We start from the raw sequence: 134,969 nt of genomic DNA on the forward strand, positions 1-134,969 counted from the left end.
AAAGTTCTCAACTTGATAAAGAACATCTACAACAAATCTACAGCTAACAATGTACTTAATGATAAGAAAGTATTTAGAAGCTTTCCTACTAAAATCAGGCACAGGCAAGGCTATCCCCCCTCACCACTCCCTCTCAGTATTATAGTGGAAGTCCTAGCTAACACAATAAGACAAGAACAGAAAATAAAAGATATACTGATTGTCAAGGAAGAAATAAAGCTGTCTTTGTTCACAGATGACACGACTGTCTAAGAATCCACAAAAAACTTGTGGAACTGATAAGCGACTATAGCAAGGTTGAAGGATACAAGGTGGTATGCAAAAGTCAGTTGCTTTCCTATATACCAGCAATGAACAAGTGGAACTTGAAATTAAAAACAATACAATTTACATTAGCATGGGAAAAATGAAATACTTAGATATAAATTTAACAAAATATGTACCAGATCTATGAAGAAAAACTGCAAAACTGGTGAAAGAAACCAAACAGGAACAAAATAAATGGAGAGATAGTCCAGATCATGGATAGGAAGACTTATTTATTTATTTGGATGTGCCGGGTCTTCAGTAGCTTCACACAGGATCTTTGTTGTGGTGTGCAGGATCTAGTTCCCTAACCAGGGATTGAACCTAGGTCCCCTGCGTTGGGAGCACGGAGTCTTAACCACTGGACTGCCAGGGAAGTCCGTGGTTAGGAAGACTTGATATTGTCAAGATGTCATTTCTCCCCATCTTGATCTGTAGATTCAACCCAATTCCAATCAAAATCCCAGCAAGATATTTTTGTGGTTATTGACAAACTGACTCTAAAGTTTGTACGGAGAGGCAAAAGACCCAGATTAGTCAACTCAATATTGAAGGAAAAGAGGAAAGTTGGAGGACTGCCACCCCCCAACCCCAAGACTTACTATAAAGCTATAATAATCAAGACAGTGTGGTATTGGCAAAAGAATAGACACATCAGTGAAACAGAATAGAGAGCCCAGGCATAGACCCACATAAATAAAGTCAATGATCTTTGACAACATAGCAAAGAAAATACAATGGAGAAAATACAGTCTTTTCAAAAATGGTACTGCAACAACCGGACATTCACATGCAGAAAAATGAATCTAGACACAGACCTCACAAAAATTAAGTCATAATGGATCATAGACCTGAATGTAAAATGCAAAACTATAAAACTCCTAGAAGATAACATAGGAGAAAATCTAGATGACCTTTGGTATGGTGATGACTCTTAAAATACAATACCAAAGGCATGATCCATAAAAGGAATAATTGATAAGCTGGACTTCATTAATATAAAACAACATTTCTAGTCTGTGAAAGACACTGTCAAGAGAATAGGGGAAGCCACAGATTTGGATAAAATATTAACAAAGCATATCTGATCAAGGGCCATTTTCAAAATATACAAATAACAATAAGAAAACAAAAAACCCAATTAAAAATGGGGTGAAAGATCTGAACATATTGCTCATTAAAGAAGCATATGGCAGCTAAGCATATGAAAAGGTATTCAACATCATGTGTCATTTGGGAATTGCAAATTAAAACAATAAGGTACTACTACACACCTGTTAGAATGGCCAAAATCCAAAACACTGACATCACCAAATGCAACAGGTATTCTTATTCATTGTTGGCGGGAATGCGTAATGATACAGCCACTGTGGAAGACAGTTTGGTGATTTCCTACAAAACTAAACATATTCTTACCATGTGATCTAGCAATCCTGTTCCGTGGTATTTACCCAAAAGTTGAAAACTCATGTCCACACAAGTTTTATAGCAGCTTTACTCATAATTGCCAAAACTTGGAAGCAACTAAGATATCCTTCAGTAGGTGAATGGATAAACTGTGGTTCAGCTAGACCATGTAATATTATCGAGCACTAATAAGGAATGAGCTATTAAACCCTGAAAAGACATGGAGGAATCTTAGATGCATATTACTAAGTGAAAGAAGCCAATCCGAAAAGGCTACATACTGTGTGATTCCAACTATACATTTAACATTCTGGAAAAGAAACGTATGGAGACAGTAGAAAAATCAGTGATTGCCAGGGGTTAGTGGGGAGGGAGGGCTGAATAGGTGGAACAGAGAACATTTTTAAGGCAATGAAACTATTCTGTTATGATACTACATGGTAGATATATATCATTATACATTTGCCGAAACCTGTGGAATGAACAACACCAAGAGTGAACCTTAACATAGGAGTTTGGGTGATAATGGTGTGTCAAAGTAGTTCATCAGTGTAGCAAATGTACCAGTATTGTGGGGAACGTTGATAGTGGGAGAGGTTGTGTGTGTGCGGTAGGGAGGAGGAGGTACTCTGTATCTGTGGGAACTCTGTATTTCTACTCAGTTTTGTTGTGAACCTAAAACTGTTCTAAAAAATAAAGTGTATTAAAAAATAACAGGGCTTCCCTGGTGGCGCAGTGGTTGAGAGTCCACCTGCCGATGGAGGGGACACAGGTTCGTGCCCCGGTCTGGGAAGATCCCACATGCTGCGGAGCGGCTGGGCCCGTGAGCCATGGCTGCTGAGCCTGTGTGTCTGGAGCCTGTGCTCCGCAACGGGAGAGGCCACAGCAGTGTGAGGCCCGTGTACCGCAAAAAAAAAAAAACAACAAAAATAATAGACAGGAATTACAAGTAGATGTTTAAGTCTCATCTACTTTCTGTGAGAAGACAAAATTGATACAAGGTGAAATCAGAGGCCCTCAGTCTCATTAGAGAATTTGCTAGTGTGGACTAAATTAGAAATAGCCTGAGCAGGTAGGAGATACAGGTGATCTTTCCAGATACAGATCACAAAATGGGTATAGCAGCAAAATATAGAAGTATTGAGGAATCTCAACCTCCTGGCAGCATTTGGAAGCAGGCCCTTTGTTAAATTCTTGACCTACTGTGCTCTCCATTTCATTGAATAGAAGAGAGGAAACAATGAATGATACTGTTAACTTGTACTTAATTCTCTTAAGATAATTCAGCTTATTTTTAAATTTTATTTTATTTTTATTTCTGAGATATGCATTTTAAAGTAATAACTAGAATTATGACTTATACTATTATACCAGAACATGTAAGATTTTTAGGAATTTCATCTAATGTCTGAAACATTTATATTTAAATTTATTTTTAATTCAGCTCATTTTGAACTGAAGGGCTTATTAGGTGAAAATGACCTGTCATTTTAGACTTTGTAACATGCAAGTAAGTGTACACTAGACATAGTCAAACAGACTTCAAAAAGTTGAAGCATATTTCATAGAGCTCACAAGAAATAAAGATAAGTATTGAATGAATTGAAGGAAGAGTTCATGAAGCCATAAATGTCTGCTACATTTTGAGGGGAACTTTTTCTGTTTTTTGTTTTACCAGCTTCAGTTGACATTGCTTGGGTACATCTTCCATTAGAGAGGTAGAGATAGCCCTTGCTATGGCCCCTCTGAATTGGAACAGGAAACTGAATTGCCACAGATGGGTTAAACACAGGGGAGCCAGAAGTGGTTGGTACTAATTCTATTAAATACTGAGGCTCGAAATCTACCCATCAAATCCTTTCTCTTGGGAAAGCACACATACACATAGCATACAAAGTAGATGGACACCTAGTTTGCAGCTGCAAATCTGAATTATGTTGTGCAGTTTTTCCTGTTATTTTTCAAGACGAACACATATCACAGAATTAGGAGGTCAGAGACTCCTTGGGTGGTGCAACGATCCCAAAGAAGTAAATTTTCCTTATGTTTTTTTGTAGGTAATGTATTATAAGTTATCCATTAGTGTAAGTAACCTGAACATATCTTTTCCTGATTGGAACTGTGGAGACTCTGGAAAACCTGACAGGCTGGAGTACAGGCGGACCTCATTTTATTGTGCTTCACTTTATTGCATTTCACAGATATTGAATTTTTAAAAATTGAAGGTTTGTGGCAACCTTCTGTTATCAGTTGATGGTTAGCATTTTTTAGTGATAAAGTTAGGTATGTACTTTTTTTAAGACATAATGCTATTGTACACTTAATAGACTACAGTGTAGTATAAACATAACTTTTATATGCACTGGGAAACCAAAAAAAAAAAAAAAAAACCTCATGTGACTCACTTTATTGCCACATTCACTTTATTGCAGTGGTCTGGAACCAAACCTGCAATATCTCTGAGGTATGCCTGTACAAGGGATAGTTTCATGATTAAATGTAACAGGAAGTTAAAATGGAACTTTTCATTTTGTCTCAGTTTTGGCTAAAAACTCCAAGGCCAAGCAATATAGGTGCCAAAATTACCCTCACGTTCTAAAGCAAGGTACTAGAGTACCTTATGTAGGACATGCTAAGAGACATCTTCTGTAAGCATTAGCTCATCTCCTATCTCTCAGCTATATAAGGGAGGGCAAAGAATCCATGTGGAAGGGCAGAAATGGTTTGGAGGGAGAATTTCTTTGGAGAGAGTTGTCAGTGTGCTGTATATGCCCCTCCTACTTCCTGGTAAGTATGTTGGGAGCACTTCCCCCTCATCTGAAGCCAAGAGAAGAAAAACACTCAAAAAGCTTGAAGTATTTTCTCTGAAACGTGGAAGATGCAAGGTCTGTTACCTGAAATAAATTTAAGGCTGGTGGCAGAATGAAGTAGAGCAGAGTTTAGTGGGGACAAGGACACAAGTGTGTTTCCCACGGACCAAAGGTGGAAACTGCAAAGGGATACAATTGTAGATTATTTTAAAAGGAGCTTCATCACAGAAATCCATCTGGAGAGGTAAGGTGACCCTTGTGGAAGCAAAGGGTTGAAGGCAGCGTCTTAGTTGTCCAGTTGTAGAAAGAATCATCCCTATAAAGGAGTTGCAGGTAGGAGATCCCTACTGGGTCAGAGGATTCTTTGTGAAACCCACAGAAATTCCCCACTCAAGAAGGAATTCTGTATCTAAAAGATGCTGCACCCAAAGGACACCAATATCAGATTGCAACAGTATTGGTTGTATAAAATGTAGTCTTTTCCTCTAAATTTCTCCTCTTTTCCAGGCTGGACAATTGAGGGGGCTTGAAGCAGTAGCTAGCAAGAAGTGGGAGGAGATGGAACACAGAAGGGAGAAGAAGTAAGTCCCTCACTCCTTCTCTACTGTGGACTTAATTTCCTGTAGCAGTAATGGCAGTCAAGCCAGTGGCGGTGTCCTCTGTCCAGGGGTGGAAGTGATGGTTCAGTCTGTGGCATCTTGAACCTGAGGTCAAGAAAAATGGTGATCAGATCAGTTCTGCTGCCTGGGTTTGGACATAATTTCAAGCTATAAATCTCTGAAAGTGTTTTCTAGTCCTCTTGATAGTTCTAGGACTTGCCCAATAATAAATTCCTTATCATTATAAATTAGCCAGAATTGATTCCTGTGACTGGCAATGAAGTCAGTCAAAAGCAGTATCAGGAATTTTGCAAGAAAACAGACCATCAGGGAAATGGGTCAGTCTGGGATTAATTATCTGACCTGTTGAGGCTGAAAGTAGTGAAAATCCAGTTGATTTTAAGGAGTAGATTATCTCTAGGTATGCAGGGGTGGAACAGTTAATAGAAAATCAACTCTGATTTACTGGAAATAAGTAAGAAAGTATTAAAGGCAAAGCCTTAGGGACCACAAGATTTTTGCTGTAGAAGCGTGTTAAAGTACATGAGTCATTCAAAGCCTGTGGCGGGTAGATGGTTGCTTCTGAAAGTGCTGGACATTTTAATGAAAGAGAATGGTAAATTCTGCTGCTCAGTGATGTCAAGGCTCTAGTTCAACTTCTCTGCCAGTCTCGTCTTTCCCATCATGGTTGCAAGATGGCTCCTGCAGCTCCAGACTGTCATGTCCTTACATGACAGTATCCAAAGGCAGGAAGGAAAGGGTCTTTTCTCCGCTCCCCACTTTTTTTCTTTTAAAAAAATTGAAGTATAGGGAATTCCCTGGCGGTCCAGTGGTTAGGACTCTGTGCTTCCACTTCAGGAGACAAGGGTTCCATCCCTGGTTGGGGAACTAAGATCCTGCAAGCTGCGTGGCATGGCCTAAATAAATAAATAAATAAAAATAAAAATTGAAGTATAGTTGATTTACAATGTTGTGTTAGCTTCTGGTATACAGCAAAGTGATTCAGTTATACATATATATACATATTATTTTTTTGTATTCTTTTCCATTATGGTTTATTACAGGATATTGAATATAGTTCCCTGTGCTATACAGTAGGTCCTTGTTGATTATTTTACATATAGTAGTTTGTATCTGCTATTTCAAACTGCTACTTTATCTCTTCCCCACACCCTTTCTCCTTTGGTAACCGTAAGTTTGTTTTCTATGTCTGTGGTTCTGTTTCATAAATAAGTTCATTTGTGTCATATTTTAGATTCCACACATAAGTGATATCATATGGTATTTGTCTTTCTCTTTCTGACTTACTTCACTTAATATGATAATCTCTAAGTCCATCCATGTTGCTGCAATTGGCATTATTTCATTCTTTTTTATGGCTAAGTAGTACTCCATTGTATATATGTAGTGGAATATATATATATATATATATATATATATGTGTAGTAGAATTGCTGGGTCATATGGTAGTTCTATTTTTAGTTTTTTAAGAAACCTCTATACTGTTCTCCATAGTGGCTGTATCAATTTACATTCCCACCAACAGTGCAGGAGGGTTCCCTTTTCTCCACATTCTCTCCAGCATTTATTGTTTGTATATATATATATATATATATATATATATACATTTTTTTTTTTTGGTGGTATGCGGGCCTCTCAGTATTGTGGCCTCTCCCGTTGCAGAGCACAGGCTCCGGACACGCAGGCTCAGTGGCCATAGCTCACGGGCCCAGCTGTTCCGCGGCATGTGGGAACTTCCCGGACTGGGGCATGAACCCGTGTCCCCTGCATCAGCAGGTGGACTCTCAACCACTGCGCCACCAGGGAAGCCCGTCTGTAGATTTTTTGATGGCCATTCTGACTGGTGTGAGGTGATACCTCATTGTAGTTTTGATTTGCATTTCTCTAATGATTAGTGATGTTGAGCATTCTTTCATGTGTTTGTTGGCAATCTGTATATCTTCTTTGGAGAAATGTCTATTTAGGTCTTCTGGACCTAAATTTTTGGATTGGGTTGTTTGGTTTTTTTTTGATATTGAGCTGCATGAGCTGCTTGTAAATTTTGGAGATTAATCCTTTGTCAGTTGCTTCATTTGCAAATATTTTCTCCCATTCTGAGGGTTGTCTTTTCGTCTTGTTTATGGTTTCCTTTGCTGTGAAAAAGCTTTTAAGTTTCATTAGGTCCCATTTGTTTATTTTTGGGTTTATTTCCATTACTCTAGGAGGTGGGTCAAAAAGGACCTTGCTGTGATTTATGTCATAGAGTGTTCTGCCTATGTTTTCCTCTAAGAGTTTTATAGTGTCTGGCCTTACATTTAGGTCTTTAATCCATTTTGAGTTTATATTTGTGTATGGTGTTAGGGAGTGTTCTAATTTCATTCTTTTACATGTAGCTGTCCAGTTGTCCCAGCACCACTTATGGAAGAGGCTATCTTTTCTCCATTGTATGTTCTTGCCTACCTTGTCATAAATTAGGTGACCATATGTGTGTGGGTTTATCTCTGGGCTTTCTATCCTGTTCCATTGATCTATATTTCTGTTTTTGTGTCAGTACCATACTGTCTTGATTACTATAGCTTTGTAGTATAGTCTGAAGTCAGGGAGCCTGCTTTCTCCAGCTCCATTTTTCCTTCTAAAGATTGCTTTGTCTATTCCTGGTCTTTTGTGTTTCCATACAAACTTTGAAATTTTTTGTTCTAGTTCTGTGAAAAATGCCATTGGTAGTTTGATAGGGATTGCATGGAATCTATAGATTGCTTTGGGTAGTATAGTCATTTTCACAAGGTTGATTCTTCCAATCCAAGAACATGGTATATCTCTCCATCTGTTTGTATCATCTTTAATTTCTTTCATCAGTGTCTTATAGTTTTCTGCATACAGGTCTTTTGTCTCCTTAGGTAGGTTTATTCCTAGGTATTTTATTCTTTTTGTTGCAGTGGTGCATGGGAGTGTTTCCTTAATTTCTCTTTCAGATATTTCATCATTAGTGTATAGGAATGCAAGAGATTTCTGTGCGTTAATATTGTATCCTGCTCCTTTACCAAATTCATTGATTAGCTCTAGTAGTTTTCTGGTAGCATCTTCAGGATTCTCTATGTATAGTATCATGTTATCTTCAAACAGTGACAGCTTTACTTCTTCTTTTCCGATTTGGATTCCTTTTCTTTTTCTTCTCTGATTGCTGTGGCTAAAACTTCCAAAACTGTGTTCAGTAATAGTGGTGAGAGTGGACAACCTTGTCTTGTTCCTGATCTTAGTGGAAATGGTTTCAGTTTTTCACCATTGAGAATGATGTTGGCTGTGGGTTTGTCATATATGACCTTTATTATGTTGAGGTAAGTTCCCTCTATGCCTACTTTCTGGAGGGTTTTTATCATAAATGGGTGTTGAATTTTGTCAAAAACTTTTTCTGAATCCATTGAGGCGATCATATGGTTTTTTTCCTTCCATTTGTTAATATGGTGTATAACATTGATTGATTTGCGTATATTGAAGAATCCTTGCATTCCTGGGATAAACCCCACTTGATCATGGTGCATGATCCTCTTAATGTGCTGTTGGATTCTGTTTGCTAGTATTTTGTTGAGGATTTTTGCCTCTATGTTCATCAGTGATACTGGTCTGTAGTTTTCTTCTTTTGTGACATCTTTGTCTGGTTTTGGTATCAGAGTGATGGTGGGCTCGTAGAATGAGTTTGGCAGTGTTCCTCCCTCTGCTGTATTTTGGAAGAGTTTGAGAAGGATAGGTCTTAGCTCTTCTCTAAATGTTTGTTGGAATTCGCCTGTGAAGCCATCTCTTCCTGGGCTTTTGTTTGTTGGAAGATTTTTAATTACAGTCTCAATTTCAGTGCTTGTGAATGGTCTGTTCATATTTTCTATTTCTTCCTGGTTCAGTCTCGGAAGGTTGTGCTTTTCTAAAAATTTGTCCATTTCTTCCAGGTTGTCCATTTTATTGGCATATAGTTGCTTGTAGTAATCTCTCACGATCCTTTGCATTTCTGCAGTGTCAGTTGTTACTTCTCCTTTTTCATTTCTAATTCTATTGTTTTGAGTCTTTTCCTTTTTTTCTTGATGAGTCTGGCTAATGGTTTATCAATTTTGTTTATCTTCTCAAAGAACCAGCTTTTACTTTTATTGACCTTTGCAATCGTTTCCTGCATTTCTTTTTCATTTACTTCTGATCTGATCTTTATGATTTCTTTCCTTCTGCCAACTTGGGGTTTTTTTGTTCTTCTTTCTCTGATTGCTTTAGGTGTAAGGTTAGGTTGTTTATTTGAGATGTTTCTTGTTTCTTGAGGTAGGATTGTATTGCTATAAACTTGCCTGTTAGAACTGCTTTTGTTGCATCCCATAGGTTTTGGGTCATTGTGTTTTCATTGTCATTTGTTTCTCGGTATTTTTTGATTTTCTGTTTGATTTCTTCAGTGACCTCTTGGTTATTAAATAGTGTATTGTTTAGCCTCCATGTGTTTGTATTTTTTACAGATTTTTTTCTTGTAATTGATATCTAGTCTCATAGCGTTGTGGTCTGAAAAGATACTTGATACGATTTCAATTTTCTTAAATTTACCAAGGCTTGATGTGTGACCCAAGATATGATCTATCCTGGAGACTGTTCCCTGAGCCCTTGAGGAGAAAGTGTATTCTGTTTTTTTTTTTGGATGGAATGTCCTATAAATATTAATTAAGTCCATCTTGTTTAATGTATCATTTAAAGCTTGTGTTTCCTTATTTATTTTCATTTTCATGATTTGTCCATTGGTGAAAGTGGGGTGTTAAAGTCCCCTACTATGATTGTGTTACTGTCAATTTCCCCTTTAATGGCTGTTAGAATTTGCCTTACATATTGAGGTGCTCATATGTTGGGTACATAAATATTTAGGATTGTTATATCTTCTTCTTGGATTGATCCCTTGATCATTATGTAGTGTCCTTCTTTGTCTCTTGTAATAGTCATTATTTTAAAGTCTATTTTGTCTGATATGAGAATTGCTACTCCACCTTTCTTTTGATTCCCATTTGCATGGAATATCTTTTTCCATCCCCTCACTTTCAGTCTGTATGTGTCCCTAGGTCTGAAGTGGGTCTCTTGTAGACAGCATATTTATGGGTCTTGTTTTTGTATCTATTCAGCCATTTTATGTCTTTTGGTGGGAGCATTTAATCCATTTACACTTAAGGTAATTATCAATATGTATGTTCCTATTACCATTTTCTTAAGTGTTCTTTTCTTTTTATTGAACGTCTTTTTTTTTTTTTTTTTTTTTGCTGTACACGGGCCTCTCACTGTTGTGGCCTCTCCCGTTGCGGAGCACAGGCTCTGGACGCGCAGGCTCAGCGGCCATGGCTCACGGGCCCAGCCGCTCTGCGGCATGTGGGATCTTCCCGGACCGGGGCATGAACCCGTGTCCCCTGCATCGGCAGGCGGACTCTCAACCACTGCGCTGCCAGGGAAGCCCTGAACGTCTTTTTTTTACATTGCAGTTAACACTTTTGCAAATTAGGGAGTTCATATGAGTAGAGATATTTTCTCAGATTTCTTACCCAGGAAGTATCCTTGGTCCTCACACCATGGACCTATTTTCTTCTTTTGCAACATTTGTTCTCTGCTTCAAAGTCCTGTCATTTAACTATGTACTTTCCCCCTTTCACTTCTTTTTGTTGCCTTTTTGCATCTCTTCTGTGTAACACTGTTCCTGGTGTTTTGGCCTTTGCTTCTATTGATCAACACTGTGGTTGATTATTTTAACCAAAATCATTGATCCTAGTCTTACCCACTCCCCAATTACCAGGGATCCCCTGATTGGGACATTTTTATAAATCATTTCTCAGGGTCTATGCCAAGAAAGCACAATGTAGCTAAAATTGTAGACTTGAATCACTTGTAAGACAACCATGACAAAGCAAGAGCATGAGGCAGTTGGGGAACCCTTTAAGTATCTGTTACCTGCCACTCACTACTCACATCTTCATGGTTTTCACCTGAGTCTGATAATGAAGGGCCTGGAGTGGGCATTCTGTGTCAGTCGCAGACCACAGTGATTCCAGACTCAGGGCCATATTGTACTATATTGAACCTGACATTATACTCTAGAAACCTCTCTTGCTATGGAGCAGCCCCAACTGAGTTAACAATTTGTGAAGGGGAAAATATGTGTCAGTTTATATCACCACTCTATGTTGGAACAGTGTATGTCCATGTACATTATGGAAATAGAGTAGGAAGTTTTCTTTTTTGCAAATGGCCACTGTTTAATCTTTTAAGGACATTGAGTACTTCTGATGATGTGGAAAGTGTCAGAAAAGACACACTGGTTAGTTTTCAACATCAAATGAAAATAGAATCATCATAAAGGTTTTTCAAACTGCTCACTCATCTCTTTGGTAATTTACCTTTTTCTTTGGTACATTACGTCAAATGCCTCATTAACTTTGTCAAAAGCAAGGGTATGGGACGCCAGTGCATCCATATCGAATTTCTTATTCTTGTAGTCAGCAGCCAGCTTTGGGACAGAATTGATACCTTTCCAATCTGTAATTGGCCAAAATACCAAATAAAGACATGGTGCTTGACATGAAAAGGTAGTTTAACCAGTGTTTGTCGAATGAATGAAATTATCAGGTCAGATTTGGGTTGCTTCAAATAGCTTATCCCCCTTGCCATCTCTAATTTTTTGTACTTCTATCTATTAAATTTTTTTTCTTCAAAAGAAAAATTCAAGATTATTTTCTATTTCTAGATAAGGAAGTATCTCAATTTGATCGCTGTCTACCTTTTGTTCCCCTATGTTGGTCCATTTTAATGCAAACTGAATTTCAATTTGCAAATTATAGTTATCCTTCTATAAAGAAACTGTTTACTTTCAAGTAACTAATAGAATAAATAGCTTTCAGGTAGTCTTCAGATATGTTCTAGGCACTCAATATTTAAAAAATAAATTATTTTCCTTTCCTTTCAATAATCCTAATTATGATAATTTCAGTACTACTATGAAGAAAATTAAAAGAAAAAAAAAAACTGACCACCAAATCTTGTTCCATTTAGAGTACGGCCCATTATTAGCTCCACTGCAGAAACACTCAATCCGTTGTCACCAACGTTTACTCCAATGATGTACATACTCCCCAACCTACTGTTATGCTGTCAAGGGCTGCTCTCTGGAAGGTCAAACAAAAAGATTAGCTGAGTAAGTAGAAAAGTAGAACATGAATTCCAATGTGGGTTTGTACAATAGTTTAGGGAAATTTTACACAACTCTGCATAAAAGATAATGGCTAATGAGGTTGTAATATTGTAGATTGAGACTTGAGGCACCAGTGTTCTGTTTCAGATAGAATATCCAATAAAATTTTGAATGTCATCAAAAAAGATATTGAAAAGAAACCAAACATATTTTACTCTGTTTAATACCACACTTATGCTAAACCCAGAATGCATCTCATTGTATATCAAGAAAAATATACATACATGAAGGTAAAGAAAGATCTATAGAAGATATTATAAACTCTAGTCAACAAGTTTTTGACCAGGTACAATGGTATATATGAAGATATTTGCAATTCCATGGACAAAGGATCAAAATTAAGTCACGAACAGAGGGTGAATAAGTATTCACTAGAGTCTAAAAATGAGGCATATACTGTAAACTTAGCAGATCTCAATGTAGGATAATTTAAAAGAAATGCTATTTAAAACAGAAGGCAAGACGGTTAAACAGAAAATAACAGTGGCTGCTACTCGTCAAACATTTCGTCTGCTTCCCTATATTTTTTAGCTCTCTTGCAGTTAAGTAGAGTCATATGACTAGTTCTGGGCTATGGGCAGGAGTGACGTGTGCCGTTTCCTAGCCAAAATAGAAAAGCCAGTGTACATCCCGCCAGCTGTCCCTTCTACTCTAACAACCAAGAGGACCTCTTGTTGAGATTGTAAAGCCACAAATTTGAACTTCCTTGATTGCTGAATCACTACATGGAAGACAGGGGCCCAGGGGATTTGCATTGATCTTTGCATGAGAGAAAGACAAAATATTATCTTAACCTACTGCAGGTTTGGAGTTAATATAAAAATGCCAAGATTGAAAATGTAAATAAGTTTAAGAAAGATATAAACTTGTGGATGACCATTCCACATAGAAGCCCTATGTTATAGTTGAACATTTAAAATCTTTTGAGACTAATATTATACAAGAAAAATATAAACTTATCCCATATTGTTTGCCATAGCCAGTGGTTAACTTTGTTCTCACCTGTTGAGGCAACTTTTACTTCTACAGAAGTCCCAATAGGAATACCATTCCTGTTCATCACTGATCATTATATGAAAGAAGCAGTCTGAAGTACAGTAAATTCTTTCCCTCTTCTGTCTGTCTTACTAGGGATGGGCAATGCAATGACCTAGAACTTTTAGAATGTGTTTTGAAATCTTTATTTGAATATGTATTTATAGTTTTGAGAATTTCTAACATTTCTAAATAGCAACTCTTCTAGTTTCTATACTTCTTATATGGCAGAAATATTTTTGTTTAATGTATATTGTACAGAGAGATCCACAGAGAGAGGTAAAGAGCACAGGCACTGCTTGCAACCTTAAGGTAGCTGCCTACATTACTCCTGGTTTTTTTTTTTTTTTTAATTTAATGTTTTTCCTATTGCCCTTCTCTACATTTCTGAGCTTTGCTCCAAGCAGGGAATTAACCTCCATAATTATAACTTAGTTAAATGGGTATTATATGCAAATACAGGGTTTTATTTGGTAGCCTCTGATAACTTTTGATGAGAATTTTTAATTCTCAAAATCTTATAAAATTGTCCATTACTGTAAATTTCGAATTGTTCTGTTGGGTTCTTTAGACTGCTTTAGAGCATTAGTGGTCATTGAAATTAAGTTCATTCCCATTACTGGAATCTCCTCCACGACGTAGAAATTAAGCTTTCCCTAGTTATGGAAGCTTTTGGTGGAAGGGTAGTTAGCCCATCTTTTTGTGATTAAACCCATCTCTTTTTATTTGGGTTCTCTAGTGTAATTCTATTCCATAATTTAAAATACGTTTCTTGGTGTAATAAATAAGTTAATAATAGAACCTGCCAAGTTTTGGATCAGTGGTTCTCAGCTTGAGAACCAATGCGTGAGAATATCCTGGGTATGGGTCAATTCACTGATACTGGAAAACAACAACTCCCCAGGTACTTCTGAAGTATAGGCAGTTTTGAGAATCTCTATACTAGAAAAATAAGTGGGCTGAATTTCAGTGTTTGTGAAACATATGAGCTGTGGGAAGTGGAGGGAGGGATGTGGCACATTGAAGGCCACAGGTGCCAAGGACAATTGAAAAAGCAAGGCCTGAAGCTTTGGATGCAGGGAAGCGGTGCAGTACAAGGGGTCCTCACTGCACGAATGTCAGTAATAGCTACCATTTATCGAGTGCTTATTACCTGCCAGATCCTCTTTTAAGCAGTTGCACTATTATAATGAAGCCATTCCAAGAGGAAAGACCCAGGAAGGGCAGCCTTCCCAGTCTCCATTCTCTTTTGTCATATCATGCTGTGTCAGGTAAGAACCGAGGGGAAAATTGCCAAAGCCTGCTCCTGGGAGGTTGAAGTACAGAATTTCATTCTGTGTACCCTCTCTAGAGGAGAGTTTTAGGAGCCAGGCTGAGTGAAGGGGTAAATAAAAGGGAATAGTGTCATAACTACTTCACAGCTCTCACTAATGAACTAAGAAGCCTCCATAGGCAGAAACGTTAGTTGATGAATTCTTTGGTCATCTTGTTAAAACAAAACAAAACAAAACTCTACTTAGTGGCTTTGAGCAAAGATGCATTAGGTGAATATTTGCTGGAGACTAAGGCTGCGTGCTCTGGAGGCTAACTTCTCCCTATGTTGCCTGTGCAGTTGGCTCTTTACCCCATTTTCTGGAGCAGAACAGACAGGACTGGCTATGTGGGCCTGCAACCAGTGCAGTTGCCTAGGGCCCTGCACTCAGAAGGGCCCTCCTTTCCTGTCCTGAGAGGGAAGAAATCTGAATGATACAAAATTGTAGTGTTTAGGAAAAAAAGATTGAGTTTTTAATTTTGCAGCTTGTTGACTTTTTTAATTGAAAATTTCACATATGTAATTTGGACCTAATTCTGCAGCCTGATTATTGAGATCTGATGGACAGAACTGGCGTGTTTGTAGGTTGCTAACATCTCCTTGCTCTGCTTTAAGATGAGAGTGGATACCTCTGGCTGTTAGGGGTGACTCCATTCACCCTGTCTATTCCCTCCTCTAAATCTGCCTTTTCTATTTTTTTTCCTCACTTCTCATAGGCACAATTCTTTGAAAGTTTTTATTTCTAAGTTTTCTCTTAATTTTTTGCTGACTTTCATGTGAAAGAATAAACAAATATTAATAACACATTAATATTAAATAGTAATTATTAATATTTATTAATAAGTAAAAATTAATTATATGTATGTAACATATAATGATATCTAATATAGTATTAATAACTATTCTTAAACATAACTTATACATGTATATAAATATTAAAATTTAATAAGTATATTAAGATGCACATATTATAAATGTTAATAAGCAATATTTATTATATCCTACTATAAAAAATATACACACCATGATTTTAGCTCCACCTACACACTCAAAGGCAAAATCCACACCTCCATTGGTCATTTCAACAATGACCTCCTGAATGGGTTTATCTAGGTCTCTAGGATTGAGGCAGTTGGTGGCTCCAAGGGCTCTGGCCTTTGTAAACTTCTCACTTTTGATGTCAATAACTATGATTCTGGAAGCTTATGCTGCTTTATAACCGATTACAGCTGAAAGACCGACACCTCCTAGGCCAAAGGTGGCACATGTAGAACCAGGTGTGACCTGCAGGCAAGAAAATTATACATTAACTTCTCAAGCAGCTGGTCCCACTTTTGTTGTTTTTTTTTTTTCTTAACCACTTCGTGCTGCATGTGGGATCTTAGTTCCCTGATCAGGGATAGAATGCGTGCCCCCTGCATGGGAAGCACAGAGTCTTAACCACTGGACCACCAGGAGTCCCTGGTCCCACTTTGTAAAATAGGGACCGAGTGAGGTGGGGGCAGGACCATATAAATAAAGACTGCCTGTCATAAAACTAAATGATATAGCTAAATGGGGGCAATTTGCCAACATGAAAATGGATGAATCACTGGCTAAATCTGCAGAAACACTTGAAGGCCATTAGATATTCAGCTCATAACGAACAAACCCAAGTGAAAATCATTCTCTTGTCTTCCTTTTCCCTTTGGTGTTATGAGAACAAAAACTGAGGCCCACACATTTTAATGGGTTTATTGGTTTCTTTTTAAAATAGATCAAAGTGAGAGAGTAGCACTGACATATATACACTACCGAATAATGTAAAACAGATAGCTAGTGGGAAGCAGCCGCATGGCACAGGGAGATCAGCTCCGTGCTTTGTGACCACCTAGAGAGGTGGGATGGGGAAGGTGGGAGGGAGATGCAAGAGGGAGGGGATATGGGGATATATGTATACGTATAGCTGATTCACTTTGCAATACAGGAGAAACTAACACACCATTGTAAAGCAATTATACTCCAATAAAGATGTTAAAAAAAAAATAGATCACAAGCCCCAGTGTTCATTGCAGCACTATTTACAATACCCAAGACATGGAAGCAACCTAAATGTCCATTGACAAATGAATGGATAAAGAAGATGTGGTACATATATACAATGGAATAATTATTCAGCAATAAAAAAGAATGAAATAATGCCATTTGCAGCAACATGGATAGACCTAAAGATGATCATACTAAGTGAAGTAAGTCAAAGACAAATATCATATGATATCACTTATATGTGGAATCTAAAAAAAAATGATAAAAATGAACTTATTTACAAAATAGAAATAGACTCACAGACTTCAAAAACAAACTTATGGTTACCAAAGGGGAGGGGGGGAGGGATAAATTAGGAGTTTGGGATTAACATACATACACTACTAGATATAAAATAAATATATTTCCTTCAATTAAAATATAACCAATACCTCTAGGCCCAACTTAAATCACACTCTCCCCATGAAATGTTTCTTGATTCTTCAATTAGAAATTAGTGCCCACCTCTTTGCTTTTTTTATATCATATAATTTTTAATTATTCTTGATTGATTTTGTTTGCATACACGTGTTTCTTTAAAAGACTGCAAAATCTTTGAAGGCATATAATCTCTCACATTGCTATCAAGGAGTGTTCTTATCTTTTGTCTTTGATAAATGTTTGTTACATTGAATTAAAAAGAAACATAATATATAAGATGATAAGGAAAGCTGCTGTAGCTGGAATATGTTATTTTGTAGAGTGGTATAGTGGCAAAAAAATTACTATACAGAGAGATGCTCAATTAATATTTTCTAATGGTGATGAGAAACTGTTAGAATTAAAGCATAAACAAAAGGGAAAGAGAAAATGTGTCCAAGGGAAGTACTGATATATTCTAAACTGGAAACAAAACTATTAAGGAACAGAGAGAATGCATGTATTTTACTTTAACTTATGTGTGATATTAGGCATGCATATGCTGACTTTTGCTACTCAGGGAAAATAGAATATCTATTTTGCAAATATTCAGAATAATGTTCTATATATACTATGTTCTATTGACTATGATACTGTGGCATATTTAATATATTTCCAAATATATTTCTATGGAGACTGTATTATAAAGTTTGCCGTAAGTCTCATTGAAAGTAACATGCATTTTTCTCATTGAAGCAATGTTGTACACAGTAGTTGTACATAGCTCACAACAGTGTATAAATTGAATACACTGCACCAGTTATGTTATACAACTGGACATCTGTGTGTAAAAGTGCATTTAATTGCACTTCTGAGTGGAGGTTATTATAAAGTACCCCCCACTTAAAAATAGGGCTATAAATAGTTGATGATTATCTATCTGCAGACAACACTGTTACAGGACATTTTTATGCTTCCAAAGATCTCTATGAAATGTGATTAATTTGGCAGTAAAGGATACAAATAGGTTAAAAAGAACCCGGAGTTCTGGTGATACTGGGGGAGTGGTCCTCAATAATTAATCAGAGTTTTTGCATCACTTTTCTTCCCAGAAGTAAATTAAACATTATTAAAGCTCTTGCCTTTTGACTAGAATTACTGACGCTTCACTTCTCTTAACTTGTTCCTATCAGATTTATTTCTCTTCTTTGAGCGTGAGGTGGTTTAGCTATTCCTCAGTAGCAGGAAGAGCAGATTCTGGGAGTTTAGGTAAGTTCTGACTAGATTTAAAAGAAAACTGTGGCTGAATCTCTAGTGTTAATACCCCTGAAGAAAGACTAGAACAGTAGAAGGTGACAGTCAGCATGGAGTCCAGAAAAGGGCGGGGTGGGGTGTGGTGGCAAAGAGCAGTAATTTTTCCCTGTGTCTCCAGTGTTATCTCGAGGAAACTAGCCTTGACTGGAGGGTCACATCAGCTCTGAACTCCACCCAACTAGCAACACCCTTCCTCCAGGAGCCTTCCGATTGTAGTTTGACCTCCCATATAGTTTTACATTTTTGTTAATGAATAAATGAATGAATGAACTTTTAGAGGGAGATAATACACTAGGAGCCAAGAGTAGCATTCCTATGGCTGATGTAATTCTCAACGAAAAGTCATATCTCGATATTCTGGCTACTAGATCAGCCTCTTATTTTGGTTAGTTTGACTTTGTTTCCTTGGCACTGAACAACTCTAAGCAATCTGATAAAAAAGAATATTTGGATTGCAAGGCTGAGGACCAAGCCTCACCAAGGCGTTTTAGGTGTTTCACATGAACCTGGCTTTATTCATTCATTTGCTGACAAATTATCAAGCTCATATTATGTGCCAGGCACAGGGCTAGGCTCTGGAGCTATCACAATGAACAAGAGAGAATTCTTGCCCTTACAGAGCAAATCATCTAATAGGAAGGAGAAATAAATGGGAAATTTCTTCATAGTGTGATAAGAAGGAAGACAGGGTTAAATACAGAAACTTTAGGGGAAAGTGGGAGGGAGGGATACCTCATGCATGCCTGGGAGGGTGGAGTAGGCTTCCAACAGGAAGGGATAAATAAATGGAGTCAGCCAGAAGAAGTGGGGGAGCTTTCCAGGCAGTGTTGGTGGGAGCCAGGTGTGAAAAGTCCAGAGGCGCAGTCCAGAGCCCAGAGACTGAGGGTCAGGCCCAGGGGAACAGTGAGCCACAAAAGGAAGAAGGAGAAAGAATGACTATAGCATATTGAAGGAAAAGGGGAATAATTAAAGGGGAATAAAAACTTCAGATTTTTTGTTTAGGAAGATCACTCTGGTTGCATTTTGCAGTTTAGAGTCAAGGGGAAAAGATTGATGTCAAGGAGGTTCAAATAAGGAGGTTGTTTAAAGCGTCCAAGTGATATTGACATCTCTCTAATCTCTCAGTTGAAGAGCTTTGTAAAAGCTAAATTCTAACATGGAATTCCAGGGACGCATCTTACCATCATCAGGGCTGCCATCTGAGACCTTCCCCTGAAGCCACAAAGGCACAGGGTGAGAAGCAGAGATGAATTACTACAGTTTGAGAGAGAGGAATCTGCTGTGTCAGGGAGAAAGTAGGGTAGCTCTATGGAGATGGGTGGAGGTTTCTGTTGTCTCTTGACTGGGTCTGCTGTCCCAGGACGAGCATTCGCATTTAGGGGACATATTTATCAGGCTGTGTTTAAATCAGGGACAGTCTATAATCTAACATACGAGTAAAGGAATAGAAATGAACATGAACTGGGTGCCAGCTATATGCTAGCCTCTGGGCCAGATGTCTTACATATGTAATATGATTTAATTATCCCCACAACTATTTGTAGTAGATATTATGGTAGAGAGATAGGAATAGAGAGGTTAAATAACTTGCCTAAAATCACAGAGGTAATAAACGGCAGAGCCAGGTTTTGAAGATAAATCTGGTTGCTTTATCATGCTACCTCCTAGTAATGTCTATTTTACACAACCTGGTGATTAAGTATTTTACCTTGGCAATGTTGACTACAGCACCATAGCCAGTTGAAAATGCACATCCAAGCAGACAAACTCTCTCTAAACTGGCATCATCATCAACTTTGGCAAGGTTAACATCTGACACTACAGTGTACTGACTGAAGGTACTGGTTCCCATGAAATGGTAAATTGGTCTTCCTCTGCAGGTAAACCTGCTAGTTTTGTCTTCCATTAATTTTTGATCACCCATAGGAGTTTTGAAATGCCTGGGGGAAAAAGATAACAAAAAAAGAGAAAGTAGATGGACCACTGATTACTTTCCTGAAGAAAAAAATTAGGCGTTATGTATTCGTTATGATAATTTTATTAGATGGAAAAATTGAAAAAAAATGGCTTGAGAATTTTCACCTAAATATATAGTCAGAAGTGGTCTAAAGGTAATAATGATAATAATAGTACACTTTTGACTGTATACTTCTTATGTGCCAGAAACTCTTTTAAGGGCTTTACATGTATTTCTTTAAAAAATTGTATTATGGACAACTCAAGCACATATAAAAGTAGAAAGAATAGCAAAATGAATCCTCATGTAACCATCTCCAAGCTTTGGCAATTATCAATCCATGACTGATCTAGTTTCATCTATTACCTACCTGCTTCCCCAACACCAGCACCTATCCTCCCCACTTTGGACTATTTTGAAGTAAATCCTAGACATCGCTATTTCATCTGTAAATATTTCAGTATGTGTCTCTAAAAGATAGAGATTCTTTTAGTTCCACACATTGCATTTGGTTGATATGTCTCTTAAGTCTCTTTTAATTTATAGGTTCTCACCCCACCCCTTGTTTTTTCCCTGCCATTTATTTGTTGAAGAAACAGTCATTTGGCCTCCAGAATTTTCTTCACTCTAGATTTTTCTGATTACACTCTTGTAACCTGGTTTAACATGTTTCTCCATCACTGTATTTCCTCTAAACTAGTATTTTTGATCTAAATGCTTGATGTGATTCAGGTTTTATGTTTTTGTAGGAATATTGCTAAAATAGTGTTGTGTATTTTCATCTGGAGGCATATAATACCTTATCTCTATTTTTGTGACGTTAGAGAGAATTGATGGTCATTGTCAAAATCTATTATTAAAGGTTTGCAAAAGGGTGTGTTCATTCTTTGAATATCTGCAAAACCCTGTGAAGTAGGCATTATTATAGTCCCCATTTTATAGATGAGGAAATTGAGGCACAGTAATCTATGTAAGAGTAGTAAAATTTTAGCTTCTAAAATAACTAGTTTCAATTAGAATTAAGCATAAACAGATCTTTCTATAGTCTCAGTAGAGAATAAGGCAATTAAAAATTTTGACTCTGGAGCCACACTGCCTAGGTTCAAAATCTAGCTCCAGGACTTACATCTATGTGGTCTTGGAATAAATTACTGTGACTCATTGCATTCCTCTCTCATCCTCTGTAGAAGTAGCTATTATTCTGAATGTGGCATTTATCATTTCCTTTACTACATACACATGAACCATAAACAATATATGGTATTGTTATTGTATATGACTAAATTTATCTGTGAGAAACTTGCTTCTTTCCCTTAACATTATATGTGTGAGATTATTCTATGTTGATACATTTAGAGCAAGTTTAGCCATTCTCATTGTTATATAGTATATTTAGAGCAAGTTTAGCCATTCTCATTGTTATATAGTAATTCCATTGTGTTACTACATAGCAATTTGTTAATCTATTTCTTACTGAAGGACATTTACCCGATTTTCAATTGCTTGTTATTACAGTGTTGCAATGATCATTATGGTGCATGTCTGTTTGGGTGATTTTACAAGTTTCTTGTACACATCTAGAATTGGTGGGTACAAAGTATCCACCTCTTCAACTCCATTTAGGTATGCCAATGTACTGCCCAAAATATTTGTAACAATTTATACTCTTACTAATAGTTTATAGAGCTTACTTGATTTTTCCACAAAAATTTGTGTGTAAACTCAGACAGAACTTGTATTTTCCACATTGAGGTGTGTAGAGTGGAATTACTTTGTCACCTAGAAAAGAAGGCCATGTGTTAGATGATGCCTAAGATGTTACTTATAGTTTCTACCAGGTGAATTGGTGGAAAACACCATTCTTTATGGTATACATTTTATGTTCAGTAGGAAGTATAGGTGGCTACAGTATTTTATTAACCTGCAAGATTGCTGATTCTCCCAAGTATTGTATATACTGTCTTTTTTCTTTTTCGTTTTCTCTCTGCTGGGCAGTCAAGCAACACATCTGTATTATACCATCAGGTGCAGAGTCCTTTGTGAGACTCTGCTGTCATTGCAACACTCTGCATTATGACTATTATTTATTACATAAGGACTTTATTTATTACATTTCTAAACATCCTGCATGGAACAGAACATCCTTATATAATAGGGGAGGTGGGCAATAGGCTAGATATGGAGAGTAAACTATATATCATCTTCATGTTTCATTTAGTTCACTCTCAAATTCTACATTTTCTACTTTTTATTCAATTTCAATAATGATTTCTATCCTCTGATGACCAAGGTCCAATAATGATTATTAACATTTGTTCAACATTTAGTATGTGTCAGTCACCATTCTAACGGCTTGCATGTATTATCTCATTTAATTCTCAGGACAACCCTTTGAGATGGGTACTGTTATTGTCCCCGTTAGAAAATGGAAATCTGAGCTGAGTCACAGAAAAGTGACTTAACTGGTTAAGGTCACACAGCCAGTAAGTGGTAGAGCTGGGAGTACATTGGCCAGACTTGTTTGTGGATGCCAAATTTTGGAGAGCAGTTTGTTTCTATAATCTTGTTTTGCATGGAAAGATACTAATATACTTCTCAGTTTGGAGCATCCTCATTAAAGGAAGAAAGAATGATACGGTTCATCCTGTCTGATAAGTGACAATTGCATAGCTCATATTGCAGTATTTGATGGATCTGTTACAAAATGTAAAGTAAATAATTCGACTATTGGCATGCTTCATACACATGTTTATCTTACAAACTTCCAAGAAGACATTTAAGCTAACATTGACATATGCATAATATTTCTCGCTTAAGCTACCTATAAGTCATCATTCTTTAAATTCTTTATAATATTAAAATAGTTTTCTGTTTTATTTAGAGGAGGTTGTTTTAAATTGTCATCTGTTCCCCCTTGGAAGCTCAGTGTAAGCTCACCTTGTAGCTTTGCATCATAGGACAGTTTCGCAGTGCTATATGTAAATAAAGTGACTGTATTTCGCAGATTTTATTAGACAGTTCTTTTTTTTTTCATTTCCCAGACCAGGGATCGAACTTGCACCCCCTGCAGTGGAAGTGTGGAGTCTTAACCACTGGACTGCCAGGGAAGTCCCTAGGCAGCTCTGATTGGAAATATTGTGTCTCATTGCTAAACTCTGATAGACTGTGTGCTTCAGTTTTGCTTTGGAAAAGAAGGTCCCCTTATGTAAACAGAGATCAATTATAGCATGCAAAGCCAGGACTGTATCAGGAATTATCCCTGAAATATCCTGACATTTCCATTTAATTGGAATCAGAAATTTAAATACCTGGTTTGAAGTTGGTCACTCTTGGCCCAACACTTTCCACGATTCCTGCAGCCTCATGGCCAAGGATCACTGGGAAAAAAGCCCCTCAAATTGAGGATGGATGACATGGGCATCAGTATGGCACAAGGTGGTGGCGATTATCTACAAAGCAACCGCAGACTTGAGTCCTGTTTCTGTAATTATATCATTGGGGTTGTTAGGAGGATAATTTTAGGCCCAATGACACCTTGAAACTTAACAACACTCATTGAGCTCAATAAAAGAATTGCATTTTGAAAAAAAAAAGAACAATTAAAAATATGTTGCGATATAGTCTTTCCTCTTAATGCATCTTTATTTTCTTCCTTTCACTGTCACTGAAAAAATCACACAAAGAGAGAGAATTGGCAGTCACTGTCTCTAGGAGAGGAGAAATCAAAGGTAACAGAAAAGTTAAACTCTGTTAGAGGGAGTGGAGGGGGAACACAGGTTTCGAGGGCTTGTTCAAATTTTGTTGAAACGACATGAAATACAATAGAGGTAATAAAACTTCTATAGTTAAAAGAGAGATATCAAATAAGGAATTGTCTTAATTAATTACGAAGTGTCCCAGTATTATTTTTCAGGATTCTGTTCATGAGGATAACTCATTCATTCTCATGCGTAAACTCTTACTGTGGTTGGTGATCCTGAGGAAAAATATAAGCCAGGTCAGCTGCGGAGAAAATGGAGAAATTGACTCAACTTGTCGCCTGTGATCCCTCTCTGCTCAGTGCCATGTCTTCTCCCTGCTGTCTCACTTCTGTCCCCTCCTCTGGGCACCCAGGACCCTTAGCATCAGATCTTTCCTTGTTTTGAACCAAACTCTCAATCTTTCTTTTAATAACACTTTTCAATAACTGGCAACTGGAAAACAAAAAGAAAACCTACCTAATTCTAATCTAAAATGAATTCCTTGGTCTGATGCTTACAATTTACCACTCCTGGGGATAATACCTGTTTTTAATGTGAACCTAAATATGTAATTCCCCCATAGTGAAAACTCCTGGGACTCCCAGTTATACTACATAGGCTTGACCTGACCGAAGCCAAGTCTGCATTTGGTGTCTTGCCTGTCCCGCCCTGGGAAAGTTCACACACACCTGAATTCGAACTTCATGAGCGTTGAGGGGAGCTCCCTCAACCTCTTCAACGCTGAGGGGCTTGTTTGCTTTCCAGGTGATAGCTGCTTTGCATTTAATAACCTGAGAAAGAGGGAGAGGGGGAAAGGATAGGAGGGAGGAAGAGAGAAGGAGAGAGAAAGAAAGAATATCATGGAAAAAAAATGAACGAACATGTTGATACTATTATTTTATGAAAGAGGGTTTTGGAGTTTGTGGCTGGATGTTATATATAATTATATTATTCTAAAGACAAGGGACCTTAATTGAAAATAAGAAGTCAAATTCTACATTGTAGTCATTGCACTTTTAATTTTCAAAAAGAACAGGTGTATTAAAGTTTACCCTATTATAAAGCCTTGATTTTTTTCTCTCCAGAATAAAGAGGATAAATTTATAGGATTTGGGCATGGTAGATGACCAATATGTGTTTGTTGATCGAACCATTTGTTATCAGCTCTGCATTACCTGAATCCTTATTGCTAGAGCAGATGTGTTTTACATCTTCGCTGCTCAAAATGTGGACCTCCCTGCCACCAGCAGTTATTGACATCACCTTAGAATTTGCTAGAGCTATAAGCCCTAGTAGTTTGTATCCCTTAATTTCCCTCACTTATTTCTCTCATCTTCCCAACTCCCCACCCCCACACCCTGGGCAATCACCTGTTCTCTGTATCTATGATTTTGTTTCTGTTTTGTTATGTTTGTTCATCTGTTTTTGCTTTTTAGAGTCCACATATAAGTGAAATCATACGATATTTGTCTTTCTCTGTATGACTTACTTCACTTAGCTTAATACCCTCTAGGTCTACCGATCTTGTCACAAATGGCAAGATTTTATTCTTTTTTATGACTGAGTAATATTTCATTGTGAGTGTGTATGTACGTGTGTGTGTGTATATATATATATATTTTTTTTATTTATTTATTTTTGGCTGCGTTGGGTCTTCGTTGCTGTGTGCAGGCTTTCTCTAGTTGCGGCAAGCGGGAGCTACTCTTTGTTGCGGTGCGGGGACTTCTCATTGCGGTGGCTTCTCTTGTTGTGGAGCACGGCCTCTAGGTACGCGGGCTTCAGTAGTTGTGGCTCACGGGCTCTAGCGCACAGGCTCAGTAGTTGTGGCTCACGGGCTTAGTTGCTCCGAGGCATGTGGGATCTTCCCAGACCAGGGCTCGAACCCATGTCCCCTGCATTGGCAGGTGGATTCTCAACCACTGCACCACCAGGAAAGTACCTATATGAGTATATATATACCACATCTTCTTCATCCGTACATCTGTTGATGAGGACTTAGCTTTTGATCAACTTTAAACTGCTGCTTTCTGAGAGTAATTCCCAAGGACGCTTCTTTTAGCAACTGTATAAAGACACACACACAAAACAAGAATTGAACAAAGAAACAGTATATTTGCTTACTTTGCCCTTGGTGCCCATTTTCTTTGGGAAACTTGCCTTGGAAGTTTCTTTCTGATTTAAGTTCTTCTTCTTCTATCCAGGGTGCTCTGTGTCCTGTGTAGAATTGTCTTTGAATAAATACCATTTCTGCTCTTCTATTCTCCAATTATTTTCTCTCCTTTTTTGTTGCTGTAATCTGCAACTTTGCCCATCTCTCTCCACATCATCATTTGTGGTGTCATATTTCAGCTGCAAACCCTCATTGCTTCCAACTATTTGGGGATTTCTGTTTACTTGTTTTTTTCTTTTTTTATTGCAAAATATAAGATAACAGAGTAAAGGTCATTAAACCTATTAGATAAGTTAACAAATAATTATAAAGTGAAGGACATTTCCACTCACCCAGAATCCCTCCTATATCCATCCTTCTCTTTCACAATCCTAATAATAATTTCCTTGCATTTCTTTTATGATTTATGCTTCTCTACACAATATAGTTTAGTTTTACTGATTAAAAGCTTTATACAAATGGAGTCATAGTGTATGTGTTCTTTCATGTCTTTTTTTCCCTCTCAACTCTATTTTTGTGAGATGCATCCACATTGCCTGTGGCTATACTTTGCTTATTTTCATTACCGTAGAGTATTCCATTGTATGAATTGACCACATTTTTTTTCATCCATTTTCTGTTTTGTGATGAATCAGAATTGCATAACAAGTCTTTTCCTGTATATCCTGTTGTACTTGTGCTTTTCCTTAGGGAAAATTCAGGGCTTATATGCAGCTAACATACCCTATTAAGGTGATGCCAATTGTTAAAATATTGAAATACTTCTGATCCTGTTGGTAAAAAGCCATAGTATTCTATTATCTCCTCCAGACTTTAACTAATATTTTATTATTGAATATTTAAGTTGCTCTGTTACACTTTTCTTTTTTTTTTTTTTTTGCGGTACACGGACCTCTCACTGTTGTGGCCTCTCCCGTTGCGTAGCACAGGCTCCGGACGCGCAGTTATTTCAGTTATTGTATTCAGTTATGACTGGTTCCTTTTATATTTTCTAGTTCCTTGTTAAAATTCTCATTATGTTCATTGATTCTTTTCCTGAATTCAGTTAGCATTCTTATTACAAATGCTTTGAACTCTTTATCTGGTAAATTATTTCTGTTTCATTAATTGCTTTTTCAGGGGTTTTCTCTTGTTCTTTCATTTGAAATAAATTCCTCTGTCTTTTCATTTTGCTTAACTTTCTTTCTTTTCATTTTGCTTAACTTTCTTGTCTCTATGATATTGTGTGAAACAGTTACCTATTCTGGTGTGCTTGTGTGGAAACATCCCTATACAGTCTGTGTGTGCCCAGTGGCTTTGCAGGGAGAGCTGTATCTGACATGAGCATGAGTCATATCTTCCCCCAGGGTGTGCTGGCAGCTATCACCTTGGTAGGAGGTGGGGCTGGAGATAGAGGGGCTAGTGCCAGAGCCAGGTGTGAGCTGGGGCTTCTCTACTGCTCAGTGGCCAACAGGACTTTTTTGGGAGTGGGGGTCAGGTCCTTAGTTGCTGGAGCAAAAGCTGTAAGGGTCGGATCTGAGCTGGTTCCAATCCCTCTAATTGTGTGCTTTGCCCCCTCCCAGCGCCTGCACCCTCGCCCCAGAGGGGAGCAGTGCTTGAGCAAGAGAGGCTGGTGTGGACGTTCAGCATGGGTCAGGGAATGGGCTGTGGCAGTCCTGGACCCAGTCAGAGTTCTAGATCTGCTGCTTCCATGGGCGCCAGCAACGGCCACCCTCACCCAGTTATGATGCCATGTTGGGTCCGAGTCGGCTCCATCCTGCACAACTGTGCACTCCCCCGGTTCTATCAGCCCTTGCACTAGTGTGGAGCTGTGCTGTGGAACAAGAGGGCCTGGAGCGGACACTTGGCTCGGGCTGGGGCTCAGGCTGGGGCGCGTGCTGGGGCAGTTGTAGGGAACTTGTCAGAGTCCCAGACAATCTCATTTTGCTTCCTCTGCCTTGTTTCAGGAGTGAGCAAGTGTGTGCACACATTCTTCATGAGCATAGTCTAGGTTTCTTACAGCTCCACTGTCAGTCTCACTGGTTTTCAAACCAGCCAAGGGGACTTACCCCCCCAAGCTGGGGTGCCCGATATGTGGCTCGCACGGCTGAATCCCCAGGGAGGATCTCTGAACCCATGTAATCCTCCCCGTCTTCTGTGTCCCCTCCTAGATGTGCAGGTCCTGACCTGACCACTTCTCTTCCCTTCCTACCTGATTCTGTGTGGGTCTTTCGTACAGCCTTGGCTGTACAAGAGTCTGTTCGCCAGTCTCCAGTTTTCAATGAGAATTGCTCCACGTGTAGATGTATTTTTGATGTGTTTTTCTGGGACAGTGAGCTCCGTGTCCTCCTACTCTGCCATGTTGATTCCTCTCCTGAAAAAGTGTTATTTTAGAATCTGGCTACAGTTTGTGACAATTGGCCAAGGGAAAACGAAAGTTTCAGATTGGTATGGGGAAAATGCCTTAATGGTGTGGGTGGTAACGTAGGGCAAGGGTTATGGTTAGAGCTTAGGTGGAAGACGTATAGACAAATAAGAATTATATTAGTGTAAGTAATAAAATAGGAGGAATTTTGGGTCTTTCGCTTGTGGGTGGGTACAACAGAAGTACCAGTTCTTGGAGAAAGAGTGTAGAGAAGGGCAAGAATCGGCTTGTATGAGATATGAGTGAGAAAAGAGACAGCTCATGTAAAATTCCATGAGTGGGAGTGGCCAGAGGACATGAGGGCAGCAGAGCCTAACATTAAACTTAATGTTGTCAGTTCATGTCACACTGTACTATAATCTATCTTTCCTAAATCATCAGCAAAGTCTGCTACCCACTAGGGCTTTGTGTTGGTAGTGCTTTGGGAACTACAGGAAGAGGGAAAGTGCAGCATATAGTGAAGTAGCCCAGATAACAGTAGCTCCGGGAAAACAACTGACCAGTGGGATGATTCAAAAACGATTCAGCAGGAGCAGGAATTCAGACCACATGAATGTTAGCTCCTGGGGACGCTCAGAAAACATGGAGGGAGTATGTACTTCAGTAATTGTCATGGGGACCCCAGCCATTTTTTTGGAGGGGGGATAGTGAATGAAAGGTGGGGACACACATGCACAACAAATATCTGGATTACACAGGTAGAATCCGAGGTTTCTTTTTCTACCAGAGAAGTCTTTTGTTTTTATTTTAAGTTAAATCTTGTCATGATTTTAAGCAATATAAACGAGGCAGTGCTCCATGGGTTCTGCTGTTTGCTAGAGTTCTCTCTCTGTTTTGTTAATACAGTTTCATTTATTATCAAAATATTTTCAGAGGGGTTAAGAAAATGTGAAGAAATGGAAAATATTTCTAAAGAGACAAAGGGAAAGCTCTTTATGAAAGTTTCTTTAGAGAGGCCCTTTAACTCCCGTCCTCACTTCCTGCAATCCCAGGTCTGCATCTGTCTCCTTTTGTGTCCTCCTCAAATATTTACAATATACAAGTACCTTTGAAAAACCCCACTCCAGAGGTCTTACTCCTGGTTCTATTCTTCTTTTAAAAAATCATCAGGGAGAAAGGATTGTCTCCATGCTGTCTTCTGTGTTTTACACCAGCCCATTCTCTTTGGCCATGGAAACCAATGGTAGGCAGTTTTCTCTAGTAATGTTTTTCTCTAGTAATGTTCAAAGTATAAGGAGAACATTAGAATAACTTGCCTGTGATGGACTTAGTGACTGTCCCATTGTCTACTGCTGTAAACCAGAGCAATTTTCAGTTAAAAGCATTTGTAGGATTCAGACTCTTCTGTTTCACTTATTTTCATTTTTTAAAAAGTAACACATACATACGGTAAAAATTTAAACTGCACAAGTGAAAACCGACATCGTAGTCTCCAGTCTTCCTTACCCCACCCTAGAGACAGTTACTCTTGTCAATATCTTTCAGAGATATCTTTCAGAGATATAACCCCTTTAAAAATACAAAGACTGCATATTATTTACCCTGTCGTAGGCCTTGCTTTTTTACTTAACAATAGATTCTGGAGATTTCTCATTTTAGTACATGTAGCATTCTATCATTTTGTTTAATAGTTACATAGTATTCTGTTGTATAAATATATCATAATTTGTTTAACCAGTCCCCTGGACACCGATAGACATTTAACCAGTCCCCTGGACACCGATAGACATTTATTTATTTAAAATTTGAGGGTTTGAGGTTGGGCATCTGCTCACATGCTTAAAAGCATTTGTGTGTGTGTGTATATGTCTGTATCTATCTCTCTATATATTTCCCTCCAAACTAGATATGTATTTTCTTTGCCAATTTTTGTAAATTGCTTTTAAATTGCTTTTAAAGAATTCTTTATATAGTGAGGAAATTTGCCTATTGTCATATTGTTTTGTTGATTTTTGGGGGGGATTTTTTTATATATGGAATTTTAAAAAACTTTTCAAATGTATCTATGTTATTTTATATCTTATGGATTTTTGTATTGGTTAAAATTTCCTTTCCTTCTCCTTTCCTTCCTTTCCTTCCATTCCTACAGTGTTCTCTTATGGTACTTTATAGCGCTTGTGTGATTTCACTTTTCACATTTAATTCTTGGATTCATATAGCATTTTTTTTTTGTATAAAGAATGCAATAGCAACTCAACTTACCTTTTTTCCCCAGATAACTATCCAGCTGTTTCAACATCATATATTGAATAATCAATGTTTCCCTCTCAAATTTGAAAGGTAAACCTAATCCTATAGTACATTCCTGTATATATTTGGTCCAGTTCTGGACTCCTTCCCTATTTGGTTCCACTAATGTGTTCAACTATTTATCATATGCTTCATTTAAATAATTGTTCAACAGTTTCCCTTGGTTGACCTTTTTTTGGGAAATTTTTGTCTCGTTTGCACTTTCAGGTTCAGTTTCATTGCATTCTATTTTTTGTTCACAGGGAGATCTGCTCTGTGCTTTGTGACCGTCTGGAGGGGTGGGATGGGGAGGGTGGGAGGGAGGGAGACGCAAGAGGGAAGTGATATGGGAACATATGTATATGTATAACTGATTCACTTTGTTATAAAGCAGAAACTAACACACCATGGTAAAGCAATTATACTCCAATAAAGATGTAAAAAAAACAAAACAAAAAAAAGACTACTGAAGAGGGCAGGATGGGTTCAGAAGAGACGGTTGTAAAACCACAGTGTGACTGATCAAAGGTCTCACTTTGTGCTTCATTGGAGCTTGTGGGTGGGGGTGTGGAGGAGAAGGACCAATTATAGAAATGAAGGAATTGGAACACCAGAAGGAAAAGGATGATGTCTCCTATTATGATTGAGACCTTAATTTATTTCACATTAGGGCTTTAGAGTTGTGTTATTGGTACAAGTCATAGTCCCATTTTTTGTTGTAAATCAGCCAGATAAAGTGGAGACTCTCAAAGCAGTGGATAAGAAAGAGCTCAAAGCTGGAATCCTGGCTCTGTCCCCACCCCTCCTTCTTAGCTGTGTGACCTGGGGGTAAATTATCCTTCCAAGTCTCAGTTTCTTCATCTCTAAAATGGGCACGCGTTCGGCACACATGTGCACACACACGCACACATACAGAATTAAGTCAAGAATTGAAATCTATTGAATTTGCCCATGTAAAAGGGGGATTATTGGAAGAATACCATAAAATTGCTTGTAACGTTATTGTAGGAAGTGCAGTCAGATCTAATGGATCTAGAAATCCATCAAGCAGACTTTGTCTTCATCTCTCTACTTTGATTCATTGTGTGCATAGCTGCATTTTCCTGTTACTCTTTGCAGACAGGCTTTCTCTTATTCGTCATGATCACATGGTTAAAATGGCCACCAGCCCTGAGCCCCTCCAGCCTTTCCGGTTTCCACCATCCCCTGCCTTGCTCAGTCTCTCTGTATCTTGTTCAAACGCACGGATGAGAGATTCAGATTTGTAGCTTATCAGATAATGGGTGGAGATGCCTTTGAGTTAGTGTCCAAATCTCATTGTATGAGTTGTGAGTCTGTGGGTAGAGCGTGGATGGGGTTAGCCAAATGGACTTCTGTGCACTCAGCAGGGGGTATAGACCAGAGAAGACTCTCTGAAAAGAGGGCATGGATTGCACAGGCAAGGTAACTGTGCAAGAAAATGACTCTCTGTAATCCATTAATAAGCAGTACTTATTCATCATTGTTAAAATTGAATAATGGCAATTTAAAAAACCTGAACGAGAAGTCAGGGGAACTACCTTCTGGGCTGGTAGCCTCTTATTAGAATCACCTGGGGGAGATTTAAAAACTCTCATGACCAGACTGCACTCCACACCAATTAAATCACAAATTCAAAATGTCTGAGGATGGGACTCAGTTATCAGCATTTTTCAAAGCTCCCGGGTGATTCCAAATATATAAGCAAGGTTGAGAAAAACTGTTGAAGTCTGTGTTCTTAGCCGTTTGAACAGTCGCTGCACCTTATTGGATTTCAATCTTCTCATCTGTAAAATAACAGGTATCCCTAAGTCCCTTCCAGCTCTAACCTGAATTACAAGGATTCAGACTTGATTTATCTATAATCAAACAAATTTCATACAACATACAGTCAGCCTTCCTTATCTGTGGGTTCTGCATGCACGGATACAACCAGCAAGGGATTGAAATTATTTTTAAAAATTCCAGAAAGTCCCCAAAAGCAAAACTTGAATTTGCTGCATGCTGGCAACTATGTACATGTCATTTACATTGTATTTACAACAATTTACATAGCATTTATCTTGTATTAGCTATTTTAAGTAACCTAGAGATGATTTAAAGTATACGGGAGAGGGCTTCCCTGGTGGCGCAGTGGTTGAGAGTCCACCTGCCGATGCAGGGAACGCGGGTTCGTGCCCCGGTCCGGGAAGATCCCACATGCCGCGGAGCGGCTGGGCCCATGAGCCATGGCCGCTGAGCCTGCGCTCCGCAATGGGAGAGGCCACAACAGCGAGAGGCCCGCGTACCGGAAAAAAAAAAAAAAAAAGTATACGGGAGAATGTGTGTAGGTTACATGCAAAGACCACAGCATTTTATATAAGGGACTTGAGCATCCTAGGATCTTGATATGGAGTGGGCGTGGTCTTAGTACCAATCCCCTGCAGATATAGAGGGAGGACTGTATTTCAAGATAACTTAAATATCATGAAGAATATCATAAAGAAAGTTGAAAGTACAGTTTAAAATATGGTTTGTGGGTAGAAACTGCTTTTAATTAGTAAATAGTAATAGTTATAAATAGGTATCCTTTGGGTACGTAGCCTATGCCATACCTCCCTAAACTTTTCTCTGGCTAGATTTAAAGATGGATGGAAATTTTTAATAAAAAAGGAATAGGAGAGTGTATAGTTTTCTTTTTGAATTGAACATTGTGAAAATGATGTATAACTTATAGTGAACAGCTCTGAATTTTGGTGTGGAAATGTTGTGGATTTTTTTTTTTTTTTACCTTTATGCGAACTTTATGTGAACTTCCTTTGCCTTTGGTGGAGCCACTTCTACCTTCTCAATGGAAAATGGGCCGCCAGGCTTCCAGAGTATGGCTGCTCTCACCTGATAACCTGGGAAAAAGAATATGGGGGCAGAAAAGGAAACTCCTTAGGCTTGGGAGTTGGAGAAATCCTGTATTCATGATTATTTGAAGGTTGAATCCAATTCTTCTGCACTCAAGCCAAAAAAAAAAAAAAAAAAAGAAACCATCGCTTAAATACACGCTGAATGTAGCCTCTTGAACCTCAATTCAACTTTTCTTGTACTATCAGTCTCTGTATTCAAATTAGTCTTGCAATTCTAACTATATTTACATAATGCTACACAACCAAGAGGATAGATGTCATACTTTTGATCTTACCATGAATGAAGTTGTCCAGTGTCAGGGTAGAAATGACTTTGCAGTGTAGGAGTTTTTTTGTGATCTTAGGTATGGGAGAGAATCAATTTTGGGGTGGAGGCAGGGATGGAGACCATCTAGTTGTGGCAATTCATCAAATGGTGGTGGTCCCTGGCAGACTGAGATTGACGAGGTTGTTGGTGGTAAGGTAGTTCTTAGGGGTTCTGATTTCAGCCCACCACTGTTCTCATTATAAATTCTCTTCTTATGTGGTCTCACCTGTTTTTATAGATTCAGCTACTACCTTTATGTAGATGACGTTCACAATCTGTATCTATGGATAGACTTGTCCCTAAGCTTTAGATTCTATTCATCAGCTACTTGAATGTCCTACAGGTACCTCAAATTCCACATGGTAAAACATGTACACACCATTATTTCTTTCTTCTGCCACCACCCTCCCCCTGCCCAGTGGTGGACCTAACACGCAATCTGTTCTTTACTCTTTACTTTATTCTCTGTTTCAGTGAGTGGCCATGTAACCTACTCACTCATCCAAGAAAGAAACCTGGGAAGTAGCCTTAATTTTTCTCTTTCCCTCAGTCTCCACAATCTAAAAGTTTCTGTTATCTGTCCCTTCTTCTCCATTCCTGCTGCTACTGTGTGGTCCAGTCCTCATTACCTTTCATCTGGCTTGGGTTCATCACCTTCAAGTCCATCTTCTATAGAATTGCTATCTCAACTATAATTCTGATCATGCTCTTTCCCTACCTAAAAATGATATTGCCACCAATTGTTTATCAGAATCTGTCGACATGGTCTACGAGGCTCTCCATGATCTTCTTCCTGTTATTCTCTCCAACCTTATTTCTGGTCACTTCCAGGCACAAAAAATATTCTGGAGATTCTCCTCATGTTGTTTCATCTGCCTGTACAATTGTCTCCTCCTTTACCTGGTGAATTCTTACATCTGTAAGTTTCCTCTTAGATGTCACCTTCTCTGTGAAGCCAGGCTAAGTTAGGAGCACTTTCTCTCTCTTTTTTTATTATTGCACACTCTTATAATTACTATGTCTCTCTGTGAGATCCTTGAAGGAGGGGGTATATCTTTGACTCTGGAAAGTTTGATATAGGAGGGTTTGATATATTGCCTATTAAAGGACTGAAAAAACTGAGGAAAGGCAAAGCACATTAAGGGAATAAAAAGGGGAAGGAGAAGGAGAGGTATTAAGATTAAGACTCTCTCCCACTTTAGGAGTATAGAAACTACTTGGGCAATGAGGTGTTGGTAAATAGACAAGCGCACAGATTGACACAATTATGATATGACATAAAGAAGACTATACTTACTTTCTCTGTAGTACTCATGCTGATTTTCTCCGTGTTCTTCTGGCCACAGATGAATATATTGAGAAAGGGAGATTCTGCTTACAACTTTCAAAGTCCAAGAGAGTAAACATCACTGTTTGATCAAGAGACTGGGTCCTGAGCTTTGTGTATAATCAGGAAATTAACACACCCGATGCTTGGAAGCTCAGATTTTCCTGTTCCTTAAGGGAGGTTCCTAAGTATGATATGAAATAGACTTAGCTCAGTGAAAATGCACAAAAGGTGAATTTGTGTAAACTTTTTTTTCTTCTCTCAATCATGAAGTTCTTTTGGTCTTTTAAATGTCCAAGTTTAAAATTTCTCATAGCGTGTATAGAATTGTGTCTATGTTGTTTTTCAAATGCAGATATGATCTCTGTAACTCTAAACTTGAGTAATCCATTTGATTTTCCAAGCATGTGTCGCATTTTCGAGGAATTAGCATGTTACTAGACAGTTTTATCTAGTAGTTTAGCATAAGCTCCTCACCTCTTGGTATTCTGAGCTGGTCACTCAGAGAAATTGAAACCGGTTTCTGTAAGAAGTCTAACAATCAGGATTTGGATTTGACCAAATCTCTGTATGTGGATTAAGAGAGTCTTGACCAGGACCCTGATGAACATGGGGACAAGGAAATACATTCCCAATGAAAGGCAACACCAGTGGGAAAGTTTTAGCTAGAGGGGAAGAGAAGAAGATTAAATGCTCTTTCTGTGTCATGATATGAGCATATGATTTTTCTTCCTTAGCCTGTTGAATTATGGTGGATTATATCGACTAATTTTCAAATGTTGAACCAGCTTTACATACCTGGAACACATTCTACTTGGTGTACTAGTTTTCTTTCTTTGCACTGTCTCTGCCTGATTTTGTTTTCATAGTAATACTAATTTCATAAAATTATTTCCTCTTCTATTTTCTGTGAGGGATTGTGTAGAATGGGTGTTAATTCTTTAAATGTTTGGGTGAATTCTTCAGTGAAACCCTCTGGGTCTACAGATTTCTAATTTGGGATGTTTAAAATTTTACATTGTGAGTTCAGTTACCTTCATATTTGAGGGGCTGTGTAAGTGATCTGTTTCGTATTTGGTGAGGTGTGGTAGTTTGTGGTTTTTGAGCAATTACTCCATTTTATCTCAGTTGTCAAATTTATGTGTGTAGAGTTGTTAATAGTATTCTCGTATTACTCTTTTGATGTTTGCAGTGTCAGTAGTTATATACTCTGTATTATTCCTGCTTATTGGTAATTTGTACGTTCTTCCTGTTTTTCTTTGTCAGTGTTGCCAGAGGTTTGTTAATTTTATTGATCTTTTCAAAGAACAAGCTCTGTTTCATTGATGTTTCTCTATTCGTTTCTTTTCAATTTTGCCGATTTTTGCTATTAACTTACTTTGTTCTGTTTGTTTTTAGTTTATTGTGCTCTTTTATTTCTGGGGTCATGAAGCGTGAATGTGCATTATTGATTTGCAGTTTTTCCTCTTTTTTAATGTAAGCATTTGGTACCATAGATCAGATTCAGTGCAGCCTTAGCTGTGTCACACAAATTTTGGTATGTTTTTCATTTTCATTCAGGTATATGTATTTTTTAAACTTTCCCTTGAATCTTCTTCTTTGACCTCCAGATGATTTAGAAGTGTGTTGTTTAGCTTCCAGGTGCTTAGAGATTTTCCTTTTATTTCTGTCATTGATGTTTATGATTCCTGTTATTGATTTCTAGTTCAGTTCCATTGTGATCAGATAACAAACTGTATGATTTCAATTCTTTTTCCTTTGCTGAGATTTGTTTAATGGCCCAGGATATGATCTATCTTGGAATATGTTTCATGGGCACTTGAAATGAATGTGTATTCTGCTGCTTTTGGGTGGGATGTTCAATAAATGTCTCTTAGGTTCGATTAATTGGTGGTGTTATAAGTTCTTCTATACCTTTGCCTTCTTTCTAATTTGTCTATCAGTTTTTCAGACAGGGATTTTGAAGTCTTTAGCTAAAATTGTTCATTTGTCTACTTTTCCTTCCAGTTCTACCAGCTTTTGCCTCACGAACCTGTAGCCCTGGGTGCATGCACATTTAGGGTTGCTGGTTCCTCTTGGTGGATTTTGCCCTTTTATCATTATATCATATTCTGCTCTGCCTCTGACAATTTTATTTTCTCTGAAGTCCACTTTATCTGATATTAATATAGTCCCTCTTTATTTTGATTAATGTTTGCATGATATATATTCTTTACCTCTTTCCTTTCAACCTGCCTATATATAAAGTGACTTTCTTATAGACAGCGTACATTTGAGTCATGATTTTAAATCTACTCTACCAATTTCTGTCTTTTTAAAAAACAACTTTATTGAGATATAATTGACTTAATATACAATTCACCCGTTTAAATCGTACAATTCAGTTTTTTTGTAGATTCACAGATATGTGCAACTATCACCACAATCAATTTTAAAATACTTTCATCACCTCAGAAAGAAACCCATACCTCTCTATTCCTTTCTCATCAACGTCCCCCACCCCAAACCACCACCCTGGCCCAATGCCACCATTCATCTACCTTTTGTCTGTATAGATTTACCTATTCTGGATGTTTTTACTGAATAGAATCATATGATATGTGGTCTTTTATGACTGACTTCTTTCACTTAGCAGTATGTCCTCAAGGTCCATCCATGTTGTGGCATGTATCAATAATTCATTCCTTTTTATGGCCAAAACATATTCCATTGTATTAATATAGTACATTGTCTATTCATCAGTTAATGCTTATTTGGGTTGTTTCCCATTTTTGACTATTACGAATAATGCTGCTATAGTCATTCATGCACGTTTTTGTGTGGACATATGTTTTTATTTCTCTTGGGTGTATACTTAGAAAATAAATTGCTGGGTTATATGGTAGAACTCTATGTTTAATTCTTTGAGGAACTGCCAGACCGTTTTCCAGAGTGGTTGCACCCTTTTACATTTCCACCAGCAGTGTATGATGATTATGGTTTCTCCACATCCTTGTCAACATCTGATATTATCCTATTTTTAAAATTATAGCCGTCCTAGTAGGTACAAAGTGGTATCTCACTGTGATTTTGATTTGAATTTCTCTGACGTCTAATGATGTCGACCATCTTTTCATGTGCTTATTGGCCATCTGTATATCTTCTTTGGAAAAATGTCTATTCAGATTATTTGCCTGTTTTCAATTAAGCTCTTTGTCTTTTTTACTAAGTCATAAGAATTCTTTATTCTAGATACACATATCTCTTATCAAATATATGATTTGAAAATATTATCTACCATTCTGTGGGTTGTCTTTTCATTTTCTCGATAATATCCTTAGAAGCACAAAATTTTTTTATTTTGATGAAGTCCAACTTATTTATTTCCCCTTCTTCTTCCTCCTCTTCTTCTTCTTGTGTTGTATCTAAGAAACCACTGCCTACTCCAATGTTACAAAGATTTACACTGATCAATTTTTTCTAAGTTTTATAGTTTTAGTGTTTACATTTAGGTCTCTGATCCATTTTGAGTTAATTTGTATATGATGTGAGGTGAAGAGCCAACATTTTCTTTCGTGTGAGGATATCCAGTTATCCTAGCACCATTTGTTGAAAAGATATTCTTTCTCTATTGGATGTCTTGGTACACTTGTCAACTGACAACTGCATGGGCCTGGCGAGTGCTGCGGAAGGGTCTGCAGTGGCTGCAGGAGCTATTGGGGTTCTCAGCGGTACCTCTAGGTCCAGTGGCTAGGGACCAAGGCAGGCAATGGTGGTGTCTGTGCAGCGGCTCAGCTGTGGGAAGAAGCTGCAAGTGTCTGTGTAGTGGCAGGGGCTGGTTGCAGGCACACATGCAGTGGCAAGGGCCATTGCTAGTAGCAAAGGCTGGGGCCAGCTGTGGGTGCACCTACAGCTCTGGGGGCCCTGGCTGTTGGCAAGAACTCCTGTGGTATAGGGTCTTGCCATGGGCACGTGTGTAGCAGTGGAGGCTGGTGGTAGAAGTCAGGCTGGTGGGATGCAGTTGTACAGGTAGACTGGCTAGCTGTAAGTGAGCACAGTGGTGCAGCCCAGTGACAGGAGTCAGTCAGGTCGGGGCTGACAAGCAGCTATGGCGCCCTTGTTGGTGTACACTCCTGTGGTTGCAGGGTCTTGCAACTGGCACATGGCAGTGGACAGGCTTGGACCAGTGGAGTGCAGGTGCAAAGCTGGAGCGGCTCATTGCAGGTAGGCCCAGCAGTGCAGACTAGTGACTGGAGATAGGGCAAAATCAAGACCCACAAGCAGCTGTGGGGCTGCATTCGCAAGGCTGCAGGGTTTTGCCGTCGGTATGCACTTGGCAGTGGAGGCTGGAGGTGGGAGTCAGGCTGGCAGCACGCAGATGCACAGCTGGAGGCACTAGCCCCGAGCATGTGCACGGTGGTGGGGGTCAGCCACAGGGGTCTAGGCTGGTGTCTTTGCACTTGTACAGAGGCTGGGGCTGGCTGCCTGTGCAATCCCGGGCTCTGGCAAGGAGGAAGGAGAAGGAGCAGGGAGGGACTCAGGCTGCTGAGTGAAATCGGGTGAAAACTGGTGAAATCTGCAGGGCGTCCATGGTAGCTATGCAGGGGAAGGGGAGGGGGAGACTGACTCATTACTGTCGGGGGGTGGTGGTGGTGGAATTCAGGTTCCCCACTAGCTATCATCACCTCCTGAGGCGGAGACTGCTCCTTATACTTCTGGACAGAGGTGAGAATTCCAACTCTCCGTTCAGCTTCCACTGACACCTCCTCAGTTGGAAAGGATAGCAGTGCCTTGTTACTGCTATCACATGGCCCCTATGACACAATGGGGAGTGAGTGTGTGTGTGCGTGTTCGTGTGTGTGTGTGTGTGTGTGTGTGTGTAAGGGTAGCCTAATTATTGCTGGGTGGTAGTGAAAGTTCTGACTCTTCACCAGGGCTCCTCTGACACCACCTCAGGAAGGAGGGGAGGGGTACCTCATTATTGCTGGGTGGGCATGGAAGTCTAGGCTTCCCACCCACACTATGGGGTGGGTGCTCCTTACTGCCAGGTGGGGTTGGAATTCCCAGATCCTTCCTTTGCCTTCTCTGACAGCACCCTGGTGGGTGGGGCTACCGTTCTTTCTGTTGTGTTTTGGTGGGGGTAGAGCAGCTATTATCTAAATGTTTTCTGTTTTACTAGGCTGCCCCTTTTGTAACTCTTTGGTTAGAGAGAGCAGGCTTTTGTTGGGGCCTTATTTTTTTGTCTGTGCCTGTTGGTGTTTTGAGGTTTCTGGCTTCTTCAGCTCCAAGTCTGAGATACATGAGGCATGCAGAAAACCCAGGTAACTCACACCCATACATTCCTTGGGGCTCCAGGTCTCTAGCCTTCTGCTTTCTTCTCTCCACCTTTCAGAAAGCAAACAAACAAATTAAAACCCCCCCAAACCCCACACAATATAAGAAATAATTATAAAAATATCAGCAAACAAAATAATATAGATGCATTATATGTGGAATCTTAAAAGAAAGTTACAAATGAACTTATATACAAAACAGAAATAGACCCACAGGCATAGAAAACAAACTTATGGTTACCAAAAGGGAAAGTGGGGAGGGATAAATTAGGAGTTTGGGATTAACATATACACATGACTGCATATAAAATAGATAACCAACAAGGGCCTACTGTATAGCACAGGGAACTCTACTCAATATTTTGTAATAACCTATAAGGGAAAAAAAATAGATGTATACATACATACGTATAACTGAATCACTGTGCTATATACCTAAAATTAACACAGCATTGTAAATCAACTATACTTCAATTAAAAAAGTAATGTAGATGGATTAAACTCATACCAAAAAAACCCTACAAATTAATGTCAAACTTTAATCAGTAGCTTTATTAGTGAAAAAAGCAGAAAGGAGCATTGCTGAGGATGTTTATGCTCCATTTTCATCATCTGGGATCTCAAAATGAGAAGACACAGTGGATGCTGAAACACAAAAATTCAAACACTGAAATGACTGACTTGCCTGCATAAATGTGGCTAGGACAAAATAATTACAGCATGCGTATTTTAAAGGACAAAATCGTCTACCAGCCCCCATTTGTTATGTCTACATTTATCTCCCCTCTTTCCTCATAGGCACCAGAAAATGTCCCCTGGATCAAGTCCAGAGGGTAACTGGCAATCATAGGATTTAACTTTAGTAATAGGAAGCAGAGACAATAATCATCTCTGCTTATGAGTCTTGGAAGTCATCTCATTTGGATCCGTAGTTACAGGGTGCACTTCACTCCTTCAGTTTTTTTTTTTTTTTTTGCATTTCTTTTTCTTTTCTTCCAGTTTTATTGAGGTATAATTGACATACAGTGTAAGTTTAAGGTGTAAAGCATAAGGATTTGACTTACATACATCATGAAATGATTACCACAATAAGTTTAGTGAACATAGATTATCTCATATAGATACAAAATTAAAGAAATAGAAAAAATTTTTTTCCTTGTGATGAGAACTCTTAGGATTTACTCTTTATTTTTTTAATAGATCTTTATTGGAGTATAACTTCTTCGCAATACTGTGTTAGTTTCTGTTGTACAACACAGTGAATCAGCCATATGCATACATATATCCCCATATCCCTTCCCTCTTGAGCCTCCCTCCCATCTTCCCTATCCCACCCATCTAGGTTGTCGCAAAACACCGAGGTGATCTCCCTGTGCTATGCTTCTGCTTCCCACTAGCTAACTATTTTATATTTGGTAGTATATATATGTTGATGCTACTCTCACTTTGCCCCAGCATCCCCGTCTCCCCGCCGTGTCCTCAAATCCATTCTCTATGTCTAGATCTTTATTCCTGCCCTGCCACTAGGTTCATCAGTACCATTTTTTTTTTTTTAGATTCCATATATATGTGTTGGCATATGGTATTTGTTTTTCTCTTTCTGACTTACTTCATGCTGTATGACAGACCCTAGGTCCATCCACCTCACTACAGATAACTCAGTTTTGTTTCTTTTTTTTTTTTTTTTTTGCGGTACGAGGGCCACTCACTGTTGTGCCCTCTCCCGTTGCGGAACACAGGCTCCGGACACGCAGGCTCAGCGGCCATGGCTCACGGGCCCAGCCGCTCTGCAGCATGTGGGATCTTCCCGGACTGGTGCAAGAACCCGTGTCCCCTGCATCGGCAGGCGGACTCTCAACCACTGCGCCACCAGGGAAGCCCAGTTTTGTTTCTTTTTATGGCTGAGTAATAGTTCACTGTATATATGTGCCATATCTTCTTCATCCATTCATCTGTTGATGGACATTTAGGTAGCTTCCATGTCCTGGCTGTTGTAAATAGTGCTGCAGTGAACATTGTGGTACCTGTCTCTTTTTGAATTACGGTTTTCTCAGGGTATATGCCCAGTAGTGGGATTGCTGGGTCATATGGTAGTTCTGTTTTTAGTTTTTTGTTTTGTTTTTTTTGCGGTACACGGGCCTCTCACTGTTGTGGCCTCTCCCGTTGCGGAGCACAGGCTCCAGACGCGCAGGCTCAGCGGCTATGGCTCACGGGCCTACCCGCTCCGCGGCATGTGGGATCTTCCCGGACCGGGGCACGAACCCATGTCCCCTGCATCGGCAGGCGGACTCTCAACCACTGTGCCACCAGGGAAGCCCTGTTTTTAGTTTTTTAAGGAAGCTCCATACTGTTCTCCATAGTGGCGGTATCAATTTACATTCCCACCAACAGTGCAGGAGGGTTCCCTTTTCACCCCACCCTTTCCAGCATTTACTGTTTTGAGATTTTTTGATAATGGCCATTCTGACTGGTGTGAGGTGATACCTCATTGTACTTTTGACTTGTATTTCTCTAATAATTAGTAATGTTGAGCATATTTTCATGTGCTTTTTGGCCATCTGTATGTCTTCTTTGGAGAAATGTGTATTTAGATCTTCCCCCCATTTTTTGATTGGGTTGTTTGTTTTTTAATATTGAGCTCCATGCACTGTTTGTATATTTTGGAGATTAATCCTTTTTCATTTGCTTCATTTGCAAATATTTTCTCCCATTCTGAGAGTTGTCTTTTTGTCTTGTTTATGGTGTCCTTTGCTGTGCAAAAGCTTTGAAGTTTAATTAGGTCCAATTTGTTTCTTTCTCTTTTTCTTTTCATTACTGTAAGAGGTGAGTCAAAAAAGATCTTGCTGTTTTTTATGTCAAAGAGTGTTCTTCCTATGTTTTCCTCTAAGAGTTTTATAGTGTCTGGCCTTACATTTAGGTCTTTAATCCATTTTGAGTTTATTTTTGTGTATGGTATTAGGGAATGTTCTAGTTTCATTCTTTTACATGTAGCTGTCCAGTTTTCCCAACACCACTTATTGAAGAGGCTGTCTTTTCTCCTCTGTATGTTCTTACCTCCTTTGTCGTAAATTAGGTGACCATATGTGTGTGGATTTATCTCTGGACTTTCTATCCTATACTATTGGTCTATATTTCTGTTTTTGTGGCAGTACGATACTGTCTTGATTACTATAGCTTTGTAATATAGTTTGAAGTCAGGGAGCCTGATTCCTCCAGCTCTGTTTTTTTCCCTCAAGATTGCTTTGGCTATTCAGGGTCTTTTGTGTTTCCATACGAAGTGTAAAATTTTTTGTTCTAATTCTGTGAAGAATGCCATTGGTAGTGGTAGTTTGATAGAGATTACACTGAATCTGTAGATTGCTTTGGGTAGTATAGTCATTTTCACAATATTGATTCTTCTAATCCAAGAACATGGTATATCTCTCCATCTGTTTGTGTCATCTTTGATTCCTTTCATCAGTGTCTTATAGTTTTCTAATTACAGGTCTTTTACCTCTTTAGGTAGGTTTATTCCTAGATATTTTATTCTTTTTGTTGCAATGGTAAATGGGATTGTTTCCTTAATTTCTCTTTCTGATTTTTCGTTGTAAGTGTATAGGAATGCCAGAGATTTGTGTCCATTAATTTTGTATCCTGCAACCTTACCAAATTCATTGACTAGTTCTAGTAGTTTTCTGATGGCATCTTTAGGATATTCTATGTATAGTCTCATGTTGTCTGCAAACAGTGACAGTTTTACTTCTTCTTTTCTAATTTGTGTTCCTTTTATTTCTTTTTCTTCTCTGATTGCCATGGCTAGGACTTCCAAAACTATGTTGAATAATAGTGGTGAGAGTGGACGTCCTTGTCGTGTTCCTGATCTTAGTGGAAATGCTTTCAGTTTTTCACCATTGAGTATGATGTTTGCTGTGGGTTTGTCATATATGGCCTTTATTATGTTGAGGTAGGTTCCCTCTGTGCCCATTTTCTGGAGAGTTTTTATCATAAATTGGTGTTCGATTTTGTCACAAGCTTTTTCTGCATCTATTGAGATGATATATGGTTTTTATTCCTTAATTTGTTAATATGGTATATCACATTGATTGATTTGCGTATATTGAAGAATCCTTCCATCACTGGAATAAATCCCACTTGATCATGGTGTATTATCCGTTTAATATGTTGTTGGATTCTGTTTGCTAGTATTTAGTTCAGGATTTTTGCATCGATGTTCATCAGTGATATTGGTCTATAATTTTCTTTTTTGTGATATCTTCTTCTGGCTTTGGTATCAGCATGATGGTGGCTTCGTAGAATGAATTTGGCAGTGTTCCTCCCTCTGCAATATTTTGGAAGAGTTTGAGAAGGATCAGTATTAGCTCTTCTTTAAATGTTTGATAGAATTCGCCTGTGAAGCCATCTGGTCCTGGACTTTTGTTTGTAGGAAGATTTTTAATTATAGTTTGAATTTCATTCCTTTTGATAGGTCTGTATATATTTTCTAAATCTTCCTGGTTCAGTTGTGGAAAACTGTACCTTTCCAAGAATTTGTCCATTTCTTCATGGTTGTCCATTTTATTGGCATATAGTTTTTTGTAGTAGTCTCTTATAATCCTTTGTATTTCTGCAGTGTCAGCTGTGATTTCTCCTTTTTCATTTCTAATTTTATCGATTTGTGTCCTCTCCTTATTTTTCTTGATGAGTCTGGCTAAGGGTTTATCACTTTTGTTTATTTTCTCAAAGAAGCAGCTTTTAGTTTTATTGATCTTTGCTAATGTTTTCTTCTTTTCTATTCCATTATTTATTCTTTTAAACTTTTTAAAATTAACTTTATTTTTTATAGTTTTATGTTCACAGCAAAATTGTTTGGAAAGTACAGTGAATTCTCATATACGCCCATTCCCACACATGTACATCGTCCCCAACTATAAGCATCTGTACTACAGTGGTGCGTTTGTAGCAGTCAGTGAACATACATTGACATATCATTATCACCCCAAATCATTAATTTATATTAGGGTTCACTCTTGGCATTGTACATTCTGTGGGCTTGACAAATGTATAATAACATGTACCCATTGTAATATCATACAGAATAGATTCATTGTCCTAAAAATCCTCTGTAGTCTGCCTATTTATCCCTCCCCTGCCCCATTAACCCCTTGTAACCACTGCTCCTTTTGTTGTTTCCATAGATTTGTCTTTTCCTGAATGTCATATAGTTGGAATCATACAGTATGTAGCCTTTTCAGATTGGCGTCTTTCACTTAGAAATATCCATTTAAATTTCCTCCATGTCTTTTCATGGCTGGAAAGCTCATTTCTTTTCAGCATTGAATAATATTCCATTGTTTGTATGTACCACAGTTTTGTGTATCCATTCACTTACTGAAGGACATCTTGGATGCTTCTAAGTTTTGGCAGTTTTGAAAAAAGCTGTTATAAACATTCATGTGCAGGTTTTTGTATGGATATTTTGTATGAACAGTTTTCAGTTCTTTTGGGTAAGTACCAAGGAGCATAGTTTCTGAATTATGTAGTAAGAGTATGTTTAGTTTTTTTAAGAAATCACAAAAATAACTTCCAAAGTGGCTGCACCATTTTGCTTTCCTAACAGCAATGAGTGAGAGTTCCTGTTGCTCCACATCCCTGCCAGCATTTGGTGTGTGAGTGTTTAGGATTTTTGCTGTTCTAGTAGGTGTGTAGTGCCATCTCATTGTTGTTTTAATTTGCAATTCTCTAATGACATGTGATGTCAAACATATTTTTATAGCTTTATTTGCTATTTGTATATCTTCTTTGGTGAGGTGTCTGTTAAGTCTTTGGCCCACTTTTTAATAGAGTATTTTCTTATTGTTGAGATTTAAGAGGTTTTTATATATTTTGGATAAGTCCTTTATCAGATAGGTCTTATATTTCGAATTTTATATTATTTTATTTTTTATACAGCAGGTTCTTATTATTTATCTATTTTATACATCTTAGACTATATATGTCAATCCCAATCTTCCAGTACATCCCCCCCACTGTCCCACCACCCCCGCTTTTCCCCTTTGGTGTCCATACGTTTGTTCTCTACATCTGCGTCTCTATTTCTGCCCTGCAAATTGGTTCATCTGTACCATTTTTCTAGATTCCACATATATGCATTAATATACAATATTTGTTTTTCTTTTTCTGACTTACTTCACTTTGTGTGATGGTCTCTAGGTCCATCCACGTCTCTACAAATTACCCAATTTCATTCCTTTTTATGGCCGAGTAATATTCCATTGTATATATGTACCACTTCTTCTTTATCCATGCATCTGTCGATGGGCATTTAGGTTGTTTCCATGACCTGGCTATTGTAAACAGTGCCACAATGAACATTGTCATGCATGTGTCTTTTTGAATTATGGTTTTCTCTGGGTATATGCCCAGTAGTGGGATTGCTGGGTCATATGGTAATTCTATCTTTAGTTTTTAAAGGACCCTCCATACTGTTCTCCATAGTGGCTGTATCAACTTACATTCCCACCAACAGTGCAAGAGGGTTCCCTCTAGTAGAGCTAATCAATGAATTTGGTAAAGTTGCAGGATACAAAATTAATACACAGAAATCTCTTGCATTCCTATACACTTACAATGAAAGAGCAGAAAGAGAAATTAAGGAAACAGTCCCATTTACCATTGCAAAAAAAAAGAATAAAATACCTAGGAATAAGCCTAACTAAGGAGGTAGAAGACCTGTACTTAGAAAACTATAAGACACTGATGAAAGAAATCAAAGATGACACAAATGGATGGAGAGATATACCATGTTCTTGGATTGGAAGCATCAATACTGTGAAAATGACTATACTACCCAAAGCAATCTAGAGATTCAGTACAATCCCTATCAAACTACCAATGGCATTTTTTACAGAACTAGAACAAAAAATCTTAAAATTTGTGTGGAGACACAAAAAACCCCAAATTGCCAAAGCAATGTTGAGGGAAAAAAACAGAGCTGGAGGAATCAGACTCCCTGACTTCAGACTATACTACAAAGCTACAGTAATCAAGACAATATGGTACTGGCACAAAAACAGAAATATAGATCAATGGAACAGGATAGAAAGCCCAGAGATAAACCCACACACTTATTGTCAACTAATCTATGACAAAGGAGGCAAGGGTATACAATGGAGAAAAGATAGTCTCTTCAATAAGTGGTGCTGGGAAAACTGGACAGCTACATGTAAAAGAATGAAATTAGAACACTTCCTAACACCACACACAAAAATAAACTCAAAATGGATTAAAGACGTAAATGTAAGACCAGAGACTATAAAACTCTTAGAGGAAAACATAGGAAGAGCACTCTTGGACGTAAATCAACACAAGATCCTTTTTGACCCACCTCCTAGAGTAATGGATATAAAAACAAAAATAAACAAATGGGACCTAATAAAACTTAAAAGCTTTTGTACAGCAAAGGAAACTATAAATAAGACGAAAAGACAACCCTCAGAATGGGAGAAAATGTTTGCAAATGAATCTATGAAAAAGGATTAATCTCCAAAATATATAAACAGCTCATGCAGCTCAATATTAAGAAAACAAACAACCCAATCAAAAATGGGGGGAAGATCTAAATAGACATTTCTCCAGCGAAGACATACAGATGTCCAAGAGGCATGTGAATAGCTACCCAATAATTACTAATTATTAGAGAAATGCAAATCAAAACTGCAATGAGGTATCACCTCACACTGCTTAGAATGGGCATCATCAGAAAATCTACAAACAACAAATGCTGGAGAGAGTGGGGAGAAAAGGGAACCCTCTTGCACTGTTGGTGGGAATGTAAATTGATACAGCCACTATTTCATTTATTTCTGCTCTGATCTTTATGATTTCTTTGCTTCTGCTGACTTTGGGTTTTCTTTGTTCTTCTTTCTCTAGTTGCTTTAGGTGTAGGGTTAGATTGTTTATTTTAGACTTTTCTTGTTTCTTGAGGTGAGATTGAATTGCTGTAAACTTCCCTCTTAGAACTGCTTTTGCCATGTCCCATAGGTTTTGGGTCATCCTGTTTTCATTGTCATTTGTTTCTATGTATTTTTTTTTTCACTTGGTCAAGATTTTTTTCAAGGCCTGAAAACACTGACTAATCGAAAATGGCCCTACTGCAATTTCTTATAATATATAAATACTTAATATAAAACTTTAAAAAATGTAGACACTATTAACTAACTCCTAAACCACACACAATAGGCTTTTCAAAAGCAATAGTTATTTAACAAAATGTAAGGTGACAATATCAAAGAATTTTCACACTTAATGAGGACACAATCAGTCACAAGCTACTCAAACACAAATCTTTTTTACACTTTCCATGTTTGTTTTTAACTTTGTTTCATAGAACCACTGATAATTTAGACTTTTTTCAAGTATAGGATTTCTAACATTCAATTACATTTTCTAAGTATTTCTATAAAGAAGAAATGAAAAAGACACATACTACATTGTTTGCCATAAATTCATACACCGAAAAGTCAAAACAATCCAAGTGAATTTATTCCTGCTTCTCCCTTCTCCAACATTAGCTTTAGATGTTCTTCTAAATATTATATAAACAGTTTTGTTAAAATCAGTTCTCTCATTTATGCAGATTAGGGGAAAATGGTTTTATAATAAGTTATCTTTAAAATTATCTTCTAAATAGCACTCTTTAGCCTTAAATTACATTGTGCACACACAACTACAACAGTTTGCATTTGCTCGGGAACATATAATCACATTAAAAACAAATAACCTTGTATTTCATAGTTTAGCTGGCTCTTAAAATAGTTTCCCTGGGGGGGAAACAAGTATTTTGTGTTGTTTAAGAAACTGGTATATGTAAATGAAATGCTAGGTGTTCGTTTAAACTTGGAGAAAACCTACAGATGAACTTTTGGGTGTTTTTTCTAAAATGCAAGAGATATGTGCTTAATCACTGTTCATATAATGAAGGAATGGGATGGCAGATACAGACGCAGATGAAACTACATTTTGTAAATGTAGAGTTGGATATTCTAAATGGAAGAACTGACACTGACAGTTGTTTACAGGAAACAAAGGTTAAGAAAAATGTTGAAGAATATCTCCTCTTAAAAAGAGAGACGTGTTACACGACACATAAATGAGAGCTAGAGATTCGAAAAACACTTGATTTACTGTTTTAAAAGAAAAACAAAAAAATAATAGGGAGAGAGTCTAGACCAATTAGAACTGAGGCAGCTGTAACAAAGATGGAACACAGTACAATGATTTGAGCCCTTCAAGGAAATGACTAACTAAAATGAAATTTCACAAGTCTTCATGTCTATAATAATATATAAATGCACAAAATATCAAAAATATGAAGTCTGGATTTTTCCCCTTAGGTTTGTAATAAACTGTCAAACCTCTGCTTAATATAGTTACTTTTATAAGCCTTCTGATTAGCAGAGCATGCTATACAGGTACATGCATGCTAGAATTTTACCATGAGAATTATAGTTCTCATCTCAAACTAGTGACTTGCCTGTTACCCACATTTATATATATTTCATTTCCATTATAAAACACTTAAGACCTTTCTAGTGGTACATTTTAATTAACATATTACATAAAAAAGAATCTTGATTTTTAAAATGAACCTTTTTAGTACTGTGACATGATGGGTTTAATTGAACAGTTGGAACATAATATGGTAACTACATTGTACTGTTTAATTCACATTAATTCACAGTTTAATGTAGGAAAATGTTTGATTTTTAAAGTATAACCAAGATGAGACTGTAGAGTTATAAGCAGTAAAATATTAGAAAACAGTGAATGAATAAATATGATGCTTTTCCATCAGTGGCCATTCATTATTTTGCTTTTAGGAACCTGGAAGAAATTGTCTTCTTTGAGTTTCAAATGTTCTGGTAAATCTAGTCGTTTCTTAGCTTCCTCAATATCACCTTGAATTGCTGAAATAAGTGACTCTAAAGAATCAAAAGTTCTTTTCTGGTCTGAGGTAGCCGACGATGGCCACGTTGAGAATTTCCCCGTAGAAGTCCTCTTTGAAAGTATGCATGATATGAGTTTCCATGGACTCTTTTGTATTCTTGTAGTTTGGGTTCCATCCTATGCTCACCACCATCTTATGGACGTCTCCACTTCCAACACTGGCTCAACCATAATATATGCCAGTGGATACGTCAGCTGGAAGATTATCTACTACTTGTTCAGGGAAGTTAGCTGTAGGGATGCCCAGCTACTTGGAGCCGCGACCGAAGCCCCGCACCACCTGGCTGCGGCGGAAGTACGGCAGGTGCCTCATGACGCCGTCAGCTAGGGGTGCAGGCTGTGGTCCAGTCTGCGCGTCCCGCGGAGCCGCTGTTGAGGCGGTGCCTGGACCCCCTGGACCAGCCGGGGGACACGGGTGGGAGTTCCGCAGGCCAGCCGGCTGGCTGGGCGAGTGCACGGGCATACAACGGGCCTAGCGGCACAGACGACACACCATGGCGAGACCCTCACACCTGACCGAACAGAAGGTGCCGGGTGACTCAGATGCTGCGTCTGGGCTCCTGAACGCCGGCGACCGAGGAAGTGTGTGTTTCTATGTATTTTTAAATTTCTTCTTTGATTTCTTCAGTGATCTCTTGGTTATTTAGTAGTGCACTGTTTAGCCTCCATGTATTTGTGGTTTTACCGTTTTTTTCCCCTGTAATTGATTTCCAATCTCATAGCATTGTGGTCAGAAAAGATGTTTCATACGATTTCAATTTTCTTAAATTTCCCAAGGTTTGATTTGTGACCCAAGAAGTGATCTATCCTGGAGAATGTTCCATGTGCAGTTGAGAAGAAAGTGTATTCTGCCACTTTCAGGTGGAATATTCTATAAATATCAATTAAATCTCTCTGGTCTATTGTGTCATTTAAACCTTGTGTTTCCTCATTTATTTTCTGTTTGGATGATCTGTCTACTGATGTAAGCGGGGTGTTAAAGTCCCCTACTATTATTGTGTTACTGTTGATTTCCCCTTTCATGGCTGTTAGGATTTGCCTTATGTATTGAGGTGCTCCTATGTTGGGTACATAAACATTTATAATTGTTATATCTTCTTCTTGGATTGATCCCTTGATCATTATGTAGTGTCCTTCCTTATCTCTGGTAACAGTCTTTAAAGTCTATTTTATCTGATATGAGAATTGTTACTCCAGCTTTCTTTTGATTTCCATTTGCATGTAATATCTTTTTCCAGCCCTTCAGTTTCAGTCTGCATGTGTCCCTAGATCTGAAGTGGGTCTCTTGTAGACAGCATATAAAGGGGTCTTGTTTTTGTATCCATTCAGCCAGTCTTTGTCTTCTGGATGGGGCATTTAATCCATTTATACTCAAGGTTATTACCAATATATATGTTCCTATTACCATTTTCTTAATTGTTTTGGGTTTGTTTTTGTGGGTCTTTTTTCTTCTCTTGTGTTTCCTGCCTAGAGAAGTTCCTTTAGCATTTGTTGTAAAGCTGGTTTGGTGGTGCTGAATTCTCTTAGCTTTTGCTTGTTTGAAAAGCTTTTGATATCTCCATGGAATCTGAATGAGATCCTTGCTGGGCAGAGTAATCTTGGTTGTAGGTTTTTCTCTTTCATCACTTTAAGTATATCTGCCACTCCCTTCTGGCCTACAGAGTTTCTGCTGAAAAATCAGCTGATAACCTCATGGGGATTCCTTTGTATGTTATTTGCTGCTTTTCCCTTGCTGCTTTTTATACTTTTTCTTTGAATTTAATTTTTGTTAGTTTGATTAATATGTGTCTTGGTGTGTTTCTCCTAGGATTTATCCTGTATGGGACTCTCTGTGCTTCCTGGACTTGATTGACTATTTCCTTTCCCATGTTAGGGAAGTTTTCGACTATAATCTCTTCAAATATTTTATTCTTTTTCTCTTCTTCTTCTGGGGCCCCTATAATTCAAATGTTGGTGCATTTAGTGTTGTCCCAGAGGTCTCTGAGACTGTCCTTAATTCTTTTCATTCTTTTTTCTTTATTCTGCTCTGCAGTAGTTATTTCCACCATTTTGTCTTCCAGGTCACTTATTCGTTCTTCTGCCTCAGTTCTTCTGTTATTGATTCCTTCTAGTGTATTTTTCATTTCAGTTATTGTGTTGTTCATCTCCACTTGTTTGTTCTTTAGTTCTTCTAGATCTTTGTTAAACATTTCTTGTATTTTCCCAGTCTGTGCCTCCATTCTATTTTCAAGATTCTGGATCACCTTTACTATCATTACTCTGAATTCTTTTTCAGGTAGATTGTCTATTTCTTCTTCATTTATTTGGTCTTGTAGGTTTTTACCTTGCTCCTTCATCTGTGACATAGTTTTCTGTCATCTCATTTTTTTTTTTTTATGAGTAAAATTGTGTTCCTGTCTCACTGGTTGTTTGGCCTGAGGCTTCCAGCACTGGAGTTTGTAGGCTGTTGGGTAGAGCTGGGTCTTGGTGCTGAGATGAGGACCTCTGGGAGACCTCACTCCGATGAATATTTCCAGGAGTCTGAGGTTCTCTGTTAGTCCAGTGGTTCGGACTCAGAGCTCCCACCACAGGAGCTTCAGCCGACCCCCGGCTCGTGAACCAAGATCCCGCAAGCTGCACAGGGTGGCAAAAAAAATAAAAAAGAGGAGAACGATAACAAAGTAAAACATAAAATTAGACTAGGAAACAAACAGATATGTTAGAAAGAAAAAATATATATATAGATGAAACAACAACCAGAAGGTAAAACAGAACCACAATAGTATAAAAGAGGAGAAAAAAAAAAGGCGGAAAGGCCTTGGCTGTGGAGGGTGGGACCTAAGCAGGGGTGGGGTTTGGGTGGTGGGTGGGGCCTCTGCTTAGGACCCACAGGGCTGGAAAAGGCCCTGGGGGTGTGGGGTGTGGGGCCTCGGCTCAATGGAACAGAAGGGGCCCAGCCGTGTCTCCCACCTCTGGTCTCAGAGGACGGGGGAACCCCACCAGGGAGCTCAGCAGTTTTCCTGGGCCTCGAGTGGGTGAGGCAAATATCCTCCACTCCTCTCCCGCTCCTCCGGTCCTGGAGGGCCCCTCCTGCCTGCCTCTCGTACTCCCTCCCTCCCCCCCCGCCCCCCCCCCCCCGCCCCAGCCTCCCTCCTATGCCCCCAGGACCCACGCAGCCTGGAGGGGGCTTTGGAGGGGGCTTTGGAGGGCGGGGGACTGGCCTGGGAGCTCAGTAGGTTTCCCGGGCTCTAGTGGATGGTGCCAATGCCCTCTGCTCCTTCCCCTGCTCCTCTGGTTCTGGAGGGACCCTCCTGCCTGCCTCTCCTGTTCTCCCCCAGCCTCCCTCCCATGCCCCCAAGACCAGTGCGGCCCGGAGCAGGCCTCTGAGGGCGTAGGACCCTGCCCAAGAGCCCGCAGACATCCCCGGCCGATTGGGCAGGGGATACACTGGTCACACACCCCACGATCCGAGCCCCCGAGCGTCCCTCCAGGCATGGGAACCCCTCACCCCTCTCAGCCGCACCCCTCAGGGGAGCCAGTCCTGTTCCACCTCCACTTCTCCTCCCCAACTCAGTCCCCACACATCCTACTGGTTTGCTTTGGGGTTCCTCCCGTCTCCTTGGGCGTTGAGGTCCCCCATCAGCATCCTGCAGGAGCCCTAGTCGTGGGGAGATGCAAACTCCGAGTCTTCCCACACTGCCATCTTGACTCCACCACCTAGGATTTACTCTTTTAACATCTTTCATATATAATGTACAGTGGTTTTAATTATATTCATCACGTGTGCATTATATCCCTAGTACTTATTTATCTTATAACTGGAAGTTTGTACCTTTTGACTACCTTCATCTAACTCACCCCCCCCAACCCCTACCTCTAGTAACTACAAATCTGATTTTTTTACTGTTCACTCCATGACGTTTAATCACCTTGTAGCTGCCCATGAGCTGGTATGATTGGAAAGGGAGGATTCCCACAGCATCTGTCTTCTAATTGTGAATGGCTACATGAGAATCATCATAGTATTCCACTTTAAATGTCAGCTTCTTAGCTTCATCCCTCATCTCCTGTGGTACTACACAACCCCTTTCAATAGCTGTAAAACAGTTCTCTGTTAGGAAGAATAACAAGCATTATACATTGTATAGTGGCAGGTACCCTAGATGTGTGCAGTATTCGAATTCCATTGTTCTAAATGCATTTGTAGTACATTGGCTCATTAACACATGTTCTTATTTATTCATTTATTTAAACAGCTTTTTTTTACTGAGCCAATCCCATATTTCAGGCATTGCATTTGATGCTGTGGTAATGATGATGAATGTGATATTCAAAGAGTTCACAGTCTAATAGTGCCAACAAATAATTAATCAGACAGTTACAATATAGTGTTTGACATGTTATAATGGGGGGAGTAGAGGGTGCAATAGGAACAGAGAGGAAGTATATGTAACCTAGATTTCTGGGAGCTTGAGGGCCCTGCTATAATGTGACTTGGACAATGGCTGGGAGTTAAGGAACATGGAGTTTGGTGGGGATGGGGTTTGGGCATGGATGGGTTTCAGAACAAGGAACTAGGAACTACATGTGTGAAGGCTCAGAGACAAGGGAGCCTGGTATCGTTTGAGGGGCAGGAACTGGGAGAAGACTGAAAGAAGCTCAGTGTAATTGAGGCACTGTGCATGAGGAGTGAAATGAAAGATGTGAGAGTAACATGGAAGATTCATGTAGAGAAAGGAGTGGTAAGACTACAAAATTTACTCAGCTGGTAATTGGCTGTGTGATCCTGATAAGTCACTACACTGCGCTTACCTGGGTCTTGATTTTCTTCCCCATAAAATGAAGGTGACAGCCAAATGACCTCAGAAATTACATCTGCCCATACCCTATCAAAGCTAAGTTCAGTAAGTCCCTTTGCAGAAAGATTTCTGCAAATGGCTTCTGTTAGTGGGGTTGGGAAGGGTTAATAATATTCTATCCCAGGAGTATAAAACCCAGAAGCTTGGTCTGCATTTTATTTTTCTCATGAAAGTTCATCTCAGTTTCTTTGCACTCCGTTTTGTTCTATTACTACATACACTGTTAATATTACAAAGAATAATGTTATTTATTTTAACCTTTGGGACCAAAGTCTAATGTTGCTAAATCATAGATAATTATCAAGCCAATCCCAATAAAGTAAATTTAAAGAGAAGTAACATTTCCTCATATTCCAATTCAGTAATGTAAATTGCTTGAGGACTTTCTGAATAAGTTGGAAAAAACTGCCTGTTTCTAGGGTCAAATTCTGAAATTAGGTTTCAAGGTAGGGAAGATGACTGTATTAAATTAATATCTGGGACTTACTTATAGTCATTACCTGTTAGTCATAGCAAATGTGAAGAGCAGAAGTGGCAACTTTTCTGATCTTCTTATGTGCTTGTAAACTCTGCAAAAGTGGCCATTTAGCAATAAATGCATGTTCTCCATCAAGTTAGCATCAATGCCTACCTCATCTCCTCAGGAAATTAGATTCACCTTTTGCATTTTCACCCACGATTTGGTGACCATGGTCTTTAAATATTTTGAGAACACTAAATTTAAAATGCTTGAAAAGCTATGTGTTGTTTAATTTTCAGTTTAGATTTTCTCGCATACACCATTGTACGAAACATTGCGTTAACCTCATGCTTCAATGGAGAAGAATCTTAGTTCTAAATTCTCAGCATGCTTTTCTTTTCCTATGAATGCGAAGCTTCAATCCACAGTCAATAATGTGGGAACTGTCTATTGTTTTTCTCGGCTAGTGATGGATGGATTTTGGTACTCTCTTACTGCTGGTGACAAAATAGGATACATTTATTTAAATACTGCTGGGAGATAGGAGTGAAATATTTAGCTAAAGATTTTTAAAGGAGAGCTACTTAAGGGTCAGTTTCAGAGTTCTATAAAAAGTATTTGGGCCACATTGTTTCAGAACCCAGAACCATAGTCTCATAAGCTCTGAACTCAATATACATAGAAGCATGGGTGGACTCATAGAGCTAGAAAGTGGCTTCAAGGTCAAACACTCCAACACCTGTATTTTTGAGATGCTTTGTAGCTTGACTGATTTCAGTCAAGCTACAAAGTGCACTTTAATAATTTCAACCAAAATTATTGTTGATTTATGTCAATCACTACTAAGTGGGACTGCATAGCAATATCATATAGTAAGGCCCAGGAAATGCATGATAATATCCTAGGAAAACCCAGTTCTCTTTAGATGTAAAAATTCTTGCACTCTTACTTGTTGACATAGAAAATATTTTGCAATCAAGACCTTTAAACTCACTCAGTACTCTACACAAACACAATCTGGCCCTTGCAGATGGAATTGTTTGCTGCTTACCATATGCAAGTTTTGTTCTCTCTTTTATGGGTTCTTACACACAGTTCCAATTTCTACAGTGTCTTTTACCCTGTTGTTCATGTTGTAGTTCTGTAAGCTCCCAAGGCTCAGCTTAGGGCTGACCTGCTCCCCGAGGGCTTCCCGTCTTCCAGTCAGAAATGAGGTCTCTATGCCTTGAATCTGTAGTCTTCTGGATTTCATTCAACTCTGCTTTTTCAGTGTGTCTAGCACAATGTTGTTATTAAATGTTTAATGAATGTATGCTGAAGAGAAATATTTCTGAAATACCAAACAGTAAACTGTTGATTGAAAATAAACCCATAAAAGCAGCACAAATTGCACCTTGTAAATAAATAATTTTCTGGAGGAAGTTAGGTCATTTCAAAATTGTGTTCTGGTCAGTTGCTAATTAAGTTGTACTATAATTTAATTTAATTCCCAATTAAATTTAATTTATTGGTCATATATATCAGTATTCAAACAAATCACAATGAAAATTTTATTATAACATAATTTTGCAGTATTTTTTTCTTTCATTGGTCTTTCCTCTTATTTTCACATTTGATCTTCATACCTGTTTCTCAAGAAAAGAGGTATCATTATCCCCATTTTATAGATGAGGACAGTGATGACATGGGCAAAGGTAGCCATCTGGGTTCACACAGTGACTGCTTAAAGGGCTCTTCAAAACTGACTTAAAGCTCTTTTATTGCCATTCTCTAAAAGGTTTCCCACAGCCACCCTCTTTTATACTTGATCTGAGACCTCTCACTTCTCATAAAATCTTGGGTGTAAGAGTCATATGCATAAGATATGTCACATTACACAAACACACATACACACAAATACCAATTTCCATCTTGGAGCAATTCAGATGCCTTATTGATTTCTTTCAAAGGGCAACTCATGGTGGGAACTTCCCTGGTGGCGCAATGGTTAAGAATCCGCCTGCCAATGCAAGAGACACAGGTTCAAGCCCTGGTCCGGGAAGATCGCACATGCCGTGGAGCAACTAAGCCCGTGTACCACAACTATTGAGCCTGCGCTCTAGAGCCCACGAGCCACAGCTACTGAGCCTGCATGCCACAACTACTGAGCCCGTGCACCTCGAGCCCGTGCTTCGCAACAAGAGAAGCCACCACAATGAGAAGCCCGCACACCACAACAAAGAGTAGCCCCTGCTCGCCGCAACTAGAGAAAGCCCGCATGCAGCAACGAAGACCCAATGCAGCCAAAAATAAATAAATAAATAAAGGCAACTTATGGGTTATAAGTAGATCTATGTTAATTTTTTTTACAAGTTGTCAGTTACCAGTTTAGGAATAGAGTCTGGTTTTAAACTCTGTAGAAGGAGAGGTCAATAATAACAAGACTTGGGAAAAAAGAATCAAAACTAAACAAAGAATCAAATGAACTGTTTATGTAGAAAATTGGCAAAAGCATTCATGGGGGATAGTAAACCATTTACTTTTTGACTCCTTTCCTAATCATCAAAAGCAAGGTAATTTAATTCATAGCAGAATCCAGTTACTGCTCAGTAGTGCTGAGATTACCAATATGGTAGCTGAGCCCTACATGGGCTATAGTGGACTGGACTGTTGGAGTGGATCCAGTACTGCCATGGTCGCAGACCATCAGCCCCCAGCTATCCTTTGTGCTCAGGGCACCAGTGATTTCCTGTAACAGCTTACCCTCCAGCTGGCATGATTTGAGTTACCATGTACCAAGCCTCTCTGAGGCTCTAGATATATCTCCTTCACAAACCTAACATTTCAACCTCAGAAATAAAATTCTGTACTTTAATAGTGTTTTGAGAGTAACGTAGTAGAGTAGTTGCAGAAGTTGCTGGTGGCATCCTGCCTAGATCCCATTTACTATTTGATTACAGTGAGTGAGGCAGAAGCAGGCATTATTTTCCCTATTTTTCTGACTTTGAGGGGACTGATGTTCGGAGACGTTAAATATTTTTTACTGATTGTATTTATTAGGTTTTTCTTTTTTTAAAATATATTTTAGAATACTTTGATATCTTGGGACCTTGTGGACCCAGCGAGGGACTGCCTCTCCCGGGGTTAGCTAATTTCCAGAGATAGCAAACAGCTTGCTTCAGTACATCTTTGATATGCAAGCCAACCAATCTCAGTCCATATCCCCCATCCACCTCCTTTTGTTGGTGCCAACATTCTGGGACACTATCCTCCTGCCCTAAATCACCCCAGGGCCAGTTACCAGATAACTGGGACCACCCCTATGGCCCAGAATCCACTGAAGCTCACTTAGCCTGCCTACCCCACCTTGCCTGTTCCTTTTCCTGAAATCCACAATAAAGGCCCTGGCCCATGCTTTTCCTTAGCTCTTTCTGCCTCCCGACTGACCCTGGGCTTCCCCACATGGCCCTGCATGGCGTGGCATGCTCCCTTCTTTTGGGGAAACCGTGAGCAATAAACTCTTCTTTCACGGCAGTTGTCACTGTGTCTGTCATCGTACCATAGCTGACTAAATCAAATCCTGGGTACATTTTAAGACACTGATGGACATCTAGAAAGTGGAAGTGCTGAACCTAGAACCCAGGTCTTTATATTCCTAGCAGGGTTGTGTTTCTACAACATTATGTTCCTTATAAATTTATGTAAAATTGCATTTAAGGCTATTTTGAAATGTTAGGATATGGTAAAAAAAAAAAAGGGGTTGACTTCTTTTTATAAAAGACAGCTAGTACACTTTATCAGAGCCTTGGCCTCAAATATTTTATGTTGCCTAATGGGACAATTTTTACTAAAATATTTGAATATTATATAATTATTATGCAAGAATTTGAGTAACTTAGAAACTTGTCAACATGGAATTGAACGATAGGAAAAACCCATCACAGATTTTTCCATCCAAAACAAGAATCTTATTAAGGGTGATCTTCTTCAGTGTGTTGCATATAGTGAGAGAGGATGGAGACATGGCAGATACGTGAGGAATGTTAGAAAATGTGAATAAATTCCTTCAATGAAGCAAAGGGTTAGCGCTGAGAAGAAATATCGGTGTCAATTATACTTAGTCATTCCAAGCACCAGCCTCATCACTTTTGAAATGGTTTAATTTTTAAGTTGGGTTTTTATTCAAATTGGAAATTCAGACATCTAGAGTTTCTGGAAAAAGAAACTTTCATGATGGGAGGTTGGTCAATGGTAAAGTTTTCTCTAGTATTTGACATTGAAGTACTTATACAGTTTTATTTACATTTAATCAACTCATGGAAAACTGCACTAATGAAGAAATAAAAGAGCACCCAGATATCTTAAAACAGGAAGAAATCCTTCACTTATCTTTTGCAATATAGGTACCTTCCTCCTCAACTTTTGTCTGAAGCTACTGTTATCATTATTGTTTCTGCTACAATTAAACGTTAATTTTGTGCCTAACGTTTGTCAGCTTGTTTGCCAAGTGCTTTACCTGCATTTTCTCCTTTAGTTCTCACTACACTAGGTAAGAAAAGAACTACTATATTTACCCTATTTTTCAGATGATGGGACTGGCAATTAAGGAGTTTAAAAAACTTGCTAAAAAAATGGTTATGAAGAACCTAGGGGCAGGACAGGAATAACGACGCAGACGTAGAGAATGGACTTGATATGGGGAGGGGGAAGGGTAAGCTGGGACGAAGTGAGAGAGTGGCATGGACATATATACACTACCAAATGTAAAACAGATAGCTAGTGGGAAGCAGCCTCATAGCACAGGGAGATCAGCTCGGTGCTTTTTGACCAGCTAGAAGGGTGGGATCGGGAGAGTGGGAGGGAGGGAGATGCAAGAGGGAAGAGATAGGGGGATATATGTATATGTATAACTGATTCACTTTGTTATAATGCAGAAAGTAAGACACCATTGTGAAGCAATTACACTCCAATAAAAACGTTAAAAAAATAAATTCCTAGGGCAGTTTTGAAAAATACCCACATTCAAAATCATTTATAACTATTCGGTTAACATTTCATTTTTATTTTAAGACTGAAGTCAGAGATGTTGAGGGAGTTGAAATGCTTGCCAATGTTCTTGTTGCTTGTAGCTGGGATCCTTGCCATGAAGACCATTACACGTCAGTCTTGTTTGCATATCTCCTGAGAGTCTTGGGAAATAATATCTGAGAAGCCAAAATCCAAAATGACAAAGATGTACACTTTTGTCTTCTTGATGAGAGCCAAACTACAAACAATCTGAATGTCCCACAAATGTTTTGGTGACTTGTTTCGAATCATTTTGATGATGTGCTTGGCAGATGCAAAATATAATTACCGAGATGTTATAGAAACACCAAATGTTCATAATATTTTTAAAATAATACAAAGTAATACAAATGCCATGGCTGCAACAATATAAAACTATCTTAAAACTAAGAATAGTTCTCTAATGGTGGAGAGTTTTCTTCTCAAAAATTTAAAATATTGTTATTTTCCATGGAAAACAAATGATTACTATCAATATCTAATATTCATAGAGTGTTTAATTTGCTAGGTACTTTATATACATTGTCTTATCTAATTCAAACCCTAAAATTAGCCTATAAAGTAGATATCATTGCTATGTACATTTTACAGATGAGGACACTGAGGCTTAAGGAGTTTATATAAATTTCCCAAGATAAACAACTAGTGGTAGAGCCAGTGTTCCAGGAGGCCTAACTGTAGAGTTTAATAACCTGCCTGATGATGATGATGACAACTAATATCTTTGTCACTCTCAGTATGTTCTAAATGCTTTACATTTATCAAGTCATTAAATCCTCACAATAACTATGCAGTAAGTTCACTATTATCCTCATATTAGAGCTGCTTGTGTTTCATCAATATCTTTGTCATCCTTAAAGCCACTTGAGTTTTGTAGCACAGTTTTCCAGAGTATGTCAACTTTACCTCCATCTAAATTTCTCAAGACCCTTGGCGTTTTCAAGCAGGAGCCAGCACAGTACTGGAAATTTTATTCCCAGACACTTTTCCTACTGGAGTCTTTGGCTTGTACCAGTGTGGGCTGGGAATGCTCTGCATCTGGGCACATCTGCCATCCTCAAGCTTCTCTGCCCTTGTCCTGGGGAATCCCTTCATTCTCTCCAGGGTGAGACCATCAGCTTCCTAGATCCCATGTTTTTCTCTTGAATTCACTTACCACTTTAGGAGAACTTCATCAGGTAGCCTCCTGAGAAAAAGTTCATTGGGGGGGATAGATTTTTTGAGATCTTTAAATTTTTCTATTGGAGTTCCTTTCCTGCTATGATAATTTTTAATTCCCAAGAGCTCTTTTTTTTTTTAAATTGCCACCTGTTCTTACTTCATGTATACCCCATCTTCTTGTCTCTTTCAGAATATTAATAACAGCCTTTTTGAAGATTTTTACATTTTCTCTTTTCATGGATTATTTCTTCCAACTTTTCTTTGTTTGCTTTGTTCTCTCTCATATTAGAAAGCTATTGATAGAATCACCTCAAATGTCTGCTGATTCTTGGTTGTCTGCTTCTGTTGAAGAATGGCACACTAATACGCTATTGGGAAGCTCAGAACACATGGATGGCTTTTTTTGAATGTGGGATTTGCTGTAGAATTATCTGGTGTGTTTTATTGTTAGGGCATCGCAATGTTGGTATTTTGAGGTCTTTTCTCTTTTGGCTTGTCAGATTATTCAGAGAAGAATTTTCCAGTTTTTTATGTGGAAAGTACATACCCAGCTGCCACCATTCTGGGGTCCAAGAGGGCAAGTGAAGACCCAAAGATAAGCCCCTTGGGAGAAAAAAATGCAGAATCCAGAACTATGCAGGTAACTCCAGAAAGTTTGTTTATATTAATTTCATATAACTATCAGCCAAAAATCTACTAGACCTTACAAACTCATGTTTAAAAGCTCTAAACATTTTTTAAAGGCCTGTGAAAAATGTTTCTTATATCTAGCCTTATATATCTGCCTTAGATAATTATAGGTTCCTAAATGATCCATTAAGAAAAACATGTTTATGACTCCATGAGTAATGTGCAAAATGGACAGAGAGTTTTGAAATCTTCTCAAGATTTTAGAGACATCCCCAAACAGTTTATATTATTTTGACAATTATTGGGCCGGAGTGTTTTTTCGAAAATGAAAACAAAAATCACAGTAACTTCAAGTTATTTCACAGTTACATATGTATGTTAGCAGTTGAAATCTTTCATTTCTCTACAGTTTCTTTATAGGTAATAAAGTCATAAGTTTCATTGTAACAAGTGAAGCCAAACAGTTGCAGGTAAAAGTTTAACTTTTGTTCTCCAACTCAAGTCAGGCCAGGTTTCTGAGGTAAACAGCCTGTATGTACATTTCCACACCTTTCTCCATGCTCATATAAACCTATATACTAATAAATGGGAATCTATTTTTGGTTTATTTTCGTCTTTCACAAACACTGGATCATACAATACACATTACTACTCTGTACTTCAGTTTCTACATGTAATGATGCATCCCATTCGTCCCTCTTAAAAGATGTCAGTTGTTTTTTTAAACATCCACTTAACATTCAAAATAGGGGTTTATCATTCCTTACTCTGTCAATTAGACTGTTTAAAAATTACTTATTTTTTTCTTCTACAAGCAAGGCTGCAGTAAATAATCTTGTCTTTACATCCTCACACCCAGATACTTTTATTTCTAGGAATTGATTCCCAAGTATAGTACTCCTGGGGGAAAAGACAGGTGTACTTTAGCATTTTAATAAATATTGCCAATTGCTTTTCAGAAACCTATAACAATTCACATTTTTATCAGTAGTATAAGCTAGAAGGTTTTTAAACTTTTTATTTTATATTAGAGTATAGGTGATTGACAATGTTGTGTTAGTTTCAGGTGTGTACAGCAAAGTGATTCAGTTATACATATAAATGTATCTATTCTTATTCAATTTCTTTTCCCATTTAGGTTGTTATATAATATTGAGCATAGTTCCCTGTGCTATACAGTAGGTCCTTGTTGGTTATCCATTTTAAATATAGCAGTGTGTACATGTCAGTCCCAAACTCCCGAACAATCCCTTCTCCCTTGGTAACTGTAAGTTGTTTTCTAAGTCTGTGAGTTTGTTTCTGTTTTGTAAATAAGTTCATTTGTATCATTTCTTTTTAGATTCTGCATATAAGTGATATCATATGATATTTCTCTTGCTCTGTCTGACTTACTTCACTTGGTATGACAATCTCTAGGTCCATCCATGTTGCTGCAAATGGCGTTATTTCATTCTTTTTAACGGCTGAGTAATCTTCCATTGTATATATGTACCACATCTTTATCCATTCCTCTGTCAATGGACATTTAGGTTTCTTCCATGTCTTGGCTATTGTAAACAGTGCTGCAATGAACATTGGGGTGCATGTATTCTTTTGGACCATGTTTTTCTCCGGATATATGCCCGGAGTGGGATTACAGGATCCTATGGTAGCTCTATTTTTAGTTTTTTAAGGAACCTCCATACTGTTCTTCATAGTGGCTGTACCAAGTTTCATTCCCACCAACAGTGTAGGAGGGTTCCCTTCTTTCCATACCCTCTCCAGCATTTATTGTTTGTGGATTTTTTGGTGTTAGCCATTTTGACTGGTGTGAGGTGATATCTCATTGTAGTTTTGGTTTGCATTTCTCTTATAAATAAAGATGTTGAACATCTTTTCATGTGCCTCTTGACCATCTGCATGTCTTCTTTGGAGAAATGTCTATTTAGGTCTTCTGCCCATTTTTGATTGGGTTGTTTGTTTTGATGGTATTAAGCTGCATGAGCAGTTTCTAAATCTTGAGGACTAATCCCTTGTAGGTCACATCATTTGCAAATATTTTCTCCCAATCTGTGGGTTGTCTTTTCCTTTTGTTTATGGTTTCCTGTGCTGTGCAAAAGCTTTTGATTTTAATTAGGTCTCATTTGTTTATTTTTGTTTTTATTTCCATTACTCTGGGAGACAGATCAAAAAAGATATTGCTGTGATTTATGTCAGAAAGTGTTCTGCTCTGTTTTCCTCTAAGAGTTGTAGAGTGTCCAGTCTCACATTTAGGTCTTTAACCATTTGAGCTTACTTTTGTGTATGGTGTTAAAGAATGTTCTAATTTCACTTTTTTTACATGTAGCTCTCCAGTTTTCCCAACACCATTTATTGAAGAGACGGTCTTTCTCCAATTGTATAGCCTGGTCTCCTTTGTCATAGTTTAATTGACCGTAGGTACGTGGGTCTATTTCTGGGCTTTCTATCCTGTTCCATTGATCTATACTTCCATTTTTGTGCTAGTGCCATACTGTTTTGATGACTATAGCTTTGTAGTATAGTCTGAAGTCAGGGAGCCTGATTCCTCCAGATCCGTTTTTATTTCTCAAGATGGCTTTGGCTATTTGGGGTCTTTTATGTCTCCATACAAATTTTAAGATTTTTCTAGTTCTGTGAAAAATGCCATTGGTAATTTGATAGGGATTACAATGAATCTGTAGATTGCCTTGGGTAGTACAGTCATTTTGAAAATGTTGATGTTTCCTATCCAAGAACATAGTATATCTTTCCAGCTGTTTGTGTCGTCTTTGATTTCTTCCATCAGTATCTTATAGTTTTCAGAGTATAGGTCTTTTGCCTCCCTGTGTAGGTTTATTCCTAGGTATTTTATTCTTTTTGATGTGATGGTAAATGAGATTGTTTCTTGAATTTTTCTTTCTAATCTTTCATTGTTAATGTATAGGAATGCAAGAGATTTCTGTGCATTAACTTTGTATCCTGCTACTTTACCAAATTCATTGATTAGCTCTAGTAGTTTTCTGGTGGCATCTTTAGGACTATCTATGTATAGTATCATGTCATCTGCAAACACTGACAGTTTTACTCTTTCTTTTCTAATTTGTATTCCTTTTATTTATTTTTCTTCTCTGATTGCCATGGCTAGGACTTCCAAAACTATGTTGAATAATAGTGGTGAGAATGGATATCCTTGTCTTGTTCTTGATCTGAGAGGAAATGCTTTCAGTTTTTCACCATTGAGAATGATGATTGCTGTGGGTTTGTCATATATGGCCTTTGTTATGTTGGGGTAGGTTCCCTCTGTGCCCACTTTCTGGAGAGTTTTTATCATAAATGGGTGGTGAATTTTTTCAAAAGCTTTTTCTGCATTTATTGAGGTCATCATATGGTTTTTATCCTTCAATTTGTTAATATGGTGTATCACATTGATTGATTTGCATATATTGAAGAATCCTTGCATCCCTGGGATAAATCCCACTTGATCATGGTGTATGATCCTTTTAATATGTTGTTGGATTCTGTTTGCTAGTATTTTGTTCAAGTTTTTTGCATCTATATTCATTAGTGATACTGGTCAGTAATTTTCTTTTTTTGTAGTTTCTTTGTCTGGTTTTGGTATCAGGGTGATGGTGGCCTCATAGAATGAGTTTGGGAGTGTTCTTCCCTCTGCAATTTTTGGAAGAGTTTGAGAAGGATGGGTGTTAGCTCTTCTCTAAATTTTTGATAGAATTCACCTGTGGAGCTGTATCGTGTAAGTTTAGATTGTTTATTTGAGGTTTTTCTTGTTTCTTGAGGTAGGATTGTATTGCTATAAATTTCCCTCTTAGAACTGCTTTGCAGCATCCCATAGGTTTTGGGTCATTGTGTTTTCATTGTCCTTTGTCTCTAGGTATTTTTTGATTTCCTCTTTGATTTCTTCAGTGATCTCTTAGTTATTTAGTAACGTATTGTTTAGCCTCCACGTGTTTGTGTTTTCTTACTCTTTTTCCCTTGTAATTTATTTCTAATCTCCTAGCTTTGTGGTCAGAAAAGATGCGTGATATGATTTCAGTTTTCTTAAATTTACCGAGGCCTGATTTGTGACCCAAGGTGTGATCAGTCTTGGAGAATGTTCTGTGTGCACTTGAGAGGAAAGTGTAATCTGCTGTTTTTGAGTGGAATGTCCTATAAGTATCAATTAAATCTATCTGGTCTGTTGTGTTATTTAAAGCTTTTGTTTCCTTATTAATTTTCTGTTGGATGAGCTGTCCATTGGTGTAAATGAGGTGTTAAAGTCGCCCACTATTACTGTGTTACTGTCGATTTCCTCTTTTATAGCTGTTAACATTTGCCTTATGTATTGAGATGCTCCTTTGTTGGGTGCATATATGTTTATAATTGTCATATCTTCTTCTTGGATTGATCCCTTGATCATTATGAGGTGTCCTTCTTTGCCTCTTGTAACATTCTTTATTTTAAAGTCTATTTTATCAGATATGAGTATTGCTACTGCAGCTTTCTTTTGATTTCAATTTGCATGGAATATCTTTTTCCATACCCTCACTTTCAGTCTGTATGTGTCCCTAGGTCTGAATTGGGTCTCTTGTAGACAGCACATATACGCATCTTGGTTTTGTATCCATTCAAGGAACCTGTGCCTTTTGGTTGGAACATTTAATCCATTCACATTTAAGGTAATTATCGATATGTATGTTCCTATTACCATTTTCTTAATTGTTTTGGGTTTGTTTTTGTAGGTCCTTTTCTTCTTTTGCGTTTCCCACTTAGAGAAGTTTCTTTAGCATTTGTTGTAGAGCTGGCTTGGTGGTGCTGAATTCTCTTAGCTTTTGCTTGTCTATAAAACTTTTGATTTCTCCGTCGAATCTGAATGAGATCCTTGTCGGGTAGAGTAATCTTGGTTGTAGTTCCTTCCCTTTCATCACTTAAAATATATCATGCCTCTCCCTTTTGGCTTGCAGAGTTTCTGCTGAGAAATCAGCTGTTAACCTTATGGGAGTTCCCTTGTATAATGTCATTTTTCCCTTGCTGCTTTTAATAATTTTTCTTTGTCTTTAATTTTTGTCAATTTGATTACTATGTGTTGGCATGTTTCTCGTTGGGTTTATCCTGCCTGGCATTCTCTGAGCTTCCTGGACTTGGGTGGCTGTTTCCTTTCCCATGTTAGGGAAGTTTTCAACTATAATCTCTTCAAATATTTTCTCAGGTCCTTTCTTTCTCTCTTCTCCTTCTGAGACCTCTATAATGTGAATGTTGGTGCTTTTAATGTTGTCCCAGAGGTCTCTTAGACTGTCATCATTTCTTTTCATTCTTTTTTCTTTATTCTTTTCCATGGCAGTGATTTCCACCATTCTGTCTTCCAGGTCACTTATCCGTTCTTCTGCCTCAGTTATTCTGCTATTGATTCCTTCTAGTGTGTTTTTCATTTCAGTTATTGTATTGTTCATCTCTGTTTGTTTGTTCATTAATTCTTGTAGGTCTTTGTTAAACATTTCTTGCATCTTCTCGATCTTTGCCTCCATTCTTTTTCCGAGGTCCTAGATCATCTTCACTATCATTATTTTGAATTCTTTTTCTGGAAGGTTGTCTATCTCCAATTCATTTAGTTTTTCTGGGCGTTTATCTTGTTCATCATCTGGTACGTAGTCCTCTGCCTTTTCATCTTGTCTATGTTTCTGTGAATGTGGTTTTCGTTCCACAGGCTGCAGGATTGTAGTTCTCCTTGCTTCTGCTGTCTGCCCTCTCGTGGATGAGGCTATCTAAGTGGCTTTTGCAAGCTTCCTGATGGGAGGGACTGGTGGTGGGTATAGCTGAGTGTTGCTCTGGTGATCAGAGCTGAGTAAAACTTTGATCTGCTTGTCTGCTGATGAGTGGGTTGGGTTTCCTCCCTGTTGGTTGTTGGCCTGAGGCGACCCAACACTGGAGCCTACCCGGCTCTTTGGTGGGGCTAATGGCGGACTCTGGGAAGGCTCACACCAAGGAGTACTTCCCAGAACTGCTGCCGCCAGTGTCCTTGTTCCCATGGTGAGCCACAGCCACCTCCCACCTCTGCAGGAGACCCTCTAACACTAGCAATTAAGTCTGGTTCAGTCTTCTATGGGGTCACTGCTCCTTCCCCCTGAGTCCTGATGTGCACACTACTTTGTATGTGCCCTCCAAGAGTGGAGTCTCTGCTTCCCCCAGTCCTGTCGAAGTCCTGCAATCACATCCCACTAGCCTTTAAAGTCTGATTCTCTGGGAATTTCTCATCCTGTTGCCAGACCCCCAGGTTGGAAGCCTGACATGGGGCTCAGAACTTTCACTGCTATGGGTAGACTTCTGTGGTATAATTGTTCTCCACTTTGTGAGTCACCCACCCAGTGGTTATGGGATTTGATTTTATTGTGGTTGAGTCCCTTGTACCATCTCATTGCTATTTCTCCTTTGTCTTTGGATGTGGGGTGTCTTTTTTGGTGAGTTCCAGTGTCATCCTGTCGATGATTGTTCAGCAGTTAGCTGTGATTCTAGTGCTCTCACAAGAGGGAGTGAGTGCACGTCCTTCTACTCTGCCATCTTGAACCAATCTCAGCATAACATTTAAGTTAAACATAATATTAAAGGTTATATGTAAGGCAACCCATGAATACTTGACACATAAGCTGTAGGACTACCTGTTTAGAGGTCAGAGGATGAGAAATCTCCTGCTGCCATGTCTTGTGATGTCTGTTCTCCTTGCTGTGCAGCTGTTGTTACAATAAAGGTGCTTTGTGTCTCTTACAGAAGTATTTTAGTAGCTCATTTGTTTTTTCACATTTTTGTTTCTCTCATCAAAGGCTATTGATAGTAATAATAACAGCAATTATTTATCAATAGCTTACTATGTGCAGGCAGTGTGCCATGGCAGTGAGTGTTCAATGGCACTTTACGTTTGGCAGGCTTACCTGTGGGAGGAAGAGTAGGCTAGGTGGTGGGCCTCCAGTTCAAATTTTAGTGTGGGGATTAGGAAGTCTAAAGTAACCCTAAGAAGTGTAGTAGTTAGAAATGTATTCAAGAGCAGATAACTGAAAACTTGACTCTGAGGGGACTAATCACTTAAGAATTATTTTCTTACCAAATAATCATAATTTGGAAGTAGGGATTTTTCTGCATGTGTTCAGCAGCATGGTGACATGAAGGCGTTTTTTGTTTTGTTTTGTTTTTTTGGCTGCATTGGATCTTTGTTGCTGCACGCGGGCTTTCTCTAGTTGCAGCGAGTGGCGGCTACTCTTCGTTGCAGTGCGCGGGCTTCTCATTGCGGTGGCTTCTCTTGTTTTGGAGCACAGGCTCTAGCCACACAGGCTTCAGTAGTTGCAGCATGTGGGCTCCATAGTTGCGGCTTGTAGGCTTTAAAGTGCAGGCTCAGTAGTTGTGGTGCACAGGCTTAGTTGCTCCACGGCATGTGGGACCTTCCTGGACCAGGGATCAAACCCGTGTCCCCTGCATTGGCAGGCGGATTCTTAACCACTGTGCCACCAGGGAAGTCCCTGAAGGCCAGCGGTTTTGAAATTACTTTAGTTCTTCTATGATTGTTATCACTGGTCCCAAGATGGCTGCCCCAGCTCCAGGTTTTACAACTATGTTTAAGGAAAGCAAAACAGGGAAGGAGAAAAAAGGGGGAAGGAGAAAAAAGGGATAGTGCAAACATATTTGTTTCCTTCATCAAAAAATGGGCAGCTTCATCCCAGAAGTCTCCATCAGAATATTGTTACATCCCTATTGGCAAGAAGTATGTCATATGGCCACTCCTAGATGTACGAAAGGCTAGGAAAGCAATATATACCTTTCCTAAGCCTTATGGTAGAGGCAGCAAGATGGAAGTGGTTTGAGAATTACATACTGGTTTAGGCAGTGCATATTATTGTAGGACAAAGAACTGCTGGGAGTGAGAATATGTGTTTTACATGAACTCTCATTTAATTATCACAACAGTGCTGTAGATAGGTGCTTTTATTATCCCCATTTTACAAATAAGAAAATGGAGATTAGTTTCTACCTTTCTTGTGTGCTGTAGCCATCTCCTGTCTTTTCTGTGGTAATTTAATCTATTATTTCTCTTAAAATTTTTTTTTAATCATTTCTTCTCTACTGTCCACTGACTGTTCATTTATCCCCCAAAAAGAATTTCCTTTCAGCCCTGTTGCTACTACTGTTTTTGTCCAATATTTTAAAGTTTTCCACACTTGCCTTTTTTTCATTACAACTCAACTCTTGAACTTCTTTGCTTATGCAATTTGCTTCTCCCACTCTCCTTCTCTTTACTAGAACTGCCATTTCCAGAGGTAAAACGCAGCTCTTTCCTCAGTTCTCTGGCCTTCATTACAGGTTGTCTCCTCATTGTCTTCCCATCTCGTCTGCCTGCTCTCTCTCTCTATTCACAGAACTTCTTTTACTTCAAAGATGAGGACATGTTCCAACGCCAGTCCTCTGATATCAGAAATCATTTTTATATTAATCCTTTTTACTATTACCTCATGTCCCATGCCATCTTGGATCTGAAGTCTTATGTCTACTTACTGGACATCATTTGAATGCCTCCTGTCACTTCAAAGATCCATGTTTCTAAGATATGGCCCATTTCTTTTCTTTTTAAAACCCCCTTTTTTGGCACTCTATGTGGATTTTTCTTCTTCACCTGTCCCCTGATTTACAGACCTGTGGTCATCTTTGGCTTTTCTTTCTCACAATAGGCACCAATCTCAATGATCCTTCCTTTATGGAGTTTCTCACATCTGTCACGTGTGATCAGTCTCTCATCTATCTCACTCATGTCCTATGGAAATTCTTTCCTAGCTGGTCTCCTTACCCAGACTCAGTCTATTCTACTTATTACTGATCTATTAATTTTCCAGATTGGTACATTTGCTAAACCTTCAATGGCTCTTTTCTCTAGGAAGAAAAGCCAAAGCCTGACATTGAAGGTCTCTCCACAGTCTGTCACTTCTCTTCCTATTCAGTCATTTCTCCTAGTTCTCAGTCAATTGACTGACTTATGGTTCCTTAAATAGTAGTGCAAACACTTCTCCCTGTGGCTGTTAGCTGATACCTTCTCCCTGATTGAAATGATCTTTCAGTTTCTCCTTCTGATTTGTTCTCTTGATGTCCTATACTCTCTCCCTGGAAATATTATCTTTCCCCAGGGATTCAGCCAACACCTTGTGCTTGTCTAAATGTTGATCATTGTAGACACCAGAATCTTCTAAAGGTAGTTTACACAGAAGGGATTTCTTGAGGGAGATATTTCTTTGCATAAGCAAAGGGATTTCCATTCTGACTGGTGTGAGGTGGTACACCAGTAGTTTTGACACTTAAATCACACTGTAGTGTTGACATTTAAATCACAATTTTGCATCTTGTAATTGAAATCACTGTAGTTTTGACACTTAAATCACAATTTTGCATCTTGTAATTTTTTGGGGGTGGGGGCCATGGGGGAATTCAATGCTAGAAAAGGTGGACTTATACTACAGGGAATTATCAACATGGGAATCAACCCCAAATCTATATATTTAGCTTAGAACTTAATTCGTAGCTGCAGACTTTGTATAAACAGCTCCATATGAAAATCTTACAAGCACTTCAAACTTGTCAAGTCCAATGCCAATCTTAATCATCTTCACTACAAATACTTGGTGCTGTTCTTAGACCCCAAGTTGGTGAAGGGGCCTACTGTCCACACCCAGTTGCCAAGACAGACACATTGGAATAAGCCTCAATTCTGTCTCCTTCTACCTTGCACCCTGCACTCCATCAGTCTTTGTGCCAAGTCACCTATACTTCCTAAGAATATCTCATTTATCTGATGCACTCCTTCCCCTTTGACAGTGCTCTAAAACAGGCTCCGTTCCCTTTTGCCTCTACATAGCTAAAGCCTTCTCACTCTGTTCCTCTCCTCACTTCTAATGTCCCCTCCTCAGGGTTGCAAGAATGAATTTCTAATGTTTTAATATAATCATATCACCAATCTGCTCGGAAAATTTCAACAGAGGTCCCATTGCCCAGAGGATAAAATCTAAAGCTCTTGCAAGGATTTCAGTATTCACTGGTACCTGACCCTAGACATTTCCCACTGTGAAGTCTGCAAGTCAGCAATACTAAATGCTTACATTACCTAAACATATTCTGCTCTTTCATGCTGAGCCCTCTGTCTGGGAAGCCCAATTTTCCTTCTGTCAAACTCCTCTTCATCCTTTCAATTTAGGTATAAATATTTGCTTCTAAGTAACAATCAACATAATCACAGAATGCAAATCTCAGGTTAAACAATGACAATTTCTCTTTTAGGTATTAGTTTTGGATGTACTTGTTATCCTCTCCCCTTCCTTCTTCACTCCCTTCTTTTTCTTCAGAACTATTGGAGAGATGGAGAATAAATGGCTCAGAGACCCTAAAATCTCTCTCACACTCAAAAGTCAACCAGCATATTCTTCAAAGATCTGTTTTTCAATGTCCTTGAAGGAAGGGAAGGTAGCAAATATAAAATAAATGGTCATTGACAGCTCTAAATCTTTTCTGCTATTCATTATAGTTTGAAGACTTTGGAAGGATAACACCAAATGCCTTAGTATTTCCTTCCATTAATGGAGGAGTGTACTTCACTCCAGCTTTTCTTTCACTTCTAATTTTCTGATGCTTGAATTCAGGTGCAAAATGACATAAAGATGAAAAAGACTATAGAAAAGTTCAGTGAAACCAAGAGCTGGTTCTTTGAGAAGAAAAGCAAAATTGACAAACCTTTAGCTAGACTTAACAAGAAAATAAGAGAGGGCTCAAATAAATAAAATAAGAAATGAAAGAGGAGACATTGTAACTGATACCACAGAAATACAAAGGATCATAAGAGACTGCTAGGAACAAATGTATGCCAACCAACTGGACAAACTAGAAAGAAATTTTGGGAAACATACTACCTTCCAGGACTAAATCAGGAAGAAATAGAAAATCTGAACAGACTACTTACTAATAAGGAGATTGAATCAATAATCACAAACCTCCCTACAAACAAAAGTCCAGGACCAGACAACTTCACTGATGAATTCTACCAAACATTCTAAAAAGAATTAATACCAATCCTTCTCAAATTCTCCCCAAAAATAGAAGAGGAGGTAACACTTCCTGATACCAAAATCAGACAAGGATACCACAAGAAAATAAAATTACAGGCCAAGATCCCTGATAAACATAGATGTAAAAATCCTCAACAAAATATTAGTAAACTGAATTCAACAACATATAAAAGGGATCATACACCACAATCAAGTAAAATTTATTCCAGAGATGCAAGGATGGTTCAACATCCTGAAATCAATCAATGTCATATCCCACATTAACAAAATGAAAGCTAAAAATCATATAATCATCTCAACAGATGCAGAAAAAACATTTGACAGAATTCAACATCTGCTTATGATACAAGCTCTCAACAAACTGGGTATAGAGGGAACATACCTCAGTAAAGGCCATATATGAGAAGCCCAGCTGACATCATACTCAATAGTGAAAATCTGAAAGCATTTCCTCTAAGATCAGAAACATGACAGGGATGCCCACTCTCGCCACTTTTATTCAGCATGGTATTGGAAGGCCTAGCCAGAGCAATTAGGCAAGAAAAAGAAATAAAAGGCATCCAAATTATAAAAGAAGGAAAACTGTCACTATTTGCAAATGAGGTGATAGTGTATAGAGAAAACCCTAAAGACTCCACCAAAAAAAACCTGTTAGAACTAATAAATAAATTCAGTAAATTTGCAAGATATAAAATCAATATACAGAAATCTGTTGCATTTCTATACACTAATAATGAGTGACAAGAAAGAGAAAGAAAACAATCCCATTTACCTGAAACCAAAAAAGAAGAAAATATAGGCAGTAAGCTCCTTGACATTGAACTTGGTGATAATTTTTTGTATTTGACACCAAAAGCAAAAGCAACAAAAGCAAAAATAAACAAGTGGGACTACATCAAACTAAAAAGCTCTGCACAGGAAAAAGACTATCAATAAAATGAAAAAGCCACCTACTAAATGGAACAAAATATTTGCAAATAATCTATCTGGTATGGTGTTAATATCCAAGATATATAAAAACTCATATAACTCAACAGCAAAAAACCAAACAATTGGATTAAAACTGGGCAGAGAACCTGAAAGACAGTTTTCCAAAGAAGAGCTCCAAATGCCCAACAGACACATGAAAGGATGCTCCATATCATTAGTCATCAGGGAAATGCAAATCAAAACCACAATAAGATACCACCTCACACTTGTTAGAATGGGTATTATCAAAAAGACAAGAAATAACAAGTGCTGGCAGGGATATGGAGAAAAGGGAATGTTTGTACAATGTTGGTGGGAACGTAGAAATTGATGCGGCCACTATGGAAAATAGTATGGAGGTTCCTCAAAAAATTAAAAATAGAACTAGCATATGAGCCAGCAATTCTACTTCTAGGTATATACCTGAAGAAAACAAAAAGCTAACTGGAAAAGATATATCCATCCCCATGTTCACTGCAGCGTTATTTACAATAGCCAAGATATGGAAACAAACTAAATGTCCCGATGAATGGTTAAAGAAGTGGTCTATATATACAATGGAATTTTATTCAGCCATAAAAGAGATGAATACTTGCCACTTGTGACAATATGGATGGACCTCGAGGGCATTATGTTAGGTGAAATAAGTCAGATATAGAAAGACAAATACTGTATGATCTCACTTATATGTGGAATCTAAAAAAAAAAAAAACATAGATACAGAGAACAGAATATTTGCCAAAGGTGGAGGTGCCGGGGGGTGGGCAAAATAGGTGAAGGGAGTCAAAAGGTACAAACTCTCAGTTATTAAAAAAATTCTGAGGATGTAATGTACAGCATGGAGAATATATTAGTTAATAATATTGTATTGCATATTTGAAAGTTTCTAGGAGACTAAATCGTAAAGGTACTCATCACAAGAAAAAAAAATCAGTGTCAAAAGAAATACTTAAGTCTTCATGTTATTTCCCAATCTCTCTCTCAGCCATGCTGAAACATGGAATTACCTAGGAGATATTCAGTATTTAAATTTAGAATGAACTAAAATTCTTCTTGCTTCAAAGCTGTAGTTATGACCCTTTAAGGCAGTTAGACATCTCCCAAAACACTGTAAATTATTTGTTTATGGTGAGTAGTAGTTTTTTTTTTTTTTTAATTTTTGGCTGCGTTGGGTCTTCGTTGCTGCACGCGGGCTTTCTCTAGTTGTGGCGAGCGGGGACTGCTCTTCGTTGTGGTGTGCGAGCTTCTCATTGTGGTGGCTTCTCTTGTTGTGGAGCATGGGCTCTAGGCATGCAGGCTTCACTAGTTGTGGCACGCCCTAGAGCACGTGGGCTTCAGTAGTTGTGGCTCGCGGGCTCTAGAGCGCAGGCTCAGTAGTTGTGGCACACAGGCTTAGTTGCTCTGTGGCATGTGGGATCTTCCCAGACCAGGGATTGAACCTGTGTCCCTTGCATTGGCAGGTGGATTCTTAACCACTGCACCACCAGGGAAGTCCTGAGTGGTAGTCTTTAAACATCATTTTTAGATAAGAATTGTCTGATGATTTCTGACTTGCTTTTGTTCCTAATAAATCTACTGAGTTATTTGTTGACATGGCAAATACCTCAAAGAGCAAGACTGGAAAAGGAAACCAGATGCTTTACTGTCTCTTTGCTCATGTGTTAGTTTTGTTTACGAGTTATTCAGCCACCTCTGGGTTCTTTTGATGACTGTGGTAGGGCTGTGCAAGATGATCTTCTGGCCCTTGGATCCCAAGTGAATGAAATGAGTAAACCAGGTAGACATATATGACAAAAAATTTCATCAAAATGGTGTTTGGCCTCTAGGGCCCCCACTCTAGTTTTATTCTTGCCATACTAATTTTGGTTTCTCTTCCTATGCAATGGTCCATTTCCTGAATGTTTGCTGCGTATTTGACAGATAAATATAATTTGATATACTTCAATAAAATGATCAATTTCACATTTTTGGAGAATACTTAATAGAGGTTATTTGTGCAATAATCATTTGCTAACAGAATTAAGTAGTCATGTGTCTAAGAATGTAATTATTAAATACATACTTGCTCTTACTCTACTTCAACTTCTGAGTAATTTTTTTTGTGTGTGGTACGCGGGCCTCTCACTGTTGTGGCCTCTCCCGTTGCGGAGCACAGGCTCTGGACGCGCAGGCTCAGCGGCCATGGCTCACGGGCCAGGCCTCTGTGCAACCAGTAGGATTTTATGCCCACTATTGTGACATGGGCATTTAGAACCATCTCTTTTTCCTCTGAATCTCACATTATCAGCACCAATATAAAAACATTGGAGCACCCAGTAACATGGGAACGTGGTGTTCCATGATGTCAGGACAATCTGAAAACTTAGGGACATTCTTAAAGCTCCCCTAACCCTCAATATCTCCTTCAGTATCTTTGACAAAAGAATTAAACTGTTCCCTACATTTACGTGGCACTTCATAGTTGACAAGCCTTTTCACTAGCATCATTCCATCTAATCTTCATGAAGCTGTAATGGGTTGGTAGAGTAATTTTTTAAAACAATGGATAAAATGGGTTTAGAGAGGTTGAGTAATTTACTGAAGGTCACAAATAAGTGGTAGATCACTTGCTCTAAGTCTAGAGTCCTTTCCACAATATCAAACAAATTGTAGACATGGAAACAAATCACACTTTTAAAGATAGCTAAAGCTCCTTCAAGGAATAAGCTTTTCATTACACATTTAGAGATGAAGCTCAAAGTGCAAATCTTCCCCTGAGAAAGCACTAACAAATGGGGACCATAGACTTTCACATGTGCAAAGAATTAATTCCAGGGTTATAGGCTTAAGACATGGTAGTTAATAGAAAAGTTCTAGTTTGAAAAGATTTTTGCAAAAATGTACATCTCTATGTGTATATACATCTACTTAGAAAATCTATTGCTTTGGATGTTTGTGCCATTTCTTAGTTACCCTTTTTACACTCTGTGTCCACAGCTGCTTTATTCCCATCCCTAGACTTCAAGCCACCGTATTATTTTTAATTACCTTATGACTTATTTTCAGTCAATTGTAATAACTAAGATCATTTAACCAATAAAGTACTTTCTTGAGTAAAAGTTATAGACTTTTGGAATATGGTTCCAAGAGCAGTTCAGTTTTCAGATTTACTATTCAAACCTCACATTTATCACAGGTAGTATGAAAGTGTAGTATAAAAACACTTCCCTTCACCTTAAAAATATGTGACATTTCCCTAAGAAATTCCCTGCACTTAGAAGTTCTGGACCTTCTCCACTTATAAATCTGAGTGTATCCTTTCGCAGACTATGTGTAGTTTTTACTGTAGGGTTTTGCTGCATTTCATAAAAAGGAAAATACAGACAGTAGAAGTACAGGTAGAGGACTTGGAGCACAATAGTCCATCACATATATGTTGGGGAATAAGTATCACGAGGACTTTCTCAATGACTAAGACTTCAAAGACTAAGGGTGGCAAAGACACGAAAAGTGCAGAAACTCAAAAGAAATACCTTTCCCCAGTGGGAAAGATGACACGATTCAACATGAGTAGAATGATTAAGAAGGAGGGTTTATTGGACTCAATTACCCATATGATGGTTCATCTGACTCTTACTTGAATTTTAAGCATTTGCTTAAAAATGATTTCATATTAATTTTATTTCTTTTGGAAAGCCCCTATGTGTAATTTATTGGTAGTATCTCTGAAGAATAGAATTATTGATGATGTTTGGCTGATGTTTCAGATGATGGAGGAGCCGGAAGACTGCTACAAGTGAAGCCACATGTATAGTCTCAAAATGTCAGGACGGTACGGACACTGAAACAGAAAATAAAAGATACTAATTGTTTTAATGTTTAGATAATATACACTCTTCCATGTGAGAGTACAAGGAGCACTTGATTTGTCTCTTTGAACAGCTATCTTTGTTTCCTGCTATTTCATTCCCATCCGTAATGCACTCAAGTCAAGTCAGGTAAAACGTCATCTCATCTTTTCCTGTTGTGTTTTCTCCAACCTGAAGCTCTATTATATCCTGAATATGACTGCCATTTAGGCTTCATTATGTATTAGATTTTCAAAATATAATTTTTGAGATCCCACATGCCTTGTATAATAAGGAATACAAAATAACAATGTGTAATGATATGTTCATGCTGTTGTCACATACTATGTAGATGTTTTTCATGTATTTTATCATTTAAACTTATACTTAAACAACAATGCTAGGAGGCAGTTTCTAATATAATTTCCGTTTTAGCGATTGTAGATACTGAGACTTGGAGAGACTTGCAACTTTCTTTAGATCACACATCTAGTGTGGGATCCTGGGATTTAAATACAAATACAAAGTTGCACAAATTACAAGATGATAGGTAATGTGCCTAAAGGTGCTGATAGTGTAATAAAGTTAAGACCATGTTGAAAGTTTAATAGAGCTTTGATAAAGAAATGTTTAAGGAGACTTAGAAGTAGAAAAAAAAGAATTGATTTGTACTGGGTGAGACTTTATTCTTGGAAAGATCAGAAATGTTACATTTTGCTGGAACTAATGTCCTTTCCAAAAACCATCTTCTGATGGGTACTTTAGAAAAAGGTGGTCTTTGTATTTAAAAAATATATATATATGTGTGTGTGTATATATATAATATATATGAAAAATGTATGTAGATAATTTAGAAAGTAAAGGACAGTATAAAGAAGAAAGTAAAGATAACCTGTAATCCCACAACCCAGAAATAATCAGTGTTAATATTTTCTTGAATTTTGATCAACTTTTTCTAAACATATGCAAGTTTTTATTGCTCTTATTGAAAACTTGGAACCATATTGTATATATAAGTTTGTTTTCTCTACTCTATAGCCTAAAATTACATCAGGAGAATTTCCCAATTTAATGAAATCATTTCTTTTTAAATGGCTTCATTGATTTCTAGTACATGTTTGGAATTTATTTAACTATCCCCTTAATGTTAACCTTTGGAATGTTTCCAATTTTTGATATTATAGATGAACATGCTTAAACATATGTATGTTGGCATATCTCATAATTTCTGTAGAATATATTCTCAGAAATGGCATTGCTGGGACATAGGATCTAAGTTTTATTTTTTTGTTTTGTTTTTTTAAGGTTTCTGATACAAATGACCAAACTGCTTTCTAGAAAGGATGTAATCTGGTACTGTTTGGATGCTAGTTTCTTTCTTTCCTCAAAAATATTTATCAGACTAAGTGCCTAGTATGTGTTATGTGTATGGGTGCTAAAGAAATATTGTTTAAAATTGAAAACCTCATGAGAAGAAGGGTGAAGCTGCAGAAAAAGCAGGGACTATGGAACAAGAAGGGGAGAGTTAGGTAAAACTGCCTATTATTAATTGTGCCCCATATATAAATGCAAATGATAAAATTCTTCTTTTTAGGTGGTTGTAAAAGTTAAACGTTAGAGGTGGAAAATGGAACTGGCTTGTTTTCCTAAGCTTTGAAGAACACGTAAGATTTAAAGATTTAAAATAGATTATGTACCCTTCCTCTTTGCAATAATTTTTATTTGTGAAAAATTCTTTGTAAATGGAAAAAAGGAATAACAATAATAGCATTTTAATGAAGAAAGTAATATCTGTATAGAAAATAATGCCTATATAGCTCCACCAGCTCCCATAATGAGTTTTGGGGATGTCTTGAATGTAATTTAAATTTATAGCTATTAATAGTCAACCGTTTTAGGTGGCTAGGCAGGGGCTGCAGTAACTCCACGTTATAATATGACTGTGTGTCTCATTCTTTTTCCTTGCAAAGGTAAGAGTTCTCTCGTAAAGAAGGCAGAGGGCTCTGATCATTCAGATTTACTGTGACCAACATAATTTGGCTTCAACAAAACAGGCAGTGCAAAGCATTTAGCTTCTCACAACATGATCTTAAGTGTCCTACATGCAAAGATTGAACTATGAATGGAAAACCAAGGTACTGCACCCTTGCTTTCTCTCATCCTTCTACCTTTTTTTCTCTGTTAGTCAAACCGCACCATGAAAAGAAACTTAAAGTCTACCTCTTTCCTGAGCGAAGCAGGTCAAATCCTTCATTTATTTTTTCAAAGGGTAAAACATGGGTTATTAATGGATCCAGTGGAAACTTCTTAGCCATAAAATCAGCCACAAGTTTGGGGACAGAATCTTTACTTTTAAAGCCTGAAAAGGAAGTGACATCAATGTTAGATTCAGCCAGATATGAGGAGAATTGCAGAGGAGACTTTCCACATAGAATTTAAATGAAAGTTTGTAAAGTGTCCACAGACTACTATTACTGAGGTTAAGAAGAGATGGTGTGTTTCAATATCCTTTTGCGGTGGTTTGACTTTTTAATACAATCTCTCCAAACAAACTAGGGTCCTTGGTTATTAGTTCTCTCATAGAGAAATTATAGTACAGATGGTTATTCTCAAAGTGAAGAAGAAGATTTAACAATTGTCTAAATTGGGGCAGTGAGTGCAGACATAGATTATCGCTGTGGATTTCCTGGATCCTCCTAGGTATTTCAGTGCATTGTGCAGTCACAAGTATCAAAGGAGATGATGCTGAAAGATCCTTGTTAGTTTATGGGGACTCCATTAAAGTCTATCTTGGGACTTTCTGTATGCATTAGTTCCACATCTAGTTGATTTGGAGCCTATAGATACAAAGGAACTTTAGTTTATTTTTAAACTACATTGCATTTTATTTTTTTAAATTAATTAATTAATTAATTTTGGCTGTGTTGGGTCTTTGTTGTTGCGCGCGGGCTTTCTCTAGTTGCGGTGAGCGGGGGCTACTCTTCGTTGCGGTGTGCGGGCTTCTCACTGTGGTGGCTTCTCTCGTTGCAGAGCACAGGCTCTAGGCGCACAGGCTTCAGTAATTGTGGCATGCGGGCTCAGTTGTGGCTCACAGGCTCTAGAGCACAGGCTCAGTAGTTGTGGGGCACGGGCTTAGTTGCTCCGTGGCATGTGGGATCTTCCTGGACCAGGGATCAAACCCATGTCCCCTGCATTGGCAGGTGGATTATTAACCACTGCACCACCAGCGAAGTCCCTACACTGCATTTTAAAACCTGGCCTTGTCACTTGTAAAAAGGAAGAAATCCTGAAGTTAGTAAGAATTTGGCCCTCAAGCCTAACTACGTACCACCAAAAACAGCTCCTTTCCAGGTACGTCCAGTCAACAGCAACATGGGGTACATAGGGAGATTTTCGGCACTAGAAGCTATTCCTACAATGACGCTTACTCCATATGCTTCGTGACAGCACAACAAGGCAGCCATCTGGAATAAAATTAATATGTAGCATCATTAAAGTGGATTTTCTGGTAGTCCCAACTTATGATACACGGTATCGTGTAATATGGATCTAGCTAAATTGTGTGTGTGTGGCGGGAGGAGATTATGCCTTTTTCTTCATTCCCCATTATTTCCTAAAGCCACTAGGTGTGGCTTTAGAAAATGCCCAGAAGATATTTTTGAGTGAGACAATAGATGAATGAATTTGTATGTTTGTATGTACTTAAGTCTTCTTTAGAAAATAATAAAGTGGCAAATCTCATTACATATATGTAATCTGATTCCTCAAATAAAGGTAATGTTTATCATCACATGACCCCTGGGCAATCTGAGTTAGTTAACTCATTCTTCATTTACTTATTAAGATATTTTGAACTCAGTACTTTGAACCAGGTATTTTGATGGTGAACCCGATACAAGGTCAATTACATCATCAACATTTCTCTCTTTCCCACTTCACAGTCTCCCTTTTTAATGGATCCCCATTTCTACCGCCCATTTCTAGTGGACACTTTTTTCTTAATTTATGTACTTTATTTTTTTACAGTTTTGTTGAAGTATGATTGACAAATAAAAATTGTTTATTTTTAGGTTGTACAATGTGATTTTTTAGGGTGAACAATGTGATTATTTAATATACCATGTGAAATGATTACCACAATCAAGTTAATTCACATTCATCACCTCACATAGCTACTACCTTTTTTTGTAGTGAGAACATCTGAGATCTACTCTCTTAGCAAATTTGAAGTATACAGTATAGTAGTATTAACTATAATAACCATGCTGTACGTGGAAGTCTCCAGAACTTACTCATAACTAAAAGTTTGTACTCTTTGACATCTACCCATTATTCCTCCCCCACTCCTCCAGACCCTGGCCACCACTGTTCTACTCAGTGGTTCTAAGAATTTGATTTTTTTAGTTTCCACATGTAAGAGAGGTCATATAATATTTGTCTTTCTGTGTCTGCCTTATTTCACTTTGCATAATGTCCTGCGGGTTATTCCATGTTGTTGCAAATGGCAGGACTTCTTTTTTATGGCTGAATAATACTCATTCATATGAATTATATTATTGAATATATTATTGAATAGAATATATATGAATATATATATTATATATACATCACAATTTCTTTATCTGTTCATCCATCAATGGACATGTAGGTTGTTTCCATATCTTGGCTATTATGAATAATGCTGCAGTGAACATGGGGGTGCAGATAGTGATTTCTATATTCTTTGGATATATACCCAGAAGTGGGATTGCTGGATCATATGGTAATTCTATCTTAAATTTTTGGAGGAACCCTTTATACTGCTTTTCATAATGGCTGTACCAATTTTACATTCCCACCAACAGTGCACAAAATTCCCTTTCCTCCACACAATCTCCAACACTTGTTATTGCTTGTCTTTTGATAATAGCCACTCTAACAGGGATGAGGTAATATCTCTCTATGGTTCTGATTTGCATTTCCCTGGTGATTAATGATGTTGAGCACCTTTCCATATAGTTGTTGACCTAAAATGGGCATGTTTTAAATGTGCTTTTAACTCCTGTGTGACTTTACTTTAAACTACACCTATTACTCTGGAACTTGAAAAGAAAGCCTTTCCCCTCCAGTCAGGTTTTTAAGCAGGTTTGCAGTAAGAAAGTCATTTAGGATCCCCCCCTGAAATATATAATAATCAGTCCTTTGATTTTGGAGTATGACATTTGGAAGACCAGAGAACTTTAGAACATGTGGCTATCAGACATTTAAAACAGTCCAATTCCACAAGAGAAAATGGAGGAGAAACCATAGAAAAATGGCATAAGGAGAAAGGCTAGAGCCTTGGAAAAAGTTGGATTGTATTGGAACTTCAGTCATCTATGACATATTGTCCCAGGTCAAGGCTGCAAAGAGCTTTACTCTTTAGGTGCTGCTTCTTACTACCAACACTGCTGGGGCTTACTGGAGAACCTTAAAAGGGGGCTTTTTTTTGTTGGTCTCTGGGGGTGTTTTCATTAGGATTCTAGAGAATTCTGGTTAGGTGAAATGTAGCTAGGGATGTGTTCTCTGTTGCAATTGATAATTGTAATTATTTGAAAGTAATATGTATATTTTAAAGACAATGTAAGTGCTGCAAGATTGCAAACAGTACTGTACGTTGATGACCCCAGCTGACATTTATTAATAAGAGCTTGCTACTGACAGGTGGCACGTACTAAGTATTTTACATGTTTATCTCACTTAATCCAGAAACAACACTATGAGATACATATCACTTAAATTTTTTGGGTGGAAAAACCTGTTGACTTTTTAAAGTATTCAGTTCAACACACAGATTCGAATGCGTATTATGTACCAGGCACTGTGCTGCGTGCTGTGGTAAAAACAGGGCATATTTTCTGTTAATAAAATGATACGGAGCCTAAAGTTGCTCATTTTTTCTTTTGGCCAAAATATGATATCCATTAAAACCTATAAAAATCGTCAAACCATTTTTTGTTAAGAATGTGGGGGAAAAATCAAACTTGCCAACTTGAAACCAGAATTTATATTCTTTATATTGACTTGAGGTTGAATTTTTTGAACTAAAAATTAAAATAAATTTATGATGGCTCAATAAAAAAACCCTCTTCTGTCTCTAAAAAGGAAATAATACTTGTGACAGTTATATGTAACTGATGGAATGAGATTCCTCATAATAATAATTAAGCAATCCAGGTAACAAATAGGAGATGGAAAATTGCCATAGTTTAAAAAATATTCTTTATATATAATGTTTATATTCTGCTGCATAAAAGTAGACTCTAGAATGCAGAAGCTGATGTCTCAAGGCATTTCAGGGTACATACCATGGTGTCAAAACGACCGATGACTTCAAATGAGAAATCCACACCTCCACCACTCATTTCCTTCAGCACCTCCTGGATGGGTTTCTCATAGTCCCGAGGGTTGATGCACTCAGTGGCACCCACCTCTTTGGCCTTTACAAATTTGTCTTTGTTGATGTCCACTGCAATGATCCTGGCTGCTCCAGCTGCCTTACAGCCTATGATAACAGACAGACCAACTCCTCCGAGGCCAAACACGGCACAGGTGGAGCCCTGGGTGACCTGTGTTTTCAGAAAATGCAAATACAGATTAATGACTGTTAGAAAGAGCCTAAATTGTATAAAGTGCCATGCTTTTCCCTTGTCAGGAGCGACTCAAACTATGTCCATCTGTTTTCAAAACTTCTTTTGGCTTCAGCTGCTTCATGTTTAAAATGAAGGGGTTGAATTAGATCAGTGGTTCTCAAATTTTGCTAGACATAAGACTCACCTGGGGAGCTTTGAAAAAGAATCTCAACACCCAGGTCACAGCCCATAAGCAATTAAATCAGACTCTGCAGGTGAGACTGAGTCTCCAGGTGACTCCAATGGGAAACCCAAGCTGGGAGCCAGTGGACTGGATGATCTTTGAGCTCTAAATGCTAGTGACCCCCTCTTAAAGAGAATCTATTGATAGCCAGCTTCAGTCCATCACACATACACAAACACAATTTTGGGGAAATTAAATAATAAGTAGAAGAGAGGAGACTGAAAAAAAATAATCCAATTGAACCCTCAATAATTAACTCCTTGTTTCATTAACTTTCAGTAGTCATGATCAGTATAATGAGAGCAGAAATTATCGGTGAAGCATAGAAGAGTTATCCTCGGCTTAAAGCAAACTTAACAACAGGGGAAATTTAACAGGTAAGTTTAAGATAATACTGCTTGGGACCGGTGTGCTCTGAGTGGGTCTTTATGTCTGCTTTTTAAAATACACTAATGAAGAATAATGCAATGAAAAGCTAGTCTGTACTTTAATAATGGATGAAATTCATCATCACAAGTTCTTCTTGGCTTCTGTGTGTAGGTTCAGTTGGACCACCTGCTCAGATGAGGCAATTGCACAAGGGACTTAGTGCTAGGCTCACAGAAATTTGGAAAACACGTGCTCTCAATTGTTTAACTTGCCTAAGGAACTGTTTAATAAACCTGATCTGCTACAGTTAGCCTTCAGTGTGGGTGAAATGTTCCTCCTGTCCCAAGTAAACATTCTGTGGGGCACAACACCACTTTTTTACCTTAGAAAAACATGAGGCTTGTGGTTGTGATTTAAAAGTGCTGGTAATTATGTATTATGGTTTATGATTCAGCAGGAGTTTTGAGAAAGAAGCTAGTCACAGCTGTCATATTAACCAGTTGTGAGATTTTGGGCAAATAGCTCTATGTCTCTGGACCTCAGTTTCATAAAATGAAAGGATACTACTAGATTTCCAGCCTTTTGGGAAGAGGAGCCTTTAAAGAATTTCTCCTTAAAATCTACCACTTCTGAAGTGTGTGTGTGTGTGTGTGTGTGTGTGTGTGTGTATTTGTGGCAGGGGTGGAGGTATAGCAGTGGAATAAATGCTTCATGCATCATTGAAGCTTCATTGCTTTCCTCGTAGAGATCCACAGAGCGGGTATGTTGGCGACCCTCAGTTTGGAAGCATATCGGCATATCAGGTAAGGCTTTGAAATCTACTGTTGGTCATAATTCTGGGAGTAGAAGATCCATGGACTAGATACTCCTCAAAGGCAACGCCTTCATTTCATTTACTTTTCCTGACGCAGAACTTAGTGGAAACTGCTGTGTATGGCTCATGTTGGTGCTAACTACAAAATGAATGACAAAACGAGCTCCCAGCTCTAAAATTTAGTAATCCCATAGAAAAACACATGTAGAAGAATAATTATTGAAAACATCTTTACTTTCTCTTAGTTAATTATCAACAGCTTTTCATTTGTGATTAACAGATAAATTTTCTAGGATGCGCTCTCAATTCCTTCTGAGGGCATTTTCTACTTATAATCAACAGACTCGATTCTATGGAGCATGTCAATATTATTACGGTGGTGGGGGGAGAAGCTACCAGTAAATCTGTGTAGCATGATCTCTGATTCCTGTGAGAAGCTGCTCTCCTTTTAGCTCCTGACAGTCTGAGTGTAGCTGGTTTTATCACCCATTGTAATTCCTACCTTGGCAACTTTGACCGCAGACCCATAACCAGTAGAAAATCCACAGCCAATGAGACAGACTTTCTCCAGCGGTGAGTCTGCATCAATCTTGGCCACCGACATCTCATCCACCACTGTGTACTGAGTGAAGGCGCTGGTGCCGATGAAATGGTAGATGGGCTTCCCTCTGCAGGTGAACCTGCTGGTACCATCCATAAGGGTCCCCCGGGGATTGGTCATACTGGTCAGTGCAACACACAGGCACATGAGGGTATGAGACAGGAGTATAACTGATGTGCAAATTCCTTGGCTGCATAAGGAGAGTATCAGAAACTTACCTGTTTTTCAGGCAGAAATTGCCTTCCGGGTGTTTACAAACACTGCACTTTCCACACTGGGGAACAAAGAGTGGGATGACTTTATCACCTGGGGAAGGGGGTAAAACAAATTCTTCTTAAATTTCTACCCAGGAATTAATAGAGCTAGAGCTTAGAACTTACACATATGTATTAGAGGCACTTGACTTTGAAGAGTCTCCAACAATAGGGTCCAGTCAGCACTATGTCTTGGTCATTGCCTGCCAGCATCGTTACCAGTTTGGGTTTATATATGCCTGAAGATGCCCAGAGAAAATGCAAATGTGGAAACCAACATGGATTTTTAGAAGTGGTTCCACTGTGTTGATAGTTATCTTTTATTGTGTGCCCTTTCTCTTGGAGATTTTATATGTATCATCTCATTTAATCCTTAATAATTAAAACAAATATTCTCACTGTAAGTGTAAATATAAATTTAAGTTGTGAGCAGGCTGCCATAGTTCCACTAGATGATCCAGTATTTTGTAATAGTTTGGGATACAATAACAATGAGAATCTCAACAACTATTTCTTGGCTTTTCAAAGTGATTATGCTTATCTCTACTATGAAATGAGTCCTTTAAAAAATTCTTTTTTAAGGAAAACAAACAAAAATAGGACACATAAGAATTTAAGAAATGCTTTTGAAAACCTCAACCCTCAATAATAAGTTAGACACTTTCTTTTAGGATAAGAACTGACTTTCCAATGTTTGTAGCTGATAATTTGTGAATAGTTCATTTTTACTGCTATGGTGGAGGGAGCAGGGGTGAAAAGTAGGGGTGTTGGGCTTCCCTGGTGGCGCAGTGGTTGAGAGTCCGCCTGCCGATGCAGGGGACACAGGTTCATGCCCCGGTCCGGGAAGATCCCACATGCTGCGGAGCGGCTGGGCACGTGAGCCATGGCTGCTGAGCCTGCGTGTCCGGAGCCTGTGCTCGGCAATGGGAGAGGCCACAACAGTGAGAGGCCCGCGTACCGCAAAAAAAAAAAAAAAAGTAGGGGTGTCATTTATTATTAATAGATTTCTAACTAAAGGAAATACTGAGAGCTGAAACTCAAACCAGACAACTGATTTTATTATTTTCTGTTCACAGGTCAATTAAGTATTTGGTGAGCAGGGAGGTCAAATCTACTGGCTAAAGTGATTTTTTAGAATTAAAAATATTTATTTTTAATCATCTATACTACTTATCCAAAAGACTCAGAAAGATAACATTTAATAGATAAACTTTATATGAGATGATAGCGTGGAAATTTTCTGTTTATTCACAGTTTACCTCTAAAAATATTTATCTGTATTAATACACAATAATATTAGGATACAATAAATATTAAAGAAAAATAGTACTTGGTAACCAGTCACATTTAATCATGGTTAAAGGTAATAAAACAGATACTGTTTATGGCAGGATGCCTTCTGCTAGTTCTCTTTCATTTCCTGCCAACTAGTCTGTTTCGTTCATTCCGTGTTCAGGAAAGAAGGCCATATTGGAAGGGGAAATCAGTGAATGGGCTCCACTTCCCACCTGAGAAGAGATAATGTTGATTCAGTCATGGCCTCACAATCCCCATTGTGTGAAGTCAGTACAGAACAGGTTCCATACACTGATCTAGAGGCTCAGGACACAGACATGTTTTTTCCCTTGTCTCATCTGTAGTTTAATTTGGACCTGATAGAAGACAATGCTTAGCAACACTAAAATGGGAATTAATTCATTATGAACTCCACCCTGGCAGGCACTGGGTCTTTTTTGATCCTCATGTATTCCCTGGATCTAACATGGTGGCTGACATCTAGCAGGTCCTCAAGAAATACTTGCTGAAGGAGAGAATACAGGAGTGCATGGATGCATACATGCCTGAGACAGGCAGGGAGGGAGGAAAGGAAGAGACCTCCAGTCAAGTCCTAGCTCAGCCTTGAGCAAGTTCTTTCATCTCTTATTACTTCAGTGTCATCATCCAGGCTGGATCATCTTGGGGTCCTGAACCAAAGCACACTCCCCAACTGTGAATTCTGTACCTGGTTTTACTGTAGTCACCCCTTCTCCAATGCTCTCCACAATGCCGGCTGCCTCATGGCCTATGATCGCAGGAAGAGGTGTGACCAAAGATCCATTAATCGCATGGTCATCTGAGCGACAGACTCCTGTGGCCACCACCTACAGGGTAAAGGGAGGATGATTAGATTCAGAAAAGATTATGACCCTCACTCAGATGGACTTAACATACCCAGTTTCCTGAATTTGCGCTAAAGAGTTTTCACTGACAATTCCTACTCTTCCCAAATACAGATTCAATTTATACCCAAGATTATTCAGCCTAAAACCCTCCTCTACTTTCCTTTCATGCATTAAACAATTTGGAATAATCTGTGAAATAATTGTTTCTGAAATAGTTAAGTCATATAATATACAAGGAGGCAATCTTTTGTATAGAAGTAGGAAATGCAGATTAGCACCAAGAAAATAGTTACTTAAATGCTACCATCTAATGCTAATTGATTTAAAATCTGGATATATATTCCTTTGCACCTATTTTTCTGTATTAACACATAAATTCTTTTTTATTTTACTAGGTTTATACTGTATATACTCTTTGGTCTCTTTTTAAAAAACTTAACAATTTATACTTACAACTTTCCTTGGCAACGAATGTAATTCCACTGTCTGGATAACCATATGAAAAGTGCCTCTTAATGGATTTTGGTTATTTTCATTGTTACTCTCTGAAATTTTTAAACCTAAGATTAAATAGAAATGGAAGGAAGTTTTACCTTAATACGAACTTCATAGGCCTTAGGGGGTGCAACCTCCACCTCCTCAATGGAAAATGGTTTTTTGAGCTCCCATAGCACAGCTGCTTTGCATTTTATTACCTGAAAATTGAACAGAAAGATGATACCAGTTTTTCCCCACCCTTGAAGTCAGGGATTGTGTCTTTTACCTTTTTACGTGCAATATCTAGCCCCATGTCTAGAAACTAACATTGTTCCACAGAAATGAAAACCTTTGATTTGCAAAAAGAATAATAGTACCTCTTTATAAAAATGTGTAAAGCAATACCACAAGGAAAGAGAAACAGAATTAACTATAGTGAGACACTGAGATAAAATGGAATATATTCTTTTATGAAGAAAGAACACCATAGGTTTTTTTTTTCCTCTAAGGATTGTTTATTGCTTCTATTTCCTAATGCAGTCCTGAAATTGGTTGTTTACCCAAAACTATTGGCTCGTACGTGAAGTTCTAAATCACTATCACTTTGCTGACAGATTCAGTGTCTGTTCACATGATACTGATTTCTCCCTTGCTCAGTTCTCCACTTAAGCCAAAATGATCTGACTTTATGATTCCAGTTATGGACTTGCCTCCCTGCCTAGGGTTTCTCTCTATATATTTGCCTGTTCCTTTGATTTTCTCTCTACACTTGTTCTATGTGCTATTTGTTTGCATCACTTATTTGAAAGTTAGCTTTGGCAGCTCTGTTTTGTTATATAATTTATGTATAGGGATTTCTTCCAGATTACACTTGAGCCCAAAATTGTAGCGATTAAAACTCTACACACACACAACACACACACACACACACACACACACATATATTTAAAAATGGGACAACTGTGTATTTGACTTTCTAACTAGCATAGCTTACTTACAGGTGTTCTTACAAATAAAAGTTGAACACATTTTTAGTGCTTGGGAATGTAGTATAAGACTTGTGTTCATTTTTGCAAAGCTTGTATAGTTGACAGTTTTTTTCTAGAGAGAATTAACATATTGCAAATACGATAAAAATTCAATTGAAATTTATCTGATAATTTATTTTCATTATTTGTATGCCAAATCCTTCTACTTTGCAAAGTGTTTGTCATGGTCAATTCCACAATAAATATAAGAGTACTTGGAAATAATACACTAACGGTAGATAGGTGTTGATTATTGGGTGCCAATGATGTAGCAGGCACAAGTGGCTGTGCTGGGTGAGTTCTTGATACATGTTTGACTTTTAAACTTTACAGGGCAGTATTATTGAACTATTAGTCTTATTTTACAGGTGAAAAGATTGAGGCTCAACTGATTTAGTAATTGACTAAACACTTCTCAATCACAAAGCTGGGTGTCCAAAGAATTAACATCATTTTATCTTTTCACTACTTGATGGTAGTAAAAGATTAACAAAAGGTTAGCGGTTAGATAGCAATAACAGCAATAATAGCAGTGACTGGTATTTATTAAATTATTTCTATGTACCAGGCACTATTTTCAATGCTTTCCAGTATGAAAAAATTTAATATGAATTTATTAAATTCTCACAACCACCTTATGAAAGTAGGTATTATTATTGTTGCCATTTAGCATTTGAGGAACATACAATGCAGGAAGGGTAAACATAAATGAAGTGTTATCGTAGCTAAAAGTTATTGATGTTGCACCTGAGGAGTGAGAATTGATTGCCTATAATTTATAATTATCATTAATACATTTGGTTTACCCTTTTGATCTCTGAACTCTTTCAAGCTGAGTTTTGGAAAATTTAGTTTTTCTTTTTCTTTACTATTCTTCATTTGAAATGTAATATGCCACTGTAAATGCTAATCAGTAATGGATGAAAATAAAGTTAGAATAAGAAAACTGACAATTGGTTACCCATAAGATTTCCAACCAATCTCATTGATATAGGCCTTTTGTGTGTCACACAGTGTGCGTAGAAACCTCAGAATCTTTCAGTTGAGTCATCATAGCAAGATATTATATTGTGCAATCAACTCCTAATACAGCAAACCTACTGGAAACAGTTACACAGGCTTTTGCCGTGAAGAAGTTAAACAACATGAATTGATTGTATTGAATAACCACATGTATTTCTCTGCACCTGTAAGCACATTGAACAAATAAACATGAATCTATGGAAGACTTAGAACCAAGTATCTCTGTTCCCAGTGCTAATAAGTGGTTCAAACTGTATCAGTATTAACTTTTTTTTTTTTTTAAATCATATTGACTTTTACATGAAGAAGATGTCGTTCTTTAGCAGTGGTCCCCAACGTTTTGGCACCAGGGACTGGTTTCGTGGAAGATAATTTTTCCACGGACGGGGGGGTGGGGGAAGGGGGATGGTTTAGGGGGTAATTCGAGCGATGGGGACCAGCAGATGAAGCTTCACTGGCTGGCCTGCCTTTCACCTTCTGCTGTGAGGCCAGGTTTCTAAGCAGCCCAGGGGTTGGGGACAACTGTTCTATAGGATTTCTATGGAAATTTCCTGAATTGTGCCATAATAGGACCCTTTTAAATCAGAATTTGCATGTTGATGTTGGTTTGTTTAGTCTTGATTGTTCTAATGCTTTGAGATCAATAAAAGTTTTATCACACTTAAGTTTCCTGTACTCATAAAAAGAATATGATTATAAAGAGTAGCATTCATATTATGGTATCTTAACATAAAGATAACTTCTTGATAAAAACATTTCATTTCTAACTTTAGACTTGAAAATTACTCATGATTGGATGTACTACTTCACATTTATTTAATATATGAAATATAGACTGTAATAAGTATAATGCTATACATTTTGTTAAAGATATTTAGGTATTGCCCATCTCTTGTAGTTTAATATACCTTGTATATTGAAGCCTATATTCTATGTTGTATTTCAGTATATATTATTTCTAATTTATATATGAATTTTAAGTTATTCATTAAATACTGTATCTCTTTGTGTATTATATTAATTAGAATATAATTCCAAAAGTAAAAAATAAATTGCCTTACTTTTCCTGCTGTACTCATGTTTCTGCTTTCTCTGCAGGCCAGGAGACGTGAATTCTTACAGACTCTTCCCTGCTTAAGTATGTACAACAGATATATTGCACAGATTATTGTTTGCTTGGATAATGCCCAATTCTACACATGTGATCTGGGATCTTTAAGCCCCTCCCATCAGCTTATTTTTGACCAAGTCAAATCAGGAAGAACAGTGCACTCAAACACTGACTTTGTTTGCAATATGCTAATTTCAGGTAACATCTTGATTTCATCAGGTTAAATATTTCCCTAGATATATCTTTTTCCTGGATTACGTATTTCTCTTCTCTCAGTCCCACACAGGGTGTTCAGAGTTCTGTTTTCCCTTTGTGTGAACTAAGCTCCAACTTCTAATCCACATAATGCAGTTAGCAAGGCGGAGGAGTAAGAAAGCAGCACAAATGCCTTAGGACGGAGAGAGTTACAAGCCTGAGGAATGTGTTTGCTTCAGCACTCTCCTCCTCTTCACAGCAGAGAAGTCAGACACCAGTCAGTGACAGCAAAGGTGCTCACTGTTTCTGGCATTCCTGCTCCACTCAATACCAATTAGCACTGGCTGGGAACTTCCCTGTTCCAGACACTCAGCTGGGTACCGTGGGGTGACAATGATGGATAAGAGATGGCCTCTACCCGTGCCAGGAGGCATTATGAGGCAGTGGTTATAGCATGACCTTGGATTTGAGCAGACCCTATCCTTACTAGCTGCGTGAACTTGGTCTTGTTATTTAACTGTCCTTGGCCTTAGTTTCCTTATCTGTAAAATGAGGATGAGTAGTAGTGCCACCTGAAAAGGTTGTTTGATGGACAAATGAGTTAATCCTTTTAAAGCACTTAGGGGGCCTGACACACAGGACAGCCTTTAATAAGTGTTAGCTACAATGATCATCCATAAAAGTAAACTCACAGTCTATGGGGGAAAAAGACACAGGCAACCAAGTCAGACCATCTGTGATGTTCTATATCAGAGGGAGGGCGTTCTGACCGAAGGACTCAGAGGAGGCTTTGTAGAGAGAAGACATTTAAGATAGAAACAAAATAATGATCATTTTGGCAATTAGTCAAGAAAACTCCTGTGCATTTCCGTTGTCCTTCATTCAGTGCAGTGAGTATGAGAAAGAGTTTGTTTTTTAATAAATCTCAAGTCTTTTACCAGCACTTGGAGGACATAGTGCATTCAACTACTTAATTAGATTTAGTCTGTCAACATGTATATGTTAACAGAAAGGGTATGTTTCTCTGGAATTGTCAAGGGAACAACACTATTGTCTGTTTCCAACTTTACTTATGCAGGTGTAGAAAGTCATACTAGGGTTGCACTACATCCACCAAGAGGAGAGGCAAGAAAGGTCTTCCATCTCACTGTGGTCTTATAATCATTGAGTAGGCGCCACTTCTAAGGAATGGCCACCACCCAGCTCTCACCCACCTTAACTTGTGGAGGAGAGCAGTGCGAAGAAAGGGAGTCTGACCACTTTTCAGAGATTCTGGATGGTATCAAGGGGCTGATATGTCCTAACCAATTTGAAAGACTCATGGGATTCGTGTGTTTATAGGATAATGGAAGAATAGGGTATCAGGAATAATGTAAGATACAAATTTACAGGAAGCTAATGGCCACCATTAATTGAGCACCTACTATGCTTCCAGAACTCTACTGGGAGTTTTTCCTACATTCTCATATACAATCCTCAGAGCAATCCTACAAGGAAGATACTAGTATTATTCCCATTTTACAGATGAGATAAGAGAAGCTCAGAAATTATACATCCCTAAATATCCTTTCTAAGTCAGAAATATTGGCTTCAAGAACATCAAGATACTCAGGCTGATGTTAATAAGAGTGTTAGGGTATGAATATAATAGGCAATCACATAAGCATCAAAGGACAAGAAGTGAGTGGTATGCCCTGAAAAAGTGAAATATCAGGGCTAACTGACTATTTCATATCTTTGATTCCCTCTCCCTCTCTTTCTCTCTCACTCTCTCTTTCTCTCTCAGAACATAGCTTGGCCGTAAGTCTTCTATCTTTTGACTAAAGTCTCTCCATCAAGCAGTTGGATCAGGTGTTATCTTAGTCTCCCTGGGCTGCTATAACAAAAATATCATAGACTGGGTAGTTTAAACAATAAACATTTATTTTTCATAGTTCTGGAGGCTGGGGAGTCCAAGGTCAAGGTGCTGGCGGATTCTGTGTCTGGTGAGAGCCTACTTCCTGTTCATAGATGGCCGTCTTTTCAATGTGTCCTCACATGGTGAAAGGAGCAAGGGAGTGCTCTAGGGCCTCTTTTATAAGGGCACTAATCTCACTCACGAGGGCTCCACTCTCATGAACTAGTCACCTCCCAAAGGCCCCACCTCCAAATACCAGCTATTGGGGATTAGGTTCAAACATATGAATTTTGGGGAACGCACACATCAGTCTGTATCAGGTGTCCGGCCATGAAATAGTCAGTTAAAAATAGATGGTTGAGTTTATGCAGCTGTAGAGAGCTATACCATCTCTAATGGTATCATGAAGCTGGAAAGTGGCAGTGGAAGAATCCTAAACGAGGTCTGCCCAATTCAGAAACCCATATTTTCCCCACTACTTTATAAAAAGAAGGCAGGGCAGAACAGGATTTGAATAAGACATTCAGCTATCTATCCACAAAGGTGGCCCCCACATTTTATAAGGCCTGAGAAAGAACTCTTTAGCAAGGAGATCAGAAACCATCCCATCCAAATTCCTTATTTTATAGGCCAAATGACTTGGCAAAGCAATGTGGTTAATATTTACTTAAAAGATATTTGGAAAGGAAAAAGATGTAACTCTTCTCATGGGTGCATAAATAATCTAATAGCTTTCAAATATTGTGGGGTTTGGGCAAGGTAAAGAGGGAGATTAGCAACAGCCAAACATTTACGTTGCTATGGCAATATGTTTAAACTGCCCAAATCCAATACTACAAATCAAGTATTGGACTTCCCTGGTGGCGCAGTGGTTAAGAATCCGCCTGTCAATACTGGGGACGTGGGTTTGAGCCCTGGTCCCGGAAGATCCCACATGCCATGGAGCAACTAAGCCCGTGCAGCACAACTAGTGAGCCTGCGCTCTAGAGCCCGAGCTACAGCTACTGAGTATGCGTGCCACAACTACTGAAGCCCACACACCTAGGGCCCATGCTCCATAACAAGAGAAGCCACCGCAGTGAGAAGCCCACACACTGCGATGAAGAGTAGCCCCTGCTCGCCACAACTAGAGAAAGCCTGCATGCAGCAACAAAGAACCAACATGGCCAAAAATAAAATATAAAATAAATTAATTTTAAAAAAACAAATCAAGTATTTACTTAACATTTTACTTTGACATTGAAGCCTAAGTTTTTGAGAGAGTTAAAGTTATCTCCTTTTCCCCCAAGTTAGAAAATATTTTGGCAACTTTGACCCCTGATCCTGACCTAAAGAGCATGTATAGAATGTTTAAAATATTTGTTTGTAGATTTCCTTGTGAAGGTCTTAGGAAATAATCTCAGAGAAGTGTTGAGACAAAGCCATGCAGATTTTCTTGACAGTTTTCTCTGAGTTCCAAATTCGAATTATCTGAATGTGTAGCAGATGTTTTAGTGAAATATTATGGATCAGTATGCTGAAGTGCTACTCAGATGGTAATTTTTGAGATGATGCAGAAACAGAAATATTATGTAATGATTTTTTAAAAATTGAAGTATAGTTGATTTAGAGTGCTGTTTTAGTTTCAGATATACAGCAAATTGACTCAATTATACATATCTATCTATCTACCTGTCTATCTATCTGTCTCTATCTTTTCTTTTTCAGATTCTTTTCCCGTATAGGTTATTACAAAATATCGAGTATAGTTCCCTGTTCTATACAGTAAGCCCTTGTTGCTTATCTATTTTATATATAGTAGTGTGTATATGTTATCCCAAACTCCTAATTTATCTCTCCCGCCTTTCCCATTTGGTAACCATAAGTTTGTTTTCTGTGTCTGTGTCTATTTCTGTTTTGTAAATAAGTTCATTTGTATCATTTTTTTAGATTCCACATATAAGTGATATCATATAATAAAGTAATGCAAAATGGCATGAATTCTGCACTTTAAATAATATGAAAATATGTACCAGGGAAAGATGCAATCTACACACTGAAAACAGTTGTTTAACCATGAAGAATCTATGGTGATTTTCCACAGGATAGTATTTTTTTTAATTGATCATCACATTATATTACTAAATATAGCCAAATTTTATTGAGTGATTGCTTTATTAATGCTTTATTTACATTGCTTAGCTTAATGTTTATTAGGAATATATTATCATACATCACCCTTTGTAGATAAGAAACTGAAGATAATACATTAAAAAGTTGATTGAGATAAGTTTCTAAGAGGTTTTCTCCAAAGTTCTTAATAAAGAATAATAACGATGATACTAGTAGCTAGCAATTACGTAGATTTAGCATGTGCCAGGCACTAAGTGCTTTATATTTACTAAAAATTTTCAATTCAATCCTATGCAGTACTCCTATATTCCTTTTTATAGATGAGGAAACCGAGGCCCAGAACCAGGTTCCCCCGCCAATGTGGGGCAGAATCAGGATTCGAACAGTTCAGCTCCAAAGTCTGCACTCATCTGTTTACTGCTCTAGTCCCAGGGCTTCGTGAAAGTAGCAAAGAAAGAATGAAAAGAGAAATTACAAAGGAAAAATTAAAGTACGTGTGGTAAATCCAAAACAACTCAATGTTCCAGTGTGAATGCGTGGGAGAAAGTGGTTTTACTGACTAATAGGGGAGGTTGATTTGAACATGTTAAATTTTAGATAACCTTGAAATATTCTGAGTGGAATGTCCGGCTGGGAAACATGGGAATGTAATAGGCAATATAAAATGACTCAATATGTAGATTCGAGAGTGTGCAAAGAGAGGTAAGAGAACTTCTTGTTTTCAGTCTGGCACGCAAGAAGCTTGGAAGTCACCACACCATCCTAACAACAAGTAATATGCTAAACAAACTGAGAAATCAACAACTCTTCTTAGAACCATAAGAGAAATGAGATCTCAGGGCAGACTGCTGCCCCCCAATTTCTTGTATTCCAAGAAACCAATTGGAATACAGAGGATCACAGCTGACTGGAGCAGCGACTGCCAGGGAAACCAGCACTGGGTAGGAAGACCTGAACTGCAACTGAAGAATTGCTGAAGGCTCAGTTAAAAACGGAGAGAGTTAAACAACTCCAGGCGGACTCAGAAGGAGACCTCCACACTTTTGTGAGTTTTACCTCCTGGATCTCGACCGGATTCTCAGTTATTATTGGAGAAAAATCCCCTCCTGCTTCCTGCAGGGGGGATGAGAAGAGGAACCTTTTGAAATATGCCAGCATATTTTGTTCCTCTCAACAAGGCCTTCCCTCAGGAGCAGCTATTTAACCAAAGCCTAACCTTCTGGGGTTTTTATCAGAGCCTAAGTTACCTGGGGGAAGGGAAATACCCAACTCCAGCCAGCTCTAGCCATCCTGTCTCACCTAAGGGGGGTGGGAGGGGGACTGAGAAGCCCTGACGAAGTTCACAGTGCAGGGGCACAGGCTCACTGAAAGACTCATAGGGCCACAGAATCCTTCCCCTCTCCCCACACCTTACCACCGCATTACTAAATCATATTTTCATCAGTTCCTTTTACCCAGCACAACATGTCCAGATATCAAGGAAAAATTACAAGGCGTACTAAAAGAGACAGAGGAACCAGACTGTAGGAAGCAGACTCAGATATGGCAGGAATGTTGGAATTATTGGACTGGGAATTTAAAACAACTATGATTAAGATGCTAGGAGCTCTCATGGATAAAGCAGACAGCGTGCAAGAGCAGATGGGCAATGTGAACAGAGAGATGCCCCGTCCTTCCCTAGAGGGAAGTCAGGATGAGTGTAGTTTGGCATTAAGTAGGTATAAATGCTTTGCTGTTAATATTGATCTGTTGTAACGATCATTTTACCCTTTTGTAGTCTACTCTGTGATGCTGGAGCTGTGACTCTCCAAACTAAATTGCCCAGAGTCTCTTGACATGTAGTTTCCCTAAAGTTTTTGTCACGGAGAGATTTGAACATAGGAGAAGGGAGAGGGGACTTTCTTTCCAGTTCCCGTTAGTGTCACACCGTGTCACAAGGTTGGCTCCATCCGCCAGCTGCTTTAGGTGCTCGGGGCACCAATCTTGCTTCACCCCTCAGAGGCGGCAGCAGCAGCTGGGCCCAGCTCTCTTGGCAGGGTGAGTGTGAGCTTTGCCTTCTGAGCAACCACTAGGCTGTACCCTCTCCTCGCGTGGTCTGAGCCACAACCCCGTGGGGCCCTTTTGCTCAGGTTTCTGTTCTGGCAACCCCACTACTTTCTTTTCATTCTCCCAGCCCTTTCGGAGCTTAATGCTTTTAATGTTCTTGGTGACTTCAATATGCCCTTTGTGATCTTTCTAACAATTCTATAACCAGTTTTTCTGTATTAAATTCCTCTTTATTTGAAATACAGAGTTGTCTGCTTTCCTAACGGGGCATATTGATACAGCTCTTGGCAGCAGGAGTGGTTCCAGAAGCAGACCCTCAAATAAACAAGTGTTAGCGCAGACTGAGTTGATGTCTTTTTAATGGTCATAATTTGCTGAAATAGAAAGCACTGGGATGAGTATGTTTAAGGGATGTGAGAAGAAAGGCAAAGATCGAGAATCGTCAACTAAGGAGAAGCCACTAGAGATGATTAACGGGGCCCAGTTCCTCTTTCCCATGACAGGTTTATATGGGTCTGATCTGCAGTGTTTTGCACACCCTCCATGTGCCTTCAAGCAGAAGTTTTCCAGAACATTCCAAGGTGTTTGCAATATAGTACCTTTTGAATCTTTATCTGATACAGTCACTGAAAATGACTCAGCTACATATACCTATTTGTACAGTGCTATGAAATTGGTTTGAAAATGTTCATTCACTTTGTATCTTATTAATCCTAGAATGTAACCAACTCTTAATGTCTTCATCATTTTTCCAGTTTTTTATTTTTTATTTTCATTTTACCAAAGTGATACATGAATATACATACGCAAATTTTTTTTCCTACGAAGTCTAACAGCAGTATTTGCTTTCCCATTTCTTCCTACAATTACTCCTCCCTAGAAGACACTGCTTTCAACTTTTGAAACTTATCATGTGTTTTATCTCTGCATGTCTAAGTAGCATGCATACATTCCTAACTTGATTTTTCTTTGGGCATTTTGTTGTTCTCACTTTGAAGGATGAGAATTTGGGGCAGTCATTACCACAAAAAGACTCTAGTTCTCCCCTGTTTCCCAAACGAGTAATAGATATTAGAGTAATTTATATTATTATGACAATGTAAATGCTACTTACAGATGAGCCATGCAGTTTGCACTGCTTTTTTTTTTTTTTCTTTCTACCTGAACAATTTCATTTTTCCCTAGGATTAAATACTGGCTTTAAAAAAACTAGTTTGGTTTTGTCTTTATACTTAACAAGTAATTCAACGCCCAAAGCATAGCCAGTTGTCTAATTCTCCATTCAAGGCATGCAGATGTATCAAGTATCCCATCAATTTTGTCTTGACGGGAAGTCTCTCCCATAGTCTTTGACTTGCTCCAGAATGGCCTGGGTGCACTCTGCATCTGGGGCAGTCTGTTGTGTTGCTTTCTTTTGGCTGCTGTAACAAATTACAGTAGTCCCCCTTTAGCTGAGGGGGATACGTTCAAAGACCTCTAGTAGATAGATGCCTGAAACCTTGGATATATACTGCCTGAAACAATATATATGGTACTAAACCCTATATATACCTTTTTTTTTTTTTTTTTTTTTTTTTTTTTTGCGGTACGCGGGCCTCTCACTGTTGTGGCCTCTCCCGTTGCAGAGCACAGGCTCTGGACGCGCAGGCTCAGCGGCCACGGCTCATGGGCCCAGCCGCTCCGCGGCATGTGGGATCTTTGCGGACCAGGGCACGAACCCATGTCCCCTGCATCGGCAGGCAGACTCTCAACCACTGCGCCACCAGGGAAGCCGCCCTATATATACTCTTTCTCCCTGTACTAACAGGTGTGTAGCCTATGCAGCATGGATATGCTGGACAAACGGATGATTCACACACTGGGCAGGATGGAGGGGCATTGCATGATATTTCATCATGCTACTTAGAAAGGCGCTCAATTTAAAACTTATGAATTGTTTATTTCTGGATTTTTTCATGTAATATTTTTGGACCACAGTCGACTGTTGGTAACTGAAACTGCAGATAAAGGGGGACGACTGCACCACAAACTGGATGGCTTAAAATAACAGGTTTATTTTTCTCCCAGTCTGGAGGCCGAAAGTCTGTGTTACTGGGCTGAAATCAAGGCGAAGGCTTGGCTGTGCTCTCGTGGAGACTCTAGGAGAGAATCTGTTCTGTGACTTGTCCACCCTCTGATGGCTGCCGCATTCCTCGGCTTGTGGTAGCCTCTCCTCCTTCTCTGCTCCTTTCCTTCCTCTTCCTTTTTCATATTGTCTTCAGAAGCTTGTAGGATGTTTTGTTAATTCCTAGTAGTCTGAAATTTTCCAGTGATCTGTTCTGGGTGTGGGTGTATTTCTATCCATTTTACTGGCATTCGGTGGCTTCTAAAAGATATGAAGATTAACTTCCTTCAGTTCTAGAAAATTTACTTAGATTGTTTTATTAATGCTCTTCCGTTCCTGCCCCTTTCACTCCGCTTTGTCTGTTCTTTCATGCTGGAACTCCTACTGCTCATATATTGAACATCTTCATCTGGTACTCTAATTTTCTCTCCCCCTGCCCCTTTCTCCTTTTTCCTATCTCTATGTTTTCGCTCCCTCCAGCTCCAAACTCCCTCTTAAAATGCAGGCACAGGTGGCAGCATGAGGGTGTGCAGAGCATGGCACAGTCTTCCTAGGGGTTGGGGGCATTTATAAACCTAGGGCTGGCACTTCATCTTTAGTTCCAGTCGGGGGAAGCAGGAGAGTGGAACAGAGCCTTAGTAATGTCATGCAGTAGTGTACCAGCTCAGAGTGCCTTCCTGGCTCCCCGCAATGACAAATTTGATTTCTAAGATCAAGAACTTCTATTAATCTCCCCCTAATTGTCACCCTTTGAATTTGCAGACCTTATATTCATGGAAATAGGGGCCCTGATTTTTTGCTTACTGTGCTAGCTAGTACCCTGAGAAATTATCAATGATATTTATATGATGATTGTTAAGTTCATGGTCCACTTAAGACTTGTGCTACTGCTTCAACAGTTATAGCTAGATAATATAAGATCTCGGTTTGCCAGAGACAGTTACTGTTGTCCCAGTGTTAATTATTGATAGCTCACTTTTCACTTTCAGGAGTGTTCTAGTTGTGATCACCCTACTTATGCCTGGATATAACTTAGATTTAGTCAGTTGCAAAAGGCTTCCTTGGAATAAAGAAAACTTTCAAAGTTTCAAGAGTTAGAAGTTCATGTTAATTATTTAACCAGTAGCTCCTGTGGTGGTGACCTATTTCAGCAATATTGCAACAATGAAAAGAGTAATATAACACTTAACTAATTTTTACTACTTTATGAGTCATACTAGCTAGTCTAGGATTAGAAAGCTCAAAGGCTAATGTAACTTAAAAAAAATTAGATAGATTCATAAGAAAACTACTCTCAGAAGCTATATTAGAATGAGTCAAAGTCTATATTCAATAACTACATAATACTTTAATATTTAATTTTTTTAGGAACTGATTATTACAAAACCTCAGTTAAGTGTTCACTGAAAGATTTGAAAGTGGTGATTGTATTGAAGTATGTCCATTTTTATTTGTATAAAACGTGCAATAACCTGGAAATGGGCCATTGCATGGGAATAGATAAAATTATTGAAATGAGAATGCATGAAAAGTACAATAGTCACATTGTAGCTTTATCAAATTGGTGTTTGAATTTGAGATTAAGTCAATGAGATTAATGGTCTTATATGCGGACTTGTTTTTTTTTTTGACTTACAATCCAGAAGACATTCTGTGTGCTACTGTCACAGACATCACACAACACCAGAACTTACTTATTAGCCTAAGCTGCATACTAAGTGGAACTTAAAAAAAATTCTGGTTCGCACAGCTGTGTGAAGTATTATCCAGATAAGCTATTTAATGTGTTAATATTTGTCGACAAATATTATGAAATTTTCTTTTGAAAACAAACCAGAAGAAAAGCAAGATTTTTCTTATGTAAGCATTATGTTTTTGGTCTACTGCTCACCCGGAAATCAATGAATTGCAGTAAACTTGGTGGTATCCAGCTGCCTTAAGGTAGATCGCTGCAGTCTCAAAACAGAATTAATATTTGCTTATTCTAATGTCAAAAATAAATATCCTCCTCGGATGCCGTGTCTGGGATCTGAGTTGCAGAGAGGGGAAGCAAGGGATGCCAAACAATAACTTAAGGAGTAAGTATTTCTCCAGAGTCTAAACTCAGGCCTTGGGAAAGTAGAAGCTGAAAGAAAGCTGGAGTGCAGTATATTCCTCTACCTCTAAAAGAGAATTCAAAAGCACCCCTCCCACCAAAGGGCCAATAAAAATAAAGAGCAGGAAATGTTTGGAGGAGTCATGACCTATTTCTGCGACACACAGAAACTTCCTCTCTTATAGGGATATTCCGAGGCACACAATACTCAAGCCACTGATGATTTCCAAGTCTGAGGGGTTCTGGGCTTTTTGAGCAATTTTTATTTATTTATTTTACATTAAGTGTACACATTGGTGAGCCTTGCCCAATTAATATACCTCTAAATCTACTCTAAATCTACCACCACAAACAGAATATGGAAAATTTCCATTTCCTTAAAAGTTCCCTCATGCCTCTTTGCAGTCAGTCTACCTAGACACACCCAGGCCCAGGCAACCACTGATCTGCCCTATGTTAGTATAGACTGCTTAGCTTGTTCTAAAATATCATATAAATAAAATCAAGCCAGGATCAAGTCTCACGTATTTAGCTTCTTTATTCAGCATCATGTTGTTGAGATGTAAACGTGTATATCAGTAGTCTGCTCCTTTTTATTGTGAGATAGTAGCTCATTGTATGGATTTACCATATTTGTTTATCCATCCACCAGGGGATGGACATTTCAGGTGCAATTTTGGCTAGTGTGAAAATAGCCACTAAAAACACTTGTGGACAAGTCTTTTTGCGGACATATGTTTTCTTTCTTTTGGATAAATATCTAGGAGTGGAACGGCTGTGTCATATTGTGGGTGGATGTTGAACTTTATAAAACATAGCCACACTATTTTCCCAAGTAGTTGTACCATTTTACATTCCCACTAAGAGTGTATGTGAATTCCAGTTGTTCCACATCCTCACCAACACTCGCTGTTGACAGTCTTTTAAGTAGTAAGGCCAGACACTATGAAACTCTTAGAGGAAAACATAGGCAGAACACTCCATGACATAAGTCACAGCAAGATCCTTTTTGACCCACCTCCTAGAGAAATGGAAATAAAAACAAAAATAAACAAATGGGACCTAATGAAACTTCAAAGCTTTTGCACAGCAAAGGAAACCATGACAAGACGAAAAGACAATCCTCAGAATGGGAGAAAATATTTGCAAGCAAAGCAACTGACAAAGGATTAATCTCCAAAATATACAGGCAGCCCATGTAGCTCAATATCCAGAAAACAAACAACCCAATCCAAAAATGGGCAGAAGACCTAAATAGACATTTAGATGTAGACATTTCTCTACAGATTGCCACAAACACATGAAAGGATGCTCAACATCATTAATCATTAGAGAAATGCAAATCAAAACTACAATGAGGTATCACCTCACACCGGTCAGAATGGCCATCATCAAAAAATCTACAAACAATAAATGCTGGAGAGGGTGTGGAGAAAAGGGAACCCTCTTGCACTGTTGGTGGGAATGTACATTGATACAGCCACTATGGAGAACAGTATGGTGGTTCCTTAAAAAACTAAAAACAGAACTACCATACAACTCAGCAATCCCACTACTGGGCGTATACCCTGAGAAAACCATAATTCAAAGAGTCACGTACCACAATGTTCATTGCAGCTCTATTCACAATCACCAGGACATGGAAGCAACCAAAGTGTCCACCGACAGATGAATGGATAAAGAAAATGTGGCACACATATACAATGGAATATTACTCAGCCATAAAAAGAAACGAAATTGAGTTATTTGTAGTGAGGTGGATGAACCTAGAGTCTGTTATACAGAGTGAAGTAAGTCAGAAAGAGAAAAACAAATACCATATGCTAACACATATATATGGAATCTAAAAAAAAAAAAAAAAAAGGTTCTGAAGAACCTAGGGGCAGGACAGGAATAAAGACGCAGATGTAGAGAATGGACTTGAGGACACGGGGAGGGGGAAGGGGTAAGCTGGGACGAAGTAAGAGAGTGGCATGGACTTATATACACCACCAAATGTAAAATAGCTAGTGGGAAGCAGCCGCATAGCACAGGGAGATCAGCTCGGTGCTTTGTGACCACCTAGAGGGGTGGGATGGGGAGGGTGGGAGGGAGACGCAAGAGGGAGGGGATATGGGGATATATGTATACGTATAGCTGACTCACTTTGTTATAAAGTAGAAACTAACACACCATTGTAAAGCAATTATACTCCAATAAAGATGTTAAAAAATTTTCTTTTAGCCAATCTAGTGAGTGCAGTGTTATTTCAATATGGTCTAAATGTTCACTTACTTCAAGACTAATTTTTCGAGCATTTTGCTCTATTGGTGATCTGTATAATTTCTTTTGTTAACTGTTTAAATCTTTTACTTATTTTTAGTGGGCTGTCTTCATCCTGTTTGGTGGCAAGAGTTCTGTATACATTCTGGATACAAGTGCTTTGCCAGGTATGTGTTGAGAATATTTTATTCCATTCTTTGGCTTGCATTTTCATTTCCTTAATGGTGTTATTTAGAGGAGCATACATTTTTAATTTCGATAAAGTCTTATTTATCAATTTGCTCTTTTATAAGTAGTACTTTTATGTTCTAAGAAATATTTGCGTTAAGCCAATATGCGAAGATTTTTCCTGTGTACTCTTCTAGAAGTTATATAGTTTTAGCTTAAACATTTATGTCTGTGATCCAAGTTAAGTGAATTTTTGTGTATGGTGGGAGGTAAGTGTTGGGGTTCATTTGTTTTCCAAAGGATAGCTACTTGTTCCAGCCCCATTTCTTGAAAATCTCTCCTTTTATCCATCACATTACTTTGGCACTTTTGCTTAAATACACACACAAATGTGGGTCTATTATTTCTGGATTCTGTAATCTCTAATATGTTCTATTGCTATTTGTTTATCTTTGTGCTAATATTGCACTATTTTGATTACTATAGCATTACAGTAATTCCTGAGTCTTCCAACTGAGTCCTTATTTTTCAAAACTGTTTTGGAGATTCTAGGTCCTTTGAACTTTCATATAAGTTTTAGAACCAGCTTGTCATATTCTACAAAACAAGCCCACTGAGAGAGTGATTGGAATTATATTAACTCTATAAATGAATTTGGGGTCAGATGATATCGTAATAATCTTGAGTCATCTAATCCATAAACATGGTATATCTATTCTTTTATCACCATCTATAATAAGTGACAAAAAGTTAAGTAGGTTTCAGTGTATAATTCTTGTACATATTTTGTTCATTTTATCCCTAAGTATTTCATATATTGAATGATATGTAAATGAAAACTATTTTCCAATATTTCATTGTTACTATATTAAAATATAATTGATTTCTATATATTGATATAGTATTCACTAACCTTGCTAAATTCACTTCCTAATTCTAGAAACTTTTGTTGCATTCCTTAGGATGTATACACTCATGACATCTGTTAATAAAAGCAGCTTTTTTCTATATCATTTTAAAAAAATTTTATTGGAGTACAATTGATTTACAATGTTGTGTTAGTTTGAGGTGTACAGCAAAGTGAATTTGTTATACATATATCCACTCTCTTTAATTTTTTTTTAGATTCTTTTCCCATATAGGCCATTGCAGAGTATTGAGTAGAGTTCCCTATGCTATACAGCAGGTTCTTATTAGTTATCTATTTTATATATAGTAGTGTGTATATGTCAGTCCCAATCTCCCAATTTATCCCTCCCCCCGCTTATCCTCTGGTAACCATCAGTTTGTTTTCTACATCCATTACTCTACTTCTGTTTTGTAAATAAGTTCATTTGTACCCTTTTTTAGATTCCACATATCAGTGATAACATATAACATTTGTCTTTCTGTGTCTCACTTCACTCAGTATGACAATCTCTAGGTTGCTACAAATGGCATTATTTTGTTCTTTTTTATGGCTGAGTAATATTCCATTGTATATATGTACCACATCTCCTTTATCCATTCCTCTGTTGATGGACAGTTAGGTTGCTTCCATGATCTGGCTGTTGTAACTAGTGCTGCAACGAACATTGGGGTGCATGTATCTTTTTTTTTTTTTTTTTTTTTGCAGTACGCGGGCCTCTCACTGTTGTGGCCTCTCCCGTTGCGGAGCACAGGCTCCGGATGCGCAGGCTCAGCAGCCATGGCTCACGGGCCCAGCCGCTCCGTGGCATGTGGGATCTTCCCAGACTGGGGCACGAACCCGTGTCCCCTGCATCGGCAGGCGGACTCTCAACCACTGCGCCACCAGGGAAGCCCGCATGTATCTTTTTGAATTATGGTTTTCTCTGGGTATGTGCCTAAGAGTAAAATTGCTGGGTCATATTGTACTTCTATCTTTAGTTATTTAAGGAACCTCCATACTGTTCTCCATAGTAGCTGTACCAGTTTACATCGCCACTAACAAGTGTAGGAGGGTTTCCTAATAAAAGCAGTTTTACTTCTTCCTTTCTAATATTAAGGCCTTTTATTTGTTTTTCTGGCCTTAAGGAACTTGTTTGGACCTCCAGTGCAATGTTGAAATGGTGAGAATAGAATTCCTTGCCTTGGTCCCAAACATAGGTATACAGTCTCTTTTAACTTTCTATTTCTTTATTGGTATTCTCTATTTTTAAATTAATTTTTATTTATTTATTTTCTTTATTTTTTTGGCTGCATCGGGTCTTGGTTGCAGGGGTCTTCGTTGAGGTCTGTGGGCTCTTCCATTGTGGTGCGGTCACTTCATTGTGGCGCAAGGGCATCTCTCTAGTTGTGGAGTGTGGCTTTTCTCTCTCTAGTTGTGGTGCATGAGCTCCAGGGCACATAGGATCTTTTGTTGTGGCACGCAGACTCTCTCACTGAGGCGTGCAAGCTCCATAGTTGTGGTGCACGGGCTTAGTTGCCACGTGGCACGTGGGATCTTAGTTCCCCAACCAGGGATTGAACCTGCGTCCCCTGCATTGGAAGGCAGATTCTTTACTACTGGACCACCAGGGAAGTCTTGGCATAGGGTCTTAAATTAAGTATGCTGCTAGCTTTAGATTTTTCATAGATTGCCAAGAGATTTTTCTTATCATGCATGGATGTTGGATTTTGTCAAAGGTTTTTCTTGCATCTGTTGGGTTAATCATATGACTTTTCTCCCTTACCCTGTTATGAATTACACTTACTCTGTGGTGAATTGCATTAATATATGTATATTAAACCAACTTTTAATTCCTGGGATAAATCCCACTTGATCATGATATTATCATTTTTATATATTATTGATCTGCTAATATTTTGTTAAGGATTTTTGTGTCTATGTTCATGAAATCTGTAGTTTTCTTGAAAAATGTTTGTCTGGATTAGATGTCAAGGTAATACTGACTTGATAAAATGAGTCCCCTCTTCCTCTATTTTCTAAAGTTATTTGAGTAAAATTGTTATTATTTCTTCCTTAAGTGTTTCCAGTTAAAAGTGGAGTTTACTTTGTGGGAAGACTTTTAGTTAAAAATCCAATTTAAAAAATAGACAGGAAAGAAGTGCAGGATTAAGCAAAGTGCCTGAGCCCTTGAGTCAGACTTGACTGATTCCTTCCTACTCATGTTTTCACATGATTGGGTCGTTATTTAACTAACTAAGTTTAATAGCACCTCATATAAAATAATATACTCAAGAGTCTGAAAAAATAAGCTCAGTAAAAGTTAATCATAAGGTGAGTTTGTAAAACTTCTAAAAGTAATAGATACTTGAAAAGAATATGTGTGTAAGCTTATTGTATGGAACATGAAAACAATATTAGGAAGTAGAATTAAGCAAAAGATTATAGTGTTTTCTCTTTCTACCATAAACTTAAACTTTTGCACCTGCTTCCACATATTTATTTATTCTCTAATCTCAGAATTGCATAATTAGTGACTCAAAATTTAATGTCAACATTATATAATATTCCATAAAGAATATTGCGAACTTTAAGTCCTCTGCTTCTTGAATATTTGAGAACCTCTGCTCTGTAAGGCTTTTCTGACTCTAAAACTTTGTAGGAAAAAGAAAACTCCTATTTCACTTTGAGCTGTTGTCACAAACATTCTATGGTTGGGTGGGATCATTTAGTTTAAATTATTTTTCACATGATAAAACTAAAGGTCCTATATGAGATTATGCAATTTATTCGGTCACATAGAGTTGGTGAAATATCTGGAATGGGAACTCCATGCATTTTCTAATATACCTCACTAATATGGGGGCCTGACCACAAGTTTCTTAGTTTTCTAGTTATTGCATCCCAGGGTTTGGTTATAGGGTTAACATGATAGGAAAGTAGCTATGCCTGCTACACCTCCACACAACCAAACCAACAATGATGACAGAAAAAAAAAAAAAAGACACCCACAGTAGAAATTCAAAAGGCCACAGTAAGAATAGATTTCCCATTTGTATTGAGAAGCATATATTTTGAGGCACACCACATACTTCAGCCTTTGAACCAGCTTGCAACTTAACAGAGGAAATAGAAAAGTATTTTGTTTTATCTCTCTTCTCTGTGCTTTTTCCAAGATGAAGGGCTGTACAGATCATTGGGCAATTTGGCCATTCCTGAAGTATGAAGTATTGTCTTTGCCCATTAGAATTATTCTACTCTCCTAGCCACATCCTACAATATTACTGCCTCCCTTTTTCCACCTAGGCTCTTCCACGAATGCTATGTATTACATGAAAGGGGTCTGAAGAAAGCACATGGCATCCTTAGATGCTTAGTGACCTAAGGACAAGTGTTGCAAATGTGGATAGAATGTGGGAATAGTTCACATGGAGGTCTAGTCCCATGTATAATATTGTTCAGTTAAGAACTGCACTCTGCATGGCAGTTGCATTGCCAGTCAATGTAAAAGGAACTAGGAGCTGAGCACATAAATTAGCTTTAGCTACAGAACAAGGCTAAGGTAAAGGCTGGAGTCCAAGTGGTATCTGAGTGACTGGGAAACTTATACAATAAGCTATAGGTACAAGTTTTAAAATCCCCTCAAAATGGAAGCAGTAAAGAGTAGAATCAACGTTCCTGACATCAAATCAACAAACTAGAGAACAAATTTGAGATACTCATCAAGAAACCATAGAGTGGGTAAGGAAAAAAAACAAAACCTTGCAAAACAAAATGATGAAGGTTAAAAATTAAAGAATAGGTGATGATGACTTTATTCATTTGATTAATTCTTATTGAGCATCTATTGTGTTTTAGGCATATATTGGGCAAATTCAAACAAAAAGAAATCAAGATGGTTTCATAAACATCATATAGAGTTCAAGTCAAAGAAGCGTGAGACCAGATAAAGAGGATCACTTTGTATTGATAAAAGGAAAGCTGCATTGTCAACAAATATCCTGGCGTTAAATAATGTAATATTTTAGAAGTTTTAATTACAGAGAAAATGATAGAAGCAAACACTTAACGAGAACTTGGAAGTGCTAATCTACCATAAACAGGTTGGAACACTCTATCCATGAGAATGCCTGCGCTACAAGTTACAAAATACAAATGAACAATGGCTTTAACTCTTGCTAATCAATGTGACGTCCATGGACCAACAGCCTGGGCATCACCAGGGAGTTTGTTAGAGATGAAGAATCTCAGGGCCCACCCCCTACCTACTAAATCAGAATCTACATTTTAACAAGATCCTCAGGTGATTCAGATGCACATTATTCATTAATATGAGTAATGATATGTAAAGTACTTGATATGTACTTGATATGTAAACATTTTGAGTAATAAAAATAATAAGGTAAAATTATATATGCTATATACTCTACTTACAAAGGCTAGCCTCTTTTTTGAACATTTATGGAAGACTTACAAAATACGTCACTAGGCTAAAAACAAAATTCCTATTAGCTCCAAAGTGTAGAAATTGTAAAAGTCATATAGTCTGGGAACTAGATTAAAATTTAACTATACAGATTTGAGCAAAAATCAGACAACCAAACAGTAAACAGACAAAAAACTCTAGTTAGCTATCATTTCAAAGAAGTAATATAATTATTGATTCTTCCAATCCAAGAAGATGGTATATTTTCCATCTGTTTGGGTCATCTTCAGTTTCTTTCATCAGTGTCTTACACTTTTCGAAGTACAGGTCTTTTGCCTCCTTAGGTAGGTTTATTCCTACGTATTTTATTATTTTTGATGTGATGGTAAATGGGATTGTTTCCTTAATTTCTCTTCTGGTAGTTCATTGTTAGTGTATAGAAATGCAACAGATTTCTGTATATTATTTTTATGTCCTGCAACTTTACTAAATTCATTGATGAGTTCTAGTAGTTCTCTGGCAGTGCCTTTAGGATTTTATGTGTATAGTTATCATGTTATCTGCAAACAGTGACAGTTTTACTTCTTCCTTTCCAATTTGGATTCCTTTTATATTTTTGCTTCTCTGATTGCTGTGGCTAGGACTTACAAAACTACATTGAATAAAAGTGGTGAGAGTGGGCATCCTTGTCTTTTTCTTTACCTTAGAGGAAATGCTTTCAGCTTTTCTCTGTTGAGTATGATGTTAGCTGTGGGTTTGTCATATATGACCTTTATTATGTTGAGATATGTTCCCTCTATGCCTACTTTCTGGAGAGTTTTTATTATGAATGGATGTTGAAATTTATCAAAAGCTTTTTCTGCATCTATTGAGATGATCATATGGTTTTATTCTTAAATTTGTTAATATGGCATATCATATGGATTGATTTGTGGATATTGAAAAATCCTTGCATCCCTGGAATAAATCCCGCTTGATCATGGTGTATGATCCTTTTAATGTATTGTTGGATTCAGATTATGGACTTCTTTTTTTTTTTATATCTTTATTGGAGTATAATTGCTTTACAACGTTCTGTTTCTGATGTACAGCAAAGTGAATCAGCCATATGTATACATATGTCCCATATCCCCTGCATCTTGAGCCTCCCTCGCACCCTCTGTATCCCACCCCTCTAGGTCATCACAAAGCGTCGATCTCATCTCCCAATACTATGCAGCAGCTTCCACTAGCCATCCATTTTATATTAGGTGGTGTATATGTGTCAATGCTACTCTCTCACTTCTTCCCAGCTCCTCCTTCCCCCATGTGTCCTCAAGTCCATTCTCTACATCTGTATCTTTATTCCTGCCCTGCCCCTAGGTTCTCAGTACCGTTTTTTTTTAGATTTCACATGTGTGCGTTAGCATACGGTATTTGTTTTTCTCTTTCTGAATTACTTCACACTGTATGACAGACTCTAGGACCATCCACCTCACTACAAATAACTCAATTTCGTTTCTTTTTATGGCTGAGTAATAGTCCATTGTATATATGTGTCACATCTTCTTTATCCATTCATCTGTCAATGGACATTTAGGTTGCTTCCATGTCCTGGCTATTGTAAATAGTGCTGCAACAACATTGTGGTACATGTATCTTTTTGAATTATGGTTTTCTCAGGGTATATGACCAGTAGTGGGATTGCTGGGTCATAGTTAGTTCTATTTTTAGTTTTTTAAGGAACCTCCATACTGTTTTTTATAGTGGCTGTATCAATTTACATTCCCACCAACAGTGCAAGAGGGTTCCCTTTTCTCCACACCCTCTCCAGCATTTATTGTCTGTAGATTTTTTGATGATGGCCGTTCTGACTGGTGTGAGGTGATACCTCATTGTGGTTTTGATTTGCATTTCTCTAATAATTAGTGATGTTGAGCATCCTTTCATGTGTTTGTTGGCAATCTGTATGTCTTCTTAGGAGAAATGTCTATTTAGGTCTCCCCATTTTTGGATTGGGTTTTTTGTTTTTTTGATATTGAGCTGCATGAGCTGCTTGTATATTTTGGAGATTAATCTTTTGTCAGTTGCTTCGTTTGCAAATATTTTCTCCCATTCTGAGGATAGTCTTTTGGTCTTATATATGGTTTCCTTTGCTGTGCAAAAGCTTTTAAGTTTCATTAGGTCCCATTTGTTTATTTTTGTTTTTATTTCCATTTTTCTAGGAGGTGGGTCAAAAAGGATGTTGCTCTGATTTGTGTCATAGAGTATTCTGCCTATGTTTTCCTCTAAGCATTTACAGTGTCTGGCCTTACATTTAGGTCTTTAATCCACTTTGAGTTTATTTTTGTGTATGGTGTTAGGAAGTGTTTTAATTTCATTCTTTTACATGTAGCTGTCCAGTTTTCCCAGCACCACTTATCGAAGAGACTGTCTTTTCTCCATTGTATATTCTTGCCTCCTTTATCAAAGATAAGGTGACCATATGTGCATGGGTTTATCTCTGGGCTTTTTATCCTGTTCCATTGATCTGTGTTTCTGTTTTTGTGCCAGTACCATACTGTCTTGATTACTGTAGCTTTGTAGTATAGTCTGAAGTCAGGGAGCCTGATTCCTCCAGCTCTGTTTTTCTTTCTGAAGATGGCTTTGGCTATTCGGGGTCTTCTGTGTTTCCATACAGATTGTAAAATTTCTTGTTCTAGTTCTCTGAAAAATGCCATTGGCAATTTGTTAGGGATTGCATTGAATCTCTAGATTGCTTTAGGTAGTATAGTCATTTTCACATTGTTCATGCTTTCAATCCAAGAACATGGTATATCTCTCCATCTGTTTGCATTTTCTTTGATTCCTTTCATCAGTGTCTTATAGTTTTCTGCATACAGGTCTTTTGTCTCCTTAGGTAGGTTTTTTCCTAGGTATCTTATTCTTTTTGTTGCAGTGGTAAATGGGAGTGTTTCCTTAACTTCTCTTTCAGATTTTTCATCATTAGTGTATAGGAATACAAGAGATTTATGTGCATGAATCTTGTATCCTGCTGCTTTACAAATTCATTGGTTAAATCTAGTCATTTTCTGATGGCATCTTTAGGATTTTCTATGTATGCTATCATGTCATCTGCAAGCAGTGACAGTTTTACTTCTTTTCCAATTTGTATTCCTTTTATTTCTTTTTCTTTTCTGATTGCTATGGCTAGGACTTCCAAAACTATTTTGAATAAGAGTGGTGAGAGTGGACATCCTTGTCTTATTCCTGATCTTAGTGGAAATGCTTTCAGTTTTTTACCATTGAGTATGATGTTGGCTGTGGGTTTTTCATATATGGCCTTTATTATGTGGAGGTAGTTTCCCTCTATGCCCATTTTCTGGAGAGTTTTTATCAAAAATGGGTGTTGAATTTTGTCAAAAGCTTTTTCTCCATCTATTGAGATTATCATATAGTTTTTATTCCTTAATTTGTTAATATGGTGTATCACATTGGTTGATTTGTATATACTGAAGAACCCTTGCATTTCTGGGATAAACTCCACTTGATCATGGTGTATTATCCTTTTAATATGTTGTTGGATTCTGTTTGCTAGTAGTTTGTTGAGGATTTTTGCATCTATGTTCATCAGTGATATTGGTGTATAATTTTCTTTTTTGTGATATCTTTTTCTGGTTTTGGTATCAGGGTGATGGTGGCTTCATAGAATGAATTTATGAGTGTTCCTCCCTCTGCAAATTTTTGGAAGAGTTTGAGAAGGATTGGTGTTAGCTCTTCTCCAAATGTTTGATAGAATTCACCTGTGAAGCCTTCTGGTTATGGACTTTTGATTGTTGGAAGATATTTAATTACAGTTTGAATTTCATTACTTGTGATAGGTCTGTTTATATTTTCTAATTCTTCTTGTTCAGTCTTGGAAATTTGTACGTTTCCAAGAATTTGTCCATTTCTTTGTGGCTGTCCATTTTATTGGCATATAGTTGTTTGTAGTAGTCTCTTATAATCCTTTGTATTTCTGCAGTGCCAGTTGTGTTTTCTCCTTTCTTTTTTCTAATATTACTGATTTGCGTCCTATCCCTTTTTTTCCTGATTAGTCTGTCTAAGGTTTTATCAATTTTGTTTTACTCTCAAAGAACCAGCTTTTATTTTTATTGATCTTTGCTATTGTTTTCTTCATTTGTATTTCATTTATTTCTCCTCTGATCTTTATGATTTCTTTTCTTCTACTGACTTTGGCTTTTCTTTGTTCTTCTTTCTCTAGGTGCTTTAGGTGTAGGGCTAGATTTTTTCTTTGAGATTTTTCTTATTTATTGAGGTGAGATTGAATTGCTATAAACTTCCCTCTTAGGACTGCTTTTGCTGCATCCCATAGGTTTTGGGTTGTCGTGTTTTCATTGTCATTTTTTTCTAGGTATTTTTTGATTTCCTCTTTCATTTCTTCAGTGACCTCTTGGTTGTTTAGTCGCATATTGTTTAGCTTCCACGTGTTTGTATTTTTTACAGTTTTTTCCTCTAACTGATATCTAGTCTCATAATGCTGTGATCAGAAAAGATGCTTGATGCAATTTAAATTTTCTTAAACTTTCCAGTGCTTGTTTTGTGAGCCAAGATTTGATCTATCCTGGAGAATGTTCCATGTACACTTGAGAAGAAAGTGTATTCTGTTGTTTTTGGCTGGAATGTCCTATAGATATCAATTAAATCTATCTGGTCTATTGTGTCATTTAAAGCTTGTGTTTCCTTACTTATTCATCTCTGTTTGTTCACTCTTTAGTTCTTCTAGGTCCTTGTTAAACGCTTCTTGTATTTTCTCTATTCTATTTCTGAGATTTTAGATAATCTTTACTATCGTTACTCTGAATTCTTTTTCAGGTAGTTTGCCTATTTCCTCTTCATTTATTTGGTCTTGTGGGGTTTTATCTTGTTTCTTTGCCTGCAAGTCATTTCTCTGTCTTCTCATCTTGTCTGATTTACAGTATTTGAGGTCTCCTTTCCCTAGGCTGCAGGGTTGTAGTTCCTCTTGCTTCTGCTCTCTGCCCCTCGTGGTGAGGTTGGTGCAGTGGCTTGTGTAAGCCTCCTGATGGAGGGACTGGTGCCTCCGTTCTGTTGGGTGGAGCTGAGTCTTTTCCCTCTGATGAGCAGGGATGTGTCAGGTTGTGTGTTTTCGGTTGTCTGTGAGATTAGTATGACTGTAGGTAGTCTGTATGCTGGTGTGTGGGTTTGTGTTCCTGTCTTGTTTGTTGTTTGGTGTCAGGCATCCAGCGCTGGGAGCTGCTGGCAGTTGGGTGGAGCCAGGTCTGGATTCAGTTAGAGGCTTCCGTGAGGGCTCTTGGCGATTAATCTTCCCTGGGCCTGGGAATTCTCTAGTGGTCCAGCTTCCTGGACTTGGTGCTCCCAGACCTGAGCCTCAGGCCCGACTTCCAGTGCAGGAACCAAGACCCCATAAGTCACTCATCCCAGCAATAAAGGGATTAAAAAAAAAAAAAGAAAACTAACAAAACCCCAGACAAATGGTAAAAAGTAAAATGAAACAAACAAAAATAGAAAAAAGGAAACATGCACTTACAAAAAAGAAACAAAAACAGAACCAAATAAAACAAAAAGCAAGAGAACACTCAAACAAAAGAACCCAAGAATGAAATCAAACAATTAAAAAACCTGACAAAAACATAAAACCAAAAAACAAAACCAAAGCAGAGTGCCAACTGTAGAATGAAGCAAAGAAACAAAAGAAACCAACAAAAATGATTTAAAAAAAAAGAAAAAGAAAAAGGGGAAAGAAGACAGAACAACTGAAAAGCAACATAGAAATAGAAATATAAAAAAATAAAATAGAAAATATATTACAGAAAAAGAAAGACAAACAAAACCCCAGAGAAATGCTAAAAACAAAATCAAACAAATACAGAAACAAGGAAATACACACACACACAAAAGAAACAAAAACAGAACCACATAAAACAAAAAGCAAGAGAACAACCAGTCAAATAGAAGAACTCAAATACGAAATCAAAGAATTACAATTAAACTATCAAAAACACAAAATCTAAAAACTAAACCCAAAGCAGTGTGCCAACTGAAGAATGAAGCAAGGGAACTAACTAATAAAAATGATTTAAAAAATAATAATAGAAAGGGAAAAAACACAGGACAACAGAAAAGTAGAAATGGAAATATAAAAAAAGAGAGAGAAACATATATTAAAGAAAAAGAGGAAGAAAAAAATTAGGGAAAAAAGCACAGAACAACAGAAAAGCCAAGTAAGAATAGAAATGTGTAAAAAAATAAAAATATGTTATAAAACATGGAGATCCCAAAAGACTAAATAAAAAAACTAAACAACAAACAAAAAAATAAAGAAACCAAAAAAAAAATCTAGAACCAACAACAGAATGAATCAAAACATAATAAAATTAATAGTAATAATTATGTTTCCCTGGGGTCTCCGCTGTGAGGTAGTAAATTACAGTAGTAAATTTTATATTACTATAAAATTGTGACATACATAATGATTAAAAAATATAATTGATAAGATTATATTATATATATTATATAATGTTATATTTTAATTATATTATATTAGATTATATATATTATATAATTGATAAGAAACTCTAGGCCTAAAGTGGAGTTCATTTCAAAAACTGTGACCTGAGAATATAAATGTTTACTCCTTTTGGGATTTATTTCTTCTGATGTAACTATATTTGTATATAACTTTAGGTATCCTTATGTAATAAGTATTTTCAAAATTTGAGATAAGGTACATAAACATTAACCCATTTTACATATGGATTAAAAATTAAAGTATTTTGTATGTTTTTCAGGTGCCTTACTTTAGTCAATAAAAGCTTTATAACAAATAAAACTGCACTCTTCAAACAAAATATATCACCACAAAACGTTTTATAAAACATTTAAATTTTATTAAGAATTTTAAGTATATCATATATATAGATATAGCTAGATATGCCAGTGCAGTCGTACCAAATTGAAAACATTTTTTGGTTAAATGAGTCATTACTAAGTAAAGTGGGACTTAGGGATTTATAATTCTGCTTTATTGAACTGAACATTAGTATATATATTACAGTATGATTCTAGCTGCACTTTTATGTTTAAGTAGTATTACAAAAAGACATTTTCTGAAATGTCAATGTATGCTGGCAAGTAGCCTCATGACCCCTTATAGGATGCTTTTCAGGTTCATCTAGTTATAAAATGATTCTTAAAGTTAATCATTTAAAGTGTGCCCCTCCTTTATATTTCACTATTTCTTTTCTAAACTAATCAAGTAACTTGTACCATGCAATGAGCTGATTTCAAAACCTAATCCAAGTTAATTTGTAACAAATGCTTTTTAAAAATATTTACATTTACATCCAAAAAGAAAGGTTACAATGTGTTAAACACTATCCATAAAATTAATATTACTGTAGGAAATACACGTACCATATCTTTATATGCTAAATCTGCTCTAAGTGGTGGCAGGTGGGTAAAAGTCTTTTTCAAAAATCTCTATTCCAACAAAAAAATCCAATTGTGTGTTTGTGTGTGGGTGTGTGTATATATATATCTCAAAATATATAATTATGGCTTTAGAACATGTAAATTAAAATTTTTAATATTGTTGACCTAAACGCCCTGCTAATTCCCAGGTCCTCATAAGATACTAAATCTTTATTTCATAAAGATTATATATCTTCATCAAATCTTGTACTTCTGCTTGTATTTATGAAACAGATCCATGGTCACAGCAGAGGAAATGTGAAAAGGGAAGCCCAGGTCACCATCACGTGACACAGACCTTCTGTCACTTAGAATCTCAAAATGTCAGGACAGTTCGAATGCTGAAGTGTAAAATGATGGTTTTTAGTGATTTGTTTCCACACCTCCCAAACAAGAACATTTTATACAATTGTCCTTTCTGCCTGGGTTAGGAAACTTCAGGTAAATTCTGTTACTGGAAATCCTTCTGGGCCTGAGGTCCCCACCAGAAAGAAAATGAATCGGTATATGAGTATATGCATATGGGTATCTGAGCTGATTCTTGAGGCATCGGTACAATTGCAAAGGCTGACAAGAGGAAAGGGGTTTCCTTGCTGAAGGGAAAGCATGAATATGCTAGGAAGGTGTGAACAGGAAGGATAATCCAGTGTGCTTAGACTTCTGGGTGCCAAGGAGAAAAGTAGGTGAGCCCTGCTCCCTTACTTTATCTCCAGAGCCTAGCACACAGGCTGTGATAGAGTGGGTGCTAAATTCTCAGTTGTTGAATAACTGGGTATATTAACAAAGTAGGTTGTGGTCCAATAGTAAAGGCTTTCAAAACCATGCTAAGTCATTGACATTTGGGGGCAACTTGAGTTTTAGCAGCTTAGTGAATGCCTGGCTAATATGGTAATATACAGAAGGCAGGAGACATATTATCATGCTACTGTGTTAACATGTCCAGGTGAGAGATTACTGGACTGAACTAAGGTAACAGTCATGGGCAATGAGAGGGAGAATCCTGGAGGAGAAACTGGACTGTGCACTATCAGAGCTTAGCATCAGTTTGCATGTTGTAGGCAAGAGTGAAGAAGGAGTCAAACATGATGCTCTGGCTTCTAGTCTCTAAAAGCAGAATAAGTGGCATTATTTGCTGAGATAAGATATACTGGTGGAAGCATTATTTTGAGTGAAGTTGATGCAAGTGGGACATTCAAGTGGAGCTGTGTGGAAGTCGATGGAAATTGAAGAGCTTAGGTTTATAAATGTCAATTTAGAAGCCACTGCCTTAAGGTAATATTTGAAACAAAATTCCTAAGAGTAGAATTTATGTTTCTTTGGATAACAGCTAGTAACTATTTTTCAAAGTGACCATATTAAGTTATTAATATTGCTTGACTAAGTAAAGGTGTATGTCGGAATAGACATTTTTCCAAAGAAGACATCCAAATGGCCAAGAGACACATGAAAAGATGCTCAACATCATTAATCATCAGGGAAATGCAAATCAAAACACAATGAGATATCACTTCACGCCTGTTAGGAGGGCTACCATCAAGAAGATAAGTAACAGGTGTTGGCGAGGATGTGGATAAAGGGAATCCTCATGCACTGTTGGTGGGAATGTAAATTGGTGCAGCCACTATAGAAAACAGTATGGGGGTTTCTCAGAAAAATTAAAATAGAGCTACTCTGTGGCCCAGCAATTCTACTTCTGGGTATTTATCTGAAGAAACCAAAAACACTAACTTGAAAAGATATATGCACCCCCATGCTCACTGCAGCACTATTTACAATAGCCAAAATATGGAAACAACCTGTGTCCATGGATGAATGAATGAATAAAGAAAATGTGGTGTGTGTGTGTGTGTGTGTGTGTGTGTGTGTGTGTGTGTGTGTGTGTAATGGAATATTTAGCCATACAAAGAATGAAATTTTGCCATTGGCAACAACATGGATGGACCTCAAGGGCATTATGCTAAGTGAAATAAGTCAGTCAGAGAATGACAAATACTGTATGATCTTACTTGTATGAGGAATCTAAAGCAACAACTTCATAGATACAGAGAACAGATTGGTGGTTGCCAGAAGCAGGAGTATTGGGTGGGAGAAATAGATGAAGGAGGTCAAAAGTTAAAAAACAAACAAGCAAACAAAACCTAACCTTCAATGATCAGAAGAAAACACATTTTAAAAAGCACTTTGAAAACTGTAAAGTAAGGAAATTTTGTGGCGTTACTTGAAGAAGTGAGCAGCTTTGTGCTGAAATAAAAATAGCCAAGATGAAATCAATCTAGTATAAAAGAATGAAGTCCAGAGGTTTTTTAAAAAATTGGTTGATATAAGACGATGACATAATAAGTCTATGAAGAAGAAGTAATCAGCTATATCAATCTTGCTACATAAGATAATCAGAAATAAAATATGAAGGAAACAGATGCATTTATAAATACTAAATTTAAAAAGTGACCTATGGGGAGGAGACAAGAGAACTATAAAAAACAGATACCTTTGATGTGAGTAGAGCAGTTCAGAGCCTTCATTGATTTGTTTAAAAGGGAAAACATGGGTTGTCACTTGGTCCGGGTCAAATTTCTTTTCCAGGAAATCAGTCACTAGTTTTGGAACATCATCTCTGCTTTCCCAACCTGTAAGTAAGCATACATGTTCTCTTTAGACTTTACTGAATGATCTTTATGTGTTATTATCTTTGTTCCTTCTCTCTCTTGCATTATTACCTTTTCCCCATACGGGACTATCCTTAACAGCACACAAATGAGCTGTATTTCTCCCATCTTAAGAAACAAAGGCAAAAACCCCATGAGGAACCTCTATTTCCCCCACAACTTTTAGCTACCCCATGTCTCTGCTCCTTTTACAGAGAAACCACTTTACAGTTCACTGCTCCACTTCCTCTTCTCCCATTTTCTCTTGAGCCCACTCAGCACTCGGCTAGTACAGCTCTTGTCAAGGTAACCAAAGATACAGACAACGGTTAATGTGAGGCCAAGCCTTGTTCTCTTTCCACAGTACCTGGTGCACAAAAAATGAGAGGCTGGTTGGTACAGATGAGATTCTTTAGAGAGGGCTCCTTCGGGGAAATAAGACTTGAACTGAGAACTACACAAGAGGTACAAGTTGAGCCTCCTCGCTTCGACTCTTTGTGTGATGTGGGGAGATTATGGATTACCCAGGAATTAGAAGTAAAATTCAGTTATTCACTAAATGTCTTTGGGGAATATGCTAAGGACCAGGCACTGTTTCCGGGGCTGGGAATAGGGTAGAGGTATAACATACCCAGGCCCTGCTCTCAGGAAGCATGAGAATCCTCTCATTGAGTGCAGAGAGACTGACAATAAACAAATAAGGCTCTGCCATTCTTACCTCCAAAAACGCATCCTTTCCATGTGCGTCCAGCGCAGAGCAGCACTGGGTCATAGGTTAGTATCTCGGCTGATAGAGGAGCCCCTACCACCACGCCGACCCCGTAGTTCATGCTGCAGGATGCAAGGGCATCAATCTGAGTTTAGAATGAGGGAGACTGTTGGTTTCTCATGTCTCATAATATGTCGTGGGCTCAGAAATGCCCTACATACTATTGCAGTTCCAGTAGTTGGTTTTGTTTCCAAGTCATGAAGTGAAATTAGGCTCACATGCCTTTTCTTTCTGCTTGCTTTTTTTTTTTTTCAAACTTTCTTTTTATTTATTTATTTATTTATTTATTTTTGGCTGTGTTGGGTCTCTGTTGCTGCACGTGGGCTTTCTCTAGTTGTGGTGAGTGGGGGCTACTCTTCGTTGCGGTGTGCGGGCTTCTCATTGCAGTGGCTTCTCTAGTTGTGGCTCGTGGGCTCAGTAGTTGTGGCGCATGGGCTTAGTTGCTCCGTCATATGTGGGATCTTCCCAGACCAGGGCTCGAACCCGTGTCCCCTGCATTGGCAGGCAGATTCTTAAGCACTGCGCCACCAGGGAAGTCCCTCTGCTTGCTTTAAAACACTCGCAACACAATTTTAGTCATGAATTAAACTCGTTCATACATTTGTCCTTTAAGGCAGAAAGTAGAAATTAATGTGGTCAGTGTTCATGGCATTTTCAGTTTACCATGGACCAAAATGCAGGGAGAAATTCCTATATTTTCAGACCAATATCATCACTTCAGATAAGGTTTGGAAAGCCATTTGAACTAAATCAAATTACTTATACTGAATCAATTAATCCAGTTATTTTAAAGTTTAGTATGAAAATTAAATCAAATACTAAAATGTGGGACAAAGGAATCCCTTTCTTGGTTACATTTCTGAGACTAACTCCACATTTTCTGGTCATCCACCCATCCAATCATTCATTAATAGTTTTTTGAATACTTGGTAGGTTGTAGCAATAGATGTTGGCATTTTTCAGAGACCAATGTTCATTAAAGTATCATCTGGAAATCAGTAGGCCGTAGCAATATTCAGTGTTGCATATTGGCTGTGTAAACATGGTATTTGTTGCTATGGAATAATTCTAAGTGACACTAAGGAAGGGGAATGAAAACAGTGGTAAATTAAAGACTACTTGTTCCTAAAGTACCAAAAGTATTAGAGCGAATTCAGTCTCCTAGTCAATTGTGAGCAGAATTGACTTTGTCCCATATTTCCAAGTCTCCCTCCCTACCTTATCGCAGGCTGGGGCTTTCCAATCCAGGAGATCTGACCCGTTTCTCAGATTTAAATGGAAGTCTGGTGCTACTGACTGCCACAAGGGAGGCGTATTTTAAAAAGTTGAAGGCTCCTATTTTAAGAGAATTCAGAAAGGAGAAAGCAAACTCAGGTATAGAGTGAGAAGTTGGCTACATCGTGGTTTTGAGGGAAGAGACTGCCAAATTTGGAATAGTTCCTTTCGCCCCTGGATCTCCTCCATCTCTGTCTCCAGAGAGTCACTTTGTGCTGTTTGACTTGCTGACGTTCAAGAGATGGAATCACTGTTGCCAAAAAAGCCATACATACAAAGTAGATTAACACTTAAGCAATTTGCCTAGTTGGTTGACTCCCTCCCTGGCAGTCTGATCACATGAGAGTGGTATGATATGATATACTTTGGTCAAGCAGACCTGCACATAAGTCTTGCTTGACTTTTTAGGCACAAGTGCTTCATGATTACCAGGTACTTTGCCTAACAGGTAGTTGCTTTCAGTAAAGCTGTGGAAAGTGAGTTTACCCTGTGCGTTCAAGGTAGTTTGGGTATTGTGTGGCTCCTCTAATCTTGGCTCTCACCATAGTTTCAAGATGCCCAATAACTTCAAAACTGTAGCCCAAAGTGTCGCCTGTCAATTCTTTTCTTTTTTATTTTAAATAAATTAATTTTATTTAGTTACTTTTGGCTGCTTTGGGTCTTCGTTGCTGCATGCAGGCTTTCTCTAGTTTTGACGAGCAGGGGCTACTCTTCATTGCAGTGCGCGGGCTTCTCATTGCGGTGGCTTCTCTTGTTGTGGAGCATGGGCTCTAGGTGCACTGGCTCAGTAGTTGTGGCTCACGGGCTCAGTAGTTGTGGCTCACGGGCTTAGTTGCTCCGTCGCATGTGGGATCTGCCCGGACCAGGGCTCAAACCTGTGTCCCCTGCATTGACAGGCGATTCTTAACCACTGCGCCACCAGGGAAGCCTCACCTGTCATTTCTGACAGCGCCTCACTGATGGGCTTGGTGGAGTCCTTGGGGCTGATGCACTCAGTGGCTCTGACAGCCACGGCCTTTTCAAATTTGTCTTTGTTGAGGTCAATCCCAATGATCCTGGATGCACCAGCTGACTTACAGCCCATGATGACCAAAAGGCCAACTCTTCCCAGGCCAAAGGCCACACAAGTTGAACCACGGGTGACCTGTGGAGAGACAAGTTCCTGTAAATGTTAGACCTAGGGTTAAAATGTGGAACCTGCAAAGTATCTCCAATATTAGAACACAAAATTCAGAAGATCACTATGATGAGTTATTAGGACTGGATGACTTGTTCTCATGAGAATGCCACAAAGAGAGCTAGAAACAGCAGAATGTCTGAGAACAGAAAAGGAACAAAATCAGTATTTGCAGATAAATGAAAACTTTTGATAAAAGGTTACATCATTCAGGCCTTTGTTGTGGGAGCTTTTGCAGCCTTTTTGGCCACCACCCATAACCTCATCTAACCTCATAACAGGATTAAATAAGCACTTGGATCTCTATTACTCTTCTACACAAAACCATGCTAAATCTGTTTTAGATTTGGTTTAACTAGCATTTTCTTAATAACCATAACTCTGAATCATTTGTAAATAAATTGTTTTTTCATTGAAGTTGAATTTCCATGTTGCAATTAGATGATCCATGTGTAGCTCCAGGAAGGAAATGTAGTTAAATCAATTGGGAGATTTTTACCCTGTACTGTGCTATGTTAAACAAGGTTCTAGCCAAAACTCACTTTTCCTGCTGTAGAGTCCTAATCCTGTTTCATAGCAGGGATCAGGGAGACCTGAAAACCAGGAAACCCACAAAAAGGGTATGGAACTTATTGTGATCATTTTTGTCTTCTTTTCCTTTCTTTTTTCTCCTCCCTCCCTTCTTCCCTTTCTTCCTTCCTTTTTTTTTTTTTTTTCTTTTTCTTTTTAACATGCAAAGGCTTATGTGTGAGCAGGGTGTGTTGTCATATGTCCTGATTCTCCAGTTTTGTCCTCCTTTGCAGGAATTACCTGAAGAAACAGCCTGTGTGTGGAGGTCTATGTATGCATGTGTTTTGAAATGTCTGAATTTATAAGCAGATATTTAAGTGGGTACAGAGGTGCTGTAGTTTCAGCTACGGCATCCTAACCCCTCAGTTCATTTCCTGAATTTGGAGCTCTGAAGTTAGTGTGGCCATTCTCTCAAGTATCATTCAGTCATTCACTCATTTATGCAGCAAAGTTTATTGATGGATTCTTTGTGGTCAACATTTTATGTCAGAAACTAAACTGGGCGTTCTCTGCCTTTTCTACTAGTTTATCTGCTAGCTTTATTATCTAGATCTGAGATGGAATTTTTTGTTGATGGTTGAATTCTAAATCTAGAATTTTATGATTCTAACACTGTCTTCTGGGACCTCTTTCAGCCTTCCTTATTTAATCTCTAGCAAGACTTAGGCTGTGGTGGCCCTGAAGTGTGATATTTCTGACCACCTGGGAACTGTGCCTCTAAAGACTTCTCCCTAGGACTCCATCACCCATCTGGAAAGTTGTAATTTTTGACCTTCATGTCACCCTGACTCTAAGCCTTTAAGTGGATCATGGCCCCAGTCTCTTGCTAACTTCAGATGTCCCCCCATCTGAAAAACCAAAACCAAAACCAAAAAAACTTCTCTTCCTTCCCAACCTTCTTGTTCTACAGAATGGGAACTGGAGATTAATATCTATAGTGAATTATCCATATCATTATTATAGAAGAAAGTTATAGTCTAAAACAAGAGTGTAAATTTTAGGTCACTTAAAAATTTTTATTATTTAAAATAATATTTTATTATTTTGTATTTTAAAATATAGTAAGCTTCCACTTTTTAGTATTATTTTTCTTTACTCTTCTGATCCCCTTCATGATCTTTAATAAATACTTAAATTTCACTATCCCAAAGAACCTTAGGACCTTAACCAGGTCTTGGGAGATAACTTTTGAGTCCTTGGAATATCCTGTCCACTAAGAGTGTCTTTGTACATCTGAGACATTGGGCTACTCCAGATAGTTGATGCTAACAGTGTGACTTACGGTGAATGCCTGTTTTCATATGTCTGGGGCTTTGATCCATCAGCTTAACTCCTGATTCTACTGGAGTCTGAGTAGCTGAGGTCAGTCCTGTGTGTGCTGTGTGCCTACATGACTGTTCCCACAATAGAAACCCTAAACACCAGACTTGGGTGAGCTTCCCTGGTTGGCAACACTTAATATGTGTTGTCACACATTGTTGCTGGGAGAATTAAGCTCTGTCCATGTGACCCCACTGGGAGAGGACAACTGGAAACTTGTACCTGGTCTCTCCTGGACTCTACCCTATGTGGCTTTTTCTTTTGCTGGTTTTAATCTGTATCCTTTCACTGTAACAAACTGTAGCTATGAGTATAATAACTGTTCTGAGTTTTATGAATCCTTCTAGTGAATCATCAAATCAAAAGAGCATCTTGGGGGACACCAACACATCCTCATATTGTAAGTTTGACCTATCTTCAAATAGGCAAAGGCAAGAATATGTGTTCATTCAAGTAATTTGCCTTAAGATATAGCTTCCTGTAAAAAATTATACCTAAAAGTGGAGAATGTCTTGGTTAATAATATATTAGCCAAGTACTAATATGGTACCAATATATCAAGTACAATAAAAAACTTAGAATACTAACATAAAACCATATCCAATGTTCCTTCTCTCACCTCTATCTTGGTAGAAAATTCTTAGTGGAAGGTCTCGAGGAATGTTCCAGCACCAAGATTTTCCAAAGAAATTTAAAAGCAAGTGGTTACTAACATATGTCATTGACATGTACATGCATGCTAATGTTATACGTTCATAGATCTGAGACCTGTCTTGAACCTATGTCTGGGATAAATCTACTTCAACGCCCATATGTGTATTTTCCACAAGCTCCTCACCTTTTTATTCTTCCACATATTTGGACATCCCTTTCCTTATTCATTCATACATCTCTTTTTTTCCAAATATTATTTATTAAGTCATTACTATGTCCAGGCTCCTTGCTAAGTACTGTAGTGAATAGAGACTTGGTCCATACCTTCTTGGAGCTTGTGGTCTAATGAAGACTAAAGGTATAATAAGAATTTGAGATTTGGGACACATACTGTTAATGAAGCAATCATGTAGCCTTGAATAATGGAAGGAGGTTCCTGCTTAGATGGAGTAGACAGAAAAAAACAAACAAACAACTTCTTTGAGCAAGTGGGTTATCTTTAATCTGAGAATGATGTTAATGAAGCACCTACACAAGGGCTCAGTAGATGAGTGTTCCAGACAATCAGAATAGCTTGTGTAAGTGTCTTCATGTAGGAACAGCTCAGCAGGCTTACAGATCTCAACAGAGGCCAGCGAGTATGAGTGGATCACAGTGCCACAGTAAATAAATCTTCCAAATGTAAGTAATTCAAGCAAGTAGTCTGAGGGAAAAAAGCTTAAAGCAAAAATGACGAGTTAACATTTTTGATATATACAATGCATAATCGAATTGATAGGGAAAGCATTAAAACTTCCACTACCTCTTCTGCCCTCCCACATAGTTTACTCAATACCTGGAGATACACGCAAAGAACATAAAGAGGAAAATACAAATTAGTAAATATGTAGTGAAGTGTTTGTTTTCCTTGGTTATAAAATTTTTTTTAATAAAAGTAATGAGGTAATTCTCTTGTTAGGTCGATAATGATTTTTTTTTTTCTTTTTTTGCGGTACGCGGGTCTCTCACTGTTGTGGCCTATCCCATTGCGGAGCACAGGCTCCGGACGCGCAGGCTCAGCGGCCATGGCTCACGGGCCCAGCCGCTCCGCAGCATGTGGGATCTTCCCGGACTGGGGCACGAACCCGTGTCCCTGCATCTGCAGGCAGACTCTCAACCACTGAGCCACCAGGGAAGCCCCGATAATGATTTTTTACTTACGTATTGTCAAAGGGGTGGTGAAATGGGCAGTGTCATTCATGTCAACACCTTTGGAAAATAATTTTCAGTATACATCAGGATACTAAAATGGTTCTTTTTTCCTGTGGGTGGTCACAGTTTGTTTAGCAACTTAATTGAGATATCTTTGCCATATAAACATTGTATATGTTTAAGGAATATAACTTGATGTTTTGATATATGTATACATTGTGAAAAGATCACCACAATCAAGCTAAATAACTTATCCATTACCTCTACCTAGTTACTATTGTGTTTTCATGTGTTTGTTCATGTGTGTGTGTTAAGGTTTAATTTAAGATCTGTCCTCTCAGCAAATTTCAAGTATACAATACAATATTGTTAACTATCATCACTATGCTATACATTAAATCTCCAGAATTCATCTTGTATAACTAAAACTTTGTACCCTACTTAAGAATATTTTGACACTTTCACCAGGTAATTCCATTTAAAAAAACCTAACTTAAGGAAATTGTAAATTCAGAAAAATATTAGTATATATTAGAGGTCATCACAGCACTAGTTATAAAGGGAAATATGTAAACAGTATGTGTAAACAAATATGTAGATAATAATAGAGAAATGAGTAAATGAACTGTAAATCTAGAAATTAGATATTTAAAAAGTTTATAAATTGTTATAAATTTGGAAAATGCTTATATTAAGTTGGAAAAATAGGATAAAAATATTTATATATTGTACGAGTACAGCTACATAAAATATGGATGGAAAAATGTAAGGAGGGAAATTTAAAAAAATCAATGGTAGTCTGTAAGATATAAGACAATTGTTGATTTTTTCTTCTCATATTTTCTGATTACCCAAATTTTCTGGAATGATTATTGTTACGGGCTGGATTGTGTTCCCCCAAAATTCACATGTTGAAATCCTGACCCCCAGTACTTCGGAATGTCTGTATTTGGAGATAGGGTCTTTTAAGAGGTTAAAACAAGGTCATTTGGGTGGTCCTTAATCCAATATGATTGGTTTCTTTATAAGCAGAGGAGATTAGGACACAGATATATACAGAGATAAGACCATGTGAAAACACAAAGAGAAGATGGCCATTTGCAAACCAAAAGAGAGGTTTCAGAAGTTACTGCCAGCACCTTGATCTCAGACTTCCAGCTTCCAGAACTGTGAGAGAATTAATTTCTGTTGTTTAAGCCATCCATTCTGTGGTACTTTGTCATGGCAGCCCTAGCAAACTAAACAATCATCTTTTACTTTTTTAATGAAAAAGAAAACATTTATTATAAAAAGAGAAAAAAGCAATCCCCAGTGCAAAGAGAATCCCTCCTTTCCTGTGATTCAACTGAAACCCTAAAGCAACTTGGGCAATATAGAACTCTAATGCAAACCACACTATTGCATGCATATCTCTATATCAAAATAGTATAGCTTTTATGCTATATCTTGAATTATATACTGTATCATTAATTTTAACTGGAAACTGCTGCCTTTAGGTTAGCAGTTTGGAAATATTCTAATAATGGCTAGATATCCACTTTATAGAGGTAGCACAACTAGAACTCAAGCATCTGTTGATTGGATGGAGTTGCAAATTTTTAAGATTCCTTCCAACCCTAAGATTCATTAATTTCTATGGGTAGAGTTGCTAGCTTCTAAAGTCCAAAATTAATTCCCCGATTAAGCTAGTTTTGCTGGGTCCTTGACCCAAACTAGAATGCTTTTATTCTAGTTCTATTCCACTCCAGGAAGAATTATTTCAAATTCTAACATCATAGGGCCTCCTCACTTTGTCACATCACCCAGACTTCAAGTGTCATCTTCATTTTTCCAAAACCTTAAGGTAGGCTAAATGCAAAGTTGTTTAAACAAAAACAAAACAAACAAATGAAAGCACCTAACACTATAAACAATTGGCATACCCATTTCAAGCAAGCAACTATACTGACCAACCTGCAAATGAAAAAAGTGCCAAAACTATTTCTAAGTTAAAGCCAACTCTGTTTTAAAAGAATAAACATACTTTACCTACAATGCATTCTTGGTTTTTAAAGATTTCTTTAACTTGTATTTTGATGAAAACTGTACCATTAAGAAATCTTGAAAGCATGATACTTTCTTGTCCACTTTGCATTCCAGAATTAGCATTTTTCCATTGTCAACAGCAGGAAAATCTTTTCTAACGGCTGAGAATGAGACCTTGGTTACCCTGTGAACTACAGAAGTGAATGTAATGCGTGCTATTGAAAGTCAATTTATGGAAACATTTTGCTTACCAGCGCAAATGCCCAGGTATCCTGAAATTAAATTATTAATAATGTCAATAGAAACCACATTTCTCCATTTTCCCCCACTGTCTTACTGAAAAACCTTAATACGCTGTTTTATCCTGTTTCTATTGGCATTCTCTGAAACTCCAACCCAGTGTCCCCCCCACCAAGTGTATGCTTGCTCAAAAGGCATTTAATTCCCCAAGAAATAACCCCAAGTATTTAATTACGTTAAGGTATTCCAAGTTCTAACAATCAGTCCCACATTATTAGATCATAATGAGGATACAGAAATGTCCTGCTTACTTTTCCAGTGGTGCCCATCCTGTCTTTCTCTTCATTCTGTTTATTAGTAAACAGAGCCTTTTTCTGCCTGATGTTTGGCTCCGTCTGCTGTAAATAACAGCATCTTGTGCCTTCAGTTAAATAGTCTGGCTCAAAAGTTCCACCTTTAGCAATGACTCATAGCCTTCAAGACTTTCCAATGGCTCATGAGCCCCACCATTTGCAGATCAAGTTGTGAAAAGCAATACAGTAACTTATAATGATCAAACCATGGATAGAGCTCTAACAAAGACAGGATAATCAAACCTATTGAAAATGACTGAAAGCTTTCTTATCCACCTTATATCTGGGAATATAAAAACATGTCAGGTTAGTTCAGCTCAACACAACTCAGTAAAAACGTACTGTATGCTTCTTTAGCTGCTCTGCAAGGCGCAGCTGATTTTAGGCATATGTGTGTGTGTATTTATTGATGCTCTACTTCATGCCACAAAGACATGATGTAGTTTGTGGAAAACATGTAATTAAACATAAATGAAAATAAGGCCAAGAAAATGTAAACAAATTGGAATAGAAGGTCAAAATTTGGAAAGAGGAGTTGGGGGTATATAGAATATAGGTATGGATAACTATAGTTTATAGATATTTGGGGGATAGTAAGATATGTAAAACTTGTTAGCTCTGCACGTAGACAGATTATGGTCTGAACCCAAATCACCATTACATACACGGCTGTCTCATACAGTTGTACAGGTTGTGCATGGCACAAAGGCACGCAGTGCAGAGCAGAAGTCCACCCTGTATACTGGCTCTCAGATGCCAAAGGGCTTTTATTTGGGCAAGTGCTTCACTCTTCTGAAGTAGCTGTTTAAATACTTCAAGCCACTATTTCTTAAAATAAGATGCACTGATCCTGGAATCTCCTGGATCTACTGACTGTATTGATAGGAGAGTGTCCAGGATGAATTTTATTTTTTACACTCTTTGGGGGTGCACTGGCAGACTTACCTCCAAGTAAATTTATTCTACACAAAGGACGTTTTACTCTTGTGGAGTCAATCAGTGGAGCAGGTTTTCTAAGTCTTCAAAGCTGTTCAGATCATGAAATATTTTTTCAGACAACAGATATGAACAAAACTTTCTTTTGAAAACCTGGTATAAGCTTTGCCCACAGATATCTCTCTGAATGCAATATAGTGTTGTAGGTCCGATTTAAAATCTATATGCCTAATTCAGAATTAGCAGTTAGAAGGACCTTGTTTATCCATTCTATATGTAATAGCTTACATCTGCTAACCTCAACCTCTCAGTCCATCCCTCCCACACCTCCCCTCCCCCTTGGCAAGCACAAGTCTTTTCTTTATGTCTGTGAGTGTGTTTCTGTTTCACAGATAGGTTCATTTGTGCCATATTTTAGATTCCACGTGTAAGTGATATCATGTTGTATTTGTCTTTCTCTTTCTGACTTCACTTAGTATGATAATCTCTAGGTCCATCCATGTTGCTGCAAATGGCATTATTTCATTCTTTTTTATGGCTGAATAATACTCCATTGTATATATGGACCACATCTTTTTTTATTATTTATTTATTTATTTATGTGTCTGCTTCAGGTCTTAGTTGCAGCATGCAGGATCGTCATTGTGGCATGCAGGGTCTTTCGTTGCAGTACACAAGTTCTCTCTAGTTGTGGTGCGAAAGCTCAGTAATTGCGGCACGCAGGCTCTCAAGTTGTGGCATGCAGACTCTAGAGCACGCAGGTTCAGTAGTTCCCCTGCGGCATGTGGGATCTTAATTCCCCAGCCACTGATAGAACCCATGTCCCCTGCATTGGGAGGCAGATTCTTAACCACTGGACCACCAGGGAAGTCCCTGGACCACATCTCCTTTATCCATTCATCTGTTAATGGACATTTAGGTTGTTTCCATGTCTCGGGTATTGTGAATAGTGCTGCTGTGAACATGGGGTGCATGTATCTTTTTGAATTATCGTGTTGTCTGGATATGTGCCCAGGAGTGGGATTGCTAATATTTTTTTAGAAAAGAAAAAGAAAAAAAAATAAAGTCCATGAGAAAAGAAAATAGAATTAGAATTAGTCATTCTAACTCACTGGCCAAATTAAATCCACCCAGTAAAAGCACTACCAGTCGATCAGCCTTGACTGTGAACACCATTTTTTTAGCAGCAAAACACTGAAGAAACCCAGCATGTCTTACAGGTATTATCAGATAGACTTAAGCAGGTGTGGACCAAACAGCTATTTTGAGTTTTAATTTTCAAACCAAAGAAACCAAAGTTTATCTCAGCAACAAATAGTTGTTTACTTATGAACAAAGGCAAAAGAGTACCAATATGGGTGGTATCAGCACAAACAAAAAAGTACTCATTTGGTAAACTCCTTCATAAGGCCTTGACAAAATCTTATAGCACCTAATCTAAAAAATAAAATTTTACAAGAAAATAGTGTGTCCAATAAGGTTTAATATCTGTATAAACCTTTATGGCCCTAATCCCTTCTCCAGGAGAATTGATTGGATGTTAAAATGTCAAAAACTGAAATTTGGAAGGTAACCTATTAAAAAAAAAAATTGAGATAAAAATGTTCATGGTCATGTCTCATGATATAGCATGTAGTTAGTCCTAATTTTTGGTTTAGAGAAGTTACCAGCTGAATCTCCCCTGTAAACTCTTTTTACAGTGTTTCTGTGACATTCTGGGGCCAAGTCTCTCAGGGTACTGTATCTCCAAAATGCTGTGAGCCTGGTTCCACTCCAGAGTTTCCAAGAGCCTCTAAAGAAGGGTGCTGATCTCAAAGTAGCCATGCAATTCCGATTTGCTTGGGACAGGGTACAGGGGACCTGGAAGAACTTTGAGAAATGTGCTGCAGGAATATGGGCTTTGGAGTCAGATACACCTGATTCAGGGTCTGGAACCTTGCTTGAATACGTATGACCTCAATACCACATTTGTAAAATGGGAGTAATAATAACACATTATGTGTCAAAGATTAGCAGTGAGGATCAAAAGCACTTCCTATACTGCTTGTTTCATAATTAGTAGAAAATATCATTGTTATTAACTTGGTTCCCACAGGTAACCAAGGGTTTAGATTTTTAAAATATTTAAAATGTAACCACTTGGGGCAAAATGACCCAGAGTCCAGGCTCAGTAAAAACTGTCTTGTTGAGATCCACTGTGTGTTCCCAGAAGCCTATAGAATTTCCTAAGAGTTTGGGGCTAAGAATCTTCTGAACCTAGAGGTGCTACCAGATACTTAGGTGGAAACAAAGAGGCAGAATATTATCCATATGGGGGGTGACCAACTGTCCTGGTTTGCCCATGACTGAGGGGGTTTCCAAGTCACAGGCTTTTCAGTGCTAAAGCCAGGACACGTTATAGCACCTGATCTAAAAAATAAAATGGAGCTGAGCTGGTCACCCTCTGTGCACCTGCATCACTACACAGGTGCTGTGATGTGAGTGTGTGTGGTGGACAGGGTCACGTTAGCTTCAGGTTGTCAGCCTTCCTCTCTCACAGCTCTGATCCCTCACTCTCAGTAACAGCCTTCTATCATGGACCTCAGCCAGGACTCGCATCACCCAGTCTCATAATGACAGCAGGGGAGTGAGAATACTTAGTGGAGTCAGGAGAGCAAGGTTTGACTGTCACCTCTATCAGTGACTGGTAAGTGCTCA

The 134,969-nt window shown here is 38.1% G+C and overlaps 2 protein-coding genes, 1 long non-coding RNA gene and 1 pseudogene across 4 annotated transcripts; all 4 read right to left on the reverse strand.

The window, feature by feature from the left end:
* Positions 1-5,888: 5,888 nt before the first annotated feature.
* LOC309821814 (uncharacterized protein) lies at positions 5,889-93,529 on the reverse strand. Its single transcript, XM_082653299.1, is given in 23 exon segments — positions 5,889-6,039; positions 11,515-11,653; positions 12,145-12,234; positions 12,237-12,279; positions 15,736-15,915; positions 15,919-15,996; positions 20,159-20,390; positions 22,099-22,186; positions 23,716-23,799; positions 23,802-23,856; positions 24,837-25,037; positions 28,035-28,194; positions 39,757-40,292; positions 54,782-54,885; positions 78,772-78,776; positions 81,004-81,142; positions 82,112-82,247; positions 85,110-85,370; positions 87,303-87,522; positions 87,620-87,707; positions 89,658-89,796; positions 90,411-90,512; positions 93,407-93,529. Coding segments are annotated over 23 exon segments (3,225 nt in total). The 5' UTR covers positions 93,425-93,529; the 3' UTR covers positions 5,889-5,912.
* LOC309821622 lies at positions 31,607-35,480 on the reverse strand. The gene is made up of 3 exons (XR_014296643.1): positions 35,470-35,480; positions 33,739-33,850; positions 31,607-32,755 (listed from the first exon to the last, which is right to left on the reverse strand). It is a non-coding gene; the product is annotated as an uncharacterized lncRNA (long non-coding RNA).
* LOC309821621 (riboflavin kinase-like) lies at positions 50,640-51,108 on the reverse strand (annotated as a pseudogene). Its single transcript has one exon. The product of its transcript is annotated as a riboflavin kinase-like (transcript).
* A 25,904-nt stretch (positions 93,530-119,433) lies between the features above and the next one.
* On the reverse strand, positions 119,434-131,312 carry LOC309821768 (all-trans-retinol dehydrogenase [NAD(+)] ADH7-like; the record flags this gene model as incomplete). Its single annotated transcript, XM_082653281.1, has 6 exons — positions 119,434-119,458; positions 121,606-121,744; positions 122,481-122,616; positions 124,349-124,398; positions 124,740-124,950; positions 131,295-131,312. The coding sequence occupies 6 exons, from the start codon at positions 131,310-131,312 to the stop codon at positions 119,434-119,436; spliced, it is 579 nt and encodes a 192-aa protein (XP_082509407.1).
* Between the last annotated feature and the right edge of the window lie 3,657 nt (positions 131,313-134,969).

This window comes from Grampus griseus (genome assembly GCF_964374135.1).
Source record: "Grampus griseus genome assembly, chromosome: 4".
Lineage (NCBI taxonomy): Eukaryota > Metazoa > Chordata > Mammalia > Artiodactyla > Delphinidae > Grampus > Grampus griseus.